This window comes from Zingiber officinale, chromosome 3A (genome assembly GCF_018446385.1).
Source record: "Zingiber officinale cultivar Zhangliang chromosome 3A, Zo_v1.1, whole genome shotgun sequence".
Lineage (NCBI taxonomy): Eukaryota > Viridiplantae > Streptophyta > Magnoliopsida > Zingiberales > Zingiberaceae > Zingiber > Zingiber officinale.
Window position 1 is genome coordinate 53,097,900 of NC_055990.1, and position 144,179 is coordinate 53,242,078.

General features: G+C 40.7%; 4 protein-coding genes, 1 long non-coding RNA gene and 1 pseudogene across 5 annotated transcripts in view; 3 read left to right on the plus strand and 3 right to left on the minus strand.

Moving 5' to 3' along the window:
• Positions 1-17,955: 17,955 nt before the first annotated feature.
• LOC122051886 lies at positions 17,956-29,117 on the minus strand. The gene is made up of 4 exons (XR_006131587.1): positions 28,405-29,117; positions 28,244-28,319; positions 27,929-27,996; positions 17,956-18,325 (listed from the first exon to the last, which is right to left on the minus strand). It is a non-coding gene; the product is annotated as an uncharacterized LOC122051886 (long non-coding RNA).
• Positions 29,118-36,052: 6,935 nt separating this feature from the next.
• On the plus strand, positions 36,053-38,476 carry LOC122051885 (annotated as a pseudogene).
• Positions 38,477-38,892: 416 nt separating this feature from the next.
• LOC122051887 (eukaryotic translation initiation factor 3 subunit L-like) lies at positions 38,893-54,338 on the minus strand. The gene is made up of 7 exons (XM_042613202.1): positions 53,682-54,338; positions 51,011-51,345; positions 41,392-41,731; positions 40,455-40,603; positions 40,176-40,269; positions 39,835-39,906; positions 38,893-39,138 (listed from the first exon to the last, which is right to left on the minus strand). The coding sequence occupies exons 1-7, from the start codon at positions 54,240-54,242 to the stop codon at positions 39,094-39,096; spliced, it is 1,596 nt and encodes a 531-aa protein (XP_042469136.1). The 5' UTR covers positions 54,243-54,338; the 3' UTR covers positions 38,893-39,093.
• Positions 54,339-54,455: 117 nt separating this feature from the next.
• LOC122051888 (protein Mpv17-like) lies at positions 54,456-60,786 on the plus strand. Its single transcript, XM_042613203.1, has 3 exons — positions 54,456-54,816; positions 56,692-56,783; positions 60,225-60,786. Exons 1-3 carry the CDS (start codon positions 54,664-54,666, stop codon positions 60,652-60,654), a joined length of 675 nt encoding a protein of 224 aa, XP_042469137.1. The 5' UTR covers positions 54,456-54,663; the 3' UTR covers positions 60,655-60,786.
• A 5,037-nt stretch (positions 60,787-65,823) lies between these two features.
• On the minus strand, positions 65,824-69,953 carry LOC122051889 (proline-rich receptor-like protein kinase PERK1). Its single transcript, XM_042613204.1, has 8 exons — positions 69,345-69,953; positions 68,614-69,177; positions 67,918-68,004; positions 67,739-67,809; positions 67,405-67,481; positions 67,026-67,173; positions 66,782-66,943; positions 65,824-66,290 (listed from the first exon to the last, which is right to left on the minus strand). Exons 1-8 carry the CDS (start codon positions 69,829-69,831, stop codon positions 66,012-66,014), a joined length of 1,875 nt encoding a protein of 624 aa, XP_042469138.1. The 5' UTR covers positions 69,832-69,953; the 3' UTR covers positions 65,824-66,011.
• Positions 69,954-142,638: 72,685 nt separating this feature from the next.
• The window catches only part of LOC122053741 (probable WRKY transcription factor 27), a 1,550-nt gene continuing 9 nt past the window's right edge, over positions 142,639-144,179 (plus strand). Inside the window, exons 1-3 of the mRNA XM_042615720.1 lie at positions 142,639-143,210; positions 143,285-143,398; positions 143,466-144,179. The exon at positions 143,466-144,179 is cut by the window's right edge and continues 9 nt beyond it. Of these exons, the coding sequence (XP_042471654.1) occupies positions 142,807-143,210; positions 143,285-143,398; positions 143,466-143,982 (1,035 nt within the window). The 5' untranslated portion in view covers positions 142,639-142,806 and the 3' untranslated portion in view covers positions 143,983-144,179. The remainder of the gene's footprint in view (positions 143,211-143,284; positions 143,399-143,465) is intronic.

Below are 144,179 nucleotides of genomic sequence, written 5' to 3' on the forward strand. Positions count from 1 at the left end.
TCAATCTCTACCATGGTGGATCTAATCCAACCATTTGATTCGAGCCAACTTAATATAATGAATCTAATTCATTAAATTAAATTGATTCAATGAGTCAAAATCTAAATTAGACTCATTTAACACATGAATCAACTTGAGTCGAACTCAAGTTAGCCCAATTAGGATTACTCTTAATCCAATTTGATTCATCAAATGAATCTAATCCTCTTGGTTCATCATATGAACCTAATCTCCACCTAATTGTCCTAAGTGTGTGACCCTATAGGTTCTTGTAACGTTGGCAATGCCCTAAACCCATTTAGGAGCATAAGTAATGAGCGGTATCTAGCAACACATCATTACTACCCAAGTTACAAGAATGTCGAGATCCGACATCACCTTGTGACTACCAATTGTGACTACTCACAAAATAATGATAAGTGTCCTTCTATCCTAGACATCTAGATTGATCAATATGAGGCATAGACCGTGTCATCCTCTAATCAATCTAAATCTTGAACTCCAAGTTAGACTCACTCGATCAAATGAGCTCAACATCTAATGTTGACTCATTTGTGCATGGTCATGCGCTTAGTGGTCTCACTCTATCAAGAATAGCGATGTCACTCCCGTCATATGGGAGGGATAGATCCCATCTACATCACTCACATCCCTCTGCATAATTCGTTACATACCCAGTAATCGCCTTTATAGTCCACCCAGTTACGGGTGACGTTTGACGAAACTAAAGTACATAACTCCTTATGTAGGGATCCATGGTGACTTCAGGTCTAAGGACTAATAGTCATACTAATAGCCACATGAGAAAGTATATGACACTCATATAACGATCCATGATACTTTCTCATGGCGGGTCATTCAGTATACATTCTCTAATGCATACCCATGTGTCAGCTTGATATCTCTATATCCATGACTTGTGAGATCAAGTCATCGAGCTGACCTATATGCTAGTCTTATTGTATTAACATTGTCCCTGAATGCTAATACTCGACTAGGAATGATTTAGAGTAGTGTTCCCTATATCATCTCACTATCGATTCAACTAATCAATTGATATAGGTATGAACCTTCTACTCAAGGACGCTATTATACTTAGTCTATTTGGCACTAATATAAATAAGTATAATAACCAAACAAATGCCTTTATTAATATACAAGAATATGATATACATGAGTCCGTACAATCATCAAATGATTGGCTCTAGGGCTCTAACTAACACTCGGATCACAACACGATCTCACGTTCGCGCCTCTACGGTATCCATACGAACAAACGTTCGTTTGTCTCACAAACTCGCAAATGGGGATAGGTTGTGCTAGCAACCTATGGAGTGGATTTCGGCCAAGAGGAGAGGAGCAATGAGAATGAAGAGAATTAAGCCAAAATGAAGAGAAAAACACTTAAGTATTTTCATCCTATGAAAACACTTAATTAGCATTAATAGCCTTAATGAGCGTTTACACTCCATTAAGGACCACACACTTATAATTCCTCATTTCAAATTCAATTTCAAAAATTGAATCAAATGAATCATTGAATTTCAAAATTCAATGAATATCTCATTAATCCTCACTTGAGTCTAACTCAAGTCTCCTCACTTGAGTCTAACTCAAGTCTAATTCACTTGAGTCTAACTCAAGTTTAATTCAATCGAGTCTTACTCAATTAATCTCATACAATTCAAATTCAATGAATCATATTTCATTAATTTGAATTGATTCCTTGAGTTTAGTTTGAATTGGACTTAATCCAACAATTAGGATTAAGTCCAATTGAGTCTAACTCAATAAGTCCAATTCGAATAATACTTAATTCAATGATTCATCATATGAACCTATCTCCAAATCTACTTGTTCTTTGTGTGTGACCCAATAAGTTCTCGTAACGTTGGCAATATACCCAAATCAATATTTAGATGCATAAGTAATGAGTAGCATCTAGCAAAGCATCATTGCTACCCAAGTGACGAAAAAGTCGAGATCCGACCTAACATGTCCATGGCTATTATCTTGTATGACTTGGTCCCTCTATCCTTGATATTTAGATTGATCAATGAGGCATAGACCGTGGCATCCTCTTATCAACCTTTGTGTTTCTTGATCTCTAAGTAGACACACTCAATCAAATAAGCTCAATATCTCATATTGACTTATTTGAGCATGATCATGCTTTCTTTATGTCCTACTAATCAATGGGCCCACAGATATCGCTTCCGTTATATGGAAGGGATAGATCCCATCTACATCACTCACATCCCTCCGCATAATTCATTGCATACCCAGTGATCGACTTTATTGTCCACCTTGTTACAGGTGACATTTGCAGATACGAAAGTACACAACTCCTTATGTAGGGAACCGTAGTGACTTCAGGTCTAAGGACTATTTATATCAATAGTCACATGAGAATGTTTATGACACTCATATAACGATCCATGAAACATTCTCATGGTGGGTCATTCAGTATATATTCCCTAATATATACTCATGTATCAACCTGATATCTCATATCCATGACTTGTGAGATCAAGTCATCCGTTGACCTACATGCTAGTCTCAACGCATTAATATTGTCCTTGTATATTAATGCTCGACTAAGAATAGTTAAGAGTAGTGTTCTCTACAATATCTCACTATCAATTCAACCAATTGATATACTGTAGATAAGAACCTACTACCCAAGGACATTATTATACTTATTTAATTGGCACCGAACTGAAATAAATATAATAACCAACTTTGCCTTTTATTAATAATGATATATGATACAAAATGAGCCCTTTACAATCATCTCATAATTGATACTAGGGCTAATACTAACAATCTCCCACTAGCACTAATGTCAATCACTGAGATATCGAATACCCATTAACCTAGTGTGACCATCATGCTTTCTCTGTGTCAAAGCCGTGGTCAAAGGATCTGCAATGTTAGCATCGGTCGGTACTCTACATATCTTCACATCTCCTCTATCGATGATCTCTCGAATGAGATGAAATCGTTGTAGTATGTGTTTGGATCTCTGATGAGAATGAGGTTCCTTAGCCTGTGCAATAGCCCCATTGTTATCACAATAGAGGTCTATTGGACACTATACTAGGAACAACATCAAGCTCTGTAATGAACTTCCTGATCCAAACAGCCTCCTTTGCTGCAGCTGACCAGCAATATACTCGGCCTCTGTTGTAGAATCAGTGAATGTGTCCTGCTTTGAACTCTTCCAGCTCACAGCACCACCATTTAAGCAAAACACATACCCTGACTACAATCTATAATCATCCTTATCTGTTTGGAAGCTAGCATCAATATAACCCTTTACAACAAGCTCTTCATCATCTCCAAAGATCAAGAAATAATCTTGAGTCCTTCTCAAGTACTTAAGAATATTCTTGACTGCTGTCCAGTGACCTTCACCTAGATTTGATTGGTATCTGCTTGTCATGCTTAACGCATACGAGACATCTGGACGAGTACAAAGCATGGCGTACATGATAGACCTTATAGTAGATGCATAAGGAATCTGATCCATGTGGTCCCTTTCTACCTTAGAAGAGGGGCATTGAGTCTTCGAAAGACTCACACCATGTGACATAGGCAAGAATCCCTTCTTGGAATTCTCCACGGTAAAACGTTTAAGCACCTTGTCAATCTATGTACTCTGGCTTAGGCCAAGCAATCTTTTAGATCTATCTCTATAGATCTTAAGGTCTAAAATATAGGCTGCTTTACCTAAGTCTTTCATTGAAAAATAATTCCCAAGCCAAGTCTTCATTGACTGAAGAATAGGGATATCATTTCCAATGAGTAGTATGTCATCTACATACAATATGAGAAAGATGACTGCGCTCCCATTAACCTTCTTGTAGATACAAGGTTCATCTTCATTCTTAATGAAACCAAACGTTTTGATCGCATCATCGAATCAAAGATTCCAACTTCTAGAAGCCTGCTCTAATCCATAAATGGATCTGTGTAACTTACAAACCTTTCCAGCGTGCTTTGGATTTACAAAACCCTCAGGTTGTGTCATGTACACATCCTCGAGTAGATTTGCATTAAGAAATGCAGTTTTGACATCCATCTGCTAGATCTCATAATCATAGTAAGCTACAATAGCAAGTGATCCTGTCCGAATCACCGAACCAAAGGACGCTGGGCACGTGGCGCACTCCTAGTCGATGGTGTAGGCCTCCGTCTGGTCGCACGAATCTCCGGCGAACCTGCACAGAAGTCGGGCCGAGAAGGAGTTCCCGGCGGCGACCCTCCGACGCTCAAGTCAGGTAAGCGGGTGGTGGAAAAAGTGGCTCCGAAGCTTGTAGAATGCGTACCTCCGGCGAAGTAAGAGGCTCTTTATATAGAGCGGTGAAAGAATTAATGCACATCCACCGAGGTGCATACGTGTCTGCTACCCATACCTCAGTATGTACCTGTCAGAGAGCTTACCTGACACCATACCACTACAGTTCAATCATGTCTTCGATGGGACAACAGAACACCTTGTTGTCAGACTTAGAGTATGGCCTAGCCACAGGACTTGACGGCTGTCAGAAGATGTTCCTATCCTTCGCCCACCACTCGGCTGGGACGTCCGGCCGGCCGGCCAGCGCGAAGAGCGTCGTCCGAACGGCCTTAATTCCCGGCGCCGGCCGGCCGGCGCGCCCATTATGTCCTGTTTTCTCTTAGGCCTTCCGCTCGGTCATTATTTACTATTTCATTGAGCGTCGGAACCCCGACCCCTGTCAGGGCGTCTTTCACTATCAGACGTTTACGGGCAGGCCGATCGGCCTGCCCTTTTTTCATGCTTCTTCGACGGACCACCTAGCCCTTTGACCTCCACGTGGCGTTGACCCCTCGTTAGGGGGTCCCGGGCTCTTACCACCGGATCACTTGCCTCCCCCTCGAGTCTAGTCGAAGGAGGCGAAGTCCGACTGAATGGACTGCCGATCTGACTGAGCAATGATTGCTGCAATGGGCCGATCGGCCAGGCGTAAGGAGGCTCATCCTTTTCGGCAGTATCTTGTCCATGCCTTAGTGTTTTCTTGGCATCCATGTCCGATGCTCTCCCCTATTACTCATCACGTGCGCTGCGCACGGTAAGGGGAGTTCATTAAATGGGGCCAGTATCCTGCTGACACGTGGCGATCGTGCATTTGTCAGCGTATGGCGGTGGCGTCACTTCCGATGGGACAGCCGCCGTTTGAATTGAACGGCTGGATGATGACCTCGTTATCAACGACCTGGATCGGACGGTGGAGGTTGCTCCCGGGCGGCGATATAAAGCCCACGACTCCGTTTCCGCCGCATTGTTGGTTCCTCCTCCTCCAGCGCTCCTCTGCCCGTTTTTTTCTCCGACGACCCTGTCTTTCGGCTTTCCGGCGACCCTGCAGCTTCTTCAAACTATTTTCCTTGCTCGTAAGACCCTTTTTATCGCTCCCAACGTTTTCTTCTTTCTGTTAATCGTTTCCTTCAGTCGGTTTCCACCCATTCCTTGCTTGAACCTTCCCCTTTTGTCCCGCATTCTTATCTTTCGACCATGACTAGCACCTCGCAGTCTACCGGCGATGCTCCGGGTCTATGGTACTCGACCATGGAAAGCCGTTTTGACGAGGAGGACGCGTTGCGTCTCGCTCGGACTTACGACATTCCTTCCGACCACCAAATAGTATTAGCCACACCAGCCGATCGGCCTTATGAACCGCCGATCGACACAGTTCTTTTTTTCCGAGACCAATTTCTGGCCGGACTACGCTTCCCACCCCATGAATTTTTCCTACAAGTTTGCAATTACTTCCGCATTCCGCTCGGCCAGGTAGTTCCCAACTCTATTAGGCTGCTGAGCGGAGTAATAGTTTTGTTCAAACTGAATGGCATCCCCTTAGACCCAAAAATTTTCCACTACTTCTACTATCCCAAGCAGGCCGAGTGGAGAACTTTTGTTTTTCAATCTAGGATAGGTTTCGTCCTCTTCGACGGCATGCCGAGCTCCAACAAACATTGGAAGGAGCACTTTTTCTATATACGTTTTCCCGAGCAACCAACTTTTCGTACAAAGTGGCAGATGGCGATGCCAGCGCAGCCGGAGCTTGGCAAATTTAGAGGCGACGCGGCCTACCTTCATGCAGCCGAACGGCTAGTTGGTCAGCGTTATCATATTGACAAGCTGCTCCTTCCGGGAGTAATGCACATATTTGGCTTGTCCTCTACCACAGCCGATCTGCCCTGCAGTATGAGTAAGTTCCCTTATCTTCCCGTTTGTTTTGTTCTAACTGATTTATTTTTTGCTTCTGCAACTGAAGTCATGTGGCGCGCCAAGGCGACTGAGAAGCTCAAGTTGAAAGCCGCTCAGATTGAGGCGGTGACGAACAAAGAGGTCGCCGAGCGGGGACTTGGTCTAGCTGATCCGACCGACGAAGCAAGTGAGGGGACTCAGAATGCCCCTGAAGCCGTAGCAGCTACTACCTCCCTCGAGGAGGCAGCGGGCGACACAGAACCTCCTACCCCAGCCGAGGTGGAGGGCCGCTCGGCCGACGATGTTCCGCTAGTCACTCGGAAGCGTCGTCGACCGGAATCTGCGTCTGCCTCCACTCCACTTGATGAGCCACCGCCCGAGCGGGGCGCGGATGCTACGATGTTGTCCGGAACGGTTTCCCTCGAGAGTACTCCGACCCCACATGGCTCTCCGAGGGCCAGCTCTGAGGTGCCGCCATCCAGCCCTTCTAGAACTCTGCGTCGTATCAGGCGTTTGGGCGACCTTCCCTCCTCGTCCACCGGTAAGGCCGCTGTCTCTCAGAGCGAGCCGAGCAGCTCGAATTTAATTAAGACCGTTCTGCGCCTCCCCTCAGAGAAATACATGGCTGGTACTGATCGGCCAGTGCTCCCCGAGCAGCAGATCACCTTGACAGGCCCACTTGCACAAGCTTGGGAGGACGCTCGGCGTCGCATAAAAGCGATGACTCCTGGGCAGCTCGGCGACAGCAACCTCCAACAGGCCACCGGGGTATGCTCTTCTTCTTTATTCGTGTAGTTGAATTAAGTTTTTAACCTATTCACCTTTGCTCGTAGAACTGGGTGGAGCAGATTGCCATTAGCAATCGGTTGGCCGAGCTGGAGGACGAACTGAGAAAACTTAAAGCCAAAAAATCACTGGAAGCCGAACGGAAAAGGGCTTCCGATCTGGCGAGCAAGGTCGTTCGGCTTGAAGCGATGATCAAGCAACGAGATAAGGAGATCAAGACGGCGACCACCTGGAAGCTCCAGGCCATCGAGGATATGGACCGGATGAAGGTGGAGATCCGAGGGCTGGAGCAACGCATTAAGGATCTGGATGCTCTGCTGGCTACCGAGAAGGAGAGCCGCTCGGCCGATCTCCAAAGATTTGATGGAGACTTGAAGGATCTCCAAGCCGCCAGCGACACTGCCCACGCCGCGCTCAAAGAATATCAAGAGGGGGAGTCGGCCCGTTCTGACGAAGTGAGGAACCTCACTTTTGAAGAAGCGATCAAGGCGGCGGTGGATTACCTGAAGACCAAGGGCCACCTGCCCGCCGAGCTGGCCATCCCCCCCCGAGGACCTCGCGACCGTGATGGGCGCCATCCCCGACACTCTTTTTGACTTTGACGCGTGATAAGCATTTTTTCGATGTATGAACTTTTTTGTATTCCAGCCGTTCGGCCCGACTTTTTTGGTTCACCCAGTGTATAATAGATAATCCTTTCTGTTCCTTCAACTTCTTTTTTGGCAAGAAATTTTTCTCTCTTCACGACTGAAGTGTTCTTTAAAACTCTTCCGCTCGGCACCACGCTTGGCATCACGCTCTACCAAACAAGTCGATTGTTTTTAATGTCTTTTATCATGCGACTGAGCAGCCGCTCGACGTTCTAACGAGGCCGCTCGGCGTTTACACGCTAATATCCTTTAACTTCTACTGACCAACTTTTGCTCTGTGCCTTACCCCCAAAGGGGTTTACCGTACACATTTGATAAGCGAGCCGCTCAGCCGTATGTTGGTCTTGACGACCAGGCTGTCGTTGATCGTATCATGTGAATGGCTATCCGCTCGGATGTTTATAGACGCCGGCTCGTCTCTCGATATTTAACGTCGGAGCTCGACGACCTTCCACTCGAACGTTTATAGACGCCGGCTCGTCTCTCGATATTTAACGTCGGAGCTCGACGGTCTTCCGCTCGGACATTTATAGACGCCGGCTCGTCTCTCGATATTTAACGTCGGAGCTCGACGGTCTTCCGCTCGGACGTTTATAGACGCCGGCTCGTCTCTCGATATTTAACGTCGGAGCTCGACGGTCTTCCGCTCGGGAGTTTATAGACGCCGGCTCATCTCTCGATATTTAACGTCGGAGCTCGACGGTCTTCCGCTCGGGCGTTTATAGACGCCGGCTCGTCTCTCGATATTTAACGTCGGAGCCCGACGGTCTTCCACTCGGAAGTTTATAGACGCCGGCTCATCTCTCGATATTTAACGTCGGAGCTCGACGGTCTTCCGCTCGGAGGGTTTATAGACGCTGGCTCGTCTCTCGATATTTAACGTCGGAGCTCGACGGTCTTCCGCTCGGACGTTTATAGACGCCGGCTCGTCTCTCGATATTTAACGTCGGAGCTCGACGGTCTTCCAGGTTAATTTTGACGCTGCCGATCGGCTAATCCATTGGCCATCCTTTGTATTAATTTTGCTTCCTACATTACAAGGACATGGGCGACTAACATATACAAAAATGATTTACATTCGTGCACCTTTCACCCCGCTCGATAAGGCTGGAGATGATTCGCACTCCACGGTCGATTCAGCTGCCGCCCGTCTTCATCCTCCAAATAATATGCTCCCGATCGGAGCTTCTGAATGTAACGGCCACCCTTCCTACTACTACTCTGAGGGTGACTGTTACTTACTTAAACTCTACTTAACTGATGTTACTTACTCTAATATCATAAATATTAAAGATCTACGGAGAAATAATCTGAGCATAAAACTCCATCATTTATTTTAGTTCTTACTACACTTTATAGCAAACATACATGGCAATTGCTATCAAGAAAATTATAGAAGATTAATGCCTCTACTTATCAACAGCTAGCATACATACAAGAAAGTAGTAATTATTCTGCCACCAATTAAAAACATCTCACTGCAATTTCTTAGCAATTACAATAAATTCGGCTACCTACAGCATGAAACTTATAGCTACTGCAGCATATTAGAATTTGAATTGAGCATGCAATCAAACATTAAGAACAAATCTCTATTTTTTTTTCCAATATCTTGAATAAAGAATCTAATTAAACTTTTAGTTATATCAAAGGAAATCAGCCACAGTACTTCCAAACCGAACCAATTCAAACAATGAATTAGCTTATTTGCAATGGTTTAAAGCATAATTATATAATGATGAAGGCATGCTACGGTTTAGCTATATAGACATGCAATTTACTGCAACTGAAATGCATCAAATCTGTTACTGCCTTCTAATGGTCAAAACATAATTCCTCGCTGTTTTTCATAAAACAATGACTCATATAAAAATACAGAATACTAGCATATCACTTCACCCTTCTAACAAAATTTGCAAACTACAACAATTAGGGAACTCACGGCAGACCAGAATTTCAGCAGCAATTAGAGGATGTTGAGCACACTGCTTCACAGCAGATTGAATTTCCAGCAGTAAACAAAGGAATACCGAACATAGAAACTTACTAGTTATTCATGTATACTACTTACAGCAATTCAAAATCCCAGCAGTACAACAGGATTCCGAGCATAGAAAAGTTGCTAGCCATTTATGTATACTACAGCAGAAATTTATCATGTGGCAGTTTTTCCATTAAAGCAAAACTCATATAGAATACCAACATGCACATAAAAGTACTGAGCTTATAACAACCAACTGTAACAATATTACTGAGCATAAGAATACCACTGAAAATATTGAGCATATAACAATCCAGCATGCATAAAACTTCTGAGCATTTAAGCAAACATTTAACCATGCATTTAACCATCCGAATGGTTCCAGAAATTCAACAGAACCAAAAGCATCTGAACAACTTCAAAACAGCAAAACAGAAAGAGCAAAAGAATCTGTATCTCTCTAACTTCTCCTAGTTATTTAAGAAGAAAACTAATTAAATTAACTTGCAGAAATTTATTAGCAAGGTCCCCAAATCTTCCATCTCCGCCATCCACACACACATCACCAGTGTCTCCTTGTCGCCTTCTTCTATGCCATTTTAGCCTTTCCTTTATTTTTACCCATATCTGCAGTAGGAGGAAAAGTAGCATCTATAAGCTAAAAGCTTAGTAAGTGCTTTCTACTCACAAAATCCGATAAGGAATGCATAAACATTAAAGAAAGCAGAGAGTACATGCTCAACATGAAAATAGCAATATAGAACTACATCATGCATCTCTAAAGGAAACAACCATTTAACTTGCTAGAATTTGCAACTTGGATAAAGGAACTTGTTCTATTTGTTTCCAAATTAATACTTTTATACTTTAAAATAATATTCAACTTTACTTGGGCCCGGCATTGTACCACTTTGCGCGCCTTTCTTAATGAGAATTGAGGTAGCTAATCCCAAAACCATTAAGACACTTCTAGACCTTATGTCTAGGGGCAACTTGGAGCCCATCCCTTGGACTTTGTGTCCGGTACATGCCCTTTTAAAAGTAAAATACTTTTTTTTATATCCTTCTTTAAATACTTCTTCTAATAAAATGCCTTGGCACTTATTTGTGTGCTTTGATTCTAAATTCTGGAATTTAGGATCAGATTGTGACTTAGTCTTTCTTTACTTGCACTTCTCTCATTTATTCATTATACGAGAGATTCTAAAGCATATATCACTATATAAGCCAGTACTTATTCAAACTAATCTCCACAGAGTTTAAAAACAACTACACTACTGGTAAGTAACATGGTATATTGCAAACAGAATTTCAACAGTAAATAACAAAACTACATGGTCATAGATGGTAACCTTAGATAGGCTCACAGCAGTAAAAGTTTCTACACATCAAGCTTGTAACAACTAACTTATTCATGAACCTAACAATCTTTCATCATGCTGTAGCTTGAAGAAATTTATACCCACTTAAACATGCTTGAATTGTGAGGTAAACACATCAAAAAACATGCTGTGATAAAACAAGGGAACATCAAGATTCTGTCCGTGCACTAAAAGCTTCAAAGGATTGAAACCAAATCTTAATCCGGATTGTTAGAGCAAGGGTTGAAATCAAAACCATATGCTAGAATGAAAAAGACTGCTCTTGTTCATTACACAATAACAAAACGCAAACGAAAACCCCGAAAGCTACTCCTACCGCAGGTGAGAAGCACTTACATCCGGTTCTTGGACTTACAATCCGAAGGAAACGCTCTAGGGTTTCGGTGGAGCTCCGATTTCTCCCTTTTTCTTGTGTTTCCCGAGCTCCCCTTGCCGGAATGGTCACCCACGCGTGGAGACCGGCCGGAAAACGCCTCGCCGACGTCGAGAGGAGGAAACCCTAGCCTTGGCTGTGGTTTCGCCCGAGAGAGTCGGCGCCGTCGCGAGAGAGGAGAGGAGAAATTTTGAGAGAAAGTTTTTTTAGGTTTTCCTCTCTTAACTTAACCTCTTTTTATAACCTAGTTTGAATTCGATTCCAACTATGCTTAAATCTATTTCTCTCCATACTAGGTTAATAAAACACGCGCAGTCCAGTTGGTTAGTCGGCTCTCAACCAAACCAAGGGTCTAGGCTTCGAATCCTTATCCGCGCACCTTTTTATTTTCAAAGTTTATTTTCGGTTTCTAAAATATCGCTTAACTATGCTATAAACTTAATTCTTTCCTTATAAAGTTAACAAAAAAAATTGTAGCTCAGCTGGTTGGGCTGGGTTCAGCTGAGATTCGGTTCGGGTCAAGGTCTTGGGTTCGAGTCTCCCCTTCAACGTTTTTTTATCAAAACTTCTTTCTTTTTGTAACTCTACTAAACGACCTCCAAAAATTACATAAAAATACTCTAAAAATTCCTAAAAATCTCTAGAATATTTTAAAAGTATTTCCAAATATTTTATGGACTTTTAGAACTTAAAATAAGGAAAATTGGGTCGTTACAATTCCCCATACCTTATAAAAAGTTCGTCCTCGAACTTAGAATAGCTCTGGATACTGTCCTCCCGCTCCCAAGTGACTTCCTCGTGCTTCTGGTTCTGCCAGACGACCTTCACTAGTGGTACTTCTTTTCTTCTTAGTCTCTTGACTGCTCTGTCCACTATCTGTGTAGGTCTACTCTCAAAACTAAGATCCTCTTGGATCTGCACTGACTGAGGCTCAATCACTTGGCTAGGGTCCTGGAGACACTTCTTTAACATGGAGACATGAAACACATTGTGTATTGTTGACATGTCTTGTGGTAACTCCAGTTTGTAAGCTACCTTCCCAATCCTGTCTGTAATCAGGTAAGGTCCTACATATCGAGGACTCAATTTGCCCTTCTTGCCAAATCTCATCACCCCCTTCATAGGAGCAACTTTGAGAAAAACTGAATCTCCTACTTGAAATTCCAGTGGCCTACGGCGTGTGTCGATAGCTTTTCATCTACTACAGGCGGTCTCAATCCTCATCGATTTTGGACGGCTGAGTGGTTTCTTCTATCGACTGTCAGAATGTCGGCTCCACTTCCATTTCCTTTCTTTCACACTTCTTGCGGCATATAGGTGATCGCACTTTGCCATCAATGCCTCATGGTGCCATCGATGGTGGCTTGGTAGCATTGTTGTAAGCAAACTCATTAAGCACGGATACTTGCACCATCGCCTTTAAAATCTAGTGCCTGACTGAGCATATCTTCTAGGATCGGTTACTCGCTCATGCATCCATCGATCCGGGATGGAAGGCATCTTGAACTTGAGCTTGGTGCCTAGTGCGTCTGCACACTCCCAAAGTGAGAGGTGGGCGCCCATCTCTATCGGAAATAATAGATTTGGGAACTCCGTGAAGTCTGATCACCTCTTTAACGTATAGCTGTGCTAACTGCTCTATAGAGTGTGACACCTTGATGGCTAGGAAATGAGCAGACTTGGTCAATCTGTCCACTATCACCCATATCGCATAGTATCCATTTGTGGTTCTTAGGAGACCTGTTATGAAATCCATGGATATGTCTTCCCACTTCCACTCTGGTATAGGAAGAGGCTGTAGAACTCCTCCTGGTCTCTGGTGTTCTGCTTTGACTCTCTGACATGTCAGGCAGGTACTGACATATTTAGCCACATCTCTTTTGAGTCCAGACCACCAGAATTTCTGTTTCACGTCTTGGTACATCTTGGTAGAACCAGGATGCATAGAGTATGGCGTACTATGGGCCTCTTCTAAAATTCTCTTTCTCAGCTCTTCATCATTGGGAACACAAAGGCGATTTCCCTGATAAAGAATTCCACTGTCTGATACTCGAAATTCTGAATTTCCTTCTTCTTGTATTCCTTGCTTGATCTTTTGGATATCTGGATCTTCACTTTGCTTTTTCTGTATATCCTCAAGCAGGGTTGACTCTAGGGTCAATGCAGAAAGTTGCCCATAAATAATTTCAAGTCAAATCGACAACTCATACGTAGTGGCGGGGCTAATGAAGTCGAGGACATCGGGGATGCCTTTGGATTTTACGCTTAGTGCATACGCCACTTTATTAGCTTTACTTGGGTGGTAGAGGATTTCACGGTCATAATCTTTGACCAACTCTAGCCACCTCTGCGCCTCATGTTTAAGTGAAGAAGTACTTAAGACTTTGATGGTCTGTGAAGATTCTGCATTGGACTCCATACAAATAGTGTGAGTTTCAATGCAAAGACCACAGTTGCCAACTCAAGATCATGAGTGGGGTAATTCTTCTCGTAATCTTTGAGTTGTCGGAAGCATAAGCTATAACTTTTCCTTCTGCATGAGTACAGCTCCTAAGCCCATCTTGGAAGCATCATTGTAGATGTCAAAACTCTTGTCGCTCTTGGAGCAGTCAGTATAGGAGCACTGGTCAGTCTCCTCTTGAGTTCTTGAAAACTCTGCTCACATTTATCGACCATTCAAACTTCTTGTCCTTCCTGGGGGTTGTAAGTGGAGAGGCTATCTGGAAAAGTCCTCCACAAATTTCTGTAGTACCCAGCTAAACCAAAACTTCTGATCTCACAGCATTCTTGGGTCTCTTCCAGTTCTTGACCGCTTCTACTTTGGCTGGATCTACCTGAATGCCTTCTTTTGAAACAATGTGACCTAAAAATGCTACCTGCTCCAACTAGAACTCGCACTTTGAGAATTTAGCATAGAGCTGCTTTTGCTGAAGGATCTGCAGGACTATTCTCAAGTGCGTGTCATGCTCCTCTGAGGTTCTAGAATAGATTAGAATGTCGTCGATGAACACAATGACAAACTTGTCAAGGTATTCACTGAACACTCTATTCATCAAGTCCATAAAGACTGCAGGTGCATTAGTCACACCAAAAGGCATGACCACGAATTCATAGTGCCCATATCTGGTCCTGAAAGCAATTCTGGGTATATCACTCTCCTTCACTTTCAACTGATGGTACCCAGAGCGCAGATCTATCTTGGAGAACACTGTTGCACCTTTCAATTGATCAAATAAATCATCGATCCTGTGCAGTGGATACTTGTTCTTGATGGTCACTTGATTTAGAGCCCTATAATCTATGCACATCCGCATAGATCCATCCTTCTTCTTAACAAACAACACAGGAGCTCCCCATGGTGAGTGACTAGGGCGGATGAAACCCTTGTCAAGTAGCTCCTGAAGTTGCTCTTGTAACTCTTTTAGCTCTGCTGGAGACATGCGATATGGAGCTTTTGAAATTGGACCGGTACCAGGAACCAGTTCAATCTCAAACTCCACTTCTCTGTTTGGAGGTAGTCCAGGTAGCTCTTCTGGGAATACCTCTGGATACTCACAGACTACCCGAACTTCCTCTTGCTTAGGTCTTTCTTCTTCTTCTGTACTCACAATGAATGCAAGAAAACCAACACACCCTTTAGCTAGCATCTGGTGAGCTATGAGGGAAGAGAGAAATTTCTGGGTCTTCCTCTTTGGTACTCCGGTAAATTCAAAGGATGATTCACCTTCTGGACTAAAGACCACTTTTCTTCTGCGGCAGTCGACTGAAGCACTGTACTTGCTGAGGAAAGGACTACCAGATTAACACATAGCTCTCGGTCTGAAATTCTGACTGGTACAGACCGAAGCCACTGACTAGATTCCATGACTTCCCCAGAAGGTAGGGTTGTCAGGAACTTGGAATTCATGCTCTCTGTAGGTACCTGTAATTCTTTGGCAAAAGGTATGGATATAAAAGAATGAGTCGCCCCAGTATCAAATAATGCAGTAGCTATATGCTGAAAAATAACTACTTGACCTGTTACGACCGTGGAGGCACTAGCAGCTTCCTCTTTGGTAAGGGAGAATACTCTGGCATTGTCAAAAGCTGGAACTGGTGGAGCTTCCAACCTTCCTTGACTGATCTGAGGTCCTTCCAGAGTTGCAGGCATATAATGTAGTTGAGGCTTGGCTCCATATTGTATTGGCTGTGGCTGGGGTGCTTTGAACTTGTTAGGACACTGTTTGGCCATGTGTCCTTCTTGACCACAAGAATAACATCCAGTCTTACCCAAGAGGCAGGCTCCTGGATGTGTTCTCCCACATTTAGGGCAGGGAATGAGTTTAGTCTGCTTGGTTTCTGGTCCTCCCTTCTGGTTACTTCCTGAATCCCACTGCTTTCTTTTAGTGCCCTTGCCTTTCCAGTTCTGATTATTTGACTGGGGTTTCTGATTTCCCCCAGTCTTGGTCTCCATCTTGATTGGCTTGTGTTGCTCTCTTTGTGCCTTCATGCTGCTCAGGTAGTGCTCAGCTACTAAGGCTCTACTGACCAACTCTTCTCCAGTCAGGGGTTGATGAGTCCCACTGCTCACATTAAGTGATATCACAGGCTTCAGCATTCTGAGCATTAGTCTGACTCGCTCCTTCTCCGTACTTACTAGTTCTGGGCAGAGACGAGCTAGCTTGTTGAATCTTTTAACTGCTTCCTCCACTGTCAGATCCCCCTGTCTGAACTCCATAAACTCCTCGTAGTGCTTGTTGGTGATCTTTTGGCGAAAGAACTCGTCGTAGAATTCTGTCTCAAAATCAATCCATTTCATCTGATTGATTGCCCTCTTGCTCTTTACTCTCTCCCACCACATGCGTGCATCTCGTCAGAGAAGGAGGCACACTTGACTTTCTCGACTTACGGCGGTCAAGCTCCATGGTGCTCTCGGTGTTTTGAACCAAGCTGGCATCCGAGGGCTCATTTGTGCTGAAACTTTCGGTTTCGACCTTTGAATGAGGTAGGATTCTTGTCTCTGGGGTGCTGTGGCGTCCTGGGCAGCTGGTGGAACCTCAGTTACCACTGGAGTCTCCACAGTTACTGTTTGAGGAGTAGGAGGGACTGGTTGTTGATTTGCCATCAGATTGGCAATTACTTGCTGCTGCTCAACTACTTGTTTCTGAAGTTGGCCAACAACTTCAGAAAGATTGGGCTCAGTTGAGCCTGGCCTCTCTTCCTCCTGAACTTGGTCCTCAGTACGAGCGGTACGGGGACGTCCCCTTCTCGACATCTAGTTAAACAAATAAGAAAATTTGATAATTTCTCTACCTTTTCTAAACATACACATTTATATATTAAGAAAGGAAATAGCTAAAAACTCTTATCTTACTTAATCACTTATAAACAATCCATCCTTACTGCAAATAATAATAATAAAGGAAAGCACTAAAGAAAGAACTTAAATACGTTCTTACTTGAAAGCGGCAAGGATGATGCTGATGTGTGTGTGTTGCTGGAAAATGGACCTGCTCTGATACCAACTGTAACGGCCACCCTTCCTACTACTACTCTGAGGGTGACTGTTACTTACTTAAACTCTACTTAACTGATGTTACTTACTCTAATATCATAAATATTAAAGATCTACGGAGAAATAATCTGAGCATAAAACTCCATCATTTATTTTAGTTCTTACTACACTTTATAGCAAACATACATGGCAATTGCTATCAAGAAAATTATAGAAGATTAATGCCTCTACTTATCAACAGCTAGCATACATACAAGAAAGTAGTAATTATTCTGCCACCAATTAAAAACATCTCACTGCAATTTCTTAGCAATTACAATAAATTCGGCTACCTACAGCATGAAACTTATAGCTACTGCAGCATATTAGAATTTGAATTGAGCATGCAATCAAACATTAAGAACAAATCTCTATTTTTTTTTTCCAATATCTTGAATAAAGAATCTAATTAAAATTTTAGTTATATCAAAGGAAATCAGCCACAGTACTTCCAAACCGAACCAATTCAAACAATGAATTAGCTTATTTGCAATGGTTTAAAGCATAATTATATAATGATGAAGGCATGCTACGGTTTAGCTATATAGACATGCAATTTACTGCAACTGAAATGCATCAAATCTGTTACTGCCTTCTAATGGTCAAAACATAATTCCTCGCTGTTTTTCATAAAACAATGACTCATATAAAAATACAGAATACTAGCATATCACTTCACCCTTCTAACAAAATTTGCAAACTACAACAATTAGGGAACTCACGGCAGACCAGAATTTCAGCAGCAATTAGAGGATGTTGAGCACACTGCTTCACAGCAGATTGAATTTCCAGCAGTAAACAAAGGAATACCGAACATAGAAACTTACTAGTTATTCATGTATACTACTTACAGCAATTCAAAATCCCAGCAGTACAACAGGATTCCGAGCATAGAAAAGTTGCTAGCCATTTATGTATACTACAGCAGAAATTTATCATGTGGCAGTTTTTCCATTAAAGCAAAACTCATATAGAATACCAACATGCACATAAAAGTACTGAGCTTATAACAACCAACTGTAACAATATTACTGAGCATAAGAATACCACTGAAAATATTGAGCATATAACAATCCTGCATGCATAAAACTTCTGAGCATTTAAGCAAACATTTAACCATGCATTTAACCATCCGAATGGTTCCAGAAATTCAACAGAACCAAAAGCATCTGAACAACTTCAAAACAGCAAAACAGAAAGAGCAAAAGAATCTGTATCTCTCTAACTTCTCCTAGTTATTTAAGAAGAAAACTAATTAAATTAACTTGCAGAAATTTATTAGCAAGGTCCCCAAATCTTCCATCTCCGCCATCCACACACACATCACCAGTGTCTCCTTGTCGCCTTCTTCTATGCCATTTTAGCCTTTCCTTTATTTTTACCCATATCTGCAGTAGGAGGAAAAGTAGCATCTATAAGCTAAAAGCTTAGTAAATGCTTTCTACTCACAAAATCCGATAAGGAATGCATAAACATTAAAGAAAGCAGAGAGTACATGCTCAACATGAAAATAGCAATATAGAACTACATCATGCATCTCTAAAGGAAACAACCATTTAACTTGCTAGAATTTGCAACTTGGATAAAGGAACTTGTTCTATTTGTTTCCAAATTAATACTTTTATACTTTAAAATAATATTCAACTTTACTTGGGCCCGGCATTGTACCACTTTGCGCGCCTTTCTTAATGAGAATTGAGGTAGCTAATCCCAAAACCATTAAGACACTTCTAGACCTTATGTCTAGGGGCAACTTGGAGCCCATCCCTTGGACTTTGTGTCCGGTACATGCCCTTTTAAAAGTAAAATACTTTTCTTTATATCCTTCTTTAAATACTTCTTCTAATAAAATGCCTTGGCACTTATTTGTGTGCTTTGATTCTAAATTCTGGAATTTAGGATCAGATTGTGACTTAGTCTTTCTTTACTTGCACTTCTCTCATTTATTCATTATACGAGAGATTCTAAAGCATATATCACTATATAAGCCAGTACTTATTCAAACTAATCTCCACAGAGTTTTAAAAACAACTACACTACTGGTAAGTAACATGGTATATTGCAAACAGAATTTCAACAGTAAATAACAAAACTACATGGTCATAGATGGTAACCTTAGATAGGCTCACAGCAGTAAAAGTTTCTACACATCAAGCTTGTAACAACTAACTTATTCATGAACCTAACAATCTTTCATCATGCTGTAGCTTGAAGAAATTTATACCCACTTAAACATGCTTGAATTGTGAGGTAAACACATAAAAAAAAACATGCTGTGATAAAACAAGGGAACATCAAGATTCTGTCTGTGCACTAAAAGCTTCAAAGGATTGAAACCAAATCTTAATCCGGATTGTTAGAGCAAGGGTTGAAATCAAAACCATATGCTAGAATGAAAAAGACTGCTCTTGTTCATTACACAATAACAAAACGCAAACGAAAACCCCGAAAGCTACTCCTACCGCAGGTGAGAAGCACTTACATCCGGTTCTTGGACTTACAATCCGAAGGAAACGCTCTAGGGTTTCGGTGGAGCTCCGATTTCTCCCTTTTTCTTGTGTTTCCCGAGCTCCCCTTGCCGGAATGGTCACCCACGCGTGGAGACCGGCCGGAAAACGCCTCGCCGACGTCGAGAGGAGGAAACCCTAGCCTTGGCTGCGGTTTCGCCCGAGAGAGTCGGCGCCGTCGCGAGAGAGGAGAGGAGAAATTTCGAGAGAAAGTTTTTTTAGGTTTTCCTCTCTTAACTTAACCTCTTTTTATAACCTAGTTTGAATTCGATTCCAACTATGTTTAAATCTATTTCTCTCCATACTAGGTTAATAAAACACGTGCAGTCCAGTTGGTTAGTCGGCTCTCAACCAAACCAAGGGTCTAGGCTTCGAATCCTTATCCGCGCACCTTTTTATTTTCAAAGTTTATTTTCGGTTTCTAAAATATCGCTTAACTATGCTATAAACTTAATTCTTTCCTTATAAAGTTAACAAAAAACTTGTAGCTCAGCCGGTTGGGCTGGGTTCAGCTGAGATTCGGTTCGGGTCAAGGTCTTGGGTTCGAGTCTCCCCTTCAACGTTTTTTTATCAAAACTTCTTTCTTTTTGTAACTCTACTAAACGACCTCCAAAAATTACATAAAAATACTCTAAAAATTCCTAAAAATCTCTAGAATATTTTAAAAGTATTTCCAAATATTTTATGGACTTTTAGAACTTAAAATAAGGAAAATTGGGTCGTTACACTCAATAACCTTGAAGGGGCCCGCCCAGGGAGCTTCTAACTTGCCGACATCGCCGACCGGCTTGACTTTCTTCCAAACAAGATCGCCGACCATGAATGATCTAGGGATTACACGGCGGTTGTAATTTTACTTCATCCGCTGCCGGTACGCCATCAGCCGAACGGACGCCTTGGCTCACTCCTCGTCGACCAAATCCAGCTCCATGTTCCTCCGTTCGTTGCCATCATCATAACTACGAATCGGACGGACTCGGCCGACTTCAGCGGAATAAGCGCCTCGCCACCATACACCAAATGGAATGGTGTGGCGCCCCTTCGGAGTCGTCCGGATGGCCCCAAGACGCCTGACACTTCATCCGCCAACTTCCTCCCAAATGGTCGAGCCGAGAATCTGAAGAATTTCCGATTGGCTACTTCAGCGGCCGTTGCTTTGGGGATAAGCCACGGACGTGAAGTGTTGCTCGATGGCGTAGCTCTTGCACCAATCCTCCGGCACCTTCCCCTGTGAATTGCCGTCCGTTGTCGAAATCAGTCGGGAGGGATGCTGAACCGACAAATGATGTGTTTCCATATGAACTTTTGACCATTTGTTCGGTGATCCCGCTAGCGGCTCGGCCTCCACCCACTTGGAAAAATAATCTACCGCCACTAGTAGAAATTTCATTGTCCGGTCAACATAGGAAATGGACCAACGATATCCATTCCCCAGTCGAGCGAACACAGGCCCAGATGCCTTCATTTCCTCGGCGGTCGGTGGTAGAAGTTATGGTACTGCATGAAAGGCACGTCGACACGGTCCGGGCGGCTCCTGTAAAGTCGGCCAAAAGTACGGCGGGAGGATCTTCTTGGCAGCGATCGTCCGGGTGCCCTCCACGATCCTTGATGTACTTCTTGGAGGATGTAAGCCGAGTCCTCCGAGCTCACGTATTTCAACAACGGGGTGAGAAAGCCTTTTGTAAAGCGATCGCGATGAGTGTGAAAAGCTCTCCTCCTTAGCGGTGGGCTTCATACTCATTGGATGGTGTGGCGCCGCGGAGGAACTCTATGATGGGTGTTCTCGATCGCTCGGAATCGTGAGGCACGCCATCCGGTCGACATACACCACCAACAATACTTTTCAATTGGGGCTGAATGGCGATCGGCTTTATTGAGCTCATGAGCTTGGCTAACTCATCGGTAGCTTGATTTTCTGCTCTGGGTATCTTCTGAACAATAACTTCTCTAAAATCGGCTTTGAGCTTTTGAAGCAGCGTAGAGCTTGAGTCGAGCATTATTAATTCGAAAGTGCAGAGATCTTTTGACCAGCTGCGAATCCGAATGAGCGTTACCGGCTCCCACATAAGGCGGCAACCGACTATGAGGGCCTCGTATTACCTTCATTGTTGGTAGCTTTATAATCCAGCCGGACGGATAAGTGCATCTTTTCTTCTTGAGGGGAGAGCAACAATATTCCAATCCCGCTTCCGAGCCGAGTGGACGACCCATCCACATATATTCTCCACATAGCTTCCGGCTCCAGCCTTTGCACCTCAGTCACGAAATCGGCCAAGGATTGTGCTTTGATCGCCGAGCGGGGCTGGTATTGGATGTCAAACTCACTTAATTCCGTCGTCCATTTGATGAGCCATCCGGATGCCTCTGGATTTAGTAGGACACGTCCGAGCGGGCTATTGATTTTGACAATGATCGTATGCACCAGGAAGTATGGACGAAGGCGCCGAGCGGCCAGGATCAAAGCGAAAGCCAGCTTCTCGAGCCCAGTGTAGCGAGATTCAGCATCTTTTAAAATGTGACTAAGGAAATATACAGGCTCTTCTCTGCTCGACCTCACTAAAGCTGAGCCGATTGCATGCCCGGTTGAAGACAAGTACATATGAAGTGGCTCACCCGCAGTCGGCTTGGCTAATACCGGGAGAGAGTTCAGAAATGCCTTCAAATCTTCGAACGCCCGGTCGCATTCTTCGTCCCAGTAGAATTTTGTAGCTTTGCGTAAGATATTGAAAAAAGGAAGGCTCCGGTCGGCAGTTTTGGAGATGAACCGGGACAGAGCGGTGATCCGACCGGTCAAACGCTGCACTTCCCTTGTATTTCTTGGAGGCGGCATATCTTGTAGAGCTTTCACATTATTGGGATTTGCTTCGATTCCCCGCTCGGTCACTATGTACCCTAGAAAGCGCCCTCCTTTTGCTTTGAACAGGCACTTCTAGGGATTTAGCTTGACTCCATATTTGCGCAGAGCTCGGAAGGTTTCCTCCATGTCTTTGAAGAGATCGGCCGCTCGACCGGACTTAATGAGAATATCGTCCACATAAACTTCTAGATTCCGCCCGATCTGCTCTCTGAATACTTTATTCATCAAACGCTGATATGTGGCCCCCGCATTCTTCAATCCGAACGGCATTACATTATAGCAATAAGTGCCATCGGCCGTCACGAAGCTAACCTTTTCTTGATCTTCACGGGCGAGCGGCACTTGGTGATAGCCCTGGTAGGCGTCGAGCATACAGATTAACTCGCAGCCGGCCGTAGAGTCCACCAGCTGATCTATCCGGGGCAGAGGATAAAAATCTTTCGGGCAAGCTTTGTTGAGATCCCGAAAATCAATGCACACTCTCCACTTATTGCCTGGCTTGGAAACTAACACTACTTTAGCTAGCCAGCTTGGGAACTGCACCTCGCGTATATGGCCGGCTTTCAAAAGCTTTTCCACCTCCGCCCGGATGATGGCATTCTGCTCAGCACTGAAGTCCCTTTTTCTTTGCTTCACTGGCCGAGCGTCCGGTCGGACATGCAACTCGTGCTGCGCTATGCTCGGCGAAATTTCGGGCAGCTCATGTGTCGACCAGATGAAGACATCATGATTTCTTCGGAGGCATTGGATCAGCTCCTCTTTCTGTTTCTCCTCCAGATCGGACGCAATAAAAGTCGTGGCATCTGATCGGGTTGGGTGAATCTGCACTTCCTCTTTTTCTTCATAAATTAAAGAGGGTGGCTTTTCGGTGATGGCGTTTACCTCAATCCGGGGCGCCTTCCGAGCGGAATTGGCTTCTGCTCGGACCATCTCGATGAAGCATCGCCGAGCTGCTAGCTGATCTCCCACTTTGTCCTCCACTGGGAACTTGATCTTCTGATGGAAGGTTGAGACGACCGCTCGGAATTCGCTGAGCGCCGGTCGTCCCAAAATGACATTGTAGGAAGAGGGAGATTCAACTACCACGAAGTTTGTTGTTCTTGTCCTCCTGAGCGGCTCTTCTCCCAGCGAGGTGGCCAGCCGGATCTGTCCGACCGGCTGAACTTCATTACCAGTGAACCCATAGAGCGGAGTTGTTATGGGTAACAGCTCGGCTCGATCAATTTGCAACTGATCGAACGCCTTCTTGAATATGATGTTGACTGAGCTCCCTGTGTCAACAAATACGTGGTGAATAGTGTAATTGGCTAATACCGCTTTGATGAGCAGAGCATCGTCATGGGGTACTTCAACTCCTTCCAAGTCCCCGGGCCCGAAACTAATTTCGGGTCCTTCCGCTCGTTCTTGGCTACAGCCGACCGCATGAATCTAGAGCTGCCGGACGCTCGCCTTTCTAGCTCGGTTGGAGTCTCCTCCGGTCGGCCCGCCAGCAATAACATTGATCTCGCCTCGGGAAGTATTGCTTCTATTTTCCTCTTCCCGAGCGGATGGTCGAGACCGTTCTCTGGACGCTCGGCGATTCTCCTTCCTTGGGGAACGATGCCGATCGGGAGTCTGTTGGTGTGGCCTATCAGCTCGCGTCCGATCGGCGTCATGAGTTCTCCGTTGCCTGTCGACTGAGGGAGACCGTCGTCCGGCATTCCGGGGCGCAGGATGAGCCACGAAGGGAAGACTTCGACAATCCCTTGTGTTATGCGTATCCGTTCGGTGGAAGGAGCAAAACATCGGGGTCCATTTCTTTTTTGGCTTGGGCCGGGCGGCGGCTACCTCTTGCACGTGGGACCTGGCATGGGGGGATCGGATTGCTTCGGCCCTTGGTCCCCTGGGCGGCTGATGAACGGCATGCTGTTTCCGCTCGGCTGGAGGAGCCCGCTCGGTTGAAGTTTCTTTTTTCCTAGCCGCCTGTGCCTCTTCCACGTTGATGTATTCGTTCGCCCGGTGTAGCATGTGATCATAGTCTCGGGGCGGCTTTCGGATGAGCGATCGGAAGAAATCCCCATCCACCAGGCCTTGTGTGAAGGCATTCATCATGGTTTCCGAGGTGGCCGTTGGAATGTCCATCGCCACTTGGTTGAACCGCTGGATGTAAGCTCGAAGCGATTCACGGGCTTCTTGCTTGATGGTGAACAGGCTCACACTCGTTTTCTGGTAGCGTCGACTGCTCGCAAAATGGTGGAGGAAGGCCGTTCGGAAATCTTTGAAGCTCGTGATGGATCCGTCCGGCAATCTCCGAAACCACCGTTGAGCCGATCCCGAGAGAGTGGTAAGAAAAACTCGGCACTTTACTCCATCTGTGTATTGATGGAGAGTAGCTGTGTTATCAAACTTACCCAGATGATCATCTGGGTCGGTTGTCCCATTGTACTCGTCGATCGTCGGAGGCACGTAGTGCTTTGGCAGAGGGTCTCGTAGAATAACCTCCGAAAATTGGCGATTGATCCGCTCGGGCGATGCGTCCGCTCGGGGGGCTTTCCCCTTTTTGTCATCTCGCCTAGGCATTTCCTCCGAAGAAGATCCCCTATCCCTATGAGCTGGTGCGGCTTCAGGGGTGCGGAATAGGGCTCGATGAAATGCAACAGTGTTCGGCGGTGCTTCCGCTCGACCACCAGACGCCGATGTTGCTTGCTGCTCCGGCCGTTCGGCTGTGGCTTTTTGTTTTTGCTCCACGAGCTTGGCGGCCCTTATCTCGATCAGAGCGTCAAGTTCCTCGTTCGAGAGCGTCACCACGTGTTGTCGTCCAGCCTCGTCCATGGCTGCCGATCGGATGCAAGAGAGTTCCCACAGACGGCGCCAAATTGATCCTGTCCGAATCGCCGAACCAAAGGACGCTGGGCACGTGGCGCACTCCTAGTCGATGGTGTAAGCCTCCGTCTGGTCGCACGAATCTCCGGCGAACCTGCACAGAAGTCGGGCCGGGAAGGGGTTCCCGGCGGCGACCCTCCGACGCTCAAGTCAGGTAAGCGGGTGGTGGAAAAAGTGGCTCCGAAGCTTGTAAAATGCGTACCTCCGGCGAAGTAAGAGGCTCTTTATATAGAGCGGTGAAAGAATTAATGCACGTCCACCGAGGTGCATACGTGTCCGCTACCCATACCTCGGTATGTACCTGTCAGAGAGCTTACCTGACACCATACCGCTACAGTTCAATCACGTCTTCGATGGGACAACAGAACACCTTGTTGTCAGACTTAGAGTATGGCCTAGCCACAGGACTTGACGGCTGTCAGAAGATGTTCCTATCCTTCGCCCACCGCCCGGCTGGGACGTTCGTCCGCCGGCCGGCGCGAAGAGCGTCGTCCGGACGGCCTTAATTCCCGGCGCCAGCCGGCCGGCGCGCCCATTATGTCCTGTTTTCTCTTAGGCCTTCCGCTCGGTCATTATTTACTATTTCATTGAGCATCGGAACCTCGACCCCTGTCAGGGTGTCTTTCACTATCAGACGTTTACGGGCAGGCCGATCGGCCTGCCCTTTTTTCATGCGTCCGGTCGGCTCACCCTTCTTCGACGGACCACCTGGCCCTTTGACCTCCACGTGGCGTTGACCCCTCGTTAGGGGGTCCCGGGCTCTTACCACCGGATCAGCAAGTAAAATCCGAATGGACTTAAGCATTGCAACTGGTAAAAAAGTTTCATCATAGTCTATACCATGAATTTGCTTGAAACCTTTAGCTACCAATCTACCTTTATAGGTATGCTTATGTCAATCCATGTCAGTCTTCACTTTGAAGACCCACTTACACCCAATAAGTTTGATCCCTTCAGGTGGATCAACCAAAGTCCACACTTGGTTAGTGTAAGGGTCCATGCAAGAGCCATGCAAGGGGTGTATGAGAACCACATGCCCATGACATGGCCGTGTCACATTTGCAGAGCCAAAGCAGTACATGGTCGTGTCCCAGACACGGCCGTGCAAGCCTACAAAAGCCAAAGCAGTACATGGTCGTGTAGATTCACACGGTCGTGCAACATTTCCAGAAGCCAAGAAAGCCCTGGCAATGTCCCAGACACGGTCGTGTAGGAGTTCCAGAGCCAGAGGCGGAGTAGGTCATGTAGATCTACATGGTCGTGCAAGGGGGCAGTAGCAGAGCATGCGACGGCCGTGTGAGCATCACACGGCTGTGTCACCTGGGTAGTGAAGGGAATGGACCAGGCCGTGTGAGCTTCACACGACCGTGTCCCGGGGCTGTGTGGCGCCCAAACCCCAGCTCTATATAAGGGTTTCTTCCTCATTTTAAAGGGAAACTCTCCCTTTTGGGAGAAATCAAGATTTGGGGCATTCCTCCACCTTCTTGGAGGGATTTTTAGGTGATCTAAGGGTGGATCTTCAACAAATCGACTCCGGGGAATGAGGATTGGATCCGAAGATGGTTCTTCATCATAGATAAGCTTTTCTTCCTTTATCTTCTTGGATTTGGGATCAAGATGCTTGTATTCTTCTTGTCTTTGGATTTCTTTTCTTGTTCTATGGATTAGATCTCTATGTTCTAGGATGGAGGGAGTATTTGTAATGTGAATTTGATGTAAACTCTTGTGGATTTGCCAAATTCCTATTTCTATTATTTTACCCTGTTTATATCTATTTGATCTTATGTGGATTGTTGTGATTGGGCTTAATTACCATACTTGATTGAATGTTTGGGTATCTTGTGGATCTTGTAGAGGTGATTCCTCACTCGATTATCCGAGGGGCGTTCATGACAGACAAGCCCATGTAAGGACGATTGAGGGATGATCTTGAGGGTGAAATAAGGGCATTCAAGGGAGTAGGATAGATTTGATGCATTAATCTTTCATATCTTGATGAGGTTGAGAAGTAATGAATTTCTATGTTGATTTTCTGAGGGACGCACGTGACAGGCAAGCCCGTGTAAGGACAACATAGGAATCATTCCTAATTGATCACATTTAGGTATATATTTTAGTCCTAGGTCGCTTGTCTATTGCAAGAGAAAACCGGCAACCTTCTACAAATGATGGACAATTGAACAATACGATTTGGTAGATCACCTATATCAAATAACATTACAAAGAAACTGAAACTCCTAGAACAACCCTTTTATTATAGCCCTTATTCTTGTTTCTATTCTTTTATCTCTATTCTTTACTTTTCATAGTTGCACTAGTTTTCATAAATCAATTGATTAATTATTTAGCTAATTCATGTTGAGATATCTTTAGTGCTTATACCAGTCCCTGTGGATACGATATCTTTCTTTATTACTGATGACGTATCCGTATCTTACGGAACATTAACACCTAGGTATCATAAATCTAGGTACACATGACAAGTAATAAACTAAGGTACACATGCTATGTAATAAACTAGGTACACATGTCAAGTATATCTAGTAGCTAGACTTGTATCCGATAATGCATTGCATGTCACTATATAAGTACACATGACAAGAATCAAGAGGTTATGAGCATAAATGCATAACAGATAGCAATATGGGCATACTACAAGTATCAAGTAGTGACATACCAAACAGATATAAGCATAACTATTACTACTAGCTATACCCAACTACGCATATCAAAATGACAATATCAAAAGAGATAAGTCAAGGTACCCATCTCAAAAATGGAGATCGTATCCAAAATAAACTTCACGTTGTGATCCTCTCCCCAAATCAATGTCCTGCATCACATATGTAACTTATCTAATTACATATGTTACATATAGCTAAATCACATTCCGAAACCAATAGCTAATCCCACATTATTGATAAACCTTGGTTAAGTTTCCTTTATTAATCAAATCAGATCTAACCCATCAGTAACCTTAATCTAATTCGTCCAAATGATTTGATAAGGGTTAACCATAGCATCAACCCATTTGATCATCACATTAGGTTAGGTTAAACATAAACCATTTCCAAACTTACTCGAATCTAGAGACTTGATGTTGACTCACAACCGAGGATAGTTGCTGCCGGAAAGAGTGATCGGCACTAGGTGTAGCTATTGTCATCCAAACCAAATACCCCAAATCAGCAATTGATCTAGATCCTACTTAGATCGATCAAGATTAATTCAACCACCTTACCTCAACGCATAGTCACCACTATTGATTCACTGTCGGAGGAGATGGCACGGATAAATCACAAAGGGGAAGGGTCCGATGGTGGTTGCTTGGCACTGGCAGCAAGATTGGGGAGAAGGGTGCAGCTATGAACAGCAACTCCTTACTCGTGGACAGAGAGACCAGCGACAATAAATCGGGAGGAGACTGAGGGGTTAGGGCTCGCGACGTCGAAGAAAGCAAGGGGATAGATTGGCTGGAGTAGCACGGTCTAGAGGTTGGAACGACACGAATGGTAGCCCTTCCCCCTTTGCGTTGGCTCCTTCCCCTTTGGCAACGGCGTCGCCGAGCAATGGTGGTAGCGATCGGGGCGGTGCGCAAGTGTCGGCACTGGATTGATCACAAGAGAAGATCGATGCTACGGCTCAGCCTTCCCCCCTTTCCTTTGCTCGAAGATCTGCCCGCACGAGGTAGCAACTCGGGAAGAAGACAACCGGATGAACAGGGAAATCGATGGAGGAGAAGGGATGCTTAGCCGCTGGTGATCAGTTCCCTTGTGGCGTTAGCGTCGGGGAAAAGAGGTGAGGTTAGGGCACGGGGGAAGGGAAAAATCGGGATGGTTGTGTGTGGCGGTGAGAGGAGAAGAGAAGAAAAAGGAGAGAAGAAGAGGAGGAAGAGGCGTCGCGTCGGTTGGGGAAGACGAAGAGGAGAAGAAACGGCGAGGGGAGGAGATCGGGAGGAAGAGATTAGATGGTGATAAATAAAAAATGAACTTAGTTTAAATAATTAAACCTAAGGTTAATTTCTCAATCAACTCCCATTTTTTTGGGGTATTCCAAACAGGCTTTTTCCCAAGCCTAAAAATTCATCCCCTTAAACTCGTCATACGAGTTCCGATAAAATCCCAAAAAATTTCTAAAAATTCTATTAAAGTTATTTGTCCATTAAACCCTATTATTTTGTTACGGTATTTTACAAAAGCGCCTCCCAGATCTTGTAGACATATTAAAGCTCTAAGGCTCTAATATCAAATGATGCAACACAAGCGAAGATTGAGAGTTGGGTGGTTTGGAAAGTAGAAATTGGGAATGAAGTGGTAAAGGGATTGTAAAAATATAGAGATCACACCTAAGGGTTCCTAGGCGCCATACCATAGGGAGATTGTATAAAGAAATATAGAAACTTAGGTATCACACCTAAGGATTTCTAGGCATCACACCATAGAGATATTGTATCACATAACCAAAGAAAACTCTCAAAACTTTGATATCTATTTTATATTCCAGCATTATAATAGTACACATATTTATACTAAGGCTCAAAAAGGACTCAAACAATATAAATACTAGTAGATTGACTCACTAAAAAGACAAAATGATTCATAAAGACACATAGGAAACTTAAAAGACTTATATAGGAAACTTAAAAGACTCATAAATATGTTAAAATTTTCAAGCATGAGAAATTAAAACATATTGGAATTGTTGGTCATTTAATGTTGACTTTTGATTTCAAACTGAGAAATTGATGAACTTATTGTCATTTCCTAAGTAAGTTTATCATCTTTCGAAACATGCCAAATTAATAGTGAAATTTTAAAAGTTTTATTTTTACGCTTATAGATTTTTAATAGAGTTTATTACTTGTCTTCATTGTTCATACCCCAAGATGATTTTAATGTGATCAATCAATTTAAGTTAGGTTCTATTGATTTTTAACTCTGTGTCTAAGTGCATATGAACTTATGAGCACAAGAAGTCGAGCGAAAGATGCAGTTAGCGAGAAGGACGACACGGGAAAGAGTTGGCAAGCTTAGTACGTCTGAGGGATGAGGTGCTACGGAAGAGTACACCGACAGAAGAGAAGGGAGCGGGCGGTGTTTCTGAGGGACGAGAAGCCAGAGTGGAAGATTGTTCGAGAAGCAAAAGACACAGCTAGCGAGAAGGTCGGCATGAGAGAAAGCCAACGGGCTCGGTGCGTTTGAGGGATGAAAAGTTATGGAAGATTACACTAGCGGACGAGAAGGAAGCACGCGGTGATTATGAGGGATGAGAAACCGGAGCGTAAGATTGCTCGAGGAGAAGGCCGAAAGTTGGGTTCAGGTGAGCCCTATTCCAGATAGCCGAAATCACCCAAACGAGTGAAACCGAAGCGGAAGACCTAAATCGATATGAGCAAAATTGAAGCAGGAGACCGGAACCAAAAATCAGCAAAGGGCTGATCTTTGGCCCCGAGGTGCTCGAACCTGGTCAGGGCACCCAAACCAATCCGAGGCGCCCGAAACTCAAATTTCATCTAAATCGACGTGGCATTTGACCGTTACATTAGGGATCGATTTCTATCCCATTCCAGGTGCCTGGAACCCTTTCAAGCACCTCGAGCAAGGCTATATAAGCATCCCTACTCCTAGAAGCTAGGAGAATGATTGAATAGCCTAAAACGACACTTGTACACTTCTTAGTTCTTGTTTAGCTTTGTTTTTTTAGTTTTGAACGTTGTAAGAGGTTTCTTCACCTGAAGGAGAAATTAGTGCACTTTAACTTCCTTGGATTAACAACCTCCCCGGTTGTAACTAAGTAAAATCTCAGTGCCTCTTTTTTTTTTGTTTCTTCTTTATTCTTACTTATGTAAGTGTTCTTTTAATCAAGATGTAAATCCGAGAAAGGTCTTTTTATTTATTTAATTTATGCAGGGGCTATTCACCCCCCCCCCCCTCCTCTAGCCGGTCGTCAATGGTCCTAACAAGTGGTATCAGAATAAGGACGCCATAGAAGGACTAACAGCCGACTGAAGCAAGGAGATGGTCGGAGCTAACATCTACCGACCAACATTCGAGGGGGAGTTCGTGTTTTGGAAGCGACGAATGGAGGTATTTCTTAAAATAGATTTTAATATTTTATTAATAATGAAATATGGTTATGAAACACCAAAGAACACAAACGGAGAAGAAATTGAAATAACACCTCTGGACCAAAAAATAGGACGATGATTTACGTTAAACGGTAAAGTTGAATATCATCTAATAAGTGTACAACCGGTGGAGGATCTCGACAGAATCGGCAACTACCAAAGTATAAAAGAACTTTGGGAAAAGTTCTTGAAGCTCTATAAAGAACCAGTTGAAGCCGAATCTAACTCCTCGATGGACACCGAGCTGTCGTCAAATGAATCTGAGACCAAGGAAATTGCCGAGGCAGCCCTTATAACCGAATTCCTTCTTGAAGACATAGAAAACTCATCGCATATGAGCATCGATGAAAGGGGGAGAGTCTTCGGAAGAAAGCAGCTCCACAGGGGGAGCATCAAAAGTCGACAAGGTAAGTCGGGTACGGTCTCTACCTCCTGACCAATTATTTAAATTTATAAAAATATTGTCGAAAGATTCTTGCAAACTTGAAATAGAAAATAAAAAATTATTAATAAAAAATAATGAGTTAAAAATAACTTTAGTAACCGCTTATCGATTAGAGGATTTCGACATACTAAAAATATAAAATGAAATATTAAAGGAACAAATACAAACCTTAAAAATTTCTGTATGTTCACAAGTCTCTACTTTGAATTTTAGAAATTATAATGGACAAAATTGATAATTTAAATATCGTAAGGGACAAATTAGAAAATTTTCAAGAAAATATGTACCTAAAAAATTTCTTGTCAATCCGGTAAGAAGGAATCTATTTTGGATTCCAAAATTATGCTTGAATTAATTTTTTTTACTACAAAAATCCTTTTGAGTTTTAACTTGTGTTCAAAATAAATTGGATCTCATTTTTTTAGAAAGAGGAATTCAATATTCATCTTAAGGAAAAATCTTAATTTTTTCATATCATTTGATTTCTTTAAATATTTAATTATTCTGCAAGAGTTATCCCTGCTAACTTTTCTTCATCTAAGAAATTTTTTTTTAAGTTTTTCTATTGATGAATTTTCTTTGAGTTATTTAAATATAAATATTTAATATTAAGAATATTTAAATTATAAATCTTGAAAATATATATTTTTTTTGTCTAAATGAATGCTTAGTGGAGTTACTGATAAAATGGTTAATTATATAATTACTTTAAATATTTGTTAAAATTCTATTAGTTTTTTTCACCACTTAGATGTTAAAAAACTTAAAGTTTTCTTTATTTATCTATAAAGCTTTTGTCAAAAAATTTCAAAGTTATTTTTAACTTTATAAATTCAGAGTTTTTGTTAAAACTTAAACTTTCTTATTTTTCGTTAAAGTTGCCCTTAGACTTTTGAAGTACCCCATTTTTTATGTGATCAAAGGGAGAGAAGGGAAAATTAAGTCTAAGAGGAGGTAGTTTAAATTTTTAAAAGAAACTGTAAATTTAAACTTTTTGCACTTTAATTATAAATTTATTTCTTTTACTTTATGTTGGTTTACCCTAACTTAACTTCGGTTGCTCACATCAAAAAGGAGAAGATTATTGGTACCCCAAGATGGTTTTAATGTGATCAACCAAGTTAAGTTAGGTCTTGTTAGTTTTTAACCCTGTGTCTAAATGTACAGGAACTTAGGAGCATAGAAAGTCGAGCGAAAGACGTAGTTAGCGAGAAAGACGGCATGGGAGAGAGCCGACGGGCTCGGTGCATCTGGAGGAGGAGGTGCTGCGAAAGAGTACACCAGCGGACAAGAATGGAGCGTGCGGTGTTTTCGAGGGACGAGAAGGCAGAGCGAAAGATTGCTCGAGGAGCAAAAGACACAGCTAGCGAGAAGGTCAGCACGGGAGAAAGCCGACAGGCTCATTGCATCCGAGGTACGAAAAGCTGTGGAAGAGTACGCTAGCGGACGAGAAGAAAGCACACGGCGATTCCGAGGGACGAGAAGCCAGAGCGAAAGATTGCTCGAGGAGAAGGTTGGAAGTTGGGTTCGGGTGAGCCCTATTTCGAATGGTTGAATCATCCAAATGAGCAGAACCGGAGCAGAAGACCCGGACCAATGCGAGAGGAACCAAAACAGGAGACCGGGACCAAAAATCAGCAAAGTGCTTATTTTTGGCCCCGGGCGCCCGAACCTGGTCGAGGCGCCCAAACCAGTCCGAGGTGCCTGGACTGGGGGTGCCTCGACCAGCTCGGGGCACTCGAAACTCAAATTTCATCCAGATCGATGTGGCATTTGACCGTTGCATCAAGGATAGATTTCTATCCAATTCCAGGCACTTGGAACCCTTTCAGGCACCCCGAGAAAGGTTATATAAGCAGCCATGCTCTCAGAAGCTAGGAGAACGATTGAATAGCCTAAAACAATACTTGTACACTTCCTAGTTCTTGTTTATCTTTGTTTCATGGGCTTTGAATGATGTAAGAGGCTTCTCCTCCTGAAAGAGAAATTAGTGTGCTTTAACTTTCTTGGATTAATAACCTCCCCGGTTGTAACCAAGTAAAATCTCGGTGTCTCATTCTTTTTAGTTTCTTCTTTATTCTTACTTATGCAAGTGTTCTTTTAATCAAGCTGTAAATCCGAGAAAGGTCTTTTTTTGTTTAACTTATGCAGAGGCTATTCCCCCCCCCCCCCTCTTGTCGGCCGCCAACGGTCCTAACATTCATCACACTGTGTCAGACTATTTAAGTATTCACAGTTCAAATCTCATCTACAATGTATTATAGGATATTTTTCTCTAGCGGAATAAAAAATCTAAGATGTTGACTATTGAGCGAGCAAGGAGCCGCTGGCGCTTCCAAATTCATCTAGTGGATGAACCAGGAGAAAATCGTCTGCCTCTAGAATTAGTTGAGTCCAAATCCAAATACTTGGATTAAAAATAAATAAATAAATAAAATGATAAACTAAGGTTGTTCAACCATACAAGTCCATTCTCAAAAATTATAGCTTTTAATTACAACACTCAGTTCTGGAATAATTTGCAAGATTTCAGATCCTTCATTCATGTATAACTTTTCTTTAAATATCAGGAAGATCAAGTGTTTAGTATCTTTTATGCACCTTGCTTAAAGCTCTGCACATCTCTTCGTAGAGATTGATCCTGTCTGAAAGTAAGGAAGATGGTGCACTAACTAAGTAGCTCCGATGTTGACTACAAGAAGATGAAGACCTTAATAGCATGGACCAACCTGCGTGTTAAAAATAGGAACTAGCAGATGAAAGTGTTAGTCACCGAGCTAAAGAGGGGGTCCTTGGCGCAGGTACTCCGACGCTCAAGTCAGAAAGGTAGCCAAATGAGAATGGAGAAGAAAATGAATAGTAGAATAATAATGTGGATGCATGTGCGTGCATAAGCGTACTTGACCAACAGAGAGAATCCCCATTTTATACCGCCTCTCATAACCTCCGCGATGATGAAACATCAGAGAATGTCTGATGTCAGAATATGTCAAATGGTGGAGGATGTATGGCAGCTTTTCCCTAGGCAGAGGAAGGTTTCGTTACGGGTATATATCAGAGTAGTAATAGAATATTCTCTGATGATTAACTATTATTTTCTGACAGGTTGTTGCGATTCTCTAATAATGTTATCCCCTAGAGAGAGTCCGACCGACCCTGGGGCCAACTAGCTGTAGACTGGCAGCTTTGTTCATAAGAAGTTGGGAGCTGAGTTCGGTAAGTCCAACCGACTCTAGGGACGACTGAGTTTAAGCTGGAGTCCATACCCATGAGAAACGAAGAACTAAGCTAATATCCAACTGGCTCTAGGGCCAACTTGTTGTAAATTAGGAGCTTTTACCATGAGAAGTGGGGAGCTGAATGTCGAATATCTGATCGGCTCTGAGGCTAACCAGCTGTAGATTGGAAGCTTTACCCATGAGAAGTGGAGGGGCCAATCGGCTGTAGACTGAGAGTTTTGTCCATGAGAAGTGGAGACTTGATCCTCGAATATTCAATCGGCTCCACGGTCGATCGGCTTTAGACTGGGAGCTTTGTACATAAGAAGTAGAGAGCTGAGCCCGGATGTCCGACCAGCTCTAGAGCCGACCAACTGTAAACCGAAAGCTTTGCCCATGAAAGTGGAGAACTGAGCTCCGTTGAGAGTGATTTGTTTGGCTACGTAAATCCTAACTTTGACTACTACTGTACATCTCCTTGACTTTGACTATCATCTCACTTTGACTTTGATTGTCATTATCACCTCTCCTTGACTTTGATTGTCATTTCACCTTGAGTTTGACTATCATATCATTTTAACTGTTGATCCTATATTATCTCTGGTCACTCACAACGCACCGTATCAGAGATTATCAACTTAATTTTGTTAATTTTTTAAAATTTTTATTTTCTGCTTACTCTGCAATTGCAAGTTCTGCTCTAAATAAAATATTGAATATGCAAGCATTGCAAATGCTGCCATATAAATCTCCATGATAGAGAAGAGTTGCAGCTTGCCATGTTCACAGGAACCAGAGTTCAAAAAACTCATTAAATATATATATCATTATTGACTTGCCGCATTTCCTCTGTGCACGAAGTGTGCCAGATTTCAACAGCTTCTTACCCTGATCTTAAGGCTTTGGATTCAAGCATTTAAACTATGATTACTGCTTTGTTTAGATCTTTAAGGAGTTGACTCTTCCATAATCCGATAGCAACACAACAAGGAGAATAACATAAAGAACAAGTGGAACACCTCTAGATCAGACCAGTTTATAGCCTTTGGTCTGATCCAGACCTTTGTAACAGAAGACTACAACAATCTCTTTTCCCATACCAATAACTCCATCCCACGTTTGATCCTACTATAAAACAAGGTCAACTCCCCACAGAACAAAAGTTGTGAAGATTTATTTCAACTCCGTAACTCGTTCCATGTCCTGAGCCATCAAAGATCTCTGCTTGATCATGCATTCAGCAGTGTTCTTTAGGCGAGTGTTCTGTCTTCTCCGGATCTCATGATCTAACAGAGACCGCGAATTGAGTTTAGTGATGGCTCGGTTTCTGATGAGGGGATTAAGCATAGAAAAGCATCGGCACAGCAGTGCGGCATTTGAAGCTATGATCGTCCACAGCTGAGAGTCGAGCGTAGGGCTTCCATTAGAAGGCCATCAGATTGGCTCTGCTCCCATCTGCTTGTCCGACAAAAGACCAAAGTCACGGTTTAGTGAGGAAGGAGGAGGAGGAGGTCCTTCATCTGGTAAGTTTCTTATCTCCGTTAGGAAAAACAAAGTAACTTTGATATCAGGATAACTATAATTTCAATATCGATTGCTATACAGAGATGGATCTAATGAAGGAGAGATTTTCAAAGCTGCTTCTTGGGGAGGACATGTCAGGTGGTGGCAAAGGAGTCTCATCAGCTCTTGCTATTTCAAATGCAATCACAAATCTGGCTGGTACTCTCATTTACGCTTCCATTTTGTTCTCAGCAATTTTTTCTTATTAGACCTTGTTTTATAGTTCCAAAGGATTTTCTTTATCTCCAAATTGTTTCCTTCAATGTTTATGGTTGCATGCAGCATCCATATTCAGTGAGCAAGGACGTTTGGAGCCCATGTCGGCGGAACGGAGAGGAAGGTGGCAGAGAGAAATCGACTGGCTATTATCGGTCGCCGATCACATTGTAGAATTTGTTCCTTCGAAGGGTGGAGCCAACGTCGAGGCAATACGATTGCTGCCTTTCTTCCTAGCTTTTTTTTTGGCTTCTTTTGCGGTGCATTAAAAATTGTCATGCTTTCCTCATTCGCAGATAATGGTGACTCAACAACGCAAAGATCTCCAGATGAACATCCCCGCACTGCGCAAACTCGACGCGATGCTCATCGTAAGAATTCTTCCTCTCTGCATACAAGTAATAAGAGCAGACTATGGCAACGAGTAGTGATGCAAATACAGTTTGTGGTTTTCAATCTTTTGTCCATGGGCTACCAGGGCTTTCTTGACAACTTCAAGGAGCAAAGGGAGTTCTGGTATGTTTCGAGAAATGCCGACGAAGCCGAGCAGGGAAATCCGGACAGTAGAGATGATAAATGGTGGCATCCAAAGGTGGAAGTCCCTCCATATGGGCTCTCTGAGGTCTTCAGGAGGTGGCTCCAGTTTCTGAAAGAATCAGTGAATCAAGTGCTGAAGGCAGCCATGGCAATTAATGCTCAAGTTCTTATGGAGATGGATATTCCGGAGGCCTACATAGAGTCTCTCCCAAGGGTACACACCTCGCCTAATGTCTGTTTAGATTTGATCTATTCATGCAAATGTAGCGAATTCTGATGGCTTTCTGAGCATTACCGTAGAACGGGAGAGCAAGCCTGGGAGATGCAATTTACAGGAGCATCACGGATGATTTCTTCGATCCTGAACACTTCCTCCAATCGATGGACACTTCGACGGAGCACAAGGTCCTTGATCTCAAGAACAGGATTGAGGCCTCCATAGTCATCTGGAAGAGGAAGATGCACAACAACAAAGATGGGAAATCAGCATGGGGCTCAGCTGTCAGCTTGGAGAAAAGGGAGCAATTTGAAGAGAGAGCCGAGACTATCTTGCATCTCATCAAGCAAAAGTTTCCGGGCATCCCTCAATCTGCTCTCGATATAAGCAAGATACAATACAACAAAGTAAGAGGCAAAGTTCTTCCATCTCGTTATGAACTTTTTTTTTTTCTGAAAAAAAGTATACATATATTCAGGATGTTGGGCAGTCAATTCTGGAGAGCTATTCGAGGATCCTAGAAAGCTTAGCTTACACGATCATGTCGAGGATTGAAGACATTCTTTATGCTGATTCCCTCGCGCAACATCAATCGAATGATGATTCAGACAGAAAGCAGTCGTTGCCGGAGGCAGGACTAGTGAAGAGACTGGATGCCAGGGAAGAAGTGGAGAAGTTAAAGGAGGTACCATCGATGATGTCGCTATCGGATTTCATGGGTTGGCATTATGTGGAGCTGGAGGCGGAAGTGGATAAGAAGATAGGAAACATCGAAGACAGTTTGAACTCAGAAGAGAAGTCTAAGGAGCCCATCGACACTGTGACCAAGAAGTACTCCTTCATGGAGAAGTTGGAGAACGAAGGAGGCTCGAGGAGTCCAACATCTCGGCATTAGAAAGAGCAGAGACTGCGAGTTCGAGTGCTAGCCGAGAGGCAAATTCAACCCAAACGGATAGGTCTTAGGGGTGTGTTTTAAGTTTGCAACATGAGCCTCTTATGTAGCTCAATGGCTAATAGCTGCTGCAATCTTTGGTGTGCATAAACCTTGTGAGATCATAATTAGTGTTTTTTTTTATGAATTTAGTTTATAAAATTTGACATCTGATTCCTTAAATAATATGCATTTTGCATGCCTAACAGACCGATTAACAGGACAGATAATTGGGTTCCTAGATTAGAGTTTGTTTATTAATTCAAAAATGAAAAGAAAAAGGAGAGAAAATCAATAGAAATGAAGATCGTTTGACAACAAAAACCTATTCATTGACCAAATGAAATATTGAGCCCTGATATCTTCAGCTACAGGTAATCACTAATCTGCATGCTCTATATCGATTGATAAAAGGAATTGTCAAAAATCTACAAGACAACATTGTAGGAAACTAACTAGATTGAGCGTATATGTTAAAGAGGCACTCATCAGCCTCTAGAATCCAAAACCATAATTGGTGGGAAACAACAAATAAAGATGTCTATTACATTATGAATGTGATTTCCATCCATGGAGGTGAATACACTATGTGACTAACAAAAACAAAAATAAGGTTAACCCGCAAGAAAATGCAAGATGATGCGAACAAAAAACAGGAAAGCATTTGTCACCATCATCAGTCCAGCTTTACTCTGTCCAGTTCGCTGATCATCTCCTCAAACTGCAGGGTATATCAGGTCAGGAAATCAGAGCAATACCAAATCATGCTCCAATAATAAAAGTTTTACCAAATAGTGCCCCTCACTAACTCTTTTATTGTTTTAACGTTCAATTCAGAAAAACTTTCCAAAATTTATTCCTGCTGATTACCTTTTCTCTTTAAAACCATTTGTTTGAGTTCCTTTTCACTTAAAATGTTACTCTCACATCTAATAATGGATAAATATAGGTAATTTCCATGTAGGTCTACTTGGCAAAGAATGGTTTGCAAGCTGGTTTTAGAATCAAACTTGCACAATGATTTTCATTAAAAATTTACATGTTTAAGTTCCTTTGCACCTAAAATGAACATTTTAGACTCATAATAATGGTTCATTAAGATAGGTGAATGTCCAATTTAAGAATGGATTAGAAGGCGTCATTGTCATTAAAAACAGCTTATTTGAGTTGGTTGACAACTGAAATAGTCATTTTTGGATCACACATGCTAATTCTGTATGAGTTTGCCCCATGCAAGCTGATTTGGTTTAGGCCGAGGGTAAACATGGGAACAAGATAGAGAAGGGCAGCATTTTTTGGGCAGTGATTTGATAAAACCAATCAGAAGGGAGCGCTTTGATAAATTTAAACACTGTACAAGTATTTATTTGAGAGCTTTAGAGAAATTATTAATCAGATATAAGGCTAGGCAACAAACCTTTAAGATCTGACGCAAAAAGTAGTCACCATAGAGCTTTGATGGTTTGGACTCCACTACATGAATGATGTCCTGCATTGAATTTATTAATCATAAGAAAAGGGTTCGAAGCATAGACCAGATTCCATATGTTGCAGAAAATGGACTTGTAAAACAACATTCAAGTCAATGCAAAAGGATGGAATAAAGAAATGCATAAACACTTGGTTAAGCTTTCAATTATTGCTGAACTCAAAATAGTAGATAAAATATTGAAACCAAAAACACCATGAACAAATCACATGTGCCAACCATTTATTGACAGTAGAAGTCAGATGCTGAGCCAATCACATACAACTTACCTCACTGATGTAGAAGTCTATATCTGCATTAGGAATAATCTTTCCATCACTAGCAACAGAATGCATCTTGTGCTTGTACGCCATCAAGATTGTTCTGTCAGAGAAAAGCTAATTCAAAGTCAAGAAACAAGTAGATAACTGTAAGTCCATTAGTTGACTTACTAATGGTTAGAAAGAAAATTAATCCATGGACCATGGTTACTGCTTGCGAAATAGATGCAGAATAGAAAGAGAACAGAAGGTTTCACATAAAATATATAAGAATTCAAATATACATACCTCATAGTGGATTCATCCACTTCCATATATGCAGCAAGTTTCCCAATTGATATGGCCGAGTATAACTTCAAGAAACTGCGCAGACTAGATAGTGACTGTTGCTGCTTTACTTCATAGAGAAACAATTTCAACTGGAGCCTGTAAGCATCCTGCATTCGTCATTCAGAATATAAAGCCTGCAAGCTTGGCATAACTAATTAAGAGAAAGTTGCTAGTTCTTGCAAACCTAAACTGATAGTCAATTAACAAAGACAACTACATAAAAAATAGTTTTGTTGAAGGAAGAAGGCCCTTATGCCCATTGGTCCCACAAGGACATGCAGTGGTCTAGTATATAAATATAAATAAGTCCCTTCCTTGATAGCTTAAGCTTTTTGGGCTTTTGGATAAGTAATTAGTAATCAACTTTAACATAGTATCAGATCAGGAGGTTGGGGTTTGAATCCTACCTTGTGTTATGATGGATGCCAGAGGATATGTTTAAATTAAGAGGTTAAATGCCCATTGGCCTCACATGGACAAGATCAGTAGTTCATTATGTAAATATACATAGATTGCTTTACAAATAGCTCAAGCTTTTAGAATAAGTGGTTAACTAATCAAATTTAATAAGTTACATACATTACGTACTGTTCAGAATTACATTTAGGCAAACAAGGATAAAACAAAAAAAAAATTGATGCAATCAAGAAGCCTCTGAAATTCAAAGTTGCAGTTATACATCAAGAACATGACTAAAAATAAGACTAATCCATCCAGTTAAAAAATAGAACAATTAATTTGCTATGGACAAATGTTTTTGATAAATAGAACAAAAAAAAGATCTGGGATTAAACTGACAAAAATTTAGTGCAGCATCGAAAGTAAATTACAAAACAAAAAAAAAAATGCATCAATAAGAATAGATGAGATGAACCACAAAGGGAAGCATAATCACCTGGTTGTAATTTATTAGAGGCTCCTCAAGAACAGGAGCTGATGAGGTGATAAATTTTGGGCATGCATATGTAAAGAGCTCGTCATACACAGTGTATGCTTCATCATCATACCTTAGCATCTTTGTCATCTTCTCATTGTATTTATCCCTCAATTGAATGATTACATTCTCCTCAATGATGTTGTTTTGTGGACATAAAGATAGACAAATAGCCAATAGGGCATACATCTGTTCATTTTTCTTAAGTATCTGATCATACTGTGGCGACTTCTGATGATACTGCTTGTACTTTAGAATATATAGTAGGATTTTATTGAATTCTCGTATTGCTTCAACATACCTTTCAATAAGGCAGTAAAAAATCATAAGTGCAAGTGATAAGATGAAAACGAGCATCAGTGCATACATCATAGCAAGTAGAAAGAAAGACATGAATTGTAACCAATAAACTTTTCCACAAGGTGTCAACAAGTAGATGAATCACAGTTTTAATCAATTAATTTATCATTAGACTCCCCATGAATGTTCTTGCGTCTAAAAGATGAATGTGAGTGCAGTTATTTGGTGATTCTAACAATAATAGTGCTAGAAAAAAAATATATATACAGAAAAAATCAAATTCAATTTGTTTGAAGGGGTCCATAGACAGAGGAAAGAGATTCAAGATGATTCTCTGAATTATAAATGAGCAAGTAACAGGAAGATAATCATAAGAAATTTTTCATTTGTGTAGCAACCATTGAGGCTGCTGAATAGTGTATCTTGGGATCCAGATCGACAAGGATGTATTAGGTTCTAGTAATTGGTTCTGAAATTCATATGGAAAGGAAATAAATTTCAGTAATGTTTATCCATTGATACGGCAAGTATTAAAAGCTGCCACATATGCAAAAGGGGGTCAAAATGACATGTTAAGTTGGGTCAAAGTCAAGAGAGGTCAATGACCATCTCTCCCAGTCTAGAGCCGATTGGTCACTCTTATAAGCCCGACCGCCCAAAAGGCTGTGACTCGACTGGCCAACCCGCCAAGGTCAACCCAATCAGCCGCCTGGCCATTCTTCCAAAACCAACTAGTCTGCCTATCATAGCAAAGTCAAGCCAACCAGTCTACCTAACAGAACATTCGACGGGCCTGGCAGAGCATTCGACTAGCCAATCTTCCTGGCAAAGCAGAATTAAGTCAATCTATTAAAGGCCCATTAGACTACTAGGCTCATCACCCCTTTTTTGTCTCATCTATTGAAATGACCTCTGACATCTTTGTCTGGATATGACCACCTAGATAAGGGTAACATAATCCTCTGACACCTAGACAAGGGTAACATTACATTCTGGCATCTTTTGTCTTGACATAACCCTCCTATAAAAAGCCCTGCCCCATAGGGGAGGAAGAGAGGAGAAAAAAAAAAGGAGGAAAAGGAGAGAGACTCCTTACTGCATATACTTATTTTGTTATTTATTCTCCTTACTATTCATTTTCTTCATACACCGGAAACTGACTTGAGCAGTTGTGACTAGCATTACGACCAGCTCACCAACCAACTAGAGGGTGCCCCTCTGGGCCAAGGTACATTTCTCGAGCTTATTCTTCGAGCATTTCATCTCTCTACCATTTAGCTGGCTCCTTATACATTTTTAGGACCGACCTCGAGTGTCGGAGTACAAGGCCGGAGGAAGCCCGATCTGTTTGCAGATTCTTCTAGCGACGGGGACAACTCACTCTCTCCTGGTTTCTAACACCACATCACTAGCGATCCACTCTTCTCAGGTTCCAAACAGCATCATATTTGGTGTTGTTTATGGGAACTTCGCCTGATTTGGAACATGAAGATGGATAACGCCGGAAAACCCTCTCCCGCCATCTTATCACAAGAAGACTTCGGTCTATAACGGCTAGAGTGAAAGGGATAGGTGCAGAAATAACAAGGGGTGAATCCTTCGCCTTCAGAAGCACCTGCAGCAAAATCCATTAGATCCAAGTGATCTTAGAGGTCCTCCACGGAAGATATACCTCGAGATCCTTAGACAGAGTGCAAGGCTCGCCCTCCTTCCTCACAAGATGCAGGTTGGCATCTGAGCAACCCACTTGAGTCGACAAGAAGGGAGGAGCGAGTAGTGCATGAAGTGGAAGATGCCCGAGAATCAACTATAGCGCCAGACCGGTCGCCTCCTAAAAGGCGTTGACGTTTTTGTGATTACCATCAATTCCATCATCATTCTACCAGTGAATGTCATCAGTATGCCAAGATGCTCCGTCAAATGGCAAAGTCAGGAAAAGCGTATAAAGGGTCACCCTCGCTCTCCTTCCAAGTGTCCCTTTTAAGAACATAGCAAGAAGAGCTGACGCTCAGACCAAACCCTCGATCAACAAGAAAGGCCAAGCGGCGGTTCTGACATCAATTGGTTGCATCACTTCACGTTGAAGAACTCAATAGGCAAGAAAAGAGAGATGGGCAAATTGGAGTAAATCCCAATCAAATCTCCAAGGTGACAAGCAAATGCCTATCCAAGTAAATTGGAAAAAGTCCAACCACAATGCTAATCGGCAAAATCCGACCGAAACGTCATCGAAGGCTTCAATTGTCCGAACGGCAACAAGTGAAAATTCCTACTAACAGCCCCTCCACTCAGAGGCCTCCAATTGACAGGCCTCCATGCCGACCGATAGACTCCAAGCAAATTCCAAAGTGACATGTCAATAGGCGGGCTCAAGTAAATTGACAAGTGAATTGAACATGTCCAATCAAATTTGGCCATTGACTTTGGCACTGCAGTTAACTTTGAAACTCCAATTAAATTTGGCCGATCGGCATCATTCGACATATCTGTGTTTCGACTTGGAACAGCAAAACTGATCGGCTCCACCAGTCCGTTCAACTAAAGTAGCCAATTGATGTCAAGAAGCATATCCAAGTCTCTGAGTGGCGGCTGGCAAAAGTCAAAGTTGACAGTAAAAATTTACAAAAAATATTCCGATCGGCAATTACAATTGGAAGCATAAATCCCAATCAATTACAAAAAGGCTAATTGCAAAGATTTCTCTGGATCGAATCCTTAACAAAAGTCGATTGGCTGCAAAGGTATCAAATTCAAATTATCCAAGTGGTAAAATCCGAACAGCAAGCAGCTCAACATAAGGGAACAAACTAAAAAGTTCCGATCGGATCGACATTCCTAGCCGAGCCGCTACTCTTATGAGTCAATCCAACCAGCCTTCCTGACCGAGTAGAGCAGAACCAGCCAGTCTTCCTGGCTGGACAGAGCAGAGCCTGCCAATTTTCCCAGTTGGTCGCCCGGACACTTTTCTTGGTTGACCTGCCAGCCAACTGCCCGAACACTTTTCCTGGCCGCCCATCTACTCTTCCTGATCGAAGCTGATTGGCATCAAGATATCAAATCCGATCGGCATATGAATGGAACTACAACAAAAATCATATGATCGTGTCCGATCAGCATTTGAACTTCAATAAAAATCAAATGATCAGATCTGATCGACAGCTCCCAAGTTTCAATTCTCAACATGCAGTTAAACTTTCCAATTTTACATCTCCAAAAAAAGGCTCATCAAAAGTCAGAAAGGTCTTAATGGAAAAAGTCTATCGGCAACATTGACAAGATTGGATGCATCTAAAATTCTGAGCACCTTTAGTTCGATCAGCCAAATGAAGAGGTCAACCGATCAAATCCTCCAATAGGCCAGGCCAATCAAGAAAACTCAATTTGAGCTAACCAATAACTCAGTTTCAAGTCCACCAACCAGTAATCCTTAAAGAAGACTACTGGTCAAAGTCCAAGTGGCAAACCTGAGCATCAGATTTTCTCCCATTAAAAAATCCAAGCAGGTAATCAAGCACCGCTTGGTGAAAAGCCGATCGGCCATTGGCCGATTCCATCCAAACACTAGACAGCTCCAATTGGTAGTTTCGATCGGCCATTCAACCAGCCGCCTAACGACAACTCGACCACCCCAAGCAATTTATCTATCTTATTTAACAGTTGGAGGTCGTCGACTCAAGTCATCGCAAGAAAAGTATAAACTTAGATTTTAGAATTCAAATTCTAGAATATTTCTTTATCAACCAGGTAAGCACAGACTGGACTGGCATTCAGATCATACACCATGCCTTCAATCTCCAAAGCATTCAGGTCCTACACTGTGCCTCCAATCTCCAAGGGATTAGGGTCTTACATTGTACCTCCAAAATCTAAGACATTCGGGTCATATACTGTGCCTCTGATCTCTAAGGCATTCGGATCATACATCGTGCCTCCAAATCCCCGCTAGGCAAAAAGCTTCTTGGCAACTCCAAATCTAATTAGCAACATCCAAACAACAGCTCCAATCGGCTACCCAATCATCCCAAGCAGCTCATCCATCCGGCTTGGCAACTTGAGATTATCTGCTCGTCATCTCACAGATAAGTCTGAAACTTGAATTTTATACTTAGATAAATATGTATCTCTTTTTATCCGTCCACTTTAAAAAATCAATCAAGTTCCAAAAGTCATTCAATTGGCCAAGTCCATTTAACAAAGTCTAGTTGGTTGGAAAATTCCAAATGGAAATTCCAATTTAATATGGTTGGCAATCGGCCTGTGGCATGGGACCAATTCCCTGCATAATTACAATTCCCTACAAAATGATCACGTGCGAGCACATGCAATTGGAAAAATCTCACTGGGTTCACCCGGCTTTGGCAACGCTCCCAAAGTCAAAACTCCAATCAGCATCACACGGCCTCACATGGACAACTAGAAGGACAACTTCCAATCCAATTCAGGTTGAAAAATCTACAAAAGCCTAGCCGATCGGCATTCCCAACCGATCGGCACTCCCCAAGTGAAAAGCTAATCGGCTTAATCAATTACAAATCGAAGAAAAAAAATTCTTACCTAAACCTCTCATTCAGGAGAGATTCAGACTGGTGATAAGCTTAGTCCTGTCAATCAGACTCACGTCTCCTTCGACTAGACTTGAAGGGAAGGCTTGTGATACGTCGAATATTAAAAGCTGCCACAGATGCAAAAGGGGGAAAACGACATGCTAAGTTGGTCCAGTGTTTGAAAAAATACCCTAGGCGGCCGCCTAGGCGTTGTGCGACGGCAGGCCACGCTAGAAACCAGCCAGGTGGATGACCTAGGCAGCTGGGCCGCCTAGGCGCCCCTCGGCGGTCCTCGGTGGGCTTTGGCGGCCATCACGGGCTTCGGCGGGCTTGACGGGCCTAGGTATTTTAGGTTTTTTAATACTAAATCGGATTTGCCGAGGCACTTCGTCTTTTTTCATCGCCAACTCTGTCTTCTCTCATCGCGGCTTGCTTCCGATAAGTTTTTATTTTTCGTTTCTGTTAATTTATTTGTTTGTTTCTCACGTCGCAGCAACTCTCCGACAACGCCAGACGCATCACAGGGCGTCAGGTGCCGCCGATAGCGTCCGGTGAAGTCCAGCATTGCTTCCAACAACGCCGATAGCGTTGCAATGCTTCCGGCTGCGCCGAAAGCTTTCCGCAACGCTACCGGCGCCACTAGAAGCAATGTCGCACTTCGTCGGACGTGCTGGACACACTGAACCAGTCCAGCGACGCCAGAGGCCTCCCGCGAGGCACTGGTGGCGTCCGGTGGCATTCGCGGGAACATTGCGTTTTTTTTCTATTTTGTACTTTTTTTAGATTTAATAAATTAAAACAATTCCGAACTGGGATAATTTCAATAATAGAGTTCATAAATCTTAATTAAAATATGATCCCAATTAAATATATTTAAAATTTAAATTTTTTATAATAAATATTATTAATTTATATAAAACAAATTTAAATATATAAAATTATATATAAAATTCTAATAAACATAATTAATTTATATAAATCGGATTATATATATAAATAATATATTTATTTTTTTAATAAATATTATTAAATATTAATTTATATAACAGATTTAAAAAATTATATTTAAAAAATTCTAATAAATATTATCATTTATCAGATTTAAAAAATATAAAAAAAATATTTAAAATTTAAAAAATTATAATACATATTATTAATTTATATAAATCATATTTATAAATTTTATATATTATTAATTTATATTAATCAGATTTAAAAATATAAAAAAAATATTTAAAATTTAGTTTTTTTAAACAAATATCTAATACATTTTATTAATTAGATTAAGATATAATATATAAAAAAAATATTCTGAGACTTGTTAATGTTATATTTCATTATTTTCTATCGTATGGTATAATTAAATTTTATTATCATGTTATTTTGTTATACATAATTTTTTCAGGTTATCTATTATCATAATGGCAAGCAATCCATCTTCGACAGCATCTGTCACTCAACCCGAATCTGGGATTCTTAGAAGAAAGTCAAATGACATCGGATGGGAGTTTGGGATATTGATTGATCCTAAGAACCTCGACAAAATTAAATGCAAGTTATGTGGAAAAACAATGTCAGGAGGAGTGTATAGGATAAAGGAGCACATTGGAAATATACCAGGAAATGTATCTGGTTGTCGAAAAGCATCTCAAGAAGACAAAAATAAGTGCAAACAAGCTATTTTAGAAGGGAGGAACAGAAAGAAGAACAAAATAATGGAAGAACAAAGTTGTAGAGCAGAGGTGGCTATTTCTCTAGACGAAGAAGAAGGCCTTGAAATTGCAAAGATGGATGGAATTAAAAAACCTCTTCCACATGGCCCCATGGATAGATATGCATTGACAATTTCTCCAGAAAATGCAGGCTCCAGTGGAAGTAAAGTGCTTCGTCAAAAAAATATAAATGAAGCTCTTTTCAAAGAGAGAACTCAACAAGTTCAACAATATGTTGGGAGATGGGTTTATGAAAATGGAATCTCATTCAATGTTGTTGATAATGATAGCTTCAAGCAACTAATGGAGGCAGTGGATCAATTGGGACCAGGATTCAAGCCTCCAACTCAATATCAACTTAGGGAGCCACGGTTGAAAACCGAAGTTAAAAGAACAAAACAATTGCTGAAGAAACATGAAGAAGAATGGGCAAAGAATGGATGCTCGATCATGAGAGATGCATGGAGTGATAGAAAAAGAAGAAGCATCTTAAATTTGTGTGTTAATTGCAAGGAGGGTACTACATTTTTAGAATCTAAGGAGTCTTCAAACTTATTTTTGAGTATGTTGACAAGTGTGTTGAACAAGTAAGAGCTCAGAATATTATTCAGATTGTAACAGACAATGCCATCAACAATATGGTTGCAGCTAAATTGATGAGAGAAAAACGACCTGGGATTTTTTGGAATTCATGTGCAACTCACACAGTTAATCTCATGCTTGAAAGTATTGGCAAACTTCCACGATATAAAAAGGTTATTGAGCAATCCAAGTCTTTTACCATTTTCATCTATGCTCACCATAAGACTTTATCATTGATGAGAAGTTTCACGAAGAAGAGAGACATAGTCCGACCAGGAGTTACCAGATTTGCATCAAATTTCCTCACATTGCAAAGTTTGATTGAAAAAAAAGCTAGTTTAAGGGTCATGTTTACAAGTGAGATATGGGAGAAATGTAAATGGTCAAAAACAAACAAAGGAAAATTGGCTTACTCTACAGTGATAAGCATGAGTTTTTGGAATGGTGTGCACTTTGTTTGAAAATATTTGCTCTTTTGGTAAGAGTTCTTCGATTGATAGATGGAGATAAAAAGTCATCGATGGGGTTTCTATATGGGGAGCTTCTTCAAACTAAAGAAGATATCAAGGTGGCTCTGAACAATGTGGAATCAAATTATCAGCCTATCATAGTCATTATTGAGTCAAAAATGAAGGATAGACTTGATACATCATTGCATACCACTGCTTTTTTTGTTGAATCCTTATTTTTACTATAAAGATAGTTCTATTGCTCTTTATGAGGAGATTGCGACTGGGTTATTTGGAAAAACATTGACTGCAAAAGCATATGAAAAAATGTTGATGCATTTGATCCATGTGCATGGTGGAGTACATACGGTGCTCACGCACCTAATTTGCTAAGGGTGGCATTGAGGATACTTTCATTAACTACAAGTTCATCTGGGTGTGAAAGAAATTGGAGTACATTTGAAGAAGTTTTAAACTTTCAATCTTTAATTAAATTAGCTATAATTTTTAACGTCTATACTCTATATTCAGGTACTAACTATAATATTTACTTTCTCTGTTTTTTTAGATTCATACAAAGAAAAGAAATAGGTTGGATGCCAACAGTTTGAACAATCTAATATTTGTCCAATTTAATGCTAGATTAATGAACAAACAAAAAAGAGAAAAAGAAAGAAATGTCGATATCCTTCTTCCAAAAGATGCTTCAAATGCACAAGGTTGGATTGTGGATGGTGGGGAAGATGATGAAGTTGAACTAGTTTCCGAGCTCACTTGGCAAATGGTTGATGAAGCAAGTGGAACATATGAAAATCTACAACCCCGAAGAAGCTCTAGAGTGAAAGAACTTCATGAAGATGATTTTGTATCCGAAGAAGAAGAGAAGGATCACAATAATGATATTGAGTTTGTATCCGATGAAAAACAAGTTATTGAAAATTATGAAGAAAAAGAAGTAGAATAAATACGAGTTTATGAGATATTATTAATTGTGTAATTTTGAATTCATTTTGTTAAGACATGATTTATGTTATTCAACAATTATATTTTGCTTAGTGGTTACTGGTTCACAATGATGTAATCTTGAATTTAACAATTGCTACTATTTTCTAATGTTTTCCACCACTAAAGTTGTTTTAGCTTATAACAAGGTTTTAAAATTCGAGTTGGATATATGTTATACTGTTTACTACATGATTATGATAACTTACTGCATGTTCTACTATTCAACTGTTTCTTTTACTCGTATTTACTGAGTCTAGTATATTTCCTTTGCACAAAACTGTTAGTTTTCTTTTTATAGTTTTTCATTTTTTGGTGTCTGACCGGTAGAGCAAAACTAAGTTAATCTATTAAAAGCCCATTAGAAGGCTCATCACCCCTTTTTTGCCTCATCTACTGACACCTAGACAGAAATAACATGACCTTACATCTTTGTCTAGACAGGACCCTCTGACATCTAAACAATGATAACATGACCCTCTGACACCTAGACAGGGATAATATTACCCTATGATATCTTTTGTCTTGACATGACCCTCCTATAAAAAGCCCTGGCCTAGCGGGAAGGAAGAGAGGAGAAAAAAAAAGGAGGAAAAGGAGAAAGACTCCTTACTGCATATACTTATTTTGTTATTTATTCTCCTGCACTATTCATCTTCTTCATGCAGAAAATCATCGGAAACTGACTCGAGCGGCTTTCAGACGAGATGATCCCTCAATATGTAAAATTCATTCCTTTGGAAAAGTACTTTCCTATTTACTGAAAAAAAAACAGATAATGCCCTAGAGACATATACATGTTTATTATTTAGTAGCATCCACTAACCTCAAATTGAGAAAAAAACAGATGTTCTCTGAAGCAAAGATCATGACCACGCTTATAATTATAAATAAATAACATAATATAACATAGCATACCATAACATTGTCAGTCAATAAGACCAACGTTTTATCTCCTCATAATAAAAAGGAAGACGATAAAACAGCTAACCTTCTCAGCATTAGGTTTGCAAACCCATAATGATATATGGTAGATATGTGGCTTCCGATCACAATCATGTAAACGCCTTGTTGGCTGATGTCAATAGGGGCCAAACACTTCAACCCAGTATGATAATCTCCCAAAAGGCAATGAACTCTCAGCAAACCAATCATGCTGTAATAACCAAGCATTTTGAGGACATTGCTAGTTCCACCTTCATAATCATAACCATCAGTAGCAGTGAATTGTTCCAGGCCTTCTTTCTCCCTTTCCAAGATATCAACAATACTTGATTTCTCAACCAAAGCTTGCAAGTAATTCAATACTCCATATATATTCCATGCCTGTGAACAAGAAGTATGTTGGCTGTTATTTAATAGAAATAAAATAGTGTTAGAAGTTCACAGAATGAATGTAGAGTTGTACCACTATATGAATCTTATTCCTACATTTATCACTAAAGGTCATATATACTTGTTGATGATCCAAATTAGAAAAATGTTTAGTCATATATACTCGTTGATGATCCAAATTAGAAAAATGTTAGATTGATGTGACCATCACTAGTGAGAAGTGTTTGAAACTTTTAAATTCAAAGGGGAGAAGATAAAAAGGACAGCCGGTGCATGAAGCTCTCACTATGCGAGATTCCGGGAAAGGATCCATTGTACGCAACCTTACCCTGCTTTTTACAAGAGGTTGTTTCCAGGATTAAACCCGTTACCTTTTGATCACAAAGCAACAACTTTACCGTTGCGCCAAGGCTCAAAGGGGAGAAGATGATGAAAGAAAACTTAAGGGAAGATGAGGTAAGGAAGCATCCTGCCTATGATTGCTAAATAAAATACTGATCTGCTCAAGCAAGTTACAAAACTTAAGTGCCTCTGCAATGAGACAACTCATGAGACTAACTGACTAAGGATGGGAAATGCAATGAACAAAGCATTAAGCATGCTTCTGCAAAACACACTAGTGACCCAAATACCCAGTTGGAATTCTTCAGGCTGATAATTTTCAATAAGTGAATGATTTAGAGGGTGCAACAATCTCTTTAAACAACCTTGTTCTTGTAGTGCTATTTCCTAGTCATAATTTGAGAAGCATACTCAAGAGAGATCACATAGAGAACCTTTGGGTGAAAGATGTTCGGAATTTTAGATTAAATACATAGAATTTAATGCGGTTCATCGTGATCGCACACCCATTTGAATTCCCTTAGATATCCTAGATCAACAAACTGTAGAACCTTTAGCAATTTATCTTGAAATCCAATTCTTTCTCAATTCCTAATAAGAAAATATATAAATGTTACAAAAATTTCAACAAATCCTCATTTAAAACAACTTTAAAAAATAGCATTCAACTTATAGGCAGTTGTTCAGATCCAGGACAAAAAAAACAGTGATTGATTATCCAAACAATGATCGCAGAATAACAGTAATTAGATATATATATATATATAAATGATTATGCTTAGCATGATGATGATGTTCAGGCGATGAGCATGTGACCTAAGGCCACTGCACAACAATCTCTTCCGCAAGCTCATGGTCATTTACCCCTCTTCCAATGGCCCCAATCAAAAACCAACAATGTGCCAGATTGAATCGCATCAACCCTAGCAAACTTGATCAGAAGAGTGTTGGTCTCTGCCACCCATGTTGTCCTATCTATCATCTTCCTATTCGTTGATGAACATTAACACAATGTGCTTCAATACATCTTGTGGGTGGGATATTAAAGGAGCCCTCCAACAAATATATTGTTTGGCACAATTGTAGCTGTCATCAAAGTCTATCGCCACTGTAAATCTCAATATTTCCTCCAATAAGAACCATATATGTACCCTTCAGAAACAAGTAAGCCCAACACAACACTACTAGCCATCTCACTTTGAACATACAACAGGCATTGCCATCTTCAGGAAGTCACATCATATGACATGAGAACACAAATTCCACAATTCATTAAGTTGAATCTTTTAAAAATTCATTTGTTTTGTGTCACCATATTCTGAAGAATCTTTTGGGATTTGATATGAAGATATCGTACACAAGATTTCTTGTACTATCTAATGAATTATTATGTAAGACGATTCATAAGTTAACTATCAAAGGTTCACTAATACTACCATTGAGTATATTTTGATCTGACTCAATTTCATTCCACATGGCTGCTTAGGTTGTTCTAATCCAATTGGATGAGGGGCAGGGAGATCCATGAGTTGGAGGAGAATGTAGCAAATAGCCTAAAACACACCCAGACCATGTGCATGAATCAGCATTGCTTAGGTAACAACAATCTTTTTGGGTGTTTGGTTTTTTATCAACACTGTTAGGACAAACACAAATTAATTAGAGCATGTAGTTGTACACAAATGCATGTAGTTTTCCTAACTGGGAAGAGCTTTAAGATGTGAAGGCCTAATGATGTCTGCGGAGATTATGTCTGCTTTAATACTAGAACGAATTAAGTTATATTCTTTATTTTAATTATTTTATTTGTTCTGAATTCATTGTGAAAGCATCCTGTATCCGGAGCATTGAGGTGTGGACCTTGTATCACCACAACATCTGTATTAAAATTTCTTCTCAGTTCGTTTAACATCAAAGAGTAAGCAGGTTAGAAAAACATTTTTAAAAGTAAAAAATAATAATAATAATCGTTCCATGATATGAACCTGATCGTACTGCCGCAGAAACTGCAACTCCTCCTCGGTCTTGTTCTTAAGTTTGGCTCGGTACTGGCAATAGGATTGGAACTGGTAGACGAACTCATCCACCATATCCCACAGCCACTGGTTCGGCAGCTGCATGCTAACGACCCCATGGAGCACCACGCCGAAGAGACTGCAATAGTTGTCCCACGACTCCACTCGCTGCTGCCCCGTGGGTGCGAGCCGGGCGTAGACGTGGCGGAACCACATCTCGCGATAAAGGAGACAAAAGACATGGTCGTTGTCGACATAGGGGGCGATGGCCTCGACGGAGGGCCAGGGGTTCTCGCGGAACATGCGGTCGCTAAGCCTCTGGAAGCTTCCCTCGTACATCTGGTGGATCTCGTACACGTTCTTCTCACGGATGTGGCGATACAGGTGGACGACGAAAGTCTTCACGGAATCCGGCACGAAGTTAGGGTCGTAGCTGAGCTCGGCGGCGCCCCCGCCTCCCTGGCCGGAGGAAGGAGGCCGGGCGTACCTGGTGTCAAGCGAACCATCATCGTAGTCGTACGAGCTCGCCATCCTTGCGATCGGTGCGTGGGTTAGGGTTTGCTCTGCTTCGGAGGTGGCAGGAAATGAAAGGAGAACCGAGAGGCGAGACAGTCTACGAAAAGGCAGGCGGACAGAAAAACTCAACTAGGGTAGGGATAGGCGAGGGGCTAATTTGAACCGTTGATCTTCGAGATCAGGTTATTGATTTATGTATAATTTTATTAAGAGAAAATTCTAATTTACAGGTCCTTTATGCAATTTAGTTACAAAATGTTTATGTTGCCTGCCTTCTGCGGACGCTCGCAGTCGCATCTGCTATTGGCGATTTGGGTCTTCGCCCCCATTCTTGTGGGTTACTTTCCTTTTTCGATCGATTCGAGTAGAGAACGTGAGCCTTCCCTCCGCTAGCTCCATCACAATTCCGCTCATCCATTGCTCTGCTTCCAAATCAATGTTGAAGCTGTGGAGATGGTATCAGAACTGCCTCGCCGTTCACCCGGTGAAGACTCAGGTGGTTAGCTCCGGTATCCTCTGGGGCTTGGGAGATATCGGAGCTCAGGTGGTTACTCAGAGGACCCTGAGGGATAAATCGCATAACAACAAGGTAATTTGGTCATCGTTTTTTCTCTTCTTCGCTTTTGAAACTTGTTGATATGTGGGTATTGTGAGTTGTTTTCTTGGTATTCTTGATCTTTATCGCTTGCAGTTGTGTTTACGATAAAGGGTTTGCTCGGATCTTGAGCTAATTTTGTCTTCTAATGTGATGGAGTTTGCATACGATGAAGTGCCTAATGTTGGTGTGGTTGATTTAAATCGTCTCTAATGGTAAAATAGTTATTTTCTTGAGGTAAACAAGGTTACAGTATTGGAGATTGGGTGAATTAAGTATGAGGTTAAATTCCTTATTAAGTTAGATTGGGAAGAAAGCCTGATTGTTCTGTAATTCCTTTTTACTTGGGTGTCTTCTGAGAACCATAATAGCTAGAACCTTTGTCTTGGCTTTGCATGTTCCATCAAATGAGAAAGGGAGAATCTTTATAGTGCTTAAGAACTAGCGTAAAACATTTTGGCCATATCATCAATGCAAACTAGAAGTTTATTTTTTTAAAGTTTTAGATTGTGCTATAGCTTAATTTGGAAGATCCTCTTATTTCGGAGGATGAGTTAGTTAAGGTAGTCTTTAGTGGCAATTATCTTATTAGGAGTGTAAGATAAATTTGGTAGAAGTTCAATTTATTTTGGATTTTTTCATAGTCTGTAGTTTGATTTATTTACTAGTTTGATTGAGTCTTGTTAGATATACAACCATTTATTCCCTTGAATATTTTTATTTTGTTTGGATTAAAATCTTTCTAAGGGATCCCAAATCCCTCATCATCTTTTGCTTAATATTTTTTTTCTTAATGAATTTCATTCCCTATGTTAGATTGTTTATTTTCTTGGTGAGAGTGCTTATTCTTGTGCGACATTAATATAGTATTAAAGTTATGTGTGAACTCACCCAGTTGATGTTCCTTCACCAAGCTCTCTCACAATCCTTCCAAGTTGACACACTGCCCAACGGTTCCTTCTGATTGCACTCTTTGCCTGATTGGAGTCTTTTAAAGGAGACTTAATCCACACATGTTAATCATCTTTTGCTTAATAAATTTACTCTTTGTGAGTTCATGAGACTATTTATTTGCATCAATCATCTTTAAAATCTGAAGAAATATGCTTAATTAAGCCTTTAATCCACAATGTTTTTTTCCCAGTTAAAATGAAGCTGATTGTCTTTATATGCAAGTATAGTACTCTCTAATCTGAATCATTTTTCTAATATAGACAATTGAAAATAATAGACTAAAATTCCTTAGTCAATGACTGCCTCTATTAGAAAAAAGTTTAAAATACTATTGATTCTAACTCAATTAATAATAAGTAATATTTGCATAACGAAGAACCTTTTATATTCACATTCCCTTATAATTATAGGCTATGTTTCATGAAACTTAATCATATAAAAGTTACTAGTCCTTGTATCTGACATTCACTATTTTTGAGGCTTTAGAAACATAGTAGAATTGCCTGTGAGATCACATGAAGATATTTGATGCAAGCATCTAAGATGTGAATATTTTCTAGTATTATTGAAGAATTTTTTTCTTCATCTGCTTCACAAGTGATAAAATTGGTGCCAAACAAAACCTTGGCCTCCTTCAAATTTCTCTAGGGAAATGATTATGCTAACAGGAAGAGTTCATAGAATATCAATATTTTGGTATACTAGTAGCTTATTCTATTCCCTGCAACAGACAAGTAAACTTGTTGCTTGAGCCTACTGTTGCTGATCAACTGATTGCATCAAATTACCAATGATGCTTTGATAAAAGCTTATTGCTTATAAGGAGAAGAAATTGATATTGGGGACTATCTTCACCTATGTCCAAGTTTACTAGTGCAGCGTGGTTCATAATTGGGGCATCTGTATATTTTGCAGGAGGAAAACAAGGAGGTCAAAATAGACTGGAGAAGAGTGGCTATCACAAGCATGTTTGGATTTGCATTTGTGGGGCCAGTTGGCCACTACTGGTAAGGATTTATGAAATCATCTGACTACCTTTGCTTTGAGTTCATTTTTATCATTCATGTTCTATTCACTAATTCTTATCAATAGACAACTACTGGGATAATTGACAGAAGTGTTAGAATTAATATTTATATATGTTATGATATATAGCTTTAGTCCCATATGCAATATTGTGTTATTAGGTGTTACAGGAGACTATATTTTTCGGATCTAATTCAATCTCTTTTAATTGACAGATACAATTTTATCCATCTCACTGTTAAAATACATTTTTAATTAGAATTATGGTCTCCATACTCATGTTTCCTAAATAAACATACAGCAGCAACATAAATACAGTTCATATAAAAATTTTACTCTGTGTTTGCTTTGAGGGAAGAAAAGCAGGAAGGAAATAAAGTGACAAAAAAAATTCTAAATTGCATTGTCCCTCTGTTTCCTTTGACAGAAAATGCTGGAGGGAAAACATTTTTGTCCACAATTTTTATTTATATTGCATCTATCTGGTTTTAGGCAGAAAACTCACTTTCCTATGGAATGGAGCTCAAATCTGAGTTTTAAAAAATTCAATATTTGTCTTTTCAAATTTATTTGATTTATGATTTATTTTTAAAAAAAAAAATCTTTGGCAAATGAAGTGTTGAAATTTTTTTATCCCTCTTTCTTTCTGTAAAATAAAATGGCAGTCAGTTGAAAAATATTTTACAATTTTTTCTTTTGATTTTTTCCTACCTTCTTTCTTTCCCTAGTTGTTTGTAAGAAGCAGAGCCTTAAATCTTGAATATAAGGGGGTTGTTCGCTCTACTTAGTTAATTGACAATGAGAAAGTTGAACAAAGTAACACTTTTAAAAGGGAATCTAAGTAGTCTTTTAGTTGTGTGAAGTAGAGGATCTTAGGCAGACAAGATATTCTACCACATGCTGGCATTTATTTCAACAACAATCGATAACTCTCCTAGTATTACATGTAGATAATGTCCTCAATTCCTTGCCTAGGAGAACTCTCAGCTGAAGTTAAGCTTATTCTGATTTATATATGTTGATACATAGCAAACATGTTGGGAACAAATGTCTAATTGCATAATCCGGTTTATTGAATCCAATCTTATAATAGCAAAAAATGAATGGAATAGATATATATGCTTGATAGTGTTTATCAAACTAAAACTTAGGTGAGTTTGCATCGAGACTTCTTGCCTTGTTTCTTATAAGTTGAGGATTGGTCTCCCGAGTGACAAAAGGTGACTCGCTCACCCCAAGCGCCCTCATCGCCGGCCCCATAGCGAGATGAAGGGAGTAAATTATGATGATCAAGCGGCCTCTCTAGGTGGAAGGGATTTTATTCCCCAAGAGATTGTTCCATCGGGAATTCAATCCCTACTCTCATAATTTATCACCTAAGTACCAACTCGGCTATACCCGTGGGGAGAGCATGTAAATGGGTGAGATCTCTATCTAGGAAGGCAGATCTTCCTATTTCAAATCAACTCAAATCGGGCCTCTCGTCAGCAAGTAAATTATACCTTTGCTGTTTGCGAAAGGGCATCATTTGTACTAATATTAGAATGTGGTGATTTCAGAAGAAGAAAAATTCTCATTCCAATTAAATCAATGATCAAAAAGGATCAACAGTTAATAATCAAGGGATAATGGACAGCAAATACTTGGAGGAAGAGCATGATGGAGAGCAATTACTTAGATTCAGATTTTGAACCTTTCCCATTTGTGGTTGGTTTTCTGGCTAGTTCAAGTCAGGGACCAATCTCTTTTAACAATTTTTGTTTTGGTCCAAACATTTATTTTCTCTGAACAAACATAGCTATTAGCCTTATTTATCCCAAAAAAAAATTATCCTTGTAAAGTAAATTAAGGTGAGTATTATTAACCAAAAACAAGGTTCCTTATAAAGAATTTATTTTCTTTCATAATGATACCTGGGTACGCCATACAATTCCATAGGCTATACAGTAGGTACTGCTGCTAATGTTTTTTGTGCCGTTTTATTTTCTTTTATTCTTTATGATAAAACTTGTTATAGTAACATTTTCCTTCTGTTTAGATAACATTACATGTGTATAATGCTTAATTAAGGAGGTGGGGCACTGTTCAGATGGTTTTTGAACTTTCTAGTGAATTCCAACATTGTATGGTTTCTTTAGTTTAGGGATGAAGATCTTGCAATATGAAATTGACGCTTTAGGCTACTTAATAAACAAAACTTTGTCATATGCAAGATAAAAGGGTAACATTATGATTCAAAAAGATATAATAACTACAACACAAAACAATCTATCATATGATATCCCCTTTATAATAATATGTTTATCTCACCAAGAAGAAGGATGGTAAAAAGTATCATCCAGCGTTTATGAAGCAAAATTAGTTTTGCATTTTATACAAATCTAGCTTGGAATATAGTCTTTGAACCATTGAAGTACTCTTTTTTGACTTGGACTTTCTTATCAAACATATTCCAACTTTTCTTTCTTAAAATTAATTGTGCAGTCTATATGCTAATTTAGCTTGGACCTGACCATGGTTCATAACCGCTAGTTCGATAGTTCCTGACAAATCGACTCTTAACTTTCTAATATAGTTACGGTTCACAGTTTATCACAATTCATGATTATTATTATTTTAAAAATATTTAAAAATTATAAATTTATAAAAATATATATATTAAAAGGAGGACTTGCATTTACTTAAGGTGTCTACGTATTCCTTATAATTTTATAAGAATATCGTGAATCGTCATAGGTAAAAACTATTTTAAAAAAATAAAAACTCTTCTCCTCTCCCTCGATAATCAGAACCATCAGTCTAATGGTCGTAATTTATTTTACTCCTTCCCCCCAGATTTTAAATTACACTAAGATAAATAAACTATTACAAATTTGAAAAAAAAAATATTTTTTTACTCTCTTACTTTTCTTTCAACTATCTTAATAGTGATATAGTAAAAGAAAACTATTGATTAGTTATTAAATAATTAACTAACGTATAAAAATATCAATATGTTATAGGTTAGTTGGTTAGGATACTAGGCTTTCTGGTTCAAGTCTCACAACACCCTTAAACACACTTTCATTCATATATATAAAAATATATATATATAATGAACCGGCGGTTAACCACCAGTTCGGCAATTCTATTGGGTTGGTTATGGTTTCGGCCTAAGAATCAAGTCAACGGGTAGTCGGCCCATTGACCCTCGTTATGGGCTTGGACTGGGTCTGATTCGGACGGATCTACTTGGAATGTACTCCTTGAACCATTTTAGTATTTCTCTTTTTTAACAACTGGACCTGGCCCAGGTCCGGTTCGAACCTAGCCCATGGTCGGATCTACTTGGAATATACTCCTGGAACCATTTTAGTATTTCTCTTTTTTAACATGGGCATTCTTATCAAACATATTCAACTTCTCTTTCTTGCTTTACCCAGGTATGAATACTTGGACCGTTCCATGCGACGGCTTCAATTGCAACCAAAGTCATTAAAGTTTGTAACAGCAAAAGTTGCTGCAGATGGGCTAATCTTTGGGCCACTCGATCTTCTAATCTTTTTCTCCTATATTGGCTTCGCCTCGGGCAGGAGCATAGAGCAAGTGAAGGAAGACGTGAAAAGAGATTTCCTCCCGGCTCTTATTGTTGGAGGAACAATCTGGCCTGCTGTCCAAGTTGCAAATTTTAGATATGTTCCTGTCCGATACCAACTCCTTTATGTAAATTTTTTTTGCTTGTTAGACAGCTCTTTCTTGTCTTGGATTGAGCAACAAGGGGATGCTCCTTGGAAGCAGTGGTTTTCATCCTTCCATAACTTGGAAAGACCACAAGAGCCAAAATTGATATCTCAGTCCAATGAGAAAATGTAACTCCAGACTTCCGGTAACATCAAGGAGAGAGACCCTTCGCATCCTTTCCATGACTTGGAACATACTGTTGCACATTGCGTGACCAATTGCTGTTTTTTTTTTTGTTAATATGATTTCATTTACCAGTAGTAATTGGCATCCACTTCATTTCATAATCCCGGATCTCTACCTCAAGCGTCAAGCTCAAGCTTGTCCCATGCAATTTCGGAATTTTTATGGTGCTGTCTTCTTACATATTTTTTTCATCCCTACAATCTACGGGATAATCTGAAGCTCGAGCGATTTGACAGGAGATAAATTCAATCGAAGAAAAATTAAAAACAAATGTTATCATCAAGATTTACGAAGGGTAAGTGAAACTACTCCATATACTGCTCAAAGAAAAAGAGAGTTTATATATTGCCCTAGTTATTTAGAGAACGTGACAATGATAATGCAAGCATTTCAATTGTGAAGATTTAAATTCAAGCTCAAATTTTAAGAGAGTTGCAATGCTATAAGTGCAAGACACATGGTTACATGAGAAAGAAAGTAGACGCTCAGAGAAAGTTCTTAAAATCAAGGTTTAGGATATTATTGCTCTCGTAATTTTATAGAAAAATATATTTTTTTTCTATACTCTAGCAGACTGTGCTATGCATTTTTTAATCAGGAGTTATTTAAGAATTCTATTGCAGGAGATAATTTAATTCCGCCCTTGACGATCTAATCATGACCGGTCTTAGACCATCTCCCATCAATACCCTTTTACATTATTTTGATGTAAAAGGAATATCAAATATCCTTCAATAGAGATCCCAAAACTTGTATTAAAATAGTGTTAGTACGGATTTTTTAAATATAATATATTATAATATTAAATTTATATTTAAAATATTCTTAAATATTATAAATTAATATTATTTAATTTAATTTAATTTATTATGTAAATTTTATATATTATAAATTTATATTAGTTATTAACTTAAATAATTAATATTTAAAATATTTGTTATATTACTAAGATTATAAATATATTAAAATTTATAATATTGGTAATTTCATAACAAACACACAATAAAATTAGTTATCATGTACAATAAATTTTTTAATTTTAATAGTAATTATTATCATAATAAAAATATTTAACAAATTAATATGTATGTTGAATAATAAATTATAAGATGGAAAAATAGAATATTCTAAAGAATATTTCTTTTAGTGTAGGAAATAGTGTGCATTGGTTGGAATTGGAAAAAATTTTGGTGCTCAAATGACACCAAATTGGTGTTGAAAGTACACCAAAATAGGTTTTATGGTTAGAGATGGTATTAAGTTCGGATAAAAAAGGAGGGTTGATTTAAGTTGCTAGTTAGTGTTAAAATTATAACAAATATTTAATGAATAAATTCATTAAACTATTATACTAATGTCAGGTTGTTCCCCGAAAGGAACGCGTTGAGGGTCCGACTGTAATGTCTCAGTAAGGACCGCTACATTTTCAGAACTTGGATTTAGTGTTAAATATGCAAGAGTTTGTGTTGCAGGATCCAAATGTAATATATTGGCAAGGACCGCTACATCTCCATGAGAACTTAGGTATAGTATTAAATAAGCAAGAGTTCTCACACCATAGGTTGAATAAGGACAAATATGATAGGAAAACTAATAATCTAAAATATGGAACAAGGAACATATGAACCCTCACTGGTAAATCAATGGAAGTAGTAGATACGATGATTAGGAGAAGAATTAGTATTTTGTGTGTACAAGAGACAAAATAGGTAGGCGAGAAGGTAAAACTAATAGAGAACTCGGGTTTTAAGTTATGGTACACAAGAAAGAATAAAACAAGAAATAGAGTAGGTATTGTTGTAGATAGTTCGTTAAAAGATGAAATTGTAGAAGTAGTTAGAAAAGGGGATAGAATTATAATCCTTAAGATAATAGTGGCGAAAGAAACTAAAAACATAATTAACGTATATGCACCACAAATAGGATTAGATGAAGCTACCAAATCAAAGTTTTAGGACGACTTAGATAAAATATTACAAAACATTTCGCCAAATTAAATGATTCTAATAGGAGATTATCTAAATGGGCATACTGAAGTAAAAAATGAGGAATATAAGAAGGTACATGGAGATTATGGGTTTGGAACGAGAAATGAGAAAGGGAAAACTATATTAGATTTTGTAATAGCATATGACCTTATATTAGCTAATACGTTTTTAAAGAAAAGAGGAGAACACTTAGTCACGTTTAAAAGTGGAAATAATAAATTACAAATTGACAATTCTTATGGTTAGAAAGAAGAATAGAAAGATTTGTAAAGATTGCAAGGTCATTCCTGGAGAAAGTTTAACTACCCAACATAGGTTAGTAGTGTTGGATACACGCCTCAAACATAATATCAATAGAAAAAATATATATGTGAGTCCTAGAATTAAGTGGTGGAAGTTAAAGGATAGGAAATAAAATATATTCAAGGAGAAGGTAGAAGTATAAGCATTGGGTGAAATATATGGTGATTTTAATACAACATGTGATAAAATGGTATTAAAGTTAAAAAATAGTAGCTAAGAGTGTACTCGGTGAGTCAAAGGGATATGCACCACTAAGTAAGGAATATTGGTGGTGGAATGAGAAAGTACAAGAGAAAGTGAAGAAAAAAACGAATAGCTTATAAGACATTATATATTTGTAAGAACAAAAAAAACCTAAAAAAATATACGATGGCCAAGAAAGAAGTTAAGAGAATAATTAATGAATCAAAGAATGAAACTTTTGAACGGTTATATCAAAAATTAGATATAAAAAAAGGGCAAAGATATTTATAAAATAGCTAAAGTAAGAGAAAGGAAGACAAGAGATCTTATTCAAATAAAATATATTAAAGATAAATGTAATAGGGTACTAGTAAATAAGGGAGGAATAAAAGAGCGGTAGAAGAAGTATTTTCATTAACTTTTTAATGAAGGTTTAGGTAATCAACTTAACTTAAGTAATTTTAGTAAGTCAAATGAGTATAAAAATTTTAATTTTTATCGTAAAATTCAAACTTCAGAAGTAGAATAAGTTCTAAATGGGATACACAATGAAAAAATCGTTAGACCGGATGATATTTCGATAGAGTTATGGAAATGCTTAGGGAAACAAGGTATAGAATGACTTACATAATTATTTAATATGATATTGAAAACAAAAAAAATATCCGATCAATGGAGGATAAATACTCTAGTTTCCTTATATAAGAATAAGGGAGACATATAAAATTGTGCAAACTATAGGGGCATTAAACTAATGAGTCATACCATGAAATTTTGAGAAAAAGTAATAGTAAAAAGATTAAGAAAGGAGACTATGGTGATCGAAAATCAATTTGGGTTCATACCTGGAAGGTTAACAATTGAAGTTATACATCTTCTTAGACAATTAATTGAAAAATATAGGGAGCAAAAATAAGATCTACACATGGTATTCATAAAGTTCCAAGAGAAATTATATGGAGAGTTCTAAAAAACAGAGGTATTAGTGAAACATATATTGAATTAATTGAGAATATGTACGAGGATGTAACAACTGGAGTAAAGACTTCAAGTGGAGTAACTGAAGCATTTCTAATAAAGATAGAGTTATATTAAGGATCAACTCTACGTCCTTATCTTTTACACTAATTATGAATGAACTCACTGGACATATTCAAGACACAGTACCGTGGTACATATTATTTGTAGATGATATTATTTTAGTAGATGAAACACGTGACAGAGTAAATGTTAAAGTAGAATCTTGACGGGAAACATTAAAAAGGAAATGTTTTAAGCTTAGTAGAATAAAGACAGAATATATGGAATTTAAATTTAGCAATATTAGATATAACGAGACAATTGTTAAGATAGGAGACGACGAGTTGCCCGAAATCGAGAGGTTTAGATATTTAGAATCAGTTTTGCAAAATGATGAAGGGATTGAGAGAGATGTCTTATATAAAATACAAGCAGGATGGTTGAAATAGAGGAGAGCGTCGGGTGTTTTATGTGACCGTAAAGTATATCTAATTAAACTTAAAGGCAAATTCTATAAAATCGCAATTAAACTTGTTATGTTATATGGAGTTGAATGTTGGGTTATGACTCGAGCACATGAGCAAAAGATAAGAGTTGCAGATATGAGGATGTTAAGGTGGACGTATGGACATATAAGAATGGACAGAATAAGAAATGAGAGCATTAGAGAGAAAGTCAGAGTTGCATCTATTGAGGAAAAACTCCGAGAGACACGTTTAAGATGGTATGGGTAGTACTTAGACGACTAATAAATGCTCTAGTTAGGCGATGCGAAATTATGACAAACACACATATCAAACGAGGAAGAAAAAGTCCAAAAAAGACTTGATTAGCAACGATAAAATAAAATAAATTTTATTTAAATATAGATGATGATATAGTTGAAGATAGAACTCAATTGCATAAAAGGATCTATATAGCTGATTCCACTTAGTGGGATAAAGTTTGATTATTACTATTGTTATTCTTGTTAGTGCAGGAGATAATTTAGATGAAAATTTAAAGTAGCACTAAACTTAAACTCAATTTGTTTCAGGGGTATCGCACATCTCGGACAGAATTGTCTATTTCCTTAAGATGAGTTATCTGTATTCCACTAAATTTAATAGAGATATCAATTTTAATCTGCTAACGTATTATACTTCTTACATATGAAAATTAGTGCTAAAGAAATTTTTAATCCAATCTAATGGCGTAAAAGTTCTAATGATCATAACATTTGTTAAATTGTTAGCGCAACCAACAAAAAGTTTGTTATGGTCAAACGAAACATAGACGTAGATGGTCATCAATTGATGCAGCAGTGTAGCATAGGGTTTTAAGAACAAACTCACATGAGCGCCACTAGCTTTTTCTTCGTTACCAGCTTTACAAAATTCCCAGACAAACTCACATGGGAGTCACTATTTGCTTCCTCGTCCACTGAACAAAATTCTCTGACCCCATAAAACTGGCATCATATTTTACTTTTACTTTCAAAGCAAGCTCAACTCAAATATATTTTGTAAAAAAAAAAGGAGAAAGTAATCGACTTCGAGGAAAATATGTACTAATGAATAAAAGAAAATTCTCTATATATTTCGTCTATATAAAGAAAATACAAAAAAGGGACATTGTAAGCTTTCACACATCCAAAGAATAAGTTAGTCATTCACCAATATTTCGAGGATAAGTACACCGAAATGGAAAGCCTAAACAGAATCTATATTGCATATATGAAAAATCTGGAGTTTGTTTTAAGTCAGTAACGAATATGAATCAATAAGGTTGAGCTTTACAGTGACTCAATAGCCAAAAGTTCATCACAAACTACCGACCGTGATAGCTTGCTTTCTTGTTGCCCAACTCTATTTCCTGTTGACCTTCACCGCTTGACGATGATGGATTCTGGTCATATTCGATACTCTGCTCAGGGTTCTCATACTCTTGAGTTCCCAATGCCATTTTCCTAAACTTCTTCATGTCCTCATTATACTGGATAGAATCATAGTCTGAGCTGCCATATGAACTAAAAAACCTGCTATGGCCTGGTCGGACACCTTCATTCAAATCTTCAAGAGACACATCTCCTTCTAAAGCGCGGACAATCTGTTTTGTTTCACTCAAGTTAGTGCACATCAAGTAACCTTTGTATATTCATGAAGGTTGAGACGAATATCCAAAAGCATATGGTTATGAGATAGGAGGTGAACAACTGAAATTAAGTGCCAAAATTGTTTAAAGTCTGTGAACTTTCATGAAACAATCTGCAGAGTTGAATATATAGATGTTACGACTAACATATTGCATATATTGTATAATCTACGTGAAGGCTAACTTCTTTTAAGGCATTCGGCCACATGTTTCATTAATGAAGTATGCAATTGGTTTGACTTGAAACATCGTGTAGACAAAGATATATGAAGTTCATAACCAAAATTAACTTCAAAATCTCACAGAATAATCCATGAATAAAAAAATCTACATGCAACACAAGTCCTAATTGCAAATCATTTAGATTAATAATTTAAAATTGTTGTCAAGATTTTTATACAGTAATGTAGTCCAAGAATAACAAAAAAAATAGAAGGAAATAGCACCTGACTAATTCTCGGTCGTCGTTTTGCAGAGTGGCGCACACAAGCAGCAGCACAAGCAATCATGTGAGTCATCTCACTAGGATTGAAGTTCTTTCCTAAGTTTGGATCGACAAGGGCATCATAGTTGCCATCCTCCAAAGCTCGAGTAAGCAATGGCCTTGCCTATAGTTACCAGAAAATATAAGAGTGGAGTTCGGATAATAAGCAAACAATGCATAGGAAACAAGGAATGCAGAATGCTAACCCAGTCAACTAAGCTGTCGTCCATGAAACTTTGGGATGAATCAACAGGCCGCCTCCCAGTGATTAGCTCCAGTAGCATGACACCAAATGAAAAGACATCCGATTTATCAGTGAGTTTGCCTGATGATGCGTATTCAGGAGCCAGATAACTGAAAGAATACATGGTTTTTAATGAGTTGGAAGTCAATTGCATAGTAAGAACCTTCATTGAAAATGAAGGTAAGATGCTGGACAAAGATGAAAAATAAATGATATGCATATCATAATGCATAAACTAAAATCACAATTCTTCAAGATTGTAATTAGAGGAACCATCAGTCCAGTACAAATTGCACACGTTTAAGGTAAGGAAATTGCAACGTGGAAACAGTGCAATATACCCAAATGTTCCCATAACTCTCGTTGAGACATGAGTGTCATTCTCAGATGCTAACTTTGCAAGCCCAAAATCAGCAACCTGTAATGACCAGAGTGGGTAAACAAAAATCCAAATTTAAACTGGATGCAATGTCGCTGAGATGTTTCTCTACACGAGAATTGACAAATTACACCACTAATCTTTTGACTTTGAAGAAAAATTTAGTGGAATTCTAGTCTGGATAGAGATAATGGAGAGAAAACTAACAGATTACACCACTAATCCTTTGACTTTGAAGAAAATTTTATTGGGATTCTAGTCTGGGTGGAGATACACTAAAAATGACGCTTGCGCACCTTTGCTTCAAATTTATAATCAAGAAGAATATTGGATGCTTTAATATCACGGTGAATAATCTTAGGGTTACCTGCAAGTAAGATAAATTTTTATTAGAAACTGAGTCAACAAGTTCAATTAGGAAGATTAACTTAAGTATGAGAACTTCAACAAGGAAAAAAATAGAAAAAAAACTAACAATCTTCATGCAGATATGCCAACCCCTTTGCAGAACCCAATGCAATTTTCAGTCGTGTAGGCCATTCCATAGTTGGCCGATCTTTACCTACAAAATCAACCACCTTTCAGATAAACAGATGTAAAACTAGAAACTCAAAATTGATTAAAACATAATACACTAAAAATGGGACAATATGAAACGCATTGTTGTATATAACTACTCTGAAATAAGTCATTTAGAATAGCAGGGTTACAGTCAATGTATGTAGATAAATATAATCATTTGCAATAAAATTATCAATTAACAAGAAATTATGATCTCTAGTTTTAGGCAGTTCATCATATTCAACTTGTCTAGAATAATATGTTTTTCTTTTTTTATATGTTATAAGCACTAGGATGAAAGAAAACGACTCCCTAGTAGTCCCTTTTAACAGAGTGCATGTAGTAAGAGAACTAGAATTTATAACACTAGACATTATTGTAGTCATAAAATAGCATAAAAATAACTAAGAAATATATATTTTATAAAAAGAAACATGTTTAATAAAAGAGTATCTCATTTATTGTTTCTTATTGAACATCTTATATAATCCAATGCGATGAACCTTATTGTACTGATGTACTATGTATAACCTGCAGAACAATAGAGAAAAAACAAAAGACATCAAACCATCTTAACAAATTTTGCCAAAAGCATGGCATGATGGCTTACCATGTAAATGGAACTCCAATGTATTGTTTGGCACAAATTCATAAACAAGAAGCCTCTTGCCACCAGAAATGCAGTATCCGACCAATGAAACAAGATGCTTGTGATGCACACGACTAATAATTTCAACTTCTGCATGGAATTCTCGCTCCCCTTGTCCACTCCCTGCTTTCAATTGTTTAACTGCCACTTCCTTTCCGTTAGGCAGTACTCCTCGGTGAACATAACCAAAACCACCTTGTCCAAGGAGATTCGCTTCAGAGAAACCATCAGTTGCCCTAGCCAGTTCTTCATAGGTGAAGGTACTTTTAGAGAAACCAAGGGCGACACCAGGAGATGGTGGTGCTAATGGAACTGGAACATCGGAGCCAGAATAATTTGACCCAGAACCTCCACTGCTACTTTTGATAGGTGGAGGTGGAGGGGGTGGAGGTCGAAAATGACTTGGAGGATGTGGAGGACGCAATGTAAACGCTGGTGCTGGTGGTGGAGGTCCTGAAGGCACTTTGATGACATGATCTCCAGGGGCTGGAGCATTCTGTTGCCAATATCCGCCATAACGATCATCTAAAAAACACCGGCATAAACATAGAGTTAGATCATAGCGTAATCGATGGAATTTCCCGAAGATACACTAAGAAGACAGAATTTCAGTCTCCCTATATTTTACCAACTTAAAAGGTCAAAAAAAAGGACATCTTTTCCAGGAATTGGCGGCATTAACTAGATCTAACCATTCCTTTGAGGTGGTGGAGGAGGAACTCCGTAGGAATGGAGAGGCGGCCGTCGCTTTTTTCTCCAACAACAGAAGCAGACCAAGCTTAGCAGCAACAGGATCACCACCCCACCCACTGCAAGGCCAACCACGAGCGGCGTCGAGCTAGAATTCGAAGATGGCGGCGTCGGTAGGGGTGGAGCCGGGGAAGAAATAGTTCCCGGAGGCAGAGGTGACGGAGGTGACCCACCGGACGGCGTCGACCCACCGGACGGCGGCGACGGAGGCGGAACGGTAGTGTTCCCCGGCGGTGAAGGAGGGGAAGAGGGAGGCGGCGAGGTGGAGGGCGAAGGAGGGGGTGAGGTCGGGCTGACAGGGGAGGGAGGGGGAGAGGACGGTACGGTGGGAGACGGAAGAGAGGCAGGGGGCGTAGCAGCCGGCGTAGATGGGGGAGGGGCAGTCCCGGCGGGCGGCGAGGGAGGCGAGCTCGGCGAAATGCTGGCCATCGCCTGAAGCAACTATGCGGATCTCAGACGCGTTCCACTTCCCTTTCTTTCTCTTTGTAGTGGAAGAGGAGGAGACCGAGACCTCCACAGCAGAAAGCCAGAAACCCACGAGGGCCCACCCTTTCCGAGAGTGACGAGGAGAGCAGCCGAGAGCAAGATAAGACGGGAGATTCGCTGTTCGACACATTCCACGGTACAAATAATCAAATGTTATTAAGCCGGAAGCCTTAATGCAAGCAAAAGCTAGACCCTGTCCAGCCATGCGTCTACGAGGCGCCAAATAATCAAATAAAAATGAGAAGACAAAAAATATAAATTAAACAACGCGGAAAAAAAAAAAGGAAAAAAAGAAGAGGGAGAGGATGCGGTGGGGCCTACGAGGTTGGAATGCTGGGATCTTCCTCTCCCACCCCGTTTGAACCGTTCGCATGCCTGATGCCTCTCTGTCATTCCGCGTTACAGCGAATATGTGGTTAATTTCATCTTATCTGTACAGGTATTGTCCTAACCTCTCACAATAAGATGATTAAACTCACACTTAAGTAGTGAGTCCTATCATTTCATTATGAGAGGTTGAGACAATACCTATACAGATAGGATCGAATTAACCCGAATATGCCCGTTCTTGGTTGGAACTGTGAATTTGAGAAAAAAAACTAAAAGTCTCCGAGCTGTGCGTTGGGTTAGGGATGAACGGGGGTTTACTTCATAAACCTGACTCAAACCGGAGCAAAGAACAGGGGGATCGCCGGTCAGTAAGTTTGTTTGAATAAATTAATTGAGTGTTTGTTGATTACGACCCAGAGCAGAGGAGGCAACTGTTCTTGTGTTATCTTTGCACTGGTGATTATGTGACTTGAAGAAAGGATAAGAACAGCTAGGCAAGTCCCATGTTTGGAGGCCAAGTCTCACTACAAGAAAAGCATTACTTTAAGATGATCAATTCAATAATTTAGTGGTCAAATAATTACCGACTTAGTCGGTCCCTATATTTCTGGAATTCGGTCCTTAAAATAAAGTCGATTGTTAAATTTAGCATCGAAATAAAATCACTCGTTCATGTAACGAACAATTTTATTTCAATACCATGGTTTACATATGAAAAAAAATTAATGATCGAACTTTTATTCCGTGTTTAATTAGTAATCGAAATTTTTTCTGTCTCTAATTATAAATTGATTTTAAAGCCGTAGTTAATTAACTATCAAAATTTTCCTTGGTCGCTAATTAGCGACCGATACGGATGATAAGTAAGGTCCACATGGTGAATCTTTAATCAGGTTAATCGAGAGTCCAAGTGAGTTCGGGTGGCATGCATGTCGCTAATTAGTTTTCGAGTTGTCGACCTGCATACCACCCGAGCTCCCGGCATGTGGTGGTTACTAGAATTAAAGGACATGAAGGTTACAACAATACCCTAAAACTTGTTTGGTTCAAGTCATCACGTATAACCTTAATTATATGATTATTAGATAATTACATAATCAAGATTACGAGAAATATAATATAATCTAATATTGTTTGGTTCAAATTAGATAATGCAATAAAAACTTATTTATTTAGAGGTTTCAATATATAAGATAATTTAATATTTTATTGTATTACTCTCGATTACAAAACAAGAATACATATTATTGATTATTGTTGGTGCATGGTTGCACCAAAACAAACCTAAGTTTTTATATTGTCAAAAGTTCAAGTTAAGTCTTGTTGTGATCTAACAAGTTGACTAAGTGTGCAGGCTATTTACTCAATCGAAAAAGTCCTAGTTGGAGGCTAGGCAGGAAAGTCTTAGCAGATCGTGGAAGCCAGGCAGGAAGTCCAAGTGAGTCGAGAGGACTCGTCACTTGGCAGGAAAGCTCGATAGGTCTGAAGGACTGAAGATCGGGGGAAAGTCCTGGTGAGCCGATCTGAGGCTAAGAGGTAAGTCCAAACAGGTCTGGAGAATCATGTTTGGTAGGTAGGTTGAGGTAAGCAATTGGAGCAACGATAATGTGGTCGCGTTTCGGAAGGGAATAAACTCTAGGTCGCTGATCCAACTAAAGAAATAGGGAAGGTTTCCAACTTGAGATCAAGACAGTGTTACTGTCAATTACTACTCATACATCTTACTATATTATTGTACTAGCATTTGTTTTGCAGGAATGTATTTTTTGTTAACTCTATTTTGCAAGTTTGGCCTGATCGATCGACCGAACAAGAGGATCGGTCGACCAAATAATGATGACATGGCAGATAGTAGACTCGACCAAAAGCAAAGAAGGAAGTCAAGTTGATCGGTCGACCGAACACAAAGATCGGTCTATCGATTTATCATCGCATTAAAGGCGCATTAATGAAGAACCTTGACGAACGGGGAAAGTGCACCATTCGGTCAACCGAACAAAGTGATCGATCGACCGAATCATCAATGCCCGAAGATTGAATCTCAATGAAGAAGGAAGGGAGAGGGTTCGATCGACCGAACCCAAGGATCGGTTGATTAAACGTTGACGATTCTTATAAAACTGGTGCTCAAGGTTCGAGGCTGGGGTATCGGTTCTGAGTTCATCTCTGTACAAAGCTGTTGTTCGTGCGACAAGTCTACTACTCATCTCCAAGCAAGCTGCTACTCCATCAAAGAAGTACCGACCGAGTTTCATTCTACATCTAGTGTCAGTATATTTTTATTTAGCTTGCTTTGTACTTTAATTTCAAGTAAGATAGTAGGCTGTTATTATCTTACACATTTCATTGTACGAATTGCTTCTATCCGAAAGTTTTGGAAAGAAGAATTTTAGTTAATTCTCAACGGTGCGATCAAGAATTGCGGGTCTTGGAATAAGAGTCGACCTAGGCTCCGAACCAAGTAATCAAATCGTGTTCTTTATTTTCCGCTGCACTACTTTGGTTTAAACGCTTAAAAAGAAAAGAGTTTTTTGAAAAAAAAAATGATATTCACCCCCCCCTGTCTATCGCACTTTCTCAATCCTTCAATTAGTATTAGAGCCCGGTAGCTCTGAAAATACTTAATCGTTTTTCAAAACAATTTTAAAAAACTTTTTCTTTTCCTCTTAAAAAGATTTTTTCTTAATTTTTATATCTCGCACTATAATCCCAAGACGAGAGTCTTGAAAATCTTCCTTTCCTTTCTCTTTGGTAGCAAAGATGACAAACTCCTACCAAGAAGGGTATAGCACAGTCTGCCCTCCATTGTTCAAAGGAGAGAACTTCAGCCACTGGAAGAACAGAAGGGAGTACTACCTCAAGTCTGACATCGAACTCTGGTTCACCATACTCAAAGGATATACTCCCCCAATAGTAGATGGAAAGATGATAGAACTAGAAGACTGGACTCCTCCGATGATCAAGAAGGCGCAACTGAACTACAAAGCAATCAACACCATTCAATGCGACCTAACAATGGAGGAACTGAATCGAGTTGGGCCCTATGAAAATACAAAAGAACTCTGGGATCATCTAGTAAAATTGCACGAAGGAACCGACAAATCTAAGGTAAACAAAAGGGATTTGTCATTAAATAATTTGTTTAATATTAAAATACTTCCCGGAGAGACGATCACGCAACTACACGCCCGACTGAAAGATATTCTCAACGTACTGCTTCTAATCGGACACAACTTGGAGAATTGTGATACAATAAGGTACACACTAAACGCCTTCCCGATAAATGCTTTGTGGGCATTAATAGTAGATGCATACAAAGTTTCAAAGGATCTTTCAATTCTTAAACTAGATGAACTTTTTTGTGAATTAGAATTACATGAACAATTTAACTTAAGTCAAGTCGAGAAAGTTGTTGCCTTGTATGTAGGATTAAGCAAAGAAACCAAGACCAGTGCCAAGATTGAACCAGAAAGTGAGTCAGACTAAGACTCAACCAATAAAGAGGAGCTGGTCAACATAGTCCGAAAACTACTAATAAGGAAGAAGTTCAAAAGGAGCACCAAAAGGACACCGATCAACCAAACACAAAATAAATCAGAAATGATTTGTTATGGATGCAACAAGAAGGGGCATCTCAAAAAGGAATGCCCTAACTGGGAGGAGAAAAATCCAAAACCAACACGAAAAAAGAAGACCCTCAAAGCAACTTGGGACGAGTCATCTTCCAAAGAGTCCGATGTAGAAGAACCGAAGCATTCAAGTCATCTTGCCCTTATGGCAAGAAATGAAGGTTCCGAGTCCAAGGAAGAGTACGAGTTTGAGATCGACACTGAGTCCGAGATCGACATCGAGTCTAGCCACGGATCTGTATCCATTTCTGAAGGTCCCAATATGGTAACATTTTATTCCAAGTCAAATTTACTTAAAATAGTTAAATGTTTGTTTAAAAAATTAACCAAAGCCGAAAAACAAAATAACTTACTCTTAAGGAAATTGACCACTTTAAAGAGCAAGTTAACTTAAGTGACTCGACTAACCAAGTTCAAGTTGGAACTTCAACTCGAGTTACAAAACTTGAGGAAGAAAATTTCAACTTGAAAGGACAAGTCGAGCGACTTAAGAAAATGTTGGAAAAGTTCGAACTGGGGTCCAAGTGTCTAAATATGGTACTTGGGTCACAACGAGCCATGTACAACAAATCGGGACTTAGCTATAACCCTAACAAAACTAACAAATCGTATCTATCTAATCAGTCAAAATGTTAGAAATCAAGTCCAAGCATGGGTCCTTAAAAACTATTTAACCAAACTAATCAAACCAAATCAATATTTGATCCCTAAGAGTCAAATTCATTACTTAGATAAACCATATCTAAGCTATTACTCAGGGGGAGCAAATGGAAAATTGGTTAAACCAACTTGATCTATTATGCATGCTTAGGATTAGGTTTACTTTTCTGCTTAGCTTAGAATTGTTAGTTAAAAAGGTTTACCAAACCCTAATAACATAGCATCGGAATGGATTGAGATGATATTACATCAAGGAAGAATTGTCGAAAGCATGTCTAGGCTAAATCTTATGTATTATACCTGGTGCACTAGACTTAGTGGATATGGCCGAAGCTACCCAGCCAAACATGAGCTAGTTAGACCAAAACTTAGTATTAAATTTTTTTGGCATAAATATTTTGGAAAGTATTCAGCAAGTGGTTCTTAACGGTACACAAGAAGGTCATATACTTCGTCGCTGAACTAAGAACTTATCCTTAGGAAGTCTGCTTGATTAACCTAAAGCTAAGTTTGAATCTAACATGGGTTCAACAACTTTTTTTAGGCTCTTTATTTAACCTAATCAAATCAACTCTAACTTAAATCTTAAAATCTAAAACTAATTAAAACTTAAAACTTAAACTTAAAATTTTAAACTTAATTAAATTAAAACCTAATTAAATTTAAATATAAAATTAAAACAACATTAATTAAAATTTAAAATTAAATTAACTTAGACTTAAATTTTTAAATTTAATTAAATTTAAACCTGATTAACTTGAACTTAAAACATAACTTAAATAATAAATTAATTCAAACTTAAATCTAAAATTATTTTAAACTTAACTTAAAGTTAAATTTGAAAAATAATTAAAAAATAAATCCAAAGTCAATTTAATTAAATTCAACTTTTATATATATATATATATATCCAACTTAGAACTCAACTTAAAATTATTCAATCAAATTATTATAAATATAATAATAATAATAACTATTAACATAAAAAAAATTATTACTATTACAACAACAACCAACCCTTTTTCCACTAGGTGGGGTCGGCTGTATGAATCCTTTTATGCCATTGAGCTCTATCTCCTATTATATCATCATTTATATTTAAATAAATTTTATCTTGTTTTATTGTCGCTAACCAAGTCTTTTTTGGTCTTCCTTTTCCTCGTTTGATATGCATGTTTATCATAGTTTCATATCGCCTAACTGGAGCATTTATTGGTCGTCTAAGTACATGTCCGTATCATCTTAAACGTGTCTCTCGGAGTTTGTCCTCAATAGATGCAACTCCGACTTTCTCTCTAATGCTCTCATTCCTTATTTTGTCCATCTTCGTATGTCCACACATCCACCTTAACATCCTCATCTCTGCAACTCTCATCTTATGCTCATGTGCTCGAGTCATAGCCCAACATTCAGCTCAATATAACATAACAGGTCTAACAGTGGAAAATTATTACTATTAACGTAAATAAAATTATTAAATCTAAAATTGTTAACTTAACCTCAAAATTAATTAAAAACTTAAAATTAAAAATTTAATCAAAACAAACTAACTTAATTAAAATTTTTAAACTTAATTACAATTATTTTAAAACTTAAAATGTTTTACAACCTAATAAATAATAAGATTCAAACTTAAATCTTAACCTAACTTAATAAACTTAATTATATTTTAAAAAAAAATAAACTTAATTTAAAATTCTAAAACTTAATTATTTTACAACTTAATTTAAAATTTAATTAAAATTTTAAAATCTAATTATAATTATTTTAAAACTTAATTGTCTTAAAACTTAATTGTCTTAAAACTTAATCAAAATGATTTTAAAATATTTTACAACCTAATAAAAAAATTATATAATAAAATTTAAATACAACCTCTAACTTAGTATTAAATTAAAATTATTAACTTAACTTAAACTTAAACTTAATTCAAAACTTAATCTAAACTTAACTCAATTCCTAAACTTAACTATCAAACTAATAAATCTAAAAGTTTAATCTTGAATTTTAAACTAAAACCTGATAACTGAACTCAAATATTTGAAACTTCATTAACTAAAACTTTGGTTTAACTCTTACGTTATGCGTAGGAATCCAAAGCTCTTGACAAATGAATTTTGAACAGCGGCTGCTCCAGACATATGATTGGGGATCAACACAAATTTACCAATATTGAGTTCAAAAAACTAAGATCAGTTACCTTTGGGAACAATGTTAAGTTAAAGGTAATTGGTACAGGTGAAATTCAATTACAATTAAATATATCAATTAAAAAAGTATTGCTTGTTGAACATTTTCATTATAATCTACTTAGTATAAGTCAATTATGCGACTATGGATTCAAAGTCAAATTTTTATCTTCTGAATCTCTAATAAGTTACACTGAATCAACTAATATATTGCTGAAAGGATTTAGAGATAAAAATATTTACTCAATAAATCTACCAAAAATCTCACCCAAGTGTTTACTAACATAACATGAAGAAACATGGTTGTGGTGTAGGAGATTATCTCACACCTATGTTAGGAATTTAATAAAAAAAATGATTTAGTTAGAGGTCTACCAAAATCAGGAACCCCCGAGAATAAAATATGTAACCCTTGTCAATAAGGAAAATAAATTAAATCAACTCATAAATTGACTAATCAAAATAGAACAAATAAAATACTTGAATTATTACATTTAGATTTATTCATCTCTCATGGAGTAAAATCACTAAATGGAAGTCTTTACTACTTAATTTTAATAGATGACTACTCCAAATACACTTGGGTTAAATTCTTAACTCATAAATATAAAACTTTTGAAATATTTAGTAATTTCTGCAAACAAATAGAAAATGATAAAGAAATAAAAATTAAGAAAATTTGAAGTGATAATGGAGGAGAATTTAAGAATCAAAATTTTACAAATTTTTGTTTGAACAATGGTTATCATTATGAGTTTGTTGGGATGTATACTATAAACCTAACTTTTGTATGAACATCTGTCTTAAAATATTTTGAAATGAGAATCACTTTGGTCAAATATTTGCATTTTATATTTATATAAATGTCAATGCAGTTGTCCATTTAATTTATATTGTAGATAACATGGTGTGTGGTGTCACACAGAAGATCATGTTATCGGTTCATTATAAATTATAAATAGTAGCTCACAACCAAGATGGATTGAGACAAACCATTGGAACGGTTGTAGTGTAATTTGGTATTAGTCTATCTTGGCTATAAAATTACACTAGTATACTATATGTGTATTGAGCAGGACCATTTGAGGTTGTTCGATTTGTACTAACTATATAAAAGAGCAGAACCTCTATTATTATGGATGTGCGTCCTCTTAATCCCTATATAATAACAAGCACGTATACTTAGTATTTATTTCTTTAACTTATCAATGGGTGAGATTTATTTGTTAAATCAATAAGCCCGATGAGTTGGGAAATAGTACTGTTTATGTGGTGTGTTGTTGATTATAGAAGGAAACTGTGTCCTAATTATTTAGGCTGATGATGTCCCCTTGAGGAGCTCATAAGGATTATCATGTAAACCCTACAGGTGGACTTAGTCCGGCATGATAATAAAGTTAAGTGGTACTACTCTTGGAATCAAATATTAATTAATTGGGTTGTCAGTAACTCAATTAATTAACGGACATATGATATCTTAAACACAGGGAAATTAACACACTCATGATAAGAAGGAGCTCATATTATAATATGGGATTGGTGCGGTAGTTCAATAATAACCCTTTAGTGGTATGAGTTATTATTGATAAACTTGGGTTAGGTGTTCGGGCTGAACACAAGAAGTCCAAGCCCATCAGGAGGCTTAAACCAATTCCTTCTCTAGGTCCCTGTTGTAGCCTTTATATAAAGTCTCGCATCCACCCATCCATAACTTGGTTTGGTTTAAACTTGGTTTGGTTTAACAAGGTTATAGAAAGGGAGATTTTTTCTTAACAGAATTCTGTTATTTTTCTTTCTTTGTAACCGATAGAAAAGGTTATAAAAGGAGTAGGTGGTGCCCCCTAAAACCTAATTTTCCTAATTTTCTCTCTTTTCCTCCTTGTGGCCGACGCCCCTCCCTTTCCTCCTCACCTAGGGTCGGCGCCCCTCCCCTCCTCTTTGCTTAGGGTCGGTGCCCCTCCCCTTCTCCCTTGCTAAGAGTCGGCGACCCCTCTCCTTGATAGGGCCGGCGGCCTCCTCCTTGCTAAGGTCGTCGTCCCTCTCTTCAACTCCTTGGTAGGCGGCGGCTTGGAGAAGAGGAAGATGAGGAAGAAGAAGAGAAGGTGCCCCATCCTAAGAGCTCCTTTTGTAGCCGGCAGTTTGGAAACCGAGGAGAGAAGGAGGGTGGTGTTGTCTTGGTAGATCGTTGCTCACACAACGTCTAAGAAGAGGAGAGGAATACGGCAGAAGATCAATAGGTCTTTAACTATAAAGAAAAGGTACAACTAGTTCTTTAATTCCGCTGCGTAATTAGTTAGTTTTCTTTGTATCATTTTTGGAATACCAACACAAGAGGCCAGCGATCTTGTACTTCGATCAAGGTGTGCTTTGATCCGTCAAGAACTTGCTTGATTGATCAAACACATGTCTGATCGAACATGCGGGTTACTAGGAAAAGTTCTGTACTTGTACAATTTTTGTACAGGGAAATTTAAACAGAAAGAAATTACAGCGCCTTCAGAGTTTTCATGCCACAAGACTCCACAATAAAATGGTCTAATAGAACATATAAATAGAACCTTGCAATAAGTTGCATGAACAATGTTAAATAAATATAATTTACCTAAATATTTTTGAGCTGAAGCTATTAATACCGCTTGTTATGCCCAAAATAGAATTATAATCAACAAATTACTAAATAAAACCTCTTATGAAATTTATTTTAATAAAATTCCAAACATAAATTACTTTAAAGTATTTAGATGTAATGTATATATTTTAAACCTTAAAGATCACTTAGGAAAATTCATCTCAAAAACTCAACAAGAAATTTTTCTTGGATATTCATCTACAAGTAGAGCCTATAGAGTTTATAATAAATCTACTTTAAAAATTGAAGAAACCACTAATATAAATTTTGATGAAAAAGTTAATAACAACATAATTAATCTTGAAAACACCAATAATCAACATAGTTCCACAAATCAAGAAGAAGAGGAACAATTAACACAAAACAAACTGAAAAAAATTAACCCACGAACTATAAGACCAAACCCTAATCATCCAATTGAACAACTCATAGGTAATCCTAAATTAAGAGTGCAAACTAGATCAGCCTTTAGAAACTTAAGTTAAATAGCACTAATATCAAAAATTGAACCTAAAACCATAAATGATGCGTTGTTTGAGCCTAACTCGGTAATTGCAATGCGAGAAGAGTTAGGTCAATTTAAAAGAAATCAAGTTTGGGATCTAGTACCTCCACTAAAAGGGAAGTCAGTTATTGATACCATATGGGTATTTAGGAATAAGTTAGATGATCAAGGAGAAATCATAAGGAATAAAGCCCGACTAGTTGCCAAAGGGTTAGCCAAGTCGAATGACTCGATTACGACGAGACTTATGCCCCGATAGCTAGACTTGAATCAATTAGAATGTTGCTAGCCTATGCAGCATACAAAGGATTCAAATTATATCAAATGGATGTTAAATATGTATTCCTAAATGGGCAAATTAAAGAAGTTTATATAAGTCAACCACTAGGTTTTGGAGATCTAGAATACCTAAACCATGTCTTTAAGCTAAAAAAAAAGGCATTATATGGATTAAAACAAGCACCTAGGCTTGGTATGAGAGACTGTCTAGCTTTCTAAATTCAAAAGGGTTTAAAGAAGGCCAAATTGACCCTACACTTTTTATAAAAATCCTTAATTCTGACATTTTCATAGCCCAGGTCTATATAGATGAGATAGTGTTTGGATTAACTAACTCAAAATTTTTAAAAGAATTTATAATTTTAATGGAAAATGAATTCAAAATGAGTCTAGTTGGAGAATTAAACTATTTTCTAGGGCTATAAATTAAACAAACTAAAGAACGAAACTACATCCATCAAACTAAATACACAAAAGAACTAATTAGGAAATTTGGTATGAAAAACTCTAAAGAACTGAAAATACCTATGGTAAGTAATATTAATCTAGATAGTGACCCAAATGATAAAACAGTTAACTTAAAATACTATTGAAGTATGATAGGTAGCTTATTGTACTTAACTACAAGCAAACCTAACATATTATTTGCAATAAGTATGTGTACTTGTTATCAAATGCGTGCTAAAGAATCCCACTTATCTTATGTTAAAATAATAATTAAATATCTAAAAGGAACAATTAATGTTGGAATGTGGTATCCAAGAATAGTAAATTTTGAATTAGTTGGTTATTCTGATTCAGATTATGTCAGATGCAAGTTAGATAGAAAGAACACTAGTAAAGGAAGTCAACTACTAGGTTCGTCTTTAGTTAGCTGGTTTAGTAGAAAGTAATATTGTGTTGCCTTATCTACTACTCAAGCTGAATACATAGCAATGGGGGAATGTGTAGCTCAATTGCTATGGATGCCCTATACTTTAAAGGATTTTAATTTGAATTATAAAAATATAAAAACATAAAAACATTTATTGATAATATAAGTTCTATAAATCTAACAAAAAATCTAGCACATCACTCTAGAACTAAACATATAGGAGTAAAACATCACTTCGTTCGGATTGACCGGACACTTGGCATAAGGAGAAAAGTCCAAGTGGGTCAAAGGATTGATCGGACACTCGGTGAAGAAGTCCCAGCAGATTAAGATTGATCGGATACTAGGCACGAGTAGTCCCAACAGGTCAAGGTTGACAGGATGTTGGGTTTGGGTACCTTGGACTCAAGTTAAGTAAGTAAAAGGGAGATCAATCAATCAACCGATCGATTGAACCGTGATTTAATCGATCAACCGATCGATTGAGGGTGTGTTGCGAAGAAGGCTGGCTTAATCGATCAACTGATAGATTGGGAAGTTAAATCGCGAGCACAGAATTCTCCCCATGTTGGTTGCTACTCGGAATATCATATCGGTTCCCCTGTCCAAAAATTTTGTACAAGTCCTGAACCTTTCCTAACAACCTATTGTGTTCTTTAGAAATTAAATTTGGAATCACAAACAGAACTTAACATTATTGATTCCAAATTCAACTTATCTGTTCTTAGAGGTTTAGACTTGGATCGCAAACGATGCTTAACGTTATTAATCCAAATCTACCCATGTTACAAATTCGATTAAATATTTATTTCAGAGATCGGCTTCCAAGTTAAACATGGCGAGACACTAGGCCTTCTTGGGTATGGGATCTGTAGGACCGTTGGGCCGGCTAGAAGGGGGGGGTTGAATAGCCCTGCAAAAATCAAAATGCAAACACCCTTCTCGAACTCTTAAACTAACACTTGTAAAATAAGAGAAATAAATAAAAGCAGAAAAGTAAAAGGCACACCGAGATTTACTTGGTTGCAACCGGGAAGGTTGTTAATCCAAGAAAGCGTAGCACTAGTATCTCCTTCAGGCAGAGAAGCCTTTTACAGCAATGAAGCGCACAATAGAAGCTTAAAACAGAAAAGCGTACAAGTGTAGAAAGAATGCTTGAGTTCTCAGTTGATTGACAGCTTCTGGACCAAGGTTATATTTATAATCTTGGTCGGGGCGCATGGAAGGGTTCCGGGTGCCCTGGGGGGGATAAAATTTTATCCCCCAACGTCCAGAACGCGAAAGACGCGTTCTGGTTAAACTTCACGTTCCGAGCGCCCCGGACTGTTCCGAGCGCCCCGGGCTGCTCCGGGCACCCCGGACAGTTCCGGGCGCCCCAGAGCAAAAAGTCAACTCTGGTTGACGTTTGCGTCCGGGACCTCTGCTCCGTTTTAGTCCCGCCTCGGTCCGGGTCTTCCGCTCCGGATCCGCTTACTTGGGTGATCTCTGCCATCCGGAAAAGGGCTCACCCGAACCCAACTTCCGGTCTTCTCAAGCGGGCTTCCCTCCGGCTTCTCGTCCCTCGGAATTGCGGCGTGTTTCCTTCTCGTCCGCCAGCGTACTCATCCGCAGTCTTCGTCCCTCGGTCGTCGACCTTTTCGCTAGCTGCGTCTCTTGCTCCCCGAGCAATCTTCCACTCCGGCTTTCGTCCCTCGGAACCACCGCGCGCTTCCTTCTCGTTCGCCGGTGTACTCTTCCACAGCACCTCGTCCCTCGGACTGCCGTCCTTCTCGCTAGCTGCATCTTCCGCTCGACTACTTGTGTTCCTAAGCTCCTGCACACTTAGACACAAGGTTAGAAACAACGCAGGACCTAACTTAACTTGTTGATCACACCAAAACAACCTTGGGGTTCCAACAATCTCCCCCTTTTTGGTGTGATCAACCCAAGTTAAGCTAGGGTCAAAACTAGACATAAAATTAAAACAAGTTATTGCAATAATGTGCAACAAAATTAAATTTCAAAAATTTTCAATTTTCAATTTCTACCTCCCCTAGACTTATACTAATTCTTCTCCCCCTTTGATCACAAAAAATGGGGTTTAAAAAGAACTAAGGGTTAAAGACTTAGAGTAAAAAAAATTTCTTAAAGACTTTAAGCAGAAATTTTCAATTTCAAAATGGTCTTTTAACTTAAACAAAATTGTCTTATGAAAATTTTTCTAAGTGAAAACTTTGAGAATTTTTATAAGTGAAAATTTGACTTTGGCAAAAAGTATTTTTCTAAGTATAAAAATATTTTGAAAAAATGTTTTTTTTTAAACTTTGAAAGCATTAATGAATTCTAATTTTAATGCTTTGACAGAAAGTTAATTAAACATTTATTTCAATATTTTGGCTTCCAGGTTGTGGCGAGGCACTAGGCCTTCTTGGTTATTGGAGCAACAACCGCTTCCTTAGACAAAACCTCATAGAGAAATTCATTGTTTAATTTTCTCACTGAAAAGCGCTAATTTTAATTTTAATTTTAAAACTTAGACTAAGCAAGATTTAGGAACCCAATAAAGGTTCCAGCCTACTGGATTGATTAAAAATTTCTTAGGAACATATTTTCTAGAGATATTCTTAATTTGTCCCGGGTGATATCTATAATACCAATTTAAATTTTTAAATTTTCTAGAATTAGATGAACATGCATGGTTTTTCAAATTATCTACTTGAATTTTCAAATCATTATTTTCAAGTTTCAATTTTTCATTTTCCAATTTTGATTTATATAATTCTTCTAGAGGGCAGGATTTAACTAAGATTATTTTTAAATTTTTTATTTCTTTTTCTAATTTACAGCAGTCTTTAGTTAATAACTTAACAAATTTATAAAGTTTATCGGGAGGAAGTGAACGTACCTGACTTACCTTGTCGAGTTCGTTTTCCGTGTCTCCCCCTGAACTACTGCTTTCCTCTGACGAAGCTCCCCCTTCATCGATGCTCTCGATGCTCATTTCGGAAGAGCTTGACTCGCAGTCGTCGTCTTGATGACTTGCCATTAGAGCAAGTCCGGAGAATGCCTCGACTTCCGACTCCGACGACGTATCATCCCACGTCGCCTTTAGGGCTTTTCGCTTTTGGATAGGCTTCTTACCCTTTTCCTTATTCTTGTTCTTCAGCTTGGGGCAATTGTCCTTGACGTGCCCTTCTTCGTCGCAGTGGTAGCAGCGGATCGTCCTTTTCTTCTTCCCCTGTGGATGGTTAGTAGATCTGGATTTACAAAGCTTCTTGAATCTTCTTACCATCATTACCATTTCCTCGTCATCGAGAGAGGATTCCGACTCTGGTTCGTCTCTCAAAGCTTTGAGGGCGACGTTATTCTTGGGCTCCTTCATTCCTGCACATCTTGACTCATGCACTTCAAAAGTAGAAAAAAATTCTTCTAACGAGATCTTTTATAAATCTTTAGAAATATAAAAGGCATCTACTAGTGATGCCCATTTTGAATTTCTAGGAAATGAATTTAGTGCATACCTTAGCGAATTTCGGTTACTTACCGTTTCTCCGAGATTCGATAGTCCGGTGATGATTTCTTTGATTCTCGAGTGCAAGTGCGCGACTGTCTCATCTTCCCCAAGTTGCAGGCTGGTGAGCTGATTCCGAAGCAGATCTCTTCTAGCGAGCTTGGCTTCGGAAGTCCCTTCGTGCAGCTCGAGGAACTTTTCCCAAAGTTCCTTTGCAGAGTGGTATTGTTCGATTCTGTTGACTTCTTGCTTAGCAGATGGTATTCTGCTTTGCCGTTCGCCACGAATTCAGCCTGCTCCTTTTTTGTCCATTGACATTTTTCCTTACCTTCTGGAGCTACAAAACCGGATTCCATTGTTAAAGTTAATTCAAAGTCTGTGGTAAAAAATACCTGCATCAGATTCTTCCATGTAGCGAAATCTCCTCCATATTTCGGCGGGTGGATGCTTGGTCCGGCCATTATCTTTGCTTCGATTGGCGGTTAGTCCTCCTGAAGCGTCTTGGCTCTGATACCACTTGTAGGACCGTTGGGCCGGCTAGAAGGGGGGGTTGAATAGCCCTGCAAAAATCAAAACGCAAACACCCTTCTCGAACTCTTAAACTAATACTTGTAAAATAAGAGAATTAAATAAAAGCAGAAAAGTAAAAGGCACACCGAGATTTACTTGGTTACAACCGGGAAGGTTGTTAATCCAAGAAAGCGTAGCTCAAGCGGAGAAGCCTTTTACAGCAATGAAGCGCACAATAGAAGCTTAAAATGAATAGCGTACAAGTGTAGAAAGAATGCTTGAGTTCTCAGTTGATTCTGGACCAAGGCTATATTTATAGTCTTGGTCGGGCGCCTGAAGGGTTCCGGCGCCTGGGGATAAAACTTTATCCCCAACGTCCAGAACGCGAAAGACGCGTTCTGGTCAACTTCACTGCCCGGCGCCCGGAAGGGTTCCGGGCGCCCCGGAGGGCTCCGGGCGCCCCGGACTGTTCCGGGCGCCCCGGACTGCTTACTTGGGTGATCTCGCCATCCGAAAAGGGCTCACCCAACCCAACTTCCGGTCTTCTCAAGCGGGCTTCCTCGTCCCTCGGACTGCCCGTGTTTCCTTCGTCCGCCAACAGTACTCATCCAGATCTTCGTCCCTCGGTCGTCGACCTTCTCGCTAGCTGCGTCTCTTGCTCCCCGAGCAATCTTCCGCTCCGGCTTTCGTCCCTCGGAACCACCGCGCGCTTCCTTCTCGTCCGCCGGTGTACTCTTCCGCAGCACCTCGTCCCTCGGACTGCCGTCCTTCTCGCTAGCTGCGTCTTCCGTTCGACTACCTGTGTTCCTAAGCTCCTGCACACTTAGACACAAGGTTAGAAACAACGCAGGACCTAACTTAACTTGTTGATCACACCAAAACAACCTTGGGGTTCCAACAGGATCATCCACCACTTCCTAGACAAAGTCTTTCAACGAAATTCAATATTTAATCTCCTTATAGTAACCCTAGGTTTAACCATTAAGAACAATCGAATCACAAGATTGAAAAAACAAAAGAAACACAAAATCGAATCATAAATTCGAAACCTAGAATTGTTAGCCTCTTGTATTCCGTATTTCAAAATTCATACAAAGAAAAGTAGTATGATGCGGAACAAGACAACTAGTTATACCTTTCTTTGTAGCTTATAGACCTCACGATCTTCTATCGTATTCCTCTTCTTATCTCGGATGTCATGTGGGTAACGATCTACCGAGACGAGAATCCACCCAAGCCTCCTTCTTCTCCTTGCAAGTTTCGGCCACCAACAATCTCCTTGAGATGAAGAACTGTGACCACCAACTAAGCTCTAAGGGATGCTAAGAAACAAAGCCTCCTTTCTCTACTTCTTCTCCAAGCTAAATTCGGCCACCAACCAAGCTCCAAGGGATTGATGCCGCCGGCAACCAAAGAAGAAGAAAAGGAGGAGAGGAAGAATGAGGGTCGGCCACCACCAAGGAAGAGAGGAGAGGAATAATAGATGTGTTGTCTTGAGGTGAGGCACCTCTACCCTCTCTTTGATATTCCTTGGTCTTGACAAATAAAGAAAGTTTTAAACATAATTAAAACTTCCTTATTTTCCTTGTCAATGACTAATAAGGAAAATTTAATTAAAATTTCCTCTTAATCCATCTTATGGCCGACCCCTACAAGTCCTCCAAAAAAGGAAAGTTTTAAACACAAAATTAAAACTTCCTAATTTATTTTTAAGAATTTTTAAAATAAAAATTTCTCTTTTTAAAAATTCCCTTCATGGTTGGTTATAAAAGGAAACTTTTATAAATTAAAATCTCTCTATTAAAACATGTGGATGATTTCAAAAAGGAAAATTTTCTCCAAAATTAAAATCTTCCTTTTAACTACAAATAAGGAAAGATATCAAACCTTTCTCTTAATCCTTTGTAGAAACTATAAAAGAAAAATTTTAATTTTAAAACTCTCTTTTAAATCATGGCTTCCACATAAGGAGAGATTTTAAAATTAAAATCCTTTTTATTTTTATTGTGGTCGGCCACCTACTTGGGCTCCAAGTTAGGGCCGACCACCACTTTAACCCATCTCTCCTTGGTTTGGCCAACCATAGCTTGGGCTCCAAGCTAGGCTTGGCCGACTACCTTAAGGTGGATAAGAAGTTGGATTTAGGTGGGTATAAGACTTTATAAATAAGAGACTACGATAGGGACCGAGAGGAGGAATTGATTTTGGTCTCCCGATGAACTTGAGCTTCCCGTGTTAGTCTCATTCTACTAAAGAGTTATTATTACACTACCGCACCAATCACATATTGCTATATGGGCTCCTTCTTATCATGAGTGTGTTAGTCTCCCTGCGTTTAAGATATCGAATGTCCACAAATTAAATAAGTTACTGACAACTCACTTAATTAATATCTAGCTCAAAGAGTAGTACCACTCAACCTTATCGTCATGTCGGATTAAGTTCACCTGCAGGATTTACATGACAACCCTTATGAGCTCCTCAAGGGGACATCATCAACCTAGATTACTAGGACATAGTTTCATTCTATAATCAACAACACACCATATAAATAACATCATTTCCCAACTTATCGGGTCTATTGATTTAACGAGCTAAATCACATCCTTTGATAAATTAAAGAAATAAATATTAAGTATATGTGCTTGTTATTATATCATGATTAAGAGTACACACTTCCATAATAATAGAGGTATTGTTCTTTTATATAGTCAGTATAAAAAGATACTACCTCAAATGGTCCTACTCAATACACTCAGAGTGTACTAGTGTAATTTTATAGTCAAGATAAACTAATACCAAATTACACTACGACTATTTCAATGATTTGTTCCTTTTCATTTTAGTCATGAGCTACTATTTATAACTTATAAGGAACTGATAATATGATCTTCTGTGTGTGACACTACACAACATGTTATCTACAATATAAATTAATTGAACAACTACACTTAGTATATAAATGTAGATATTTGACCAATATGATTCTTTATTTCAAAATAAATGTTTACAAAAAGCTAGGCTTTTAGTATACACTCTAACACCCCAATCGATTGGTCGATTGATTGGGTAACGCCAATCGATCAGGCGATCGATTGGGGGTTGTTTCTCGCACGTGGATGCGAGGGAGGCTGAATCGATTAGCCGATCGATTCAAGCCTCCCCAATTGATTGGTCGATCGATTGGGAAATGACTGTTGCGCAGGATGCAGGTTTTGGACGGCTGAGATCACTGGGATCTTACCTGGCAATCGATTGGGAGCAAGCCTAATCTATTGGGAGCCCTAGAAGTGGTGGGTATAAAGTCGTGGCAAGCTTTCTTCTCCGTAGTGCTTACACGATTCTTCACTATGACTCATCACCAGACTAAGAGCTTAGAAGAGAAGTGTTGTTGAACTTTCCAAAGGGTCCAGAGGCATCTACAAGCTACAAGGGTTCAAGCAAGAAGATTTTTCATTTGTATTATCTTGTATTTACTCCTTGTTTCAAGTTGTATGCTTGTGTGAGTTTGTATGAGGTTTCTCCACCTCCGGTAGTTACCGAAAAGGAGTATTTTTCTTAGTGAAGAGTGCATCGTGTGTGAATCCTTGGATTAGTCACCTCTTCTTGAGGTGGATACTTAGTAAATTCTCTTGTTAGCGTTGTGAGTGTTTGCTTCGAGTTCTTTTCCACTGCACATCATCACGAAACATCAAGACAACAAACCCCCGCCGCTCTAGCTACAAATTGACCCTAACATGATGGTATGTGCAAAATTTGAAAGGAGCCAATCTGAGAGGCTCGAGACACTCCACTCGATTGGCCTCCACATACTATACAACTTAGGGTCGAGGCTAGGAAAACGAGGATGGGGACCTGCACGAGCTCCTCTAAGCTGTGGAGGCATAGGAGGCGCTCGGTGCTCTAGGACAGATGCCTGGGCGGGTGCTAAGGCTTCCTTTTTCCGAGCTACCTGTGCCTCCTCCACATCGATGTCTTCGGTCACCCGGCTGAGTAAATGGTTGAAGTCCCTAGGTGACCTTTTGATGAGGGAATTGAAGAAATTATTGTTGGGGTGAGCCCTTGAGAAAATGCGCTCACCAAAATCTCAAGGGTGGCCAAGGGCACGCCCATGGCCATCTAATTGAACTTCTTGATATAACCTCAGAGAGTTTCTTTGGGCTCTTGCTTGAGTGAAAAGAGGCTCAAGGGAGTTTTGTCGTAACATTGGCTACTAGGGAAATGATGCAGGAAGGACTTGCTGAAATCCTTGAAACTATGTATAGACTCAGTTGGCAGTCATTTGAACAACCTTTGTGCTGAGCCTGAAAGTGTGGTGAGAAATACTCGACACTTTACGCCATCCATATATTGATGGACAAGGATGGCATTTTCCAACATCGAGAGGTGGTCCTCAAGATCAACTGTTCCCGAGTATTCACCTATTGCCAAAGTACAATAATGTTTTGGCAGATTATTGTCTACCACTCCCTAAGAGAATGGGGTGCTAATCCACTCGAGAGAGTTGCAAATTATTGGAGCTTTTCCTTTGCACCCCTCTCAAATAGGTGCTTCTCTGAAAGATTCTTGAGATAGCCCCTCTTGGCCCATGTACTCGGGTGGCATACGGAAAAGGGTCCGATGGAGCGCAATTGGTGAATGAGGCATTAGTGAATGTGACGCAAGAGGCACATGGGCTAGCAGAACATAAGGAGGGTCCAAACTGGTCGCTAAGGGACTGGGCTAACGTTCTGCTGGGCCTCCCTCCTCTTTCCTTCTGATGTGCTATTGTTGACGTGATAGGATTGGGTGGCAGAGTACCACCAATAGCTACTTGTTATTGGTGCTGCACTAGTTTTTGTGCCCAAGCGTTGATTAGCATCTCTAGCTCCTCTGGAGTTAATGTGACACCAGTAAGTTGTCCAGCTTCTTCTATCTCTGAGTTTCAGATTCAGGCAAAGATTCCCAAAAACAGCGTCAAATATGATCCCATCTGAAAGCTGGAGGTGGAGCGTTATGCATGTGGCTGCTACGTTGACCGAATAAAGACCTCTAGACTGGATAGAAGACTCTTGACTTGTGTACCAAGATTCCTACACACACTCAACCAAGCCAACAAAACGTTAGTGCCAAAAACCAAGGAAGGGGTCCCTGATGAAGGCTCTCCGACGCTCAAGTCAGTGTATTGCCTGGGCGGGAAGTAAAATAGTAGTAACGAACAATAAGATGTGCACTTAGTGTAATGAAGTGTGTGGATCTTGTCATCGGAGAGAATCCCCTTTTTATATATCACCTCTATAACCTTCGCAATCATGAGATAATATCAGGTATCAAAAGTTATTGAGCAGCAGAGTATATGCATCCTGGAGGACGTATAGCAAGTCCGAGAAATCTTCCACTACCTGTGTGCACCCTTTTTATAATTGATGTCATTAATGAGGTGGTTGAAGGAATATACGGTCATAATGTTTTGGCTGAGGGAAAGCATAATCATCTCCGAGGAAGGTTCCCTGAACCTATATCATCTTAGAAGAATATTCTTGACAGGCAGTTGTTATTCTCTAAGAAGTTGTTAGGATTCTCTGACAATATTGTTCCCTGAGCATATCTCGGCTGGGCATTGACCTATTCAGGCAAATAATAAATGGAACCTTAAGTTTTATAAGGCTGAGTGGTTGACCTGTACTCTACACCGCTCTGATGTACATGCGTGATAATGCCGGAGATCTGAGTGGAATACCGTATTGCGGCCATTGGGCTGGTTAGAAGGGGGGTTGAATAGCCTTGCACAAAATAAAATAGAAAATACCCTTCTCGGACTTAAATGAACACTTGCATAAATAAAATTAGAAATAAACCAAAAAGACAAGGCTCAAGGGATTTACTTGGTTACAACCGGGGAGGTTGTTAATCCAAGAAAATGAAGTGCACTTCAATACTTCTTCAGGCGGAGAAGCCTCTTACAGTAGTGAAAGCACAAAAATGAAGAAGTTAAACAAAAATGGAAAGCGCACAAGTGTTGTAAATGAAATTGCTTGTTAGTTATACCTTCTTGGACCAATGCTATATTTATAACCTTGGTCGGGGTGCCTGGAAGGGTTCCAAGTGCTTGGAGGGGGATAAAACTTTATCCCCTCTGTAACGAATCACGTCAAATGTGATCTGGATAGAATCGGGTTCTGGGCGCCTGGAATCGCTCCAGGCGCCCGGACCCTTAAAGTCAACATGGTTGACTTTTTTAGTATGGGCCCTCTGCTCCAGTGTTGCTCGTCTCAGTCCGGGTCTTCTGCTCCAGCTCTGCTCGATTGGTGATTTCAGTCAATCGAAATAAGGCTCACCCGAACCCAATTTCGGCCTTCTCCTCGAGCAGGGTTCCGGTCTGGCTTCTCATCCCTCGAACATCGTGCACATTTTTCTCGTTTACCGGTGTACTCTTCCGCAGCGCATCGTCCCTCAGACGCACTGAGCCCCTCGACTCTCTCCCGTGTCGTCCTTCTCGCTAGCCACGTCTTTCGCTTGACTTCCTGTGCTCTTAAGCTCCTCCACACTTAGACACAGGGATAAAAAACCAACAAGACCTAATTTAACTTATTTGATCACATCAAAATAACCTTGGGAATCCAACAATCTCTTCCTTTTTGATGTGAGCAGCCCAAGTTAAGATAGGGTAAACAAATAAAGTTAAAACAATAAATTTTGCAATAAGGTGAAAAAAGTAAAATTAATTTTAAGCTACCTACCCCTAGACTTAATTCTTCTTTCTCCTCCTTTGATCACATAAAAAATGGGTACAAAAAAAATCTAAGGGTAATCCTGATTTAAAAAAAAAATGGTATCAAGTTTTGAAAATTTGAAAAAATTTCTCAGTAGTTTTAGAAGCTTTAAGTGTTGCAAAAAAGTTTCTAAGTAAAATATGAGTTTGGAAATTTTGAGAACAATTTTGATAGCTCTAAAAATGAAAATGCAATTTTTAGAAACATTTTTTTAAAAAAAAATTCTTAGTTAAAGAAAATTTTCAATAATTAATTTTTTTTGTAGAAATTTTGGAGAAAAAAATTCCAAGTAAAAAAATTCTAAGTAAAATACATTTTTAAAAAATAACTTAAAAGAAACTTTAAGTAAAAATGAGTTTAAAACAATTTCTAAGTTAAAAAATTTCTAAAGAAAGATTTTCTAAGAAGTTAAATAGATTTGCAAAAAACTTTAGAATTTTCCAACATAATTGAATAATTATTCAAAGTATTATCTGATTTCAATTTTAATGCTTTATTAGGTAGTCAATTAAATATTTTATTTCAATATTTGACTTTCAGGCTGTGGCGAGGCACTAGGTCTTCTTAGTTATTAGATCATCAACCTCTTCTAAACAAAACCGCATAAGGAAATTAAACGTTTAATTTTCTCGCTGAAAGCTCAAAGTCTAAATAAAGTTCAAGTTAGACAAGACTTGGAAACTCAATATAGGTTCTAGCCAACTGGATTGATTAGGTATTTTCTAGGGACATATTTCTTTGAAATATTTCTAATTTATCCTTTGTGATATCTAAAATATCAATTTAGGTTATTGAATTTTCTAAAACTTGTGTTATATGAGCATGCATTATTTTTCAAGTTACTTATTTCTTTTTGCAAAATATCATTTTTCAGTTTAATCTTGTCAAATTCTTCTAATGAGCAAGATTTTGCTACAATTAATTTTAAATTTTAAATTTTTTTTTTTCAAGTTTGCAACAATCTTTGGTTAATAATTTTACAAACTTAAATAACTTGTCAAATGGGAAAGATCATACATGACTTACCTTGTTGACTTCGTTATCCCCCTGAATTACTGCTTTCTTCCGATGTAGCTCCCCCTTCATTGATGCTCATTTCGGATGAGCTTGCTTCGTGTTCATCTTCTTGATGACTTGCCATTAATGCAAGTCCGGAGAAAGCCTCGACTTCCGATTCGGATGATGTATCGTCCCACGTCGCCTTTAGTGTCTTGTACTTGTTCGTTTGAACGGGTTTCTTTCCTTTGTCCTTGTCCTTGTTCCTTAGCTTGGGGCAGTTGTCTTTGACGTGTCCTTCTTCGTTGTAGTGGTAGCATCTAATCGTCCTTTTCATTCTACCATGCGGTTGGTTAGTTTTTCTAGATTTACATAACTTTTTAAAATGTTTTACCATCATCACCATTTCCTCGTTGTCGAGAGAAGATTTTGACTCATGTCCGTCTCTTGTTACTTTGAGGGCGATGTTGTGCTTCAGCTCCTTCGTACTTGCACATCTCGATTTATGCACTTCAAAAGTTGAAAAGAATTCTTCTAAGGTAGTAGATTCTAAGTCCTTAGAGATATAGAAGGCATCTACTAATGATGCCCATTTGATATTCCTAGGGAATGCATTAAGAGCATACTTTAGCGAATCTCGGTTACTTACCTTTTTTTCGAGATTTGAAAGTTCGGTGATGAGCTCCTTAGTCCTTGAGTGAAGATGTGTAATCGTTTCGTTTTCTTCAAGTCATAGGTTCGTCAGCTAGTTGCGGAGTAAGTCTTGTCTCGCGAGCTTGGCCTCGGACGTTCCTTCGTGTAACTCAAGGAACTTCTCCCAAAGCTCCTTTGTTGAGTTATAGGTGCCGATCTGGTTGACTTCTTATGGCAGAAGGATGTTCAGTAGATGGAATTCTGCATTGTCATTTGCCACGTAGTCGGCCTGCTCTTTCTTCGTCCACTGGTATTCTTCCTTACCTTTGGGTGCTACAAAACCGAATTTTATTATTAAAAGTAATTCAAAGTCGGTTTTAAAGAATACTTGCATTCGCTTTTTCCAGCTAGCGAACTCCCCCTCGAACTTCGGCGGATATATGCTCAGTCCGACCATCGTCTTTGCTTCGATTAGCGGTTAATCCTTCTGAAGCACCTTGACTCTGATACCATTTGTTGGGACCATTGGGTCATCTAAAAGGGGGGTTGAATAGCCCTACATAAAATAAAATAGAAAATACTCTTCTCGGGCTTAAATGAATACTTTCATAAATAAAATTAGAAATAAACCAAAAAGACGAGGTTCAAGGGATTTACTTGGTTACAACCGAGGAGGTTGTTAATCCAAGAAAATGAAGCACACTTCAATACTCCTTTAGGCGGAGAAGCCTCTTACAGCAGTGAAAGCACAAAAATGAAGAAGCTAAGCAAAAATGGAAAGCACACAAGGTGTTGTAAATGAAATTACTTGTTAGTTATAGCTTATTGGTCCAAGGCTATATTTATAGTCTTGGTCGGGGCGCTTGGAAGAGTTCCAAGCGTCTGGAGGGGGATAAAATTTTATCCCCTATGCAACGGATCACAGTCAAACGTGATCTAAATAAAATCGGGTTCTGGGCACCCGGAATCGCTTCGGCGCCCAGAATGGGTCTGGGTGCTGGGACCCTTAAAGTCAACACGGTTAACTTTTTCGGTCTGGGCCCTCTGCTCCAATGTTGCTCACCTCGGTATGAGTCTTCCGCTCCGGCTCCGTTCACTTGGGTGATTTTGGCCAACCGAAATAAGGCTCACCCAAATCCAATTTCGGCCTTCTCCTCGAGCAAGCTTCCGCTTCGACTTCTCATCCCTCGAACGTCGAGCACGTTCTTCTCGTCCACCGGTGTACTCTTCCGCGGTGCATCGTCCCTCAGATGCACCGAGCCCGTCGGCTTTCTCCCGTGTCGTCCTTCTCTCTAACCGCGTTTTTCGCTCGACTTCCTGTGCTCCTAAGCTCTTGCACACTTAGACACAGGGATAAAAAACCAACAGGATCTAACTTAACTTGTTTGATCACATCAAAACAACCTTGGGGTTCCAACATACCATTCGGTTCTTAGGATCGCTCAAATATATGATGGGAGTATGGAGATCTGAGTAAAATATAGTCTGGTTCTTAGGGTCACGTCGAATATATGTTGGGTGTCTAGGGATCTTAGTGAAATATCGTCTGGTTCTTAGGGTCGCTCGAATATATGCTGGAACTATGGAGATTTGAGTGAAATACCGTTCGATTTTTAGGATCGCTAGAATATATGCTGGGAGTATGGAGATCTGAGCAAAATATTGTTTAGTTCTTAGGGTCGCTCGACTATATGCTGGAAGTTTGCAGATTTAAGCGAAACCATAGAAGCGGTCCCTTGAGCCCCGGACAACTTTTATGGTCATCCTGTTGTATACAGTGCTACGTGTCTTCTAAAAACTGGAGAACTAAGTCCTCAAGGACTAGACTAACCTTTCGGTTGGGCATCCTCACAACTGGGGGCTGGTTCCTAATCATTGAAGTAATATCTCGGGCTGTTCAGATCTAGTGGGGGCATTGACTGTACTTAGGATTGGGATGCTCGTTCCTTAGGCAGGACCGACCGTCCTTGAATTAGGGGCCTTAGTATTGGATGAGAGGTTGAGCTCTACCTAAGGGTGACCTTTTGACCACCACCTTTCCTTGACTTGGACCTCCACCTCATCTTGACTTCACCTTCCACGTCAGTTCGAGGTTCTCATTTAACACCCCATATCATATACGATCTCCACATGCCCATGAAGTCAATAGTCGTGCTTAGCTAACAGTCCAAGTCAAGACGATCAGTCAAACCCAAGAGAAACCTAGTTCGACCTCGATGGGACCCAAGGAACTAAATTCGAGCAAACTGCACCTACCCCGAATTGGCACCCTCCCTTGACAACTGACACCTTTGCCTTAGAGCCCATGAAGGTCAGGATGGACTTTTCTACGAATGACGACCTCCCAGAGAATTTAGGTAGGTAGCCCCGAGATGTTCGCTCGGCTTGCCCCATGGAGTCTCAGTCTGAGCTAACGTCTTAGCTCATCTCAAGATACCATTACTCCTTCAACTGCTCTAATTCAATTTAGTCACTTCTCAACACGCTTGCTCTTGCCCACTCTTTAGTAGCTTGGTCTCTTGACTTGTCAGCTCGGTCATACATCGCCGACTTCTCAGCTCGACCATGCATTACCGATTCAGCTCGGACACACGATGCCAACCTCTCCCCTTGTCTCGGCTCAAGATTTCCCGCAAGCAGCTATCTCGACCCTAGGGTCTCTCACAAGCCAACGACTTCTCTACCCCTACTTTCACCCCACCTCCGACGTGGTCCGTTGAAGATGCAGGGAATGGGGAACATGGGACCACATGCCCCCTTCGTACCCCTCGCTAGCAAGAACATCAGAGATCATGAGGTGACGTGACCATCTCCCTCGGAAACATAGGCAAAAGGGGTGCACATCGAGGAGAACGTGGACTTCCACGACTCTTTAAAAGACTGCCCACTCTAGCCGGCGCAGATACGTGCACACGAGCCCTTGAAGTTCAGAACTTTTTCTTGTTTCTCCAACTGAGGCACACCCTATTAACTTGAACGTTAGAGTAGATTTGTAGGGACACCTCCTGGCATCATTCTAACTTTTCTCTTAGTGAGTCTTAGGTCTGTTCATCTCCCTCACCGACAACTCCTATGGAGTCGTACAACTTACCTAAGTTTGTTGACCAATAACAATTGACCATCTATATATGATATTTAGGCCAGAACATATATTTTCCTGTGCCCTCCCCGTTTTATTTTCTTCTACTAAACTAGGTGTTTTTGATCATTTTATGATACTGAACTAAATTATTTATTCAAGTGAGCTTGTATATTATGATGATCTGCATCTGTTTCTACAGCCATGTCAGGCTTTACAAACGAGTAAAATTTGGGCAAAAGCTACTTCATTCATACGTTTGTCCTAAAAAATTCTAACACTTAATATTATATCTATACAGTTTATGAGAACTTAGAAAATTGATGCACCTATGTTTATTACAAACCGGTAGAATTATGTCTATTAAATTAGTAGGTTTAGGTTTAGAGCATTTTTTTTTAAAATGTTAATGCCAATGGGACTTAATTAATTAAGGCAATCATTATGAAAAGTAGTCTAAGTGATAGATCCATCGCAAGTTCATAAAAATCATACTAATTACTTAGCTTTCTTGATACTACTAGATTAGCTAATTATGAGCGTGTTAGATGACCCACTGATCCCTGATGATTTCCAATTTCCATCGACTACTTGCAAGTAGAGAGAATCCAGTCATCGTATCGTCTATGATTAAGTGCTGTGCTTTATTATTGTCTAGGAACATGTTAACTGCTCGTCAACTACTCTAATGCTACAGACTGGCCGTGGCTGCCAAATTCAACACAGGTTCCGTTTTATAATTATATTGACATCCGACTGCAAGATCATATTTTAAACTCTGACGCAAAGGTCTGACCGTAAAGCTCCCGGCCATGTGATCTGACGCGTTTCAGGGTGTTGCTCCGGCACTTTAGCTACGGTTAGGATTCTCAAACGCCTGCTGTCTCAGTTTGACCGCTACTCGTTCTTGTCCGGCACTTACGGCCGTCTCGCCCAAGTGGAATCAGGTCGACGTTTTTAAAATTGTATTAAAAATTTTGATATAAAGAAAATATAGTGTATTGAAAAAATTTAGTATAAAATCTAATTTATTAAAATTTTGACAATTTATCTAATTATTTACTATCATTAGAGATGAATAAAAATTTAGTTAAATAAAATTAACTAATCAAACTTTAAAAGTTTAATTATAATTCAATTAAACCGATATTATCAATCAAATCTACGTACTTGAAATCTCACATCAAAATCCAGACCATTAGTACGATTTTGTTCAATAACCTAATTAGAAAAAATAATTAATTATATAAAAAATTTGAAATATTTAAAATATTAAATCTTATATTTAATATATGTTGGTAATTTGTTTTGCTGATGTGGTAGTTTGACTTTAAAGCGAGAGCCGCATGCGACGGGATCCTGCTTGATCGACGGGGATCCTGCTTTATCTGCAGCACATGGAGCAAAGCCGACGTCTCGCTGCGTGTTGGACTGACAGTTGGGATGGTGTTTGAGTTGACTCCGGACAGGGCTCCGAGTCAACTCGGGCCGGCAGAGTGGAAACGCGTTTTGGGCCGAGTTTATGAAATGTTGGGATAAGTTGTAAATCGATGACTTGCTAGGCTAGAACATGGACAAACAGACGAGTCAATCTTGACCAGATTGCCACCTCGAGTCACTCTTCAACCCTACTATTCGAATCTATATCAAGTCAATTAGACTTGCTTAGCTCTATTCTCTACATGCAAACTTTGACGTGAGATGCCATAAATTTGTTTGATCTGCAACTTGCACCGGATGCAAACCTACAAGGTTGCTCCAAATTTTACTTGGCCATTTGTGTAAATTTTAATAACCGATTAAATGAAACATGTGTTCACTCTAAATATATTGAAAATAATGTAGTAAAAAATTATATCAAAGATGAAAGTAACTGATTAAATGAATACATAAGATGATTAAATATATTACATCAAAGGTATTACCTGGGAGGATTAGCTAAAACTTTAATATATGATCAAATAAGAAATAAAGGTATAGCGTTTCATGAAGAGATAAAACTACCTGATCCTAAAAATTCAGACTGAATAGTGTTCAAAGATGATGATCCTCTTATATTAATTGCAGCACATCTTGTAATTTGTAAAGGTAAGGACTTAGGAATTATTGATGCAGATCCAAACCCTTCTTTAGCTATCTGCTAGCATGTTCTCTTCTCCATTCAGGAAAGCAGCAGCTTTCCAGACAAGGTCACAGAATTGGCACGACATATATGATTGGAGGTTCGGTATTAGTTCCAATACCTGATGGAATTGACACTGTACTCATCTATCTAAAAGCAAGTCGAGTTTTATTGTTATCCAGCCAATTCTTAATTTGTGTTCCAGGAATTATTGAGTTCATTGACAACTCTGCTACAGCAGCTGGGCCTTCGTAAGTCCTGTGACACAATTCTTCCATAAGAAGGGCAGTAGAGCAATGCACGATCAAGTTCATGCATGCATGCAATGAATGCAGGCATATTTACTATTTTCTGCATTAACAAATGGACAGGAATTGGAGAAATAGAATGATATCGTTGTGGGAGGATCTGGGGCTACATTGGTTGTGATTCTGTGGGCACCAAAAGGTTCAGAATTTATGGAGACAATGCTGAGTGGTGCCTTCCAGCTGCCATTGGTGGTGTTGAGGAGCTAATTATCCTTTGATGCGGATAGTGCTGGGGGCAGAGAGGAGGAAGAGGAAGGGTAATTTGATCTTTTGCGATGTTAAGGGTTTATATTGAAAAAGTAGGCACTGTTCACCCGAGCACGGAGGTTTTTTTTTGGGCGCTGATTTCTCCGCCGCCAGCTTCCTCATGCGGGTTTCCTCGCCAGCGCCAATGGCGGTTCGTGTTCTGGTTTTTCCCGCCGTCGACACCAGGGTGTCGTAGGTCTCCGCCGCTGCCTCTCCTCTCCTCTTCCTCACGTCGCCGGCGGCTCCGACCCCTCTAGCCATCCCACTTCTTCCTTCTTCTCCGGACACATGACAGTGACAACGAGCAAAGGAGCATGTCCAGTAGAGGAAGAAGATACTTGTGCCGCCTTCGTCGTCGGCCATGCTAGCCCCACGCCGACGCTGATACCACGGAGGAGCCGTTGTCTCCAGCGAGCGCAAGCCGTGTTGGAAATTAAAACTTGATTTTTTGTTGATAAAATTTTATTGAGATAGAATGGTGAGGTGGCAAGTCTTGACTAGAAATAGGATACAGATAGAACTTGATGAATTGATAATTTTGATAAGAGTTCGTGGAGATAGAATTTAAAAAAAAAAATTATCATGATTATCTCATATTAATGCTTATCCAATAAGCCTATAAATATGTACTTCTTTTTCATGAATGAACAAGTTGAGTTTTCTATTTTCTTCTACTCCTCTTCCACATAGAGTTATTTCTCCTCTTCCACATTTTCCTTCTATAATTCTTTTTCTTCTCCCATAATTTCTGTTTCCAACAAAGTGGTATCAGAGCTATGGCTAATGGAGGTATGGTTCCCTTCCAAGTTCCAGTGCTCAAAGCAAGTAATTATGACAATTGGAGTATCAAGATGAAGGCGCTTCTTGGAGCTCATGATGTTTGGGAAGTTATAGAAAAAGGCTACGTTGAGCCTCGTGATGACTCGACGTTATCTCCAACTAAAAAAGACAGTCTGAGAGATTTAAGAAAGAGAGACAAGAAGGCTCTCTTCATCATTTATCAAGCTTTAGATGAGGATGGTTTTGAGAAGATTTCAAGTGCTACTTCAGCCAAGCAAGCATGAGAAAAGCTCCAAGTCTCATATCAAGGAGAAGAAAAAGTAAAAAAGGTACGACTTCAGACATTAAGAAGTCAATTTGATGCTCTTCATATGAAAGAAGGTGAGTTAGTATCAGATTATTTTTCTAGAGTCTCTACCATTTCCAATCAACTAAAGAGAAATGGTGAGAAACTAGAAGAAGTAACTATCATTGAGAAAATTCTTCGATCATTGGATTCAAAATTTGATAGCATTACAACCATCATCGAAAAGACCAAGGATCTACAAGTCATGACGATTGAGCAACTGCTGGGTTCATTACAAGCCCATGAAGAAAAGAAGAAGATAAATGAAGAAATTACTCAACAACTCCTAAAGACGACTCTTCAACCGACAAAGAAAGATGAAAGCTCCAGTAATAATAGAAGTCAACGGGGAAGAGGTCGTGGATATGGACGAGGTCATTCTAATGAGCAAGGATGGGTCTCCAACAACAACAATGAAAGAGGAGAACATTCAACAAGAGGACGTGGAAGAGGGTATACAAACTCGAGGTACGATAAATCTCAAGTTAAGTGCTACAATTGTGACAAATTTGGACATTATGCAAAAGAATGTAGATCGCCCAAGAATAAAGTATATGAAAGAGTAAATTATATGGAAGAAAGGAAAGAAGAAGATGACACCCTACTGCTAGCGTATAAAGATAATGAAAGAGAAGAAGATACAATTTGGTATCTCGACACTGGTGCAAGCAATCATATGTGTGGGAAAAGAAACATGTTCGTAGAGCTTGATGAATCAGTTGGTGGTAATGTATCCTTCGGATATGAATCAAAGATTGAGGTAAAAGGCAAATGTAACATTCTCATCCGTTTGAAGAATGAAAAACATGAATTTATCTCAAATGTTTTCTTTGTACCAAATATGAAGAGCAACATCCTAAGCTTAGGACAACTTTTGGCAAAAGGGTATGATATTCATCTAAAAGATGGTATGCTCATCTTGAAAGATCATATTGGTTGCTTAATTGCTAAGGTGCCTATGTCAAAAAATAGAATGTTCTTACTTAATATTCAAAATGATGTCGTCAACTGTCTCAAAGCTTGTTACAAAGACATCACTTGGCTATGACATCTTCGATTTGGACATCTGAATTTTGGAGGACTAGAACTGCTTTCAAAGAAGGAGATGGTGAGAGGACTACCTTACATTAAACATCCTGATCAAGTATGTGAAGCATGTCTACGTGGGAAGCAATTTAGAAGAGGTTTTCCAAAGGAGTCAAGTTCAAAAGCTCAAAAGCCTCTTGAACTTATACATACAGATGTTTGCGGTCCGATAAAACCAAGTTCACTTGGTAAGAGTAATTATTTCATTCTTTTCATAGATGATTTTTCTTGGAAAACTTGGGTATATTTCTTGAAGCAAAAATCGGAGGTCTTTGGCATATTCAAGAAATTTAAAGCTACCATAGAAAAGGAGAGCGGTCTCGAGGTCAAAGCTATGCGTTCTGATCGAGGAGGAGAATTTACCTCAAAGGAGTTTCAAGAATTTAGTGAAGCCAACGGAATACGACGACCCTTGACAGTTCCAAGATCCCCTCAACAAAATGGAGTGGCAGAAAGAAAGAATCGAACCATCCTTGACATGACAAGGAGTATTCTCGAAAGCAAGAGGCTACCAAAGGAACTTTGGGCAGAAGCGGTTGCATGTGCAGTATACTTATCCAACCGATCACCAACTAGGAGTGTGTGGGGCAAGGCACCACAAGAAGCGTGGAGCGGAAGGAAACCTGGAATTTCTCATCTAAGAGTTTTTGGGAGTATAGCACACGTTCATGTGCCTGATGAAGCAAGAAGCAAACTGGATGATAAAAGTAAGAAATTTATTTTTATTGGCTATGATACTAACTCAAAAGGGTATAAGTTATACAATCCAGATACTAGGAAGACAATCATCAGCCGAGATGTCATATTTAATGAAGAAGAAGAATGGAATTGGGAATCTCAAAATAAAGATTATAACTTCTTCCCATACTTTGAAGAAGAAAATATGGAGCAACCAAGGGTAGAGCAAACAAGAGAGGAGCCTACTACTCCACTAGTAACACCAACATCAAGTACTCAAGAGAATTTATCTACATCAACTTCAAGTGAAAGAGTACCACACTTTAGAAGCTTACGGGAAATTTATGAGGTAACTGAAAATCATGATAATCTTACTCTATTTTGTCTCTTTGCGGATTGCGAGCCTATAGATTTCCAAGAAGCTATAAAAAGCAAAAGGTGGAAAGATGCAATGGATGAAGAAATCAAGGCGATAGAGAAGAATGACACATGGGAGTTAACGACACTTCCTAAAGGACATAAGGCGATTGATGTGAAGTGGGTGTACAAAATAAAGAAGAATGCCAAAGGAGAAGTTGAAAGATATAAAGCAAGATTGGTGGCAAAAGGCTACAGTCAAAGATCTGGCATTGATTATGATGAGGTATTCGCTCCCGTTGCTCGATTAGAAACTGTCAGACAAATCATTGCTTTAGTAGCTCAAAATAAGTGGAAAATACATCAAATGAATGTAAACTCTGCTTTTTTAAATGAAGTTCTTGAAGAAGAAGTCTATATTCAGCAACCATCAGGTTATGAAGTTAAAGGACAAGTAGACAGAGTTCTAAAATTGAAGAAGACTCTCTACGGGCTAAAGCAAGCACCAAGGGCATGGAATAGCCAAATAGACAAGCACCTGCAAGAGAAAGGCTTCATCAAATGTCCTTATGAACATGCATTATACATTCAGAGTAAGGATAAAGATGTTTTGATTGTATGCCTATATGTCGATGACTTGATCTTCACAGGAAGCAATCCAAGTATATTTGGAGAATTTAAAGAAGTGATGACTAAAGAATTTGAAATGACTGATATTGGGCTCATGGCATACTATCTGGGCATTGAAGTGAACCAAAGGGAAGATGGAAGCTTCATCTCACAAGCAGGTTATGCAAGAGAGATATTAAAGAAGTTCAGGATGGATAACAGTAAGTCTATAAATACCCCAGTAGAATGTGGAGTCAAGCTATCAAAGCATGATGAAGAAGAAAAAGTTGATCCAACATTTTTTAAGAGTTTGGTTGGAAGTTTACGATACTTGACGTACACAAGGCCTGATATTCTTTATGCTGTTGTACTTGTTAGTCGCTACATGGAAGATCCAACTACTACCCACCTTAAAATCGCTAAGAGAATTTTACGCTATATCAAAGGTACGATAGATTTTGGATTACTTTATTCAACATCTAACCACTTCAAACTTTAAGGATATAGTGACAGTGATTGGGGTGGAAATATAGATGATAGAAAGAGCACTACAGGATTTGTGTTCTTTATGGGAGATACAGCTTTCACTTGGATGTCGAAAAAATAGCCTATTGTCACACTTTCTACTTGTGAAGCAGAATATGTGGCTGCGACTTCATGTGTTTGTCATGCTGTTTGGCTCAGAAATTTATTGAATGAGTTAAGTTTACCACAAGAAGAGGCAACCAAGATACGAGTTGATAACAAGTCTACAATAGCACTAGCAAAAAATCCAGTCTTCCATGATAGAAGCAAGCACATCGATACGCGCTTTCACTGTATCAGAGAATGTATTACAAGAAAAGAGGTGCAAGTGGAATACATAAAGTCTCAAGATCAAGTTGTTGATATTTTTACCAAGCCACTCAAATTTGAAGACTTCATCAAAATGCGATATTTGCTTGGAGTCACAAAATCAAGTTTAAGAGGGGGTGTTGGAAATTAAAACTTGATTTTTTGTTGATAAAATTTTATGGAGATAGAATGGTGAGGTGACAAGTCTTGACTAGAGATAGGATAGAGATAGAACTTGATGAATTGATAATTTTGATAAGAGTTCGTGGAGATAGAATTTAAAAAAAAAATTATCATGATTATCTCATATTAGTGCTTATCCAATAAGCTTATAAATATGTACTTCTTTTTCATAATTGAACAAGTTGAGTTTTCTATTTTCTTCTACTCCTCTTCCACATAGAGTTATTTCTCCTCTTCCACATTTTTCCTTCTATAATTCTTTTTCTTCTCCCATAATTTCTGTTTCCAACAAGCCGCTGCCACTGCCTCCGGCGACCATTGCCGTAGCCCCAGGCTGCCTCCAGTGGCTGCGGATGCCACCGCCGTCGCCCCTAGCGGGTATCAACACCTCTCTCACACTGCCGGCAGCGAGTGCCTCCGTCGTCGTGGCTTCCAGCGGCCGCCAGCGCCTCTCGTCGGCCACGTACCTCCTCCAGAGGCTGCTGCCACCGGCATCGCCTGCTGCAGCCACTAGCCACTGCCGCAGCCGTCTCCGGCCACCAGTGCTGTCGTCTCGGGCGACCACTGCCGCAGCCGCCGACATCTCCGGGAAGCATCGTCACCCTCCGAGCAGTCACCTTCCGAGGGCTCAGGTATCGTACTATGCCTATATTCCGGCCTGCGAGCCGAGAGAGTGCCCGACCTTCGTGCCATTGTTGTATCCCGGTCTACGAGCCGGTAGAGTGTTCGGCCTTTGTGCCATTGTTAAATCCCGGTCTGCGAGCTGAGGTTGTAGTCGAACAGTGCATCATCCTACGGGTCCATATCGCGTCCGGCTCTGAGCCACTGGAGCTAGCTACTCACTAGGCGGACGTTCACCTACTATTCAGGGTCGCGACAACTCGGTCAGTATCCTGATCAGCTTATCCATCCATCTGAGGGCCCCCCGGGGCCAGGGTACATCGTCGTATTCACTTTGTACATATTTTATTATTATGTGGATGCTTGTCTGTGCGCGGGACCCACCTCGAGCATCGAGGTGTCAGGGATCGGGGCAACCCGATCACTGGTTGTAGGTGTTGTTGACCAGAAGACATCGGACGACTTGGTCAACACAGGAGACAGCTCATCAACCGGGTCATGGGGATGCGGTCAACCTTCCAGACATGTCACACCGGCAGGTTCGTCTTCCCAGCTTCCCGACAGGATCAAATTGGCGCCGTCTGTGGGAACGCACCTGGTCGGGAACGTGAAGATGGACGACGCCGGAGAAGTCTACTATCCTCATGACCTCGGTCAGTTTTTGCATTATCTTTCCTCTTTCAGTTATATGATCTGCCCTAGTTCCTCGATTGAGGACCCTGTGCCGATCGGCCGGACGTATATTATCCGAGCCACTGGCTCGATGTCGAAGACCCCGTGCCGATCGGCCGGGCGTATATTATTCGAGCCACCGGCTCGATGTCGAAAACCTCATGCCGATCGGTCGGGCGTATATTATCCGAGCCCCGAGCTCGATGCCGAAGACCCCGTGCCGATCGGCCGGGCGTATATTATCCTAGCCACTGACTTGAAGTCGAAGACCCCGTGCCGATCGACCGGGCGTATATTATCCGAGCCACCGACTTGATGTCGAAGACCCCGCGCCGATCGGCCGGGCATATATTATCCGAGCCCCAAGCTCGATGTCGAAGACCCTGTGCCGATCGACCGGGCGTATATTATCCGAGCCACTGGCTTGATGTTGAAGACCTCGTGCCAATCGGCCGGGCATATATTATCCAAGCCCCGAGCTCGATGCCGAAGATCCCGTGCTTATCGGCCGGGCGTATATTATCCAAGCCCCGAGGTCGCTGCCGAAGACTCCGTGTCGATCGGTCGGGCGTATATTATCCGAGCCACCGACTCGATGTCAAGACCCCGTGCCGATCGGCCGGGCGTATATTATCCGATCCATCGACTCGATGTCGAAAACCCCGTGCCGATTGGCCGAGCGTATATTATCTGAGTCACCGGCTCGATGTCGAAAACCCCGTGCCGATCGGCTGGGCGTATATTATCCGAGCCACCAGCTCGATCTCGAAGACCCCACGCCGATCGGTCGGGCATATATTATCTGAGCCCCGAGCTCGATGTCGAAGACCCCATACCGATCGGCTGGGTCGTATATTATCCAAGCCACGAGCTCGATGCCGAAGACCCCGTGCCCGATCGGCCGGGCGTATATTAGCCGAGCCACCGGCTCGATGTCGAAGACCCCGTGCCGATCGACCGGACATATATTATCCAATCCATCGGCTCGATGTCGAAAACCCCTGTGCCGATCGGCCGGGCGTATATTATCCGAGCCATCGGCTCAATGTCGAAGACCCCGTGCCGATCGGCCGGACGTATATTATCCGAGCCATCGGCTCATGTCGAATACCCCGTGCCGATCAGGCGGGCATATATTATCCAAGCCGCGAGCTCATTATCGAAGACCCCGTGCCGATCGACCGGGTTTGAGTTATGTTTGAAGACCGTCGAGCGACGACGTTAAACTCTAGAGTCGAACCGGCGACTATAAAAGCCCCGGCTTGAAGACCGTCGAGCGGCGACGTTAAACTCTAGAGTCGAGCTGGCTACTATAAAAACCCTGGCTTGAAGACCGTCGAGCGGCGACGTTAAACTCTAGAGTCGAATCGGCGACTATAAAAACCCCGGCTTGAAGACCGTCGAGCGGCGACGTTAAACTCTAGAGTCGAACAGGCGACTATAAAAACCTCGGCTTGAAGACCGTCGAGCGGCGACGTTAAACTCTAGAGTCGAACCGGCGACTATAAAAACCCCGGCTTGAAGACCGTCGAGCGGCGACGTCAAACCCCCGTCTTCACGGACCAGCTTATCAGTTATTTCATCTCCCTCGTTCGGGGTTGAATGATTATTACTAGTCTCGGATCGGCTTATCAGAGCATCTATCTCCCCCGTTCAGGGTGAAGTGGTTTTCGCTGGTCTCATACCAGCTTATCATATATTCTATCTCCCCCGTTCGGGGTCGAGTGGTCTTCACTGGTCTCAGACCATCTTATCAGATATTCTATCTCCCCCGTTTGGGGTCGAGCGATTGTCACTATCATATATTCCATCTCCCCGTTCGGGGTCGAGCAGTCTTGGCGAGCATCTATCTCCCCCGTTTGGGTCGAGTAGTTTTCGTGAGCATCTATCTTCCCCGTTCGGGGGTTGAGTGGTCGTTACTGGTCACGAACTAGCTTATTGGATATTCTATCTCCCCTGTTTGAGGTCGAGTAGTTTTCGTGAGCATTTATCTCCCCTGTTCGGGGTCGAGCAGTCTTCGACAGCATATCAGATATTATTATCTCCCCCGTTCGAGGTCGAGAGTAATTCATTGGTCTCGGACCAGTTTCAGATATTTTATCTCCCTTGTTCGGGGTCGAGTGTTCTTCACTGGTCTCGGACCAGCTTCGGATATTTTATCTCTCCCGTTCGGGGTAGAGAGTTATTCATTGGTCTCGGACCAGTTTCAGATATTTTATCTCCCCTGTTCGGGGTCGAGCGTTCTTCACCGGTCTCGGACCAGCTTCGGATATTTTATCTCCCCCATTCTGGGTCGAGAGTTATTCATTGGCCTCGGACCAATTTCAGATATTTTATCTCCCCCGTTCGAGGTCGAGCATTCTTCACTAGTCTCGGACCAGCTTCGGATATTTTATCTCCCCCGTTCGGGGTCGAGAGTAATTCATTGGTCTCGGACCAGTTTAAGATATTTTATCTCCCCCCTTCGGGGTCGAGCGTTCTTCATTGGTCTCGGACCAGCTTCGGATATTTTATCTCCCCCGTTCGGGGTCGAGAGTTATTCATTGGTCTCGCACCAGCTTCGGATATTTTATCTCCCCCGTTCGGGGTCGAGAGTTATTCATTGGTCTCGAGCCAGTTTCAGATATTTTATCTCCCCTGTTCGGGGTCAAGCATTCTTCACTGGTCTCGTACCAGCTTCGGATATTTTATCTCCCCCGTTCTGGGTCGAGACTTATTCATTGGTCTCGGACCAATTTCAGATATTTTATCTCCCTCCCCCGTTCGGGGTCGAGCGTTCTTCACTGGTCTCGGACCAGCTTCGGATATTTTATCTCCCCCGTTCTGGATCGAGAGTTATTCATTGGTTTCAGACCAATTTCAGATATTTTATATCCCCCGTTCGGGGTCTAACGTTCTTCACTGGTCTCGGACCAGCTTCGGATATTTTATCTCTCCCGTTCGGGGTCGAGAGTTATTCATTGGTTTCGGACCAGTTTTAGATATTTTATCTCCCCCGTTCGGGGTCGAGCGTTCTTCACTGGTCTCGGACCAGCTTCGGATATTTTATCTCCCCCGTTCGGGGTCGAGAGTTATTCATTGGTCTCAGGCCAGTTTCAGATATTTTATCTCCCCTGTTCGGGGTAGAGCGTTCTTCACTGGTCTCGGACCAGCTTCGGATATTTTATCTCCCCCGTTCTGGGTCGAGAGTTATTCATTAGTCTCGGACCAGTTTCAGATATTTTATCTCCCCCGATCGGGGTCGAGCGTTCTTCATTGGTTTCGGACCAACTTCGGAAATTTTATCTCCCCCGTTCGGGGTCGAGAGTTATTCATGGGTCTTAGACCAGTTTCAGATATTCTATCCCTCTTGTTTGGGGTCGAGCAGTCTTCACGAGCATCCATCCCCCCGTTCGGGGTTGAGCCGCCTTCACGAGCATTTATCTCCCCCGTTCGGGGTCAAGCAGTTTTCACGAGTCGCGGCACATATCGAACTATCGCCGATGGTCACGGACAAGAGTCCTCACTGGTCGCGGGCCAGGATAGCTCAAAGGCTCTGCGCCCGTTAGGCATCGACCACTCAACTTTACTCGATTGTCGTGCCAGCATTTTACGATCGCTCGTTGACTATTCTTGGTGCTGCTCGGTCAGCACTCTCATAGCCGTCCGACCGGTATCGCGCAACTGTCCGTTCGACCCAATGATTTGACTCGATTATTGGAAGTGATTCAGCTTTGCGATAGACTGTCCAGTCAGTCGAACTCGTGCCTCCTTCGACTAGACTTGAAGGGGAAGCTTGTGATGCGGATAGTGCTGGGGGCAGAGAGGGAATAAGGAGGAAGAGGAAGAGCAATTTGGTCTTTTGGGATGTTAAGGGTTTGTATTGAAAAAGCAGACACTGTTCACCCGAGCACGGAGGTTTTTTTTCGAGCACTGGTTTCTCCGCCGCCAGCTTCCTCACGCGGGTTTCCTCGCCAGCGTCAACGGCGGTTCGTGTTCTGGTTTTTCCCGCCGTCGACACCAGGGTGTCGTAGGTCTCCGCCGCCTCCTCTCCTCTCCTCTTCCTCGCGTCGCCGGCGGCTCCGGCCCCTCTAGCCATCCCACTTCTTCCTTCTTCTCCGGACACACGACAGCGACAACGAGCAAAGGAGCATGTCCAGTAGAGGAAGAAGATACTTATGCCGCCTTCGTTGCCGACCATGCTAGCCCCACACCGACGTTGATACCACGGAGGAGCCGCCGTCTCCAGCGAGCGCAAGCCACTGCCACTGCCTTCGGCGACCATTGCCGCCGCCCCAGGCCGCCTCCAGTGGCTGCGGATGCCACCGCCACCGCCGCCGCCCCCGCCCCCAGCGGGTATCGACACCTCTCTCACACTGCCGGCAGCCAGTGCCTCCGCCGGCCATGGCTTCCAGCGGCCGCTAGCGCTTCTCGCCGGCCACGTGCCTCCTCCAGAGGCTGCCGCCACCGGCATCGCTTGCTGCAACCACTGCCGCAGCCGTCTCCGGCCACCAGCACTGTCGTCTCGGGCGACCACTGCCGCAGCCGCCGACATCTCCGGGCAACATCGTCACTCTCCGAGCAGTCACCTTCCGAGGGCTCAGGTATCGTACTATGCCTATATTCCGGCTTGTGAGCCGAGAGAGTGCCCGACCTTCGTGCCGTTGTTGTATCCCGGTCTACGAGCCGGTAGAGTGTTCGACCTTTGTGCCGTTGTTAAATCCCGGCCTGCGAGCCGAGGTTGTAGTCGGACAGTGCATCATCCTACGGGTCCATATCGCGTTCTGCTCCGAGCCACTGGAGTTAGCTACTCACCAGGCGGATGTTCACTTACTATTCAGGGTCGCGATGATTCGGTCAGTATCTTGATCAGCTTATCCATCCATCTGAGGGAGTCCCCTCGGGCCAGGGTACGTCGTCGTATTCACTTTGTACATATTTTATTATCATGTTATTATGTGGATGTTTATCTGTGCGCGGGACCCACCTCGAGCATCGAGGTGTCAGGGATCGGGGCAACCCGATCACTGGTTGCAGGTGTTGTTGACCAGAAGACATCGGACGACTTGGTCAATATAGGAGACAGCTCATCAACCGGGTCATGAGAATATGGTCAATCTTCCAGATATATCATACCGATAATTTCATCTTCTCAGCTTCCCGACAGGATCATCATTGTTTCTCTGTGTTTTTTTCTTCTCTTCGGCAAATTCCACCGAAAACTGGGAGTGATCAGCGTGTTTTTTTTAATCTAGATATTTAATATTTTAAACCACTATTTTTGAATATGATTAATTCAGTCGACAGAAATTTCCATTAAAAACATTCTTAAAGTCCAATATTAACATTAAAAATATACGAAAGAAATCATAGATTTAAAAAAAAAAAATGAAAGATAACTTTATTGATATGTCTCATTTTAAATAGAATTTAAAAATAAATATACGAAGAATTAAGTTTAAAATGGACAGTATGTGATATAAAGATATACGAATTTTTTTAATCCTAATAAATGATATTATAGCTATGATCCAGACCAAATGTTATATAAACTAACCTTGAACAAAGTTAAGTGGAGGTTTAGAGTAGGTCAAGAGTGACCGGATACTTGAAAAAGGTCCGGAGTACGCTATGAGTGACCAGATATTTAAAGGAAGGCCCAGACTATGAGAATGATGAGGGTCCTTCGTTTAAGAGGAGGATTATTGAAAATACAATTAAAGTCCCACATTGGAAATAAATAGAAAAGATCATAAGTTTAAAAGATAAAAATATCTCTATTGTTATGAGATTTTTTGGGTAAAGTCTAAAAATAAATTTATGAGGGCGTAAATCTAAAATGAATAATATAATATCATTGTAGAAATATATAAATTCTTTTGGCTCTAACAATTTAGTCCCGCCTCTGCCGATAGTAGCAACTCCTCCTTCGCTCAGGGCCGATAGTAGCAACTCCTCCTTCGCTCAGGATGATTCTGTTGAAGATCGGTTACCAGCTAGAAGGTGGTTGAATAGACGTTGACCCCAAATTCATTTTCCGCTCCTACTCCACGGCTATCTGTAAGGTGGACGACCCTGATCCATTGGTGGACGACTTCTCAGCAAATTTCGACTAGTGGACGATTTCTCGGCAAATTTCGGCTAGCTCATGTAACTCCTTATAGGTAGAGTTACAAGCCAACGGTCGGCTACCAGTCGACTGATAAAAACACCAATCGATTGCTACAGTAACACTACAGTAATACTACATTAATATCGAAATTTTACCCTCAGTATAATTTCTCATACATTCATCCTTTCCCGCACAACCTAGACCTAGCCTTCTAGCTTCCTCCATCAGCCTCGCGTCCCTCGGATGCCTCCTCATCGGATCTTTCTTTGCCAAAAGGTCACGCCTCCAGGATTTCATCAATTGTAAAATCAAACTTGGATTTATGTTGCCAAAACTACATATTTGGACTTACAACGTTAAGACTCAACTTGGACTTTCATCTTTACCAAGATCGCACTTGGACTTTTCTTATTGTACCTGTATCCTATACACTCATAATGCATATCAAATACAATAATAAACTTAATTTAAAACTTTATCCAAATATCAAAACTTATGATACCCAGATTACTCTAATAAATTCCTCCTCCGACAATCCCTTCTCCTCCCCTACCTCCATCCTTCGCTACCGTTTCGACCCCACATCCTTCAACTTCCTCAGCTTTCGCAACATCAATACCTACTACCTCAGCATCGATCCTCCACTCCACTTTCCGGAGCACTACCTCTCGGGGTGAGGAGCAGGCGGCGACGATGGACGAAGAGTTTGCCAAGTTCAATTCAGACGACTTTCTTTTCTTGTAATTAGCTAGTACGGCCTCAAATGACAACACTGCCCTTGTCTTAAGAGTTTTTTTTTTTTTTTTCCTCCTATCCCATCTAAAAGCATTAAAATTTATTATATAACGTGCGAGTATTTTTCTCTCATTTTCTTCCTTAAATTATTGAGCATTAAAACTATAAGAAAATTCTATTAGTAAATGAAATGTGAGTAAAAGTGTGAGAAGTAGAGCGAGCCTTGTGTTTATTATTAATCTATGATGGACAAATGGAGTAAATGTGGAAGAGAAATTTTAGTAGCAGACGGCGGAGGAAGAGTTTGGACTCTCAGTCACCGACAGGCCGATTCTCATGTTCTGCGATGGTATTTTTCATGGAGTAAGTCATTGCAGGGAGACTTATCAATCCGCCTCCCAAGCTAAAATCTAAACCTGTTCGTGTGAATCATAGAGGTAGAATACTCAATATTGTGCTTCTTTTGAGATAGAAACAAAAGAAAGAAAGCAGAATTGATGTTGGAAAATTAGTTTTGAAATTTCAGAAATAATTCAAGTAAACTCCGTCAATAAAATCTTGAAATTGATAAAAAAATTAAAATTTACATTTTGATCAAATAATTTTTAAATATTTAATTTTTTAAAACGATAAATGAAAAATTAATTATTAAAGTAAACTCAAATAACATCTAATACGGATTATAGCGAACGGATCTTAAAAATAACGTAGTAGTCAAGGTAATGTAAGACGAGGCTCAAAGTCAGAATGAAGGACCACTTCTCATATGACTTTATCGATCACCCCATGATAAAATTTTAGGGTCATGACCAAGTGGTTACAAAGTAAGACGCTCGAATAAAGTCAATCCGCCATAAAGTCGGTCGAACATAATGGCTCTAGCATTTTACTTTGAAAATCTGAAAATAATATACTTGATTAGTCAGGCAGCCGACTGAATGTAAGGGAGTTTGACCAGGTGAAAATCTGACCGAGCTCTAGGCGCTTAAACTCTCTTGAAACCTCTTAGCATAAAATTGACCGAATAAAGGTCGATCGAACATACGACTCTCCATGTATGCTCGGGTGAGTAAAGCCGGGACGGACTTATAGACGCATGGCCTTATAAAACTCTTAATATGAGATCGGTCGAACGAAAGTCGATCGAACACACGGCTCTCCATAGACGCTTGGGTGAGTAAAGTTTGGACGGACTTAGAGACATGTGACCTTATAAAACTCTTAGTATAAGATCGGTCGGATGAAGACCAATGGAGCACAAGGCTATCTATACATGCCCGGCCAAGTAAAGATCGGGCATACTTAAAGACACTTGGCCTTATAAAAGTCTTAGTATAAGATTGGCCGAATGAATGCCGATCAAACATAAGGCTGCCTGTACACACTTGGCCGAATAATGACTGGGTGGGTATAAGGATACTTAGCCTTATTAAGTTCTTAGTATAAGGTTGGCCGGATAAAAGCCGGTCAAGCATAAGGATAGCTGTATACGCTCGGCGGGATAAAGACCAAACAGGTTTAAAGATATTTATCCTTAGAAAATTCTACATATCCGCTCGGTCAAGCACAAGTCTACCAAGTTTAAGTTATCTAATGTCACATTGTCCCTAACATAAAGCTCCATTATACATAATTTATCATATGACTTCTTGAATGAAGCTTGGATATATTGGGAGTACTATATTAGTTTCTGAATAGATCCTTGTAGTGCTTAAAATATGATAGAACAGATTGATATAATGGCAAGCAATACGGCCAGCCTTACGAACCAACCGAGATAATATGACAGAATATAATAACAAGTAATACGACCGACCTTGCGGATCGGTCGAGATATATTTAGCAAACAAACAACTGACAATATTTTAACAACCTGACATAATTATCAGGGAATATTCCTTTGGAAACTCCTCCGGAGTGCATCTGGTTTCTCATTGATGATTCATCTATAACGGCATCTCCTTCCAATGACTTCAGAAAATGTTTAAGTTATAAACGACAAAAGAACTACATCTATTGATACAAAAAAGATTCCTCGGACGTATGAAGCCACCTCATGGTCACAGGGATTATGAAAGGTAGTATAAAAAAGAGTTATTTTTATTGGTAAGTACATAATTTTCATATCTAAGACCTTTATTCACATATTTATCACTATTTTTCTTCTTCCACTTAAAAAAATTGTACTGATTTAAACGTTAGAAAATTTTACCAGGGATCTCTTCTTTAATCTTTGGTCATTAATATTTCATTTGATCGACTGATTGTAAATAAAATCGCTAAGTAACTTTATCGACATTAAAAAGTCAACTATTTATCAATAGTCTTCATGACAGGATCGACATCCACTACGAAAAGGGACGTAACATTGCCGCACAAACGCAAAGAGAGGCTACTAAGCCTTTCTTATTTTATGTCTTACGTTGTTGGGATTTAATTGGTCCAACCCGTGCCTGGATCCTACGACGGTGGTGCGAAGTACTAATCGAGCTCGTGCGTATTGGGCACTTTAGGACACATTATGCACTGATATGACATCATCTGGAAATCAAGTGAGCGTGGATAAGTGATATTGTTTAATCTGGCTTGTCGAATTAAGGACGGATAAGTTCATTCAGATGAGAGGACATAAATACTCATTTGGAGGGCTCAATTTTAACCGTTGAATTCAAAACGAAAGACTCAGATGCATTATGATGAACGGACAAAGACTCGATCTAAATAGTTAATTTCAAAATGGGTGAATCAGATAAATTCAAGTGAATAGACAATGTATTCCTGGGATAGGATGCGATTTGGATTGTTGAATTCAAATTTAAATTTTCATCCATTTAAAATTGGATGGGATTAACTTTCCTTCCTCTACGTTCAAAAAAGTAGGAATGACAATTTAGGTTGATCGGTCATAAATGAAGCATTGTCTAATTAACCTACCACACACTTAATGTAAATTTGATCTTAATCTGTTTAATGAGTGATTCTAATTTAAAATTCTCACATGATCCATTTATAAATAGGTTGATTCATTAGTGACTTAATTAAACTAATTAAGCATGACATATCCATTAAATAAATAACATTCGAATTACTTTTGATTATATAAATAACGCATTAGTTACAAGTAACTGATTATTTAAGTAGATATCACCGTATCTACGCATAAGATCTATTATTATCGTTGTCTTTGGGCAGAAGTGGTTAAAATATGGAATGTTGCCATATTAAATTATGAGATCAAAACTTAGGTCATTTGAGCATGCCTTCTCTGATGACTTGACTATTATACTAATGGCTAGTATTCATCCGTGATTTATCTCCTTCATGTTGGTCTAGAGACGAGTTGGCGATGATGCTGAGCTAGCGAATCGTCTTTTTTACCGCATAAGATCTATTATTATCACATGCACAATAGTTGTACCATAGTTAGATGCCTTATCTCAAAATCACTATCACCAAGGATTCTCTTATATCAAAAATGATACGAGCAAAAAGGTCACTATCCTTCATATTTTGGTCATTACACTAATGACTAGTAACCACCCATAATTTATTTTCTCCATGTTAACCTATAGAAGAATTGACGGGGACGTTAGGATGAATGAATCATCTTTTTTTACCACATAAGATCTATTCGCACAATAGTTGTGCCATAGTTGATGCCTTATCTCAAATTCACTCTCACTAAGGACTCTCTTATAACGAAAATGATACGAGCAAAAAGACCACTTGCCGATATATTTTGTTATCCACTTTTAAACAAACTGATCAAAGACTACTAGGACTCTCCTTACTATCCATAGCTCCGTCCAACTAACATCTTGGTAGAAAGAACAATCTTGATTATCAACACATCGACAATGACTATCATCTACTAGTGTTGATCTAAAAACTACCTTCTTGGATCTCTAAAATTATTCATCGGTTTAGGAGAAACTTTCTTTGGTTATGACGATGTGGATTTTCACCCGCTTGAGCCACTTCCATCTTTCCTCCTCTTTAGTAAGTGGTCGCGAGAGATCCTCTGGGGAACGAGATCTAAAGATCAATGAACATTAGTCGGGGCTGGCATTGCCCTTTCGAGGTCAAGTCAGTGAAGGGACAAAGATAAGCATAAAGAGTTAGAAAGAGAAAGACTGAAAGAAGTGACATTTGCAAGTGTCTTGTTAGGGCGTGTAGAGAATTAGAGGATGAGTGAATAGCTTTGATCACTTCTTTAAACTTGATTTGTAATAGAAAATTTGAAACAATACTAACACCTCTCGTTTTACTTAGTATCAACTTCCTTGAGGTAATTAATTAATCTAATAGTTCGCTCCTCACTCTCACAGATGCACTATGAAAATCTCTTTCTCGGAAGCAGAGAAGCCCCATACAAGCTCAAGCATGAGAATACAAAAAGAGAACACAAGAATACAAGAAGAACAAGGAAGTAAATATAAATACAATGAACATCTTGCTCTTGATCACTTGTTGCTTGAAAATACCTCAAGGAAGTGGATACAAATACAAGGAAGTAAATACAATTATGGTGTGCTTTGGTTATTCACCGTCTGATTCCTCCATGGATAATTCGTCCCAAGTCACCTTAAGGACTTTCTTCTTCTTCAGACTCGGGGCAGTCATTCTTGTAGTGTCCCTTGTTGTTGCATCCAAAGCATGTCGCATTCTTGTTGTTAGAGTTGGAGGTCGAGTTGATCTTCTGCAAGTCCTTGTTGATAAAGTTCTTCTTTCTCCTAGTGAATATTTTCCTTACCAAGTTCACCAGGTATTCTTCATCATCTGAGTTTGGGTCAGACTTGACTTCAGGTTCCGGCTTGGATTTGGCCTTGTCTTTTGATGACCCTGCAATAAGAGCGAGACCTTTCTCAGGTTTAGTGTTAGTTTGTTCATGCAATTCTAAATCACAAAATAATTCATCTAATTTTAACTTGGACAAGTTCCTCTAAATCTTATAGGCATCCACGATGCATGCCCACAGTGCATTTTGAGGAAATGCATTTAGAGCATACCTTATTAGATCCCGGTTCTTCATTTGGTGGCCGATTGTGTGAAGTCCATTGAGAATATCTTTTATCCTCGCATACAGCTGACTGGCAGTCTCACCTTCCTGCATTTTAACATTAAATAATTTATTTAAAAACAATTCCCTCTTTGTTATCTTTGCATCGTTGGTTCCCTCTGTTGGAACTCCGTGTAGTTTTGATGTGATCAATTAGGTTAAGTTAGGTCTTGTTGTGTTTGACCCTTGTGTCTAAGTGTGCAGGAGCTTAGGAACACAAGAAGTCGAGCGGAAGATGTAGCTAGTGAGAAGGATGACACAGGAAGGGAACCGACGGGCTCGGTGTATCCGAGGGATGAGGTGCTGCGGAAGTGTACACCGGTGGACGACAAGGATGTGCACGATGTTCTGAGGGATGAGAAGTTTGAGCGAAAGCATGCTCGAGGAGAAGGCCGAAAAATGGGTCTGGAGCCCTATTTCGGATGGTCGCGATCACCTTGGAGATCGGAGCAGCAGAAGAGCAAAAGAAGGCTGAAAATACTGCTGGAGGCGCCTTCAAAGGGAATTGAAGGCGCCTCCGTGGCGCCTCTGCGCCTCACTGTGGAAGGCTCCTTCCATGGCTGGAATACGCCTTCGATGAACAGTACGAAGACACCTTCTAGCCCTATGGAAGGCACATTCGACCAGGCTAATTTTAGTCATTGCCAAAGGATAAAACTTTATCCTTTGGCGCTTCGCTGGAGGCGCCTTCTAGCCCTATGGAAGGTGCCTTCAAGACACGGATAAGATTTTCCAGGGGCTATAAAAAGACCCTTGGACCTAAGAAATAGACAATAAACTTCTGTATTCTTTTCCTAGCAACTGTCTGAGCGTTTAACGATTGTAAGAGGCTTCTCTTCCTACGTGAAAGAGATCTTTTAAATCTTTTCATTGCCCTTGGATTAACAACTACTTAGATTGTAATCAAGTAAATAGTGTGTCTCATCTTTTTATTATTAATTTAAGTTATTATTATTGTTGCATTTAATTTGAGTTGAAAGAACAGGAAGGTATTGTTTTCGTTTTCAGGTTATTCACATCTCTCTCCTACTGGCCTCCAAGGGTCCTAACAAGTGGTATCAGAGCCAGGACGCTTCAAAAGGACTAACCACTGACTGAAGTAATGAGACGATGGTCGGTGTAAGCATTCACTCACCAAAATTTGAGGGAGACTTCACGCAATGGAAACACCGGAAGGAGGTATTATTTAAAATGGATTTTGAAATTTTGTTAATCATGAAATATGGTTTCGTAGTTCCGAAAGACAAAGAAGAATATCAGTGGACGAAGAAGGAGCAAGCCGACTTTGTGACGAATGGTAAAGCATAATTTCATCTGCTTAGTGTCCTTCCGCCCCAGGAAGTAAGTCGAATTGGCATCTACGACTCCACCAAAGAGCTCTGGGAGAAGTTCCTAAAACTCCACGAAGGCACTTCTGAAGTAAAATTGGCAAGGCGAGACATTCTCCGAACCCAGCTGACAAACTTGCGAATGAATAATGGAGAAAAGGTAGCTCAACTTCAAGCACGGATCAAAGAGCTCATCACTCAGCTCAACAATCTCGGAGAAACGATAACGAATCAAGATTCAATTCGATATACACTCAACGCCTTCCTGAGAACTCCAGGGTGGTCATCCTTAGTAGATGCATACTACATCTTTAAGGACTTTGAGATAAGTACTCTAGAGAATTTGTTTTCTACCTTTGAACTCCAGGAAACTCGATGTGCAGATTCTAAAGTCATCAAAAAGTCAAACAATGATCTTGCCTTGAAAGCCAAGATGGAAGATCCTGACTCCGAAGCATCGATCGACAAAGATGAAGCGACGCTACTGGTAAGAAAGTTTAATAAATTCATTAAAACTAATAAATTTAAATCACAGTCAAGAAATCATTATCGAAACAAAAGGAAGGTCTGATGTTACAACTGCAACGAAGAAGGGCACATCAAGGATGAATGCCCAAAATTGAAGAACAGGGACAAGGAGAAAGACAAAGGCAACAGACCAAAGTACAAGAACTTGAAGGCCACATGAGGCGAATCATCATCCTCTGAGTCCGAGAGCGAGGCCTTCTCTGGACTTGCCCCAATGGCAAGCTATCAAGAAGATGAAAGCAGCTTAGAAATGAGCATCAACAAAGGGAGAGGATCCTCAGAGGAAAGTTGCGACGATGAGGGAGCGTCAGATCGCGAGGTAAGTGAGGTACGTGCACTATCAATCGAGTAGTCTTTTAATTTTATCAAAATACTTTCTAAAAATTTGTGCAAATTAGAAAAAGAAAATGCTAAGTTAAAATTAAACTTAGCAAATTCATGTCCCTTAGAAATGCATGATAATATGAAATTAAAAATGATAAATTGAAAATTCAAGTCAAAAGTTGAAAGAATGACCATGCATACTTGAATTTGAATAATTATCAAAAACGGAAAATCTAGAAAGTATGGTAGACTAAACTGGTATATTAGACATCACTAGGGGCAAATTAGAAATATTTCTAAAAATTATGCACCCCAAATTTTTAATTAACCTAGTAGGTATGAATTTATATTGGGTTCCAAAAATATACTTAGAGTAAAATTCTTTTTAAAAAAGGGTTGAATGCGAGAAAGAAAATTAAATATTAATTTCTTTAAAAGGTTTTGTCTAAGAAAGTGGTTGTTACTCCAATATCCAAGAAGGCCTAGTACTTCGCCACAGCCTGGAAGCCTATTATTAAAATAAATATTTAACTGACTAACTATTAAAACGATTTACCGTTATAATCTGTTAACAAGTTAAAAAAAAAATTTAACAAATTTTTTTACTCTTTTATTTTTTTCAAAATACAAAGTATGACTTTATGAAAAATTTTAACCATTCTGTTTCCTATTTTTTAAGTAGCCCTCAAAATTTATTTCAAAATATCCTAACTTCGTATGTTATTTTCCTTTTTTTTTATATGATTAAAGGAGGAGGAATGAGTACAAGTTTAGGGGGAGCAAGGGATAATTTTTAAAATTTTTTAATGCATGCTAATGGTTTGAATGGGTATAAGTTTAAGGGGAGCAAGGGACAATTTTTTTAATTTTTTAATGCATGTTAACTTTTTTAATGCATGCTTAACTTAATTTTGTAATTTCTTTTACAAAATTTATGTTATTGCAATTTATTTGTTTCTTTTCCTAACTTAAACTTGAGTTGATGTACATCAAAAAGGGGAAGATTATTGGAACCCCGTGATAGTTTTGATGTGATCAACCAGGTTAAGTTAGGTTTTGTTGTGTTTGACCCTTGTATCTAAGTGTGTAGGAGCTTAGAAACACAGGGAGTTGAGCGGAAGATGTAGCTAACGAGAAGGATGGCACGGGAAGGGAGCCGACGGGCTCGGTGCATTCGAGGGGCGAGATGCTGTGGAAGAGTACACCGATGGACGAGAAGGACGTGCACGACGTTCTGAGGGATGAGAAGTCGAAGCGGAAGCCTGCTAGAGGAGAAGGCCAAAAAATGGATATGGGTGAGCCCTATTTTGGATGGCCGCGATCACCCAAGCAATCCGAGCAGTAGAAAAGTGAAAGAAGGCTGAAGATGCTGCTAGAGGCGCCTTCAAAGGGAATTGAAGGCACCTCCGAGGTGTCTCCGTGGTGCCTCTGTGCCTCACTGTGGAAGGTTCCTTTGTTAGGGTCGAAATATGGTAGGAGGGGGGGGGGTGAATGTCTCGTTGCTCGCTAGTTGTTCGCTCGTTGCTTGCTTCTTTGATGATGATATGGAGTGAAAAATACTCAAGCAATGCTAAACTAGGATTTACTTGGTATCCACCTCAAGAAGAGATGACTAATCCAAGGATCTGACCCTCACTCACTCATCCACTATGAAAACACTCCTTTATGATAACTACCGAAGGCGGAAAAGCCTTGAACAAGCTCACACATAAAGATATACAAGAAGAACAAAATACAAGTTAATACAATATCAAATCTTACAAGATTTACACAGCAGAACCCCTAGCTTGTTTTTCTTCTTGCTTGAATACACCTCTTGACTTACTTGGAAGTGAAACAACACTCCTTTCTAAGCCTCAAAGATCTGGTGTATGTCAATGAGCTCAGTGGATAACAGATCGTGAAGATTGGGGAAGAAGCGCTCGAAGCTGTGTCAAAGAAATCGCTCGCAACAGCTTTAAACCTACGCAACGGTCGAATCCCAATCGATTGAATAACTCTCAATCGATTGGGGAGACTTTGAATTGATAGGTCGATCGATTCAGAGCGCCTCTATTCTCTCTAGAAATGACTGAATCGATCGACCAATCGATCCAACCTTTCTTGTGTCTGCGTGTGAGAAATCCAGTCCCCAATCGATCGACCGATCGATTGGGAGAGTTTTTATGCTCGCAACAATTGTTCCTAATCAATCAACTGATCGATTGGGCCAAACCTTCTTCACGGCACACATCCAATCGATCAACTAATCGATTGGACTGCGGTTCAATCGATCAGTTGATCGATTGACCCACCTTTAACTTTCCTAAATGAAGTCCAAGGTTCCCAAGCCCAAAATCTGGTCCACCGTGACCTGTTGGGTCTCCTTCACCAAGTGTCCAGTCAATCCCTTTGACCCACTTGGACTTTTCTCCTCGTGTCAAGTGTTCGGTCAACCTTGACCCACTTGGACTTTCACCAAATGTCCGGTCACCCTTGACCCATCTGGATTTCCTCGTGCCAAGTATCCAGTCAATCCTTTGACCTACTTGGACTTCCACCAGATGTCCGGTCACCCTTGACCCATCTGGATTTCCTCGTGCCAAGTATCCAGTCAATCCTTTGACCTACTTGGACTTCCACCAGATGTCCGGTCACCCTTGACCTATCTGGATTACCTCATGTCTGGTTTCACTCACCAGGATTTTCCATCTGCCTAGTTTCACTCACTAGGACTTCCCATCTGCCTGACTTCACTCACCAGGATTTTCACCTAGCTTCACTCACTAGGGTTTTCACCTGGCTTCACTTACCAGGACTTTCCATCTTCCCGGTTTCACTTACCAAGACTTTCCATTTGTTCGGCTTCACTCACCAGAATTTTCACTTAGCTTCACTCACTAGGATTTTCAACTACCTAGCTTCACTCACTAGGTCTTTTACCTGACTTCACTCACCAGGACTTTCAACTACCTAACCTCCAGTTAGGACTTTTCCAGTCTAGTATCCGGTCAACCCTTTGACCTACTTGACTCTTCTTCACATCTAACTGGTCAACCTTGACCAGACGGGAATTGTATCAAGAATCTCCCTAATTGGAAAATTGCATCCGTAATTTCTATGTATTGTCAAACATCAAAACCTAAAATATCAAGACTCAGGCTTAATCCAACTCAAGCCTAGTCAACCTGGTCAACTTTGACCCAAGGAATATTGTACCAACAATCTCCACATTTTTTATGTTTAACAATACCTTTAAGTTAGGCTAATCCATAGCCTCAACTTATTCCTCATGCCAAATCATGAATGAGGATTTTCTTCATTCTCTCCCTTTCCTAAAGGGCAAACTCCCTCTTTAAGGTAATGAAGGCATAGTACAGACCTTGCATTCTCCCCCTAACTTTCCTAGAGGGGCAAAGGCCTAACTTAAACCCTACATTTCTCCCCTTATTGACACACATCAAAAACTCTCTCCTTGAAGAGTTACCCAATGTTGTTCACAACCTCACATGTTGTTCATAACACCACAATGAAGGTCTTATACCCTTCATTGTATCCAATGCTTATCCGTGAGCATTAATCTCTTCACAAACACAATGAAGGTCCCATACCCTTCATTGTATCCCATGCTCGTCCATGAGTATACACAACTAAACAATGAAGATATCCACTCTCCATTATTTCCTAATACTCAACCTTAAGCATTTGTCCAAAAGAAGGATATACCACCTTCCATGGTTTTGGAAAATTAATTTTCATATCCTTAAAGAGTAACTCCCCCTAAAGACATGCTCGTAACCTCTGTCAGTACACCAATAATGACTTGGAATCCCTAAACCTTTAGGAAACCTAAATTTAGAAGTTTTAAGATTCAAAAATCCAACATTGAAGTTAAACCTCAACCTAAACTTCTACTTAGTCGTCCTTAACCAATCCATCCCTGTTTTCATCATGAAAACACCCCCTAAATTTATACAAATATGTTTCAAGGGGTTAGGAATGGTTACCTAGACTAAAAATGGTTTAAAATACTGAAATCAAGCTTTCCCAGCCAAAATCAACATTCCCAATCGATTGAAGTTGGGTCTCAATCGATTGAAACCAATTCAATAGATCGCCTGATCGATTCCGCGAGCTTCTGTTCGCGAAAATTACCTTTGAATCGATCCACTGATCGATCCAGGCATATTAAATCGATCAACTAATTGATCCAACGAGACTCTGCTCACGAAGAAATGCCTCTCAATGGATCGGTTGATCGATTGAGGCTTCCCAATCGATCGGCTGATCAATTGGGTTTCTGAAATTCTGAAATCCAATTTCAGCTGAATTTCAGAAATGTCCTAAAAATTCTACAAAATTCTAAAAATCATAAAAACTCTTGTAGACACTATTTAGGACATATGCTATCATGGGAAAATAGTTTTATATGAATATACTCCCTATTTTCAAATATTGACACAAACTTGAAAACTTATAAAAACTTCAATATTTTCTTCTAGTTTGTGTCTAACTTTTCAATGATGATTACTATCAAAAAAATAGTCTTCACCAAAGTTTTCCAAAAGCATTTTGAAATTATTTTCAAAACTAATTTCCAACCATGTTCTTTGGGCTAAATGCACATGACTTGTACATTAGCTTTCCCAATAATTGGAGTACACATAACTATGTGTTTTGATGAACTCAAAACTCAAATAGATGCACTAAATCAACATCTTGAGTTTTTTCATCATCCTAATATCTCACTTGTATCTAATGTGTACTAAAACACATACAAGTCACTTTATGGTTCTTTGTGAGATGTAGATTTGGTTTTGCCCTAAACTAGGGATCATGCACATCTATCTAGGCATTTTAGAGATTATGAACATCCACCTTGGACGTCACTTGTTAGGATCCTACTTGTTGATTCACCACTCGTTAGTAGATGTCATTTGTCCTTAGTTGTAGGAAAATTAAAATAATGCATGATGATTTATGACATACATCAAAATAGAAATAATTTTCAAAAGAAAATATACTATACCTACATGATGTATGTATGACATGTCATGGTATTTTTGTCGTTTTTCATAATAATCATGAATGCAAAATATGATGTCATGGCATATAATGGGCAAGCAAGCATGACAATTTGTATAAGTAAAATATACCTAGATAAACTATCTAAATATCCTTAATCCTTAGCTAAACCTAAAATTAAGCCTAGATTGCCCCTATTTCCTTCAAGAAAATGTTAAAACCCAACTTGACATTTCTTTTACTCTTGATTAAATGTGCCAATTTAAATTAAGTTCAATTTATCAAATTTTGACATATTTTACTCTTCTAAAGAATAGATAATAAGTCATTTTCATTTTCAAAGGTTAACAATAACCTTGAAAATACTCTCCAATTTGAGTTGACACTCTCATCTGTTAGGATCCTGGATGGCTAGAGGGGGGTGAATAGCCTCTTCAAAAGCTAAAACTCAAAGATAAAACTCACACGAGTGGTTAGCGCAGCGGAAAACAAGTTAAGAACAGAATAAGAATAAGAGAAGAACCAAAGCAAACCACAGTGACTCAAGTGTTTACGAGGTTCGGGGATAACTTGCCCCTACTCCTCGGTGTCCGTAAGGTGGACAAGCCGATCTTCGGTAGATCAACCCCGGTGAACACCCGGCTATGAACTTTCTCCTTCTCGGTGGAGTGACCTCTCAACAAAATCTCAACAGGTATGTAGAATATAGCACAAGACTTACTGAGCTTGGTGACTTAGGAGAATGAAAATTAAGCTTACAGTCACGCGAAGGTCAGTGAAACAGAGAGCAAGTCGAGACAGCCGCTTCTCAGCCCCGAGCGTCAAAGCTTTTGCACCGATCGACAGAGAGTTTCTTTTCTCCAGAAAAACTTCTTCTTAACCCTCTCTTCAACCAGCCTTTTATGTCTCTGCCATCTCTGCCTTTCGCCCGCAACGGATCCCTGCCAAACTGCAGCAAATCTCTGCATCCAGCCATAGCATCGCCAATCACGCTTCTTTCTCATCTGATCATCTGAGCTCACACCAATGGAATTCTGGTCTTCACTGGTGTCTCTGAGCTCCACCCAATCACCATGAGTTGAGCTGATCGATGCCAGATCACCGCCAGATCGCAGCCACGACTTTGCTGCTTTAACAGGTTTACAGTGGAACATAGCAAAAGTTTCTCTGGTATCCTCTACTAATGAAGCTCAATTTGAAATCAACCAATTGCAAATTACCAGTAACCTGCACCTCAAAATCTTGCAGCAGATGGTTAGAAATATTTAGGCAAAAGCAACTTTGAATCGAAAGAATCGAGAAAGTGCATGCAAACAGATTATAATATGGATCGGTGCACCGATCCATACGCTCAAATCTCTTTTCGATCAGCATCGATCGGTCATGACCGATCGAATTAACCCGATCGGTCCTCGCACCGATCGTGTCACAAGATAAGCCCGATCGGTCTCCGGACCGATCAGATCAACTGACCGTCCCGAGACCGGCCAAGATCGATACAAGAGCATCGAGTATTCCATCGAGTTCTCACCGATCGGTCGCGGACCGATCAAGAATAACACAAGATGCCATCGAGTGTTTACCGATCGGTCCAGACCGATCAGACACACTTAGTGTCACCGATCGGTCCGCCGACCGATCACCCGTGCCACTTAGCATCGGATCGGCTCACCCGATCCAAGGTTGTGATTTAAGAGGCAAGCTTCCAAGCTTGCTACCCTTAATCCTGACAGTCCAGAGACCGAGCTACCGAGCTCTTCTCCGACTATACATGCCAAGTTTCCATACTTGGATTTCCCAACACCGATGTCCGATCACCCTTGATCCATCTGATTTTCCTGCCTGGCTTCACTCACCAGACTTTCCAATTGCCTGGCTTCACTCACCAGACTTTTCCAATTGCCTGGCTTCACTCACCAGACTTTCCAATTGCACGGCTTCACTCACCAGACTTTTCACCAATTGTCCGGTCAACCACTGTGACTTTCCAATTGCCCGGCTTCACTCACGGGACTTCTACCTGCCTGGCTTCACTCACCGTGACTTCCAATTGCTCGGCTTCACTCACCGTGACTTTCCCTGCCAAGCTCCTTGCTCGGACTTTTCCCAATCAGATTAATCAGGTCAACCAAGTCAACCCTGATTTGTCTGAGTTAATTCAATATCTGATTGAAACTTAAATCAGTATCAACATCAAAACAACATCCAGGTCAGACTGTATCAACAATCTCCCCCTTTTTGTTGTTTGACAACACGATTTAAGTTTAGATCAGAAATGCTTTCATATCCATAATTTTAGGGAAATCGGGATCCTCCCCCTAAGACGGATATATCTTAAATATCTTCCAATTCGTCTCTAAACTTCAAATACTCTCTCCCCCTTTGTCAAACACCGAAAAGGTATATATATATAAAAAAAAAATATGAGGACAGACAAACACCTCCCCCTTAAACCCATATCATAATCCATAAACAGAAGTAAGATATGATAGAACTCAAGCAATGTCATATACATAGCATGAAAAAGATATCATAGGAGTACAAAACGCATGAAAATAAACATAATGTCTAAAGTAGCAACCATCCAGGACAGGTAATCAACATCGTATCTAGAACAAAGTAGCACAATCAACAATCAATCACATAATCAAAATCAACTCGCATCCTCATCATGAGGAGCAGTGTCATCAGCAACAGGATAAGAGAATCCCTGAGGGGGCACGCCGCTGCCTGAAGATGGATCGTCTGTAGAAGGCTGAGGTGGTGGGTGGCTGGCCATCCATCCCATAAACGCCTGATGAGTAGCCAGCTGATGTCTCTGTAGGGTCTCAAAGCGTCGGTCAATGTGGAGACGTAGACCAACGAACTCAGCAGCCACCATCTCCTCGTGGCGATCAAATCGGTCCTCCAACTCCGCGATCTGCCAGCGCAGATCTGGATCCGCCTCGACACGTGCAGCTGGAGCAGGAGCACGAGCACCCTGTCGTGGGAGTGGTAACTCACCCAGTGCCCTCCCATCCATCCACCTAATGGTCCCATCCTGACTGAGGATGCCAGATTTGGAAAACGCACGCTTCCCAAGTCGACAATCCTGGCGAACCATCTTCACCAACCTCCCCTTAGAGACATCTATACCCAAAGTCTCGAGCCAATCAGTAATGACATGCCCATAAGGCATATAGACATTGTCGCCGCTTGGCGTGCTATGGAATACGATGGATGCATAGATATTGGACATGATATCAAAATCTAGACGCCGACGTAACCCGTAAAGCATCAGACAGTGATACGGGCGAATCTCTGCCAACGATTTAGTGGTGATCGGTAGAAGACATTGTGTGACCACTTTAAAAAGGATATAGTCAGGAGGAGAAAGGCTAAGGGCTGGAAATGTGGGAAAGTCGTCATCCAACTCATCTAATCCATCCTGTCTGGGGTGTCCAAAGAAATACTCATAGATTGAGTCAGGTGAGGCATCGAGAGGAGGAGGCACGGGGTCTGGCAAATCAGGGTAGAAAGCGAGCAACCCCGTACTTACACGACAAGCCAAATAACCCAAGAAGTCAATCATATTGAAATCAACGTTTTGCTTAGCCACTCGGGTTCTATAATTACCATCCAAAGTCTGATGAAGATTATTATAGAATTCCGAGACTAAGTCAAGGTTGATGTCTCTCTCCAAATATACCAAGGTGTCAAGTTTGTAGTAGTCGATAGTTTCGGTTATGGACGGACAAAATTCGTTCATGTACTTCTTATCAACCGACCTACACGGGAGCAACTTGAAAGTCCTGTCCTTAAAGTTTTTCTCAAACTGTTGGTTCGGGAATCTCCCCGAACTGGATGGTTGAGGTCGGGAAGAGGTAGGAACCTTAGATTTGGACTTATCCGACTTAGAGGTACCCTCCCCTGCAGATTTCTTCCTAAGGATGGGAAATGGGACATGACCGGGGTACACATGGGAGCACAAGACCACAACAGATGAGTACCGACCCAAAAACGCAAATGCAGTGAGAACTAAATTAAAAAAAAATGCTAAGGATGAATAGAATGGGAAGAGGAAGTTACCTTGGAGGCATTACTTCGTTCGTCGGAGAAAGAAACGAGGGTCGGCCGGCGCTGGGAAGAAGAAACGAGAGAAGTGGAGAGGTAGGGTTCGCGTGAGACGCCAAAGAATGGGAGGTTTTAAGAGGGTAGGTGACCAACCCGATCGGACGGCCGTCCGATCAGGAGAAGGATTGAACGATCAGATCCTTGGATCGGAGATAGCGGATCGGTCCCTGGACCGATCAGGCATCCTTCAGATCGGTCCCGGGACCGTTCAAAACGCGAACAGAACCTATCGAAATTTCCTGATCGGTCGGCAACCTCTCTGTTCGATATCTGAACGGTCTGCAGACCGTTCAGATATGATTGTCGCAAGAGAGCCCCTGACCGGACTGTGGACCGATCAGGGAGTCTCCTGACCGGTCCAGCGACCGATCAGTGTCTGATACTTCAGACTTCTGATATCTGAAACTCGTATCAAAAATCCTAAATTTTGTTCCAACAACTTCCTAGGATCCTAGAAGCCCATAGATTATGGTTAGTGATATCAGATGGATAATTCCTAATGATTTGCTCTCAAGAATTGAACTCATTCAAGGCTTAGAAATTCAAAATTTAAACCTTCTCGATTCTTAGCTTCAAAATCAGTGAATCTCCACAAACTTAGGAAATTGCTGAAACTACAATCTGTAGTGAAGCAAAGTCCCAAAACTGACATAGGCTACCTGTAACCTATTCCAAAATTCGTCCTTTCTATGATTAGTTTCAAGTTTGTCAAAATAAGTCTTAGTTCCTAATACTTCTTTATCAACTTGTCCTAACATCAATCAAAGTCATGAAATGTATCAAGCAAAAAGTATCAACCAAACACATTAACTATGTTAGACAATTTCTAGACAAAAGTCCAACCAAGATTCCTTGGTTGGAATGTATGAGTAAGATCTAGGAACCAAATACACATGAATTGTGTAATGGTGTTCCCCAAACTCAATTAATGTCTCTTCAACCTAATTATTCAAGGGATGCATGATACATTTTGAATAATTTGGTTGATCCTAGCATCTCACCCCATTTCTAGCAAACAAAAACATTTTGTTAAACCTTATAGTGTATGTGAGATGTTCCCAAGTTGCCCAAATTTTTGTCCCAATTACTCTTGTCATTTTAATAGTCCTTATTGATCATGGTGAAACTCTAATGACCTAAGGAGCCAAACACATTCCCAACTCCCTCCTTAAATGACTAAATTCATTTTCCGGAAGGGGTTTGGTGAAAATATCAGCTAGGTTTGACTTTGACTCAACATATGTGAGTGCAATGTCTCCCCTAGCTACATGATCTCTAATGAAGTGATGACGCACTTCAATGTGTTTTGTCCTTGAATGATGGACTGGATTTTTAGTTAGGTTAATCGTGCTAATGTTATCACATAGCACTTGTACACCCTTGTAAGAAAATCCATAATCCTCTAAGGTGTGTATCATCCACAACAATTGCGATACACTCTCTCCCATGGCAATATATTCAGCCTCGGTCGTGGAGAGAGCAACACAATGTTGCTTCCGACTTGACCAACTAACTAAAGATGACCCTAAAAATTGGCAACCCCCACTCGTACTTTTCCGATCCAATTTGCACCCAGCATAATCGGAATCGGTATAACCTATCAAGTCAAAAGACTCGGTACGAGGATACCAAAGACCTACTCTTATTGTGCCCTTAAGATATCTCAAAATTCTTTTAACTGCAATTAAATGAGATTCCTTTGCACAGACTTGATACCTAGCGCACATGCCCACAACAAAAAGTATATCGGGTCTCTAGCCGTGAGATATAGAAGACTACCGATCATGCTTCTATATTGCGTTAGATCAACCGGTTTTCCATTCTCATCATTGTCAAGGCGAGTGTTTGTCGCCATTGGAGTGGACACTTCCTTAGAGTCACTCATATTGAATTTTCTGAGCATCTCTTGAGTGTATTTTGCTTGATGGACATAAATACCATCTCTAGTTTGTTTGATTTCGAGTCCAAGGAAGAAAGTCAATTCTCCCACTAGACTCATCTCAAACTCACTCTCCATGTGAGTGATGAACTCATTTAAATAGCCCTTGTTGTTTGAGCCACAAATTATGTCATCGACATATACTTGGGCTACAAAAATATTTTCACCATCTCTACGTAGAAATAGTGTTGGGTCTATTTGTCCTCTAACAAAGCCCTTCTCTAGTAGATATGTTGACAACCTTTCGTACCAAGCTCGTGGTGCTTGTTTAAGCCCATAAAGTGCTTTCTTGAGCTTGTACACGTGATTTGGAGATTCGGTATTCACAAATCCCGGTGGTTGTTCAACATAAACTTCTTCCTTAATGAGACCATTTAAGAAGGCCGATTTTACATCCATTTGATAGAGCTTGAAACCTCTATGTGCAGCAAAAGCTAGCATTAAGCGAATGGACTCTAATCGGGCCACTGGAGCATATGTCTCATCATAATCAAGGCCTTCAACTTGACTATAGCCCTTGGCTACAAGTCTTGCCTTGTTTCTAACTACCTCTCCCTTTTGGTTCAATTTGTTCTTGAAGACCCATTTGGTTCCAATAATGGTGGTCTTCTTAGGTCTGGGAACCAAGTCCCATACTTGGCTCCTTTCAAATTGACCTAATTCGTCTTGCATAGCTATGATCCACTCAGGATCATGCAATGCCTCATCAATTAATCTAGGTTCAATTTCTGAGATCAAGGCGACCTCATTGGACTCATTTCTAAAGAATGACCTAGTCCTAACCCCTTGATGGATGTCTCCCACAATCTGGTCTTGGGGGTGACTAGTGTCTAACCTAGACTGCCTTGGTGCTGATGGTGCCTCATGAGTGGTCTCACTTGGCACAGACAAGGACTCAATATCAGACAATGGATCCACCTGAGTTCTTTGTTGTCCTTGCTCATCATTATCAGAGTCAATTTCGACTCTTTCGATGTTTTGGTCATTCAAACTTCGCCTTCTAAGTTCGAATTGAATTTGTTCTACATCCCTTGATTGATCATTTAAATTAGGGATTTCTTCAAAAGCTACATCAGAGGACTCTTCAATCAATTTAGTCCTACTGTTGTAGACTCGATAGGCTTTGCTGGTGAGTGAATACCCGACCAGTATCCCTTCATCAGCCTTAGCCGTGAACTTCCCAAGATGATCCTTTGTGTTCAAGATAAACACCTTACAACCAAACACCCTAAGATGTTTAATTGTAGGTGGTTTCCCAAACCAAAGTTCATGAGGGGTCTTTCCTAAAAATCTGTGTATTAGGACTCGATTTTGCACATAGCAAGCTGTACTCACAGCTTCGGCCCATAAGTAGCTCGGCAAAGAGTACTCATTGAGCATGCTTCGTGCAGCTTCCTGTAGGACTCGGTTCTTTCTCTCCACAACCCCATTTTGCTGTGGGGTCCTTGGAGTAGAGAACTCATGTCTATAACCCTTCTCTTGACAAAACTCTAAAAACCTATGGTTTTGGAATTCACCACCATGATCACTCCTAATGGTTTTAATTGTGGTTGATTTTTCATTTTCCGTTCTTCTACAAAAAGAAATGAAAATATCTATGGTTTGGTCCTTATGTTTCAAAAAGAAGGTCCAAGTATATCTAGTGAAATCATCAATAATCACAAGACAATATCTACTTCCATTCAAAGATATTACACTACTGCAATCAAATAGGTCCATGTGCAATAAGTCTAACGGAGTAGAAGTACTTACAATGCTTTTACCTTTATGAACCGCTTTTGTTTGCTTACCCTTTTGACATGCATCACATAGTTTGTTCTTTTGATATTTGATGCTTGGTAAGCCTCGCACTAATCCTTTGTTTGCTAGCTTCCGGATGTTCTTCATGTTTACATGTGCCAACCTTCTATGCCATAGCCAAGACTCTTCTTCTTTTGACATGAAACACTTAATCAAAGCATTAGTAGCACTTTTAAATGATACTTGATAAATATTGTCTACCCTTGTGCCTACTGGTATCAAGTGTGTCAATGTTTTTAACCAAACATTGACTTGAATGAAATTCAATTGTGTAACCCGTATCACACAATTGACTGACACTTAGGAGATTAAAAGTCATTCCCTTGACTAGAAGGACATTCTTGATATGAAGACATTCGGATATATGAATGTCTCCAACTCCTATTACCTTAAGACTACCATTGTTACCAAAGGACACATTACCTCTACTTTTGTTTTGAAGAGAAGCAAATAGAGATTTGTCCCCGGTCATGTGCTTGGAGCATCCACTATCAACAAACCAAGTTGATAGGTGCTCCCCCTCGATCAATGCCTACAAGATACGAAAGATAGATGTTTTAGGTACCCAAATCTTGGGACCTAATGCATCTACAAGAAGTGACCTAGGAACCCATGCTTTGGTCATACCCTTCCTAGTTCCATGAACCCTAGAATCATTTGATCTATGGTATTGGGTCCTAGACACTAATGAGATAAAACTCGATTCTTTGGGTTGATAACCTATCCCGGCTTTGTTGTAGACTGCCCTTTGGGCATTTAAGATCATGTCTAATGTCTTAGAGCTAGTTGAGAATTTCTCAAGCATTTTCTTGAGCTTCTCAACCTCACTCTTCAAAGCCTTGTTCTCATCTTCAAGAAGCTCTAGATGAAGGTCATCAACCTCATCTTCCCTAAGAGCCTTTAGCATTTCTACTTCTTCTTTTAACAATTTATTTTCTGTTTTCGACTTTTTAAGCAATGTAGATAAATGAGTAATAGTCTTATAACATTTTTCTACATGAGAAGAGGTTACCTCTTCATCATCCGAGGATGATGAGGCCGCGTTTGAAGCATCACTTGAGTTGCCATCGCTTCCGGAGTCCTCCCTTGCCATGAGTGCTAAATGGCGAGTGCTCTTCTCCTTCTTCTCTTCTTCCTCGGATGAGCTTGAAGATGACTCATCCCAAGTGGCCTTAAGGGCCTTCTTCTTTTTGCTTCTTTCTTCTTTCTTCTTGGCTCGTTCTTCCTTCTTCTTGGCTCGTTCTTCCTTCTTGAGCTTAGGACACTCACTTCGGTAGTGCCCTTTCTTACTACATTCATAGCACGTAACGTTAGATTTATCAATGTTCGGATCATTAGGTTTACCTTTGTATCTTCGGCTTCTTCTCATGATCCTCCTCACGAAATTCGCCATTTCGCTTGATGACGATGATTCGCCTTCGTCATCGGACTCGGAGGAAGAGGTGGATGAGGAGATCTCCTTTTCTTTCTTCTTTTCCTTCTTCCTTCTCCCATCCTTGCTCCTTTCTCCTGCAACAAGAGCAATACCTTTCTCCTTTTGGCCTTTGTTAGCAAGTTCATGTAATTCCATTTCACAGAAAAATTCATCTAACTTGACAATTGAAAGATCCTTGGATACCTTGTAGGCATCTACCATAGATGACCACAAGGCATTCCTAGGAAAAGCTTTAAGTGCATACCTTACAAGATCGCGGTTTTCTACATGTTCATCTATGGAATGGAGACCGTTAATGATCTCTTTAAACCTACCATGAAGTTCACTTACATTCTCATTTTCCTTCATGGTGAGGTTCTGGAGTTGGTTGAGGAACAAGTCTCTCTTGGCAATTCGAGAGTCCCGAGTCCCTTCTTGAAGCTCAATGAGCTTGTTCCATAGATCTCTTGCACTAGTAAAAGGACCTACCTTGACTAGTTGGTCCTTGGCGATTCCACATTGCAAGGTGACCATGGCCTTGGCATCGGCTTGTGCTTTGCGGAGTTGTTCGGTAGACCACCTTGACGATTCGAGCTCCTTACCTTCCTCATCTCTTGGTGGTGTGTAGCCTTCCTTGACTGAGAACCACATGGCAATGTCCGTCTTTAGGTAATACTCCATGCGTCCCTTCCAGTACTGGAAATCTGCCCCTTCAAAGTAAGGTGGTCGATTTGTGCTAAAACCTTCCCTCATGGCCATCTCTTTGCTCTTAGGTTGTTAAGCCGGATGAAGAGCTCCAAGCTCTGATACCACTTGTTAGGATCTTGGATGGCTAGAGGGGGGTGAATAGCCTCTTCAAAAGCTAAAACTCAAAGATAAAACTCACACGAGTGGTTAGCGCAGCGGAAAACAAGTTAAGAACAGAATAAGAATAAGAGAAGAACCAAAGCAAACCACAGTGACTCAAGTGTTTACGAGGTTCGGGGATAACTTGCCCCTACTCCTCGGTGTCCGTAAGGTGGACAAGCCGATCTTCGGTAGATCAACCCCGGTGAACACCCGGCTATGAACTTTCTCCTTCTCGGTGGAGTGACCTCTCAACAAAATCTCAACAGGTATGTAGAATATAGCACAAGACTTACTGAGCTTGGTGACTTAGGAGAATGAAAATTAAGCTTACAGTCACGCGAAGGTCAGTGAAACAGAGAGCAAGTCGAGACAGCCGCTTCTCAGCCCCGAGCGTCAAAGCTTTTGCACCGATCGACAGAGAGTTTCTTTTCTCCAGAAAAACTTCTTCTTAACCCTCTCTTCAACCAGCCTTTTATGTCTCTGCCATCTCTGCCTTTCGCCCGCAACGGATCCCTGCCAAACTGCAGCAAATCTCTGCATCCAGCCATAGCATCGCCAATCACGCTTCTTTCTCATCTGATCATCTGAGCTCACACCAATGGAATTCTGGTCTTCACTGGTGTCTCTGAGCTCCACCCAATCACCATGAGTTGAGCTGATCGATGCCAGATCACCGCCAGATCGCAGCCACGACTTTGCTGCTTTAACAGGTTTACAGTGGAACATAGCAAAAGTTTCTCTGGTATCCTCTACTAATGAAGCTCAATTTGAAATCAACCAATTGCAAATTACCAGTAACCTGCACCTCAAAATCTTGCAGCAGATGGTTAGAAATATTTAGGCAAAAGCAACTTGAATCGAAAGAATCGAGAAAGTGCATGCAAACAGATTATATATGGATCGACCGATCCATACGCTCAAATCTTTTCGATCGTTCGATGCTGACCGATCAGAATTAACCGATCGGTCCTCGACCGATCGTGTCACAGATAAGCCCGATCGGTCTCCGGACCGATCAGATCAATCTGACCGTCCCAGACCGGTCAAGATCGATACAAGAGCATACCGAGTATTCATCGAGTTCTCATCGATCGGTCGGCGGACCGATCAAGAATAACACAAGATGCTATCGAGTGTTTATCGATCGGTCCAGACCGATCAGACACACTTAGTAACCGATCGGTCGCCGACCGATCACCCGTACATTAGCACCGGATCGGCCATCGACCGATCCAAGGTCATGATTTAAGAGGCAAGCTTCCAAGCTTGCTACCCTTAATCTGGTCCCGAGACCGAGCTACCGAGCTCTTCTCCGACTATACATGCCAAGTTTCCATACTTGAACTTTTCCCGATATCCGGTCAACCTTGATCCATCTGGATTTTCCTTGCTCGGCTTCACTCACCAGACTTTCCAATTGCCTTCATCCACAGGATTTTTCCTTGCCGGCTTCACTCACCAGACTTCTCCAATTGCGGCTTCACTCACTGTGACTTCTCCAACTCGGCTTCACTCACCGTGACTTCCCTGGCTTCACTCACCAGGACTTTCCCCCGTGCCAAGCTCCTTGCTCGGACTTTTCCCAATCAGATTAATCAGGTCAACCAAGTCAACCCTGATTTGTCTGAGTTAATTCAATATCTGATTGAAACTTAAATCAGTGTCAACATCAAAACAACATCCAGGTCAGACTGTATCAACATCATCAAGGTTGGATTAACTACCATTCCAATTTAAGTTGACACTCTCTAACCCATTTAAGGGGTAGAGAAAATGCTCCTAGGAACCCAACACCTATTGGTTCTCCTTGGATGCTCTAGGTACTCACTAGGGATAACTTTCCTAGATACCTTCCTAATGACCTTTTTAGGCTTCTTAGAAGCCTTAGTCACTTCCACTAGGCCAACTTTAGGGATTGCCTCCCTTGCGACATTCTTAGTGACTTTCTTAGACTTCTTAGAGATGTTAGTCATATTTGTTGTTGCAAAGATACTCCTAGGGATTGTTGGAGCAATCCCAATGATCTGTGCGACCATGTGTTTTGGTATTTAGACAAAGGGTTTAAATTAGGTTTACCTTTGTATTTGATATACGTATTTGAGTTGTGCAGATTTGCAGGATACACATTTGACTCAGGTTGATAGCTTCGGGTCCAGTGAAGGATGGAGCATATTAGGGACCGTGGACAAGGCAGCGAGGACAAGGGTCGAGGGAAGCGACTTCGAGGCATACACGAAGGATGACATTGGGGACAAGCCGTGGACTTGAATGCATCCGAGGGACGAGAGCCAAAGGAAGTAGGCTTGAAGGCAAGAGTTCAAGACTGCAAAGAAGCGTCAAATGAGTCGTAAGGGTGAGGGTCTGAGTGCTAAGTGAAGTGTACTCGGGTACCAGTCTACTGGTGGTTTCATCAGTCGATTGGTGTAGTCGACTGGTGGTTTCATCAGTCGACTGGTGCAGTCGATTGGGCAGTTGACTGGGACCGAACAAAATATTTCTGTTCGCTCAGCTAGTGTGGAGCAGTTGACTGGTACTTTTACAGTCGACTGGTATAGAGTCGTTGGGATGTAACGGTCGAATCTCCACAAGAGGGTAGTCGACTGATGGTTTTGGCAGTCGACTGGTGGTAGGCAGGGTTTTCAACCTGTGGCCTATATAACCAAGGCTTGGGAGCTTGGTTATAGTTGACAAAATTAATGATGGTAAACCCTAATTAGTAGTCTACTAGTTCTCAAGTGCTTATGAGTTTTGTGGTAAGGGTTCTCCACCCACAAGGAGCGACTTAAGATAGCTGGAGTTTGCTGGGGGCTAATCCACCGATGAATAGGGATCATCCACTTTACAAACAACCATGGAGTAGGAGCCCTAATATTCAAACCACGTTAAATGATCGTGGATCGTTGCACGCTCGTTGCTTGCTTCTTTGATGATGATATGTAGCGAAAAATACTCAAGCAATGCTAACACTAGGATTTACTTGGTATCCACCTCAAGAAGAGATGACTAATCTAAGAATCCGGCCCTCACTCACTCATCCACTATGAAAACACTCCTTTACGGTAACTGCCGAAGGCGGAGAAACCTTGTACAAGCTCACACATAAAGATATACAAGAAGAACAAAATACAAGTTAATACAATATCAAATCTTACAAGATTTACACGGCAGAAACCCTAGTTTATTTTTCTTCTTACTTGAATACGCCTCTTGACTTGCTTGGAAGTGAAACAACACTCCTTTCTAAGCCTCCAAGATCTGGTGTGTGTCGATGAGCTCAGTGGATAACAGACCGTGAAGATTGGGGAAGAAGCGCTCGAAGCCGTGTCGAAGAAATCGCTCGCAACAGCTTTAAACCTATGTAACGGTTGGATCTCAATCGATTGAATGACTCTCAACCGATTGGGGAGACTTTGAATCGATCAGTCGATCGATTCAGAGCACCTCTGTTCTCTCTGGAAATGGTTGAATCGATCGACCAATCGATCCAGCCTTTTTCACGTCTGCGCGTGAGAAATCCAATCCCCAATCGATCGGCCGATCGATTGGAGATGCCCAATCGATCAGTTGATCGATTAATTGGGAGAGGTTTTGTGTTCACAATAATTGCTCCCAATCGATCAACTGATCGATTGGGCCAAACTTTCTTCGCGACACACATCCAATCGATCTATTGATCGATTGGATTACGGTTCAATCGATCGGTTGATCGATTGACCCACCTTTAACTTTCCTAAATCAAGTCCAAGGTTCCCAAGCCCAAAATTTGGTCCACCGTGACCTGTTGGGTCTCCTTCACCAAATGTCCAGTCAATCCCTTTGACCCACTTGGATTTTTCTCCTCGTGTCAAGTGTCCGGTCAACTTTGACCCACTTGGGCTTTCACCAAATGTCCGGTCACCCTTGACCCATCTGGATTTCCTCGTGCCAAGTATCCAGTCAATCCTTTGACCTACTTGGACTTCCACCAGATGTCCGGTCACCCTTGACCTATCTGGATTACCTCATGTCTGGCTTCACTCACCAGGATTTTCCATCTGCCTAGTTTCACTCACTAGGACTTCCCATCTGTCTGACTTCACTCACCAGGACTTTCACCTAGCTTCACTCACTAGGGTTTTTTCACCTGGCTTTACTTACCAGGAGTTTCCATCTGCCCGGTTTCACTTACCAGGACTTTCCATCTGTTCGGCTTCACTCACCAGGACTTTCACTTAGTTTCACTCACTAGGATTTTCAACTACCTAGCTTCACTCACTAGGTCTTTTACCTGACTTCACTCACCAGGACTTTCAACTGCCTAACCTCCAGTTAGGACTTTTCCAATCTAGTATCCGGCTAACTCTTTGACCTACCTGACTCTTCTTCACATCTAATTAGTCAACCTTGACCAGAGGAGAATTGTATCAACAATCTCCCTAATCGGACAATTGGACCCACAATCTCCATGTATTGTCAAACATCAAAACCCAAAACATCAAGACTCAGGCTTGAGCCAACTCAAGCCTAGTCAACCTGGTCAACTTTGACCCAGGGGATATTACACCAACATCTTTTCCAATCTCGTGCCTTCGTACTGTTCATCGAAGACGCCTTCCAGCCCTATGGAAGGCACCTTCGATCATGCTAATTTTAGCCATTGTCAAAGGATAAAACTTTATCCTTTGGCGCTTCGTTGGAGGCGCCTTCCTACCCTATGGAAGACACCTTCAAGTCACAGATAAGATTTTTCAGGAGCTATAAAAAGACCATTGGACCTAGGAAATAGACAATCAACTCCTGTATTCTTTTCCTAGCAACTGTCTGAACATTTAACGATTGTAAGAGGCTTCTCCGCCTACGTGAAGGAGATCTTTTAGAGCTTTTCATTTCCCTTGGATTAACAACCATCTATGTTGTAACCAAGTAAATAGTGTGCTTCGTCTCTTTAGTTATTAATTTAAGTTATTATTATTGGTGCATTTAATTTGAGTTGAAAAAATGGGAAAGATATTGTTTTCATTTTCAGGTTATTCACATCTCTCTCCTATCGACCTCTAAGGGTCCTAACACCCTCGTGCAGTTCCACGAGCTTGCCCTATAGTTCCTTTGCATTTTTGTGTGGGCCTACGTGGTTTAGCTCTTCTTTTGTTAATCCGTACTGGATTGTGTTGAGGGCATTGAAATCGATCTAGGCCTTCTTCTTCATTTCTAGATTATAATTTTCTAGGTCTATTGGAATTCTGGTGTTGTTGTCGACTGGAGCTTGTATATTTTGGTGACGCTGAACCACTAGTCGAAATCGGTCTTCAGGTACACCTCCATCCGCTTCTTCCAGTATGAGAAGTCGTTTCCGTTGAAAAGTGGTGGGCAGACGTGCTGTATCCTTTCAGTTGGGCCATTTGAGTACTAAAAAAATATGACTAAAGAGGGTACCAAGACTTGGTCTTGGATTAGCAGAGTTTGAGAAATAATAAAATATCTGAAAGCTCGAGTAGTGTTGCACCAACTTTGAGTTAAAACCGAATGAGAAAATATTATCTGAATAGGTAAAGTTTTACCAATTCAAATAGAATACGGAAAAGAAAAAATATCCGAAAACGATTCTCCCGACTTGATTAGTGGTTGCACCAATTCAGAGCACAACTTGGCTCTGATACCACTTGTTGGATCGCGACACACGTGAGAGGGGGGTGAATCACGTGGTTTTTGAAAACTCGTTTTCTTATTTTGAAATCAAAGTATACGCAGCGGAAAACTAAAAAGAACAACACAAGGAAACACAAGCGGTTTTACTTGGTTCAGAATCTTCAACGACTCCTACTCCAAGACCTAGGTCCCGCGGACCTATCGATGAGTAATCTACTAAAAACCTCTTCCGGTACCTCCGGAAGAGAGAATTGAGTATAAAGAAGAGAAGTGCAACAGATTGAACTTCCCGTTTGCAGAATTTAAGTACAAAAAAACTATTACCGACACTTAGGGATTGAAGAAGCTTGTTTGTGTGTCGTTGTCAATCTATCGTCCACGATCAGAAGTCCTCGGAGCAGTCGTTAGGCGCAGTAGCTTCATAGCAGAGTTGTAGCAGGAGCTCAGAGCAATCGGAATCTCAAATGGATGCGTAGTATCTCGTATATGTGTTGTATTTTGAAGCTTCCTCGAGACTACCTTATGTAGGGCATTGAGGCCGCCTTACATAGCCTTGGAAGGCGCTTCCAATGGGATAAAGTTTATTCCAAACAGTCCAGCTCTTATTTGCGACGATGTCTAAATTTCATCCTGTGGAAGGCGCCTTCCATAGCCATGGAAGGCGCCTTCGATGAACAGTACGAAGGCGCCTTCAACTGCTCGAAGGTGCCTTCGGACATTGTTCATCCGAAGGTAAATTTGCTCTTTTGTCTTGCAAAATAATATTAGTCCAATAAACCAAATAATGGCCTGTAAGACAAGGGTTAGCACAATAATAATGAGCAATAGTAGTTAATTCATGTCCTTCCAAGACAAGGAGCTAGTTAAGGTCTCAGATTAGGGATTGAAAATGGTCCTAATCTGGACTGACGCCTACTGTCCCCTTAATCGGGGCGTATCCTCACTTAGTTACTCTCCTCCAGTGACTTACATTTACTTACCAGTTTGCCAGTTGTCCAATCCGTAGATCCAACTGGACTTCCTGTCAAATATCTAGTCGGTCCATCGACCTATCTGGACTTTGCACCAGCTATCCGATCGACCCGTTGACCTAACTAGAATTTACACCAGCTATCCAGTCGGCCCGTCGACCTATCTGAACTTTTCACTAGATATCCGGTCGGCCCATCGACCTATCTAGTTAACTCTTGTACACTTAGTAAAGTGATTAGATCATAATTATATCTAACTTAATTTATTTATCATTTATTAAAATCTGAATTAAATTGTTAGTGTAAATTGTACCAATAATAAGTTCGGAGAGACTCATGATCTAATCGATTTTACTCATGTGGCATCAGGTTACATTAGAGAGGATTTTGCTAAGTGTGAAGAGTGTACTTCAAAATCTTAGGTTAAGAAATTTGGCCAGTTTTGAACATAATTTTTTTTAATATGTATTCCATCATTTTTTTTAACCTTTATTTTTTTTGAAATGCTCCTTAAAATTTTAAAATCATTCAACCCTTACGCTCTATGTAATCGTCTATCACACACTCCAAGTGTAACCTCCAAAATGCCAACAAAAAGCTTAAAAGCAAAAATGTTTTTAAAAAATTGATGAAACTTGAAGTTTTAATGTTGTGTTAAAAATCTTAAATAATGATAACTCTAACCCTAAAGCCTCCTTCGTTTACTCTGCCTTCCCTAGTCGTTTGGTTGGGGATTATGGGTTATGGAGGCATGGATCATGGTGAGGCAATGTAGGAATTGTGAATTATGCTTTATTGTGATCTATAACTACGAGAGGGTATATTATAAAGGCCAAAGGGTGGTAATTAGAATGAAGTGCTCGAGAAATCCAGTTTCACATATGGAGCTCAAGACATTGGAGGGGAGAACTCAAAGTAAAGAGCTCGAGGAGCTTGGATTAAAGAGGTCGAGGAGTTCAGAGTAGAAAGCTCGGAGTGGAGAGATCGAGGGAGCTTGTTCTTAACGCAACTGGTGACTACAAATCTCCACAAGTGTCAAAATGTTGATACGTTGACCTAGTGAAACGGATTCTACTAACTTTCTATGAGAGGTCAGTCCCTTGGACTAACATCTTTATATGCATTTATAAGAATGTTGAATCAAAATAGAGTCACATGACCTACTAATTTATAGCAAAATCAATATTATAGGATATTATTTTTTTTAAAAAAAATATATTATTTTTTAATAAGAACTAATGGCATTTTGAAAATTTCCAAGAAAATATTAGATGAAAAAGACAATAGAAAAAAGAATAATTAACTTTGAAAGCTCTTCTAAAGTTCCATTCTCACCCTTCTTTTTATTTTCACCCCTTTTCTCCTGGTGTAAAGAAAGTGACCGGCCAAGTGGGAGAAAAATGAAAAATCAAAATCCGGTTTTCCAAAAAAAAACCAACCGCCTTTTGTGTGGATCCCACGTATCAGTATCCCTCGACACACGAACCGGTCCCTTCCGCAAAACAGACCGCTTTCATTCATACCATATATAAAGTTCGTGTCACGCTTCCTCTTCCCTCTTTGTCAGAGAAAAAGAGATCGAGTGCGGGAACAAAAAAAGTCAGCGCGGTTCGCCCACCCTCTCTCTTCTCCTTTTCCGACGCCTTCGTCCCTTCGGTCAACGCCACCGTCTCGCTTTGCACGCGGCGGAAGCATGACTAAATAGCCAATAGCTCGAGCGAGGTGATTAATTTGCTGTGCGATGTGGTCGTCCTCGCCGTGGGTGGTCGCCGAAGAAGAGTGGGATCTGGGCGCGGTGGTGCGGGGCCGCCGTCCGCCTTCGATGCCGAGGAGCGAAACCGCTTGGCTTCCTTCCCCAACGACGCTGGACGATGCTGCGGCGGAGGAGGCGGTAGTAGAGGCTGGTAAAGGTGGCTTCCTTTCTGGTTTCCCGGATCTGCTACAGAGATGGGATGGATTCCAGGAGCTGGAGGAGCTTTACAAGCCTTTCTTTTTTCCCAAAATCCAGCAGCAGCCGCTACGGCGGCTAGGAAGTCCTTCGGCATCGTGGGTTTCCCCTGCTGACGCTTCCACCGCCGTCGTTGAGTTTCCGCAACCTCAGAATTGCCACCGGCCGCCGCCTCAGATCCCTCGTTCCAGAAGGAGGTAGATGTAGCTCCTCTTCCAATCTGCAGATTAAAAGAGCGAACTTTGATCTAGAAATTGAATTTTCATTCCAGGAAGAACCAGCTAAAGAAGGTGGTATGCCACGTTCCGGCCGACGGGCTCTCAGCCGACGTGTGGGCGTGGCGAAAGTACGGCCAAAAGCCCATCAAGGGCTCTCCTTATCCTCGGTAAATGATATAAGCTTCTCTGTATCGAATATGGTTTCGAAGCTAATTGTGCGTGTTGGGGATACAGGGGATACTACCGTTGCAGCAGCTCCAAGTGTTGCCTCGCGCGAAAGCAGGTCGAGCGAAGCCGAGTCGACCCGGCCATGTTCATCATCACCTACACCGCCGAGCACAACCACTCTGTGCCCACTCATCGCAACTCCCTCGCCGGAAGCAGCCGCCACAAATTCTCTTCCCCTGTTCCTGCATCCGCTGCCGCGGACAACGGCGCGCAGCTTCCTTCCGCCAACAACTCATCCAACCCACCGTCGGTGGGTCTCTCCCCCACTACCCCGCTCACGGCCTCCATGGAGGAAGAAATCCTCCGTCTACGCTCAGAGGACGGAGACGTCGGAGACGAAGCGGAGGACGACGAGGAAGAGGACGAAATGCTACTGGACGTTGAGGACATGCACGTCATGGGCGAAGACGACTTGTTGTTCTTGGGCGGAGCTGCCTCACCGGAGGCGGAGACCTTGCTCGATGACGGAAGCGCGTCTGCAGATCACCGTTTCCCCCTGCCATGGATGCCGCACAGCAGCTGATGTCCCTCCCCTGTTCCTTCTTTATCCGGCAAGCGGCAGACACAGCAGTCGCAGAGCCAGAAACACAGCAGCCGCAGAGCCAGAAAGCGAGAGACACGAAGAGGGAGGAATACTAAACCCTCCCTTCTTTTCTCTCTCAGACAAGGATTTTCCCCAGAAAGCTGTATAGTTCATGCGAAATTATTAAATGAAATAAA

Coding starts and splice junctions, on each gene's coding strand:
- LOC122051887 (XM_042613202.1), bottom strand. CDS start 54,242: ATGGCGAGCTCGTACGACTACGATGATGGTTCGCTTGACACCAGGTAC. Junction 51,346..53,681: donor TTCTGCGGCAGTACGATCAG/GTTCATATCATG, acceptor TCTTGTTCACAG/GCATGGAATATATATGGAGT. Junction 41,732..51,010: donor GCAAACCTAATGCTGAGAAG/GTTAGCTGTTTT, acceptor CCTTATTGAAAG/GTATGTTGAAGCAATACGAG.
- LOC122051888 (XM_042613203.1), top strand. CDS start 54,664: ATGTTGAAGCTGTGGAGATGGTATCAGAACTGCCTCGCCGTTCACCCG. Junction 54,817..56,691: donor ATAAATCGCATAACAACAAG/GTAATTTGGTCA, acceptor TATATTTTGCAG/GAGGAAAACAAGGAGGTCAA. Junction 56,784..60,224: donor GGGCCAGTTGGCCACTACTG/GTAAGGATTTAT, acceptor TGCTTTACCCAG/GTATGAATACTTGGACCGTT.
- LOC122051889 (XM_042613204.1), bottom strand. CDS start 69,831: ATGGCCAGCATTTCGCCGAGCTCGCCTCCCTCGCCGCCCGCCGGGACT. Junction 68,005..68,613: donor ATTGGAGTTCCATTTACATG/GTAAGCCATCAT, acceptor TTGATTTTGTAG/GTAAAGATCGGCCAACTATG. Junction 66,291..66,781: donor GACGACCGAGAATTAGTCAG/GTGCTATTTCCT, acceptor GAAACAAAACAG/ATTGTCCGCGCTTTAGAAGG.